This window comes from Eleutherodactylus coqui, chromosome 4, assembly GCF_035609145.1.
Source record: "Eleutherodactylus coqui strain aEleCoq1 chromosome 4, aEleCoq1.hap1, whole genome shotgun sequence".
In the NCBI taxonomy this organism is placed as follows: Eukaryota; Metazoa; Chordata; class Amphibia; order Anura; family Eleutherodactylidae; genus Eleutherodactylus; species Eleutherodactylus coqui.
This window is the reverse complement of record NC_089840.1, coordinates 206,911,246-207,047,018: the sequence shown is the minus strand read 5'-3', so window position 1 is coordinate 207,047,018 and position 135,773 is coordinate 206,911,246. Positions and strand designations below refer to the sequence as shown.

Genomic DNA, 135,773 nt, shown 5'->3' with positions numbered 1-135,773 from the left:
GGCAGAGCTAAGCTCTGCCCGCGTCCCGCCCCTCCCATTGCTGGCTGCCGAAAAGGGGCGCGGGGGGGGGCGGAAGCCGTGAAAACGGCGGCCGATATATGCTTGTCTGAATAAGCCCTAAGTAGCAGGCATGGGAACAAAGCCCTCTCCACACACGGTGGGTGTTGGCTGTATTTGACAGCTGACACCTGACCAGAACAGCTGAAAACAGAGGTAAATCCAATTGTGGCTGTTAACCATTTAAATGCTGCTGTCAATTAGGGAACGAAATGCCTAAAACATACCCTCCCCCATGAAGAAATTGCAAGTTGCCATTCAGGTATCATGGAAGTCTGGGGCCTTCTAAAGGTTCCTAGCACTGTCATAAAAGTTTCCCTAGTTTGCCTACTGCAGTAAACTGTCAAAACACAGTATATTGCAGTAGTATGGGTATTATAGAATAGGAACTAAAAAAATAAGTAAAATAAAGATTTTTTTATTACAAAAAATATAGATTAAAAATGAAAAAAAAATTTCACAATCATCGCATCAAAAAAAAAAATGGTATAGATGTGTTTGAAAATGTTCAATTTATTAAAACATCACATTATTTATCCTGCATGGTGAATGCCATAAAAAAAAGTACGCAATGCAATGATTTTTGATTACCTCGTCTCCAAGAAAAAAATGGAATGAAAAGCGATCAAAATATTGTATGTACTCCAAAATAGTGCAAATAACAACTACAGGTCACCATAGACAGAAAAATAAAAAAGTTATGGAAGTCAAAAGATGCAAATTATTTTTAAAATTATCTAATATATGTATTTTTTTTAATAGTACTACATAAAAAATATATAAACTGGGTATAGCTGTAATTGCACTGATCCACAAAATAAGGACTTATTCACACGAGCGTATATCTGCCACCATTTTCACGGCCGGCCGTTATACACTTCCATCTGAGCTGTCCCTCCTCTTCCTCCCCCTCGCTGGCTCTCTGCCTCTCTCCTCCCCTCCGTCTGTTTACAATGGGGGGGTGGAATGGGGGCGGAGCTAAGTTCATGCCCCTTGTCCGCAGCCAGCAATGGGAAAGGCCGGGGGAAGAGCTTAGCTCTGCCCTCATCCCGGCCCCTCCAATTGCAAACAGCCGAAGGGGAGGAGAGAGGCAGAGAGCCAGCGAGGAGGAGGGAGACAGCTCAGATGGTAATGTATATCGGCCGGCCGTAAAAACGGCAGCAGATTTACGCTCATGTCAATAACCCCTAAAGGTACCGTATTTTTCGCTTTATAAGACGCACTTTTTCGCCTCCAAAGCGGGGGTGGGGGGGAAAGTTCCTGCGTCTTATAAAGCGAATGTGCCGAAAATTCGTTCCGATCGCCATTTTTAGCGCGATTGCGAATTTAACATGCGGACGCGAATTATTTAGCGCGATTGCGCGTTAAATTCGCGATCGCACGAACAAATGTGCGATCAGTTAGAAGATTTCACTCCTGTCAAAAAAAAAAAATATTAGTCACCTCCCCCGGCATTCTGCGGCGCTGCTGCAGGCTGTCGCTCCCTCCTGGTCCCCGCAGAGCATTGCTTTCTGGACGCAGGGCTTGAAATCCCCACCTCCAGAAAGCTAATACTGTGAAGTAACATCATTGAATGGCTGTGATTGGCTAACACACGTGCGCCTTCAGCCAATCACAGCCATTCAATGATGTCATTGAATGGCTGTGATTGGCTGACGGCGTGTGTTAGCCAATCACAGTATTAGCTTTCTGGAGGCGGGTATTTCAAGCCCTGCGTCCAGAAAGCAATGCTCTGTCGGGGACCAGGAGGGAGCGACAGCCTGCAGAAGCTCCGCAGAACGCAGGGGGAGGTGAGTAATTATTTTTTTCCCATATTTTCCCGCTCTAAAACGGGGGTGCGTCTTATAGACCGGTGCATCTTATAAGGCGAAAAATACGGTATGTCATTTTTTCTGGACCATGAAATCTGCAAAAATCACCCCCCCCCCCCCAATAAAAAAGCAAGTTGTGTTTTTTTTCCATTGCATTTTACTTGTAAATTTATAAAAGTTTTCCAAAGCACAATATGATAGGTTAAATGGTAGAAAGGAAAAAAACAACTCGTCGCACAAAAAACAAGCCCTCCTGTAGATATGTCACCATAAAAATAAATTAGCTATGATTTTTTGAAAGTGGGGGTGGGAAAGTGAAAATGAAAGAAACAAAAAGAGCTGCAAACGAAGGGATAAAAATATTTTCTGTATCTGTAATTGTACCAGTTTGTGTGCAATAAGGAAGTTAGGACAAGTCAGATGAATCTTGGGAGTATCAGGGTAAGGCCTCCTGCACACAGGCGGGTCAGACCCCGCATGCGGGGTTACCGCACAGAGTTCGATCAGGTGTCTGGCCGGTGACCCCTGCATACCTGTCTGGCGTCTTCTGTTCAGCACTGCGGATGTGGTGGCCGGCACTCCGTCGTGCATGCGCAGATTCCGCGATACTTCCCCAGTGCTCACTGCGGAAGTGCCGCATTGACTTAAATGAAAACCAGCCATACGTAGCCTACATAAAATCGTAATCGATTTCCGCTCGTGCAGGAGGCCTTATATGACTTACAGTATAGTCTTTAGGGTGCTTTTACATAACAATGAGCATCGCTGGCATTGCTGACTGTGCTGAGTAAATAGAGGCGGTGTGGAGCTGGGGATTTTTCCAGCCTGCCCGTCTCCATTCACAGTAAGCATGAGTGTAAACAAAACAATACGTCAGTTTTCTGCAAATAGAAACTGAACAACGAGCCAGAAGGTAAATGTTTCTTGCACATTGTTCAGTTGGATCATGTAAAAGCACCCTTAGTTACTTAAGTAACAGTAATTCAATGTAAAGAGAAGATATAAAGCTTCTTATGGCCAGACTTCAATACAGTCCAAACACTGATAAAGGGTTTCCTGCTTTTTCTTGCCTACTATACTGTAAATTTAGTTGGTCTGTCGCCTGAATCCCGAAACCCTACAGTTTTTTTGTACTAGAAATGAGACTTATATCTAATTGGTAAGACAAATTAAGTCATCCATTGAATCAACTACAGTGATACCTTGGGTTCAGAGTGCCTCCACTTACAAGTTTTTTGACTTGACAGCAGGCTGTCTCCTGAATTTTTGCTCTGATTTAAGAGCAAAAACTTGGGTTACGAGTAGAGATGAGCGAGCACCAAAATGCTCGGGTGCTCGTTACTTGGGACGAAAATTTCGCGATGCTCGAGGGTTCGTTTCGAATAACGAACCCCATTGAAGTCAATGGGCGACCCGAGCATTTTTGTATTTCGCCGATGCTCGCTAAGGTTTCCATTTGTGAAAATCTGGGCAATTCAAGAAAGTGATGGGAACGACACAGCAACGGATAGGGCAGGCGAGGGGCTACATGTTGGGCTGCATCTCAAGTTCCCAGGTCCCACTATTAAGCCACAATAGCGGCAAGAGTGCCCCCCCCCCCTCCCAACAATTTTTACTTCTGAAAAGCCCTCATTAGCAATGCATACCTTAGCTAAGCACCACACTACCTCCAACAAAGCACAATCACTGCCTGCATGACACTCCGCTGCCACTTCTCCTGGGTTACATGCTGCCCACCCCCCCCACCCCCCACCCCGCACGACCCAGTGTCCACAGCGCACACCAAAGTGTCCCTGCGCAGCCTTCAGCTGCCCTGATGCCATGCCACACTCATGTCTATTTATAAGTGCGTCTGCCATGAGGAGGAACCGCAGGCACACACTGCAGAGGGTTGGCATGGCTAGGCAGCGACCCTCTTTAAAAGGGGCAGGATGATAGCCCACAATGCTGTACAGAAGCAATGAGAAATATAATCCTGTGCCACCGCCATCAGGAGCTGCACACGTGGGCATAGCAATGGGGAACCTATGTGCCACACACTATTCATTCTGTCAAGGTGTCTGCATGCCCCAGTCAGACCGCGGTTTTTTATAAATAGTCACAGGCAGGTACAACTCCGCAATGGGAACTCCGTGTGCACCCACAGCATGGGTGGCTCCCTGGAACCCACCCGCTGTACATAAATGTATCCCATTGCAGTGCCCTGGACAGCAGAGCTAATGTCAGATTAAATGCAGGTGGGCTTCGGCCCACACTGCATGCCCCAACCTGACCGGGGTTTTTAATTCATAGACACAGGCAGGTACAACTCCCTATTGTGAAGTCCCTGTGGACCGACAGCATGGGTGGGTGCCAGGAAGCCACCGGCGGCACATAAATATATCCCATTGCAGTGCCCATCACAGCTGAGGTAATGTCATGTTTAATGCAGGTGGGCTTCGGCCCACACTGCATGCCCCAGTCAGACTGGGGTTCTTTAGAAGTGGACACATGCAGTTACAACTCCGTGTGGACCGACAGCATGGGTGGGTGCCAGGAAGCCACCGGTGGTACATAAATATATCCCATTGCATTGCCCATCACAGCTGAGGTAACGTCATGTTTAATGCAGGTGGGCTTCGGCCCACACTGCATGCCCCAGTCAGACTGGGGTTCTTTAGAAGTGGACACATGCAGTTACAACTCCGTGTGGACCGACAGCATGGGTGGCTACCTGGAACCCACCCGCTGTACATCAATGTATCCCATTGCAGTGCCCTGGACAGCAGAGCTAACGCCAGATTAAATGCAGGTGGGCTTCGGCCCACACTGCATGCCCCAACCTGACCGGGGTTTTTAATTCATAGACACAGGCAGGTACAACCCCCTATTGTGAAGTCCCTGTGGACCGACAGCATGGGTGGGTGCCAGGAAGCCACCGGTGGTACATAAATATATCCCATTGCATTGCCCATCACAGCTGAGGTAACGTCATGTTTAATGCAGGTGGGCTTCGGCCCACACTGCATGTCCCAGTCAGACTGGGGTTCTTTAGAGGTGGACACATGCAGTGACAACTCCGTGTGGACCGACAGCATGGGTGGCTCCCTGGAACCCACCCGCTGTACATAAATGTATCCCATTGCAGTGCCCTGGACAGCAGAGCTAACGTCAGATTAAATGCAGGTGGGCTTCGGCCCACACTGCATGCCCCAACCTGACCGGGGTTTTTAATTCATAGACACAGGCAGGTACAACTCCCTATTGTGAAGTCCCTGTGGACCGACAGCATGGGTGGGTGCCAGGAAGCCACCGGCGGTACATAAATATATCCCATTGCAGTGCCAGTACAGCTGATGTAACGTCAGCTTTAATGCAGGTGGGCAAAAAATTGGATTACACTGTAGGCGAGGGCCCCAAAAAATTGGTGTACCAACAGTACTAATGTACCTCAGAAAAATTGCCCATGCCCAACCAAGAGGGCAGGTGAAACCCATTAATCGCTTTGGTTGCTGTGGCTTAATTGGTAACTAGGCCTGGAGGCCTGGAGGCAGCCCAGTTAAAATAAAAATTGGTTCAGGTGCAAGTTTCAACGCTTTAATGAGCATTGAATAACTCCTCCACAGTGCCACCTATTGAAAGGCAGCATTCCTTCAAGTCAAAGGCCGACTTTTTATACAAGTCTTGTTACAATGACTGGGAATTAAAAGCAAAGCCAGACCCCATGTACATACAGCTGTTTCCGGGTTATTGCCCATCATCAGTGTACAGTAGGAGTCTGGCTTTTGCTAGTGAGAGGCCTGGGACGGGGGTCAGAAACACTCTTTTCTCCTTAGGGAGAGCAACTATATACTATAAACTAAGTGAGGAGACTCAAATGGCCACGCACGCTCCTCTGGGTATTGAGTTATTCCATCTCCCTTATTTGCATATTACCCAGAGGAGCGTGCGTGGCCATTTGAGTCTCCTCACTTAGTTTATAGTATATAGTTGCTCTCCCTAAGGAGAAAAGAGTGTTTCTGACCCCCGTCCCAGGCCTCTCACTAGCAAAAGCCAGACTCCTACTGTACACTGATGATGGGCAATAACCCGGAAACAGCTGTATGTACATGGGGTCTGGCTTTGCTTTTAATTCCCAGTCATTGTAACAAGACTTGTATAAAAAGTCGGCCTTTGACTTGAAGGAATGCTGCCTTTCAATAGGTGGCACTGTGGAGGAGTTATTCCATCTCCCTTATTTGCATATTACCCAGAGGAGCGTGCGTGGCTATTTGAGTCTCCTCACTTAGTTTATAGTATATAGTTGCTCTCCCTAAGGAGAAAAGAGTGTTAATGAGCATTGAAATGTATAAAAATTGTTTACAAAAATTATATGACTGAGCCTTGTGGGCCTAAGAAAAATTGCCCGTTCGGCGTGATTACGTGAGGTTTCAGGAGGAGGAGCAGGAGGAGGAGGATGAATATTATACACAGATTGATGAAGCAAAAAGGTCCCCGTTTTTGATGGTGATAGAGAACGATGCTTCCATCCGCGGGTGCAGCCTACGTATTGCTTAGGTATCGCTGCTGTCCGCTGGTGGAGAAGAGAAGTCTGGGGAAATCCAGGCTTTGTTCATCTTGATGAGTGTAAGCCTGTCGGCACTGTCGGTTGACAGGCGGGTACGCTTATCTGTGATGATTCCCCCAGCCGCACTAAACACCCTCTCTGACAAGACGCTAGCCGGAGGACAAGCAAGCACCTCCAGGGTATACAGCGCGAGTTCAGGCCACGTGTCCAGCTTCGACACCCAGTAGTTGTAGGGGGCAGAGGCGTCACGGAGGACGGTCGTGCGATCGGCTACGTACTCCCTCACGATCCTTTTACAGTGCTCCCGCCGACTCAGCCTTGACTGGGGAGCGGTGACACAGTCTTGCTGGGGAGCCAGAAAGCTGTCAAAGGCCTTAGAGAGTGTTCCCCTGCCTGTGCTGTACATGCTGCCTGATCTCCGCGCCTCCCCTGCTACCTGGCCCTCGGAACTGCGCCTTCTGCCACTAGCGCTGTCGGATGGGAATTTTACCATCAACTTGTCCGCCAGGGTCCTGTGGTATAGCATCACTCTCGAACCCCTTTCCTCTTCGGGTATCAGAGTGGAAAGGTTCTCCTTATACGGGTCGAGCAATGTGTACACCCAGTAATCCGTAGTGGCCAGAATGCGTGTAACGTGAGGGTCACGAGAAAGGCATCCTAACATGAAGTCCACCATGTGTGCCAGGGTACCTGTACGCAACACATGGCTGTCCTCACTAGGAAGATCACTTTCAGGATCCTCCTCCTCCTCCTCAGGCCATACACGCTGAAAGGATGACAGGCAAGCAGCATGGGTACCCTCAGCAGTGGGTCAAGCTGTCTCTTCCCCCTCCTCCTCATCCTCCTCATGCTCCTCCTCCTCCTCCTCAGCGCGCTGAGATATAGACAGGAGGGTGCTCTGACTATCCAGCGACATACTGTCTTCCCCCGGCTCTGTTTCCAAGTGCAAAGCGTCTGCCTTTATGCTTTGCAGGGAACTTCTCAAGAGGCATAGCAGAGGAATGGTGACGCTAATGATTGCAGCATCGCCGCTCACCATCTGGGTAGACTCCTCAAAGTTTCCAAGGACCTGGCAGATGTCTGCCAACCAGGCCCACTCTTCTGTAAAGAATTGAGGAGGCTGACTCCCACTGCGCCGCCCATGTTGGAGTTGGTATTCCACTATAGCTCTACGCTGCTCATAGAGCCTGGCCAACATGTGGAGCGTAGAGTTCCACCGTGTGGGCACGTCGCACAGCAGTCGGTGCACTGGCAGATTAAACCGATGTTGCAGGGTGCGCAGGGTGGCAGCGTCCGTGTGGGACTTGCGGAAATATGCGCAGAGCCGGCGCACCTTTCCGAGCAGGTCTGACAAGCGTGGGTAGCTTTTCAGAAAGCGCTGAACCACCAAATTAAAGACGTGGGCCAGGCATGGCATGTGCGTGAGGCTGCCGAGCTGCAGAGCCGCCACCAGGTTACGGCCGTTGTCACACACGACCATGCCCGGTTGGAGGCTCAGCGGCGCAAGCCAGCGGTCGGTTTGCTCTGTCAGACCCTGCAGCAGTTCGTGGGCCGTGTGCCTGTTCTCTCCTAAGCTGAGTAGTTTCAGCACGGCCTGCTGACGCTTGCCCACCGCTGTGCTGCCACGCCGCGCGACACCGACTGCTGCCGAAGTGCTGCTGCTGACACATCTTGATTGCGAGACAGGGGTTGCGGAGGAGGAGGAGGAGGAGGGTGGTTTAGTGGAGGAAGCATACACCGCCGCAGATACCACCACCGAGCTGGGGCCCGCAATTCTGGGGGTGGGTAGGACGTGAGCGGTCCTAGGCTCTGACTCTGTCCCAGCCTCCACTAAATTCACCCAATGTGCCGTCAGGGAGATATAGTGGCCCTGCCCGCCTGTGCTTGTCCACGTGTCCGTTGTTAAGTGGACCTTGGCAGTAACCGCGTTGGTGAGGGCGCGTACAATGTTGAGGGAGACGTGGTCGTGCAGGGCTGGGATGGCACATCGGGAAAAGTCGCCCGCCATCATACTTTTGAAAGCCTCCGTTTCCACAACCCTATACGGCAGCATCTCCAGGCTGATAAATTTGGCTATGTGCACGTTTAACGCTTGAGCGTGCGGGTGCGTGGCGGCGTACTTGCGCTTGCGCTCAAACACTTGCGCTAGCGATGGCTGGACGGTGCGCTGACAGACATTGGTGGATGGGGCCGAGGACAGCGGAGGTGAGGGTGTGGGTGCAGGCCAGGAGACGGTAGTGCCTGTGTCCTGAGAGAGGGGTTGGATCTCAGTGGCAGGTTGGGGCACAGGGGGAGAGGCAGCGGTGCAAACCGGAGGCGGTGAACGGCCTTCGTCCCACCTTCTGGGGTGCTTGGCCATCATATGCCTGCGCATGCTGGTGGTGGTGAGGCTGGTGGTGGTGGCTCCCCAGCTGATCTTGGCGCGACACAGGTTGCACACCACTGTTCGTCGGTCGTCTGCACTCTCAGTGAAAAACTGCCAGATCTTTGAGCACCTCAGCCTCTGCAGGGTGGCATGGCGTGAGGGGGCGCTTTGGGAAACAGTTGGTGGATTATTCATTCTGGCCCTGCCTCTACCCCTGGCCACCGCACTGCCTCTTCCAACCCGCCCTGCTGCTGCCCTTGCCTCCCCCTCTGAAGACCTGTCCTCAGTAGGCGTAGCAAACCAGGTGGGGTCAGTCACCTCATCGTCCTGCTGCTCTTCCTCCGAACCCTCTGTGCGCTCCTCCCTCAGACTTACTGCCCTTACTACTACCTCACTGATAGACAACTGTGTCTCATCGTCATCGTCCTCCTCACCCACTGAAAGGTCTTGAGACAGTTGCCGGAAGTTCCCAGCCTCATCCCCCGGACCCCGGGAACTTTCAAAAGGTTGGGCATCGGTCACGACAAACTCCTGCAGTGGGAGAGGATTTGGAACCATTGCTGCCCATTCTGGGCAGGAGCCCGAGAACAGTTCCTGGGAGTCTGCCTGCTCCTCAGAATGTGTCATTGTAATGGAGTGAGGAGGCTGGGAGGAAGGAGGAGCAGCAGCCAGAGGATTCAGAGTTGCAGCAGTGGACGGCGCAGAACTCTGGGTGTTCGATAGATTACTGGATGCACTTTCTGCCATCCACGACAGGACCTGGTCACACTGCTCATTTTCTAATAAAGGTCTACCGCGTGGACCCATTAATTGTGAGATGAATGTGGGGACGCCAGAAACGTGCCTCTCTCCTAATCCCGCAGCAGTCGGCTGCGATACACCTGGATCAGGAGCTCGGCCTGTGCCCACACCCTGACTTGGGCCTCCGCGTCCTCGCCCGCGTCCACGTCCACGTCCTCTAGGCCTACCCCTCAGCATGGTGTATTACCAGTAGTGCTGAAACAGAACGCTGTAATTAAATGTGCCGCTTATTGGCCTGTGGTTAGAGGCTGACTTCGCTTACGGAACGCACAGCAGAGCCAGGTATGAATTAGGAGGACTACTACACCCAGCACAGACCCAGAACACTGAGGACAGTCACAGGCAGCCCAAATAGATTTTTTTCCCCAAATGTTTTTGCAAAGGCCCACTGCCTATATTCAATAAATATATCTCTTCTCTCTCTGCGTCACCGCTACTGGCCCTGGAGTATGTCAAATAACTGCAGAGTGTTGCACTGTGGACTGGAATACAGCGCTGATTTAACAGCCAACACAGAGCCAGGAAATAATTTTGCGCAAGCCTGCTGTAACACTTAGCTGGCTGCGTATGAATTAGGAGGACTACTACACCCAGCACAGACCCAGAACACTGAGGACAGTCACAGGCAGCCCAAATAGATTTTTTTCCCCAAATGTTTTTGCAAAGGCCCACTGCCTGTATTCAATAAATATATCTCTTCTCTCTCTGCGTCACCGCTACTGGCCCTGGAGTATGTCAAATAACTGCAGAGTGATGCACTGTGGACTGGAATACAGCGGTGATTTAACAGCCAACACAGAGCCAGGAAATAATTTTGCGCAAGCCTGCTGTAACACTTAGCTGGCTGCGTATGAATTAGGACAACTACCCCCAGCAGAGACCCAGTACACTGAGGACGGTCACAGGCAGCCCAAATAGATTTTTTTCCCCAAATGTTTTTGGAAAGGCCCACTGCCTATATACACTAAATATGTCTTCTGTCCCTGCCTCACCACTACTGGCCCTGGACTATGTAAAATTACTGCAGAGTCAGACAGTATCACTGTGGACAGGAATACAGTGGTGATGTAACAGGCAACACAGAGCCAGGAAAGAATTTTGTGCAAGCCTGCTGTAACACTTAGCTGGCTGCGTATGAATTAGGACAACTACCCCCAGCAGAGACCCAGTACACTGAGGACGGTCACAAGCAGCCCAAATAGATTTTTTTTCCCAAATGTTTTTGGAAAGGCCCACTGCCTATATACACTAAATATGTCTTCTGTCCCTGTCTCACCACTACTGGCCCTGGACTATGTAAAATTACTGCAGAGTCAGACAGTATCACTGTGGACTGGAATACAGCGGTGATGTAACAGGCAACACAGAGCCAGGAAAGAATTTTGCGCAAGCCTGCTGTAACACTTAGCTGGCTGCGTATGAATTAGGACAACTACCCCCAGCAGAGACCCAGTACACTGAGGACGGTCACAGGCAGCCCAAATAAAAAAAATTTCCCAAATGTTTTTGGAAAGGCCCACTGCCTATATACACTAAATATGTCTTCTGTCCCTGCCTCACCACTACTGGCCCTGGACTATGTAAAATTACTGCAGGACGCAATGCTTTGCACGGCCGATATACAAAAAAAAAAAAGTGCAACACTGCAAAAAGCAGCCTCCACACTACTGCACATGGTTAGATGTGGCCCTAAGAAGGACCGTTGGGGTTCTTGAAGCCTACAATAACTCCTAACACTCTCCCTATAGCAGCTCCAGCAAGACAGCACTTTCCCTGATCTCTGTCAGAATGCATCTGTGGCGAGCCGCGGGAGGGGCCGATTTATATACTCGGGTGACACCTGATCTCGCCAGCCACTCACTGCAGGGGGGTGGTATAGGGCTTGAACGTCGCAGGGGGAAGTTGTAATGCCTTCCCTGTCTTTCTATTGGCCAGAAAAGCGCGCTAACGTCTCAGAGATGAAAGTGAAAGTAACTCAAACATCGCGTGGTGCTCGTTTCAAATAACGAGCATCTCGAACACGCTAATACTGGAACGAGCATCAAGCTCGGACGAGTACGTTCGCTCATCTCTAGTTACGAGCCTTGCTCTCAATGGGGCCGCCACTGCTGCCGGTGGCCCCATTAGAAGCAATGGCCTGCCAGCAACCCCTGCAGTGATTTTTGGGGAAGTGCTTTAAATATAAGCCCTTCCCTGAAAATCTTGCTTAGCTGTAGTAAAAAATATATACTCACCTATCCGCCGCTGCCGGGGCTCAGGCGTGTCTAGCCGCCGCTTGTTCTCCCTGCATTTTTAATCCCCGCTTGCTGAAAAGCTTCAGAGCAGTGCAGGGAGAACAAGCGGTGGCTAGACACGCCTGAGCCCCGGCAGATAGGTTAGTGTATATATATATATATATATATATTTTTACTAAAGCTAGGGATGATTTTCAAGGAAGAGTTTATATTTAAATGCGCATCGGAAGGTCTAGAGCACATTTGCATACAGTGATCAGGGGTTAGCACTACAGGTAGCAGCAGAGATAAAGGTTTCTTACCACTACCACTTTTCGCATTGATCTAGTGGTGCAAATAGTCCTAATTTCTACTAACAGACCTCCTTTAATGGGGTGTCATGTTGTGCTCTTGGGACCTCTAGTACTTCCAGGAACATACTGCTGCAGTTGTGGAGGGTTTGGATGGCTGATGGTGGAGAGTTCTGCAGCCAGTTACCATGTGCCAATATACCATGTTTCCCTGAAAGTAAGACCCTGTTAATTTTTTCCCCAAAAGAAGCACAGGGTCTTATTTTCGGGGGATGTCTTATAACAGTGGCAGAGGGCCGCAATTTTACTTTTGCAGGCAGTGTTCCTGCCTCCAACAGGGGCTTTAGCATAAATGCAAAAAAAAACAGACAGTGCTCGAAAATCATGTTCAAATGCATGTCTGTGAGGCTTCTATTGGAATCATTAGGAGCGATATATCACAATTACCGTGGCATTTAAAACACAGCGGTAATCGCAGTAAAAAAGTCTGTTCGCTACTTACCTACAATGGTCTGGGTCCCTCCGGCTGATCTGCAGAGTTACGGCAGCTTGCTTGCTTGCAGTCGCCAACAGAAGATCGCTTTCTGGTAACGGGGTTCTCGAGCACTATGGCTAGGCCAATCACTGCAGTGCTCGATGAACCAATCACAGCCCTTGCTGGGTAGGGCTTATTTTTGGGGAAACACGGTATAAGCACGCCCCTTTTGCTGGAGGATGCTGGTCATTATCTGTTCCTCTGGTGGTTGGAGTCATGAATGCTGTAAAGCTGCTTTGTAGAGATGAGCTGCACACCTGATTCCCCTGTTTGCATGTCTGTGGCCCTGGCTCCCTTCCTCTTCTGTAAGGTGAGGCTCCAGACATCCGATGCTCCTTCTGTCAGATGGGTGATGTCTGGTGCTCTGCCCCTTATGTGTGCGGGTATTTAAACTATGTCTGCTTCTGTGTCTGCATGCATCAGGTTCTGGGTGGGATTCCTCTGTGTCTGTAGTTGTGCAGACCCCTGGTGAGAACAGTGACTTGTTCAGTGTCTGTCTGTTGATGTTCAGACATCTGGTATGAATTATGAATTGTCCAATGTCTATTTGTAGGTGTGCAGATACTTGGTGTGAACAATGTCTTGATCCCCTGTGTCTGTAGGTGAGCAGTCAGCTGTTATGTCTTTATCTGGTGTTCCTGTCTATTCCTATCTAGGTGAAGACCGGTGGTCCATAGGTTCAAGCGTAAGGCTGTCTTTATTGGGACGATCACCCTACTTCTAGGCAGGGTTCCCTTTCTTGGATTTAGTTATCTTGTTAGCATAGGAACTCACACGATAACAAGGACCCTTGGTAGGGGCTAGTGGGCTTAGGTACTTTAGCCAAAATACAAATTAATACCTTATAGTTATTTATATTTCCATCTGTCTTGTTTTTATATGGATGAGTTAACTAAACATCCATAGAACTAATAAAGCTAGGGCTGTGAGTGATTCCATCGTATCGCCCTCAAATGATCAATCCTACCTCACAAAAAAATCTATAACACTCTAATTTGAAGGTATATCTAATTCCTAGAAAGTGTTTCAGCCTGAGTCTTTTCTATGGTATTGAGAATTGATTCAACCATTGAAACCTAGAATTTTCCCACTGATTTACTAAAAATAGTGGTTGTCTCTTTATCATATAAATGCATCAAGTCTGATTTTCGTTATTTATGTTTAGATGTTCGTCTGGGTACCCTATATATGTGAACATACTAAATTCTGATGCATTTGCCTAACTTAAAGGGGTTCTGTCATTAAAAAATTACCCATTCCTCCCTAGGCAGACTGCTTACATCATCTTCTCCTCTGCAATCTTTTTCTGGCTCCTGAAGTCCCCTGGGTCATGTCACCGCCAGCCAGCCGAATCGTCTTCCAGTGATGAAGCGTCCATTCACAGGCATTCCCCTTTCTGCAGGTCAGTGTAGATTACGTCACTAGTGAGATAGCATTCACTGCCTAGCGGGGAATGCCAATTCCTACGTCGGGCTACTGCCAAAACTGCGCGTGTGTGTTGTTTTGCGACAATAGTATATGAACACTCGGGGCGATACAACGTGCATGTGCAGTCTCAGCGATAGCTCAGCATTCCCTGCTAGGCAGTGAATGATATGTCACTAGTGACGTAGCCTACATTGCCCTGCTGGAAGGAGAATGCAGAGAATGGATGCTCCATAACATAAAGAAGAGGATCCGACTGGCTTGCAAGGAAGTGACCCGGGGGATTGCAGGAGTTAGGAGAATATCGTTGAGGAGAAGAAGCTGTTAAAAAGACTGATGGGGAGGAATAGGCAAGTATTGATTTTCTTCTAATGACAGAACCCCTTTAACATAGATCTTTTTTTTAAATTGTGGAACTCAGTTATTATGACTAAAGGAATTATACTGTGGAAAACAATTATGATTCCGAATGATCACTAGAATGGGGGGCTGTCGTACCTTCTCATCACATGACTGTTACGAGGGAGTTTGAATGGATCGAATGTCAAACCTCCTCCATTCAATGTCTATGGTGCTGACAGAAACATGGAGTGCTGTGGTCTGACTGTAGTCACAGTTCTACTACTGTATATAAAAATGTGATGTCTTCTCCTCCCACATCGAGTTCCTCAGCTAAATATATGTCCAGTAAAATATGAAAGGAGCTTTAGGAGAAATCCGCAATCCCCTTCTGCCAACAGCCAGGAAGTTACACTAGAAAACCTAAAAACCGAACGTATCCCTATATACTCAATGGTGTTCATTCGATGCCATGGGGTCCATTGGGTTCGTCATATGACAGTTGCATACAACCAGTGGCTTTCATTTTCCTGTTCCCATAACAGAAAACGGAACCCATAGTGCTAGTGTGATTTGCTGTTACCATACATTCCACAATCTGGAAGGTTTGCTTTTTTATGGATTATTTAGAACTGTTTCTGCAAACACAAAAAAATTCATATCAAGCTATACTTCAAAATACATTTAGCACATGCATCGCCCTTCCATGTGGCAGACTATAAAATCTCCACCTGCTTCTATCTATTTTTATGTGTTAGTTATGGTATGTCCAATGGGCTGTAGAATTCAAGAATGTAGGGTTGTGTGAGCCCGGCCTAAAGGATTACAGAACAGGAGAGGGCTGCACAATATTCAAAGAAAGTTTGAGTAAAAATGTATATATGGGATAGGATGATTACATATTTTGTAAAGAGATTATAAAAAAAATTGTTTGGTCCTGAAGGCCCAAAATAAGGGGTTAAAAAAATCACCTTCTCAGGTGTCTGTGTTCCAACTTAGATTTCCATTGAATACCCATAAGATGAAACCTCTGGGTTTTCTATCTAAGGCTTCGTTCACGCAGGCGCTGTTTTCGCACATTATAGGCACGTGAAAAAATCGTGACTATTAGAACCAACGCTTTTCTACAGCAGCGTTCACATGAAGGAATTTAAATACGCAAAATCCTTGCGCCAATCAAAGATAGGACATGCGACTGCAAAGCTCGCATCTAAGGTCCTTGGTGTGAGAAAAGGTAGGACTTGACCTATCTTTGGTGTGTGCTTTACATAGACTTCTATGGGAGCTGGAAAACATGCACCACGAACCTCTGATCATGTGAACGGGCTAATTAAAATAACTGGAATTCACCCGTTTCTGCAATCTTTTGGTGCAGTATAGCCACGATTTTTTAACGCGCCTATAATGCACTAAAGCCACGCTCGTCTAAACGAGGCCTAAGTTGCAGTTAATCCCTACATTTTGATACGTGTCGAGGAGCACAGATGTCTGTTGCCCTATCTGATGCTGCCGTAGTTCAGTAACCATATCTGACCATGCATCATTAAGAGACGAATCAGGATTGTGGGCATTGGGGTAATGTCTTCATAGGTTTCTCCTTCATTTTTTTCATAGCTCAAAGACTCTAAAGATGTTTTCTCGACTGACCCCCTGAAATGATATGGATAGATATGACTTCAAAACTAGATATTTCAGGAAGAATTCACATGAAGCATGAAAGCTGTCATTTTTGTTTTTAGGAAAATTGTTGCCAAAATTTCCACCATGTAATCCGATGTAGAAAAGTGCATCATACATGGAGTCATTTGTAGTGCTGTGTACTTTATACCGCATGTCATTTGTAGTGCTGTGTACTTTATACCGCATGTCATTTGTAGTGCTGTGTACGTTATACTGTATGTGTTGTGGATTGTGGATGCAGAATTTCTTCATAGATTTCAATGCTATTTTTATGCACATGGTGAGCTTTACAATATATAGCATCATCCTTAGGCTGCCTTCACACTTGGAAGAAAATCGCGCCTTCTTTGAGCGATGCGAGAGTGAGTGAAAATGCAGAATTATAAATAAAAATTGCAGCATGTCCTATCTTTCTGCGTTTTGCAATTTTTTCTAATGTCCCATGTTTCCCTTTGGAGCCTTCAATTTATCGCAACACATGAACTACGATTTTCTTGCGATACGTTTTTAATATTAGGAAGTCCTATTGTCTTTCTTGCAAGAAAATCGCAAGAGGCAACAATGCTCTGGCAAGAAAAAGCATCGCTGACGCTCAGGCATCTCATGGCAAAATTGTGATTGCCAGTGTGAAGGAGCCCTTAGGATCTATATGTGTGAGATTTTAGCCCATATCCTGCATGGCATAAACCGTAATAAAAAAAACCCTAGAAAATTTTTATTTTGCCTCCTCAAAAAATGCAATAAAGGTGATAAGAAAGGGGAAAGATGAACTAGTTCAAGAAAAATTAAGACCCGGGGTTAAAGATCTTTTCCTCCACCTACTCAGGTGCTTAGCGCTTATTCTCGCCCAATGGCGCCACACATATACACTCCACAAATTACCCCAAATTGTCACAATTAACACACAAAGTTTGCGTACTTCGGAGTGGCTACATACAGTGTCTTATGGTATCCTTTGTTATCATATGTTATTCTGCAGTCTCCCTTTACAGTATATCAGAACTGAATACGTCTTGGTGCCCTTCCTACACCGATCTCGTATATATACACCTGTAGAGGGGAAGAATGTTGTTATGAGCTGTTTATGCCTATTTATATATGTAATATGTATACATCATACATTGGTTAGATTATTCCATTTGGCTTCAATAAAACATGAACCAAGTATTCCCACAGAATCAATCAATAGCAAACAGACATAAACAGCGCATAACAATGTTCTACCCCTCTACAGGTGTGTATATACGGGATCGATGTAGGAAGGACATCAAGAAGTATTCAGTTCTGATATACTGTAAAGGAAGATACTTAATACTGTCAGAGCTGATATTGGCATGGATATCACACAGCTGAAAGAAGCCGTGCAAAACCGAAAAACATTGAGAAATATCAACTTCAGGGTCGCTGAGGGTCGTGAATGACTAAAAGGCTAACAACAACAACATATATGTAATCTGGTAGTGCCATCTACTGGCCATTATTTAGAAATGCAGGCTTTACAGTGGCTTTGATTAATAATTTTCCCATTGGCTCTGGGTGTCAGAAGAAAGTGGGACCCTCACAGGCAAGGAACCAGAGAACTCCAAGGTAAGAATACAATGGTTTCTTTTATTCAATTGATTAAAAGCATAAGCAGGGTAACGCGTTTCACCGCCAAACTGGCGGCTCCCTCAGACTATTTAAGTATTACAGAGCCCCTGCTCTTATGCACAGCAGATGAGCAGTGTTGGGGGACGGTCAGAAAACATACTATCTCGCCAAAATTACATTTTTTATTGTGCAAATATCTGTCTATTTTGAATAGAATATAACCATTTTCCATTCTTCCCTATTTTCCGGTAAATTGTTGGTATTTGCAATCTTTTCTTCATACTGATTTCTATGTGGCTGCATTTTCAAATTCTGTCAGCAGATGTCGCTCTTTTACAGGATTTTCTCATATAGACACTTTATTACAAGTGTGATGGTTGCGGGGATTTTTTTTCAATTAGCCCTGGTGTTACTATTTATTAGTTATCAGTCATCTGCAATTTAATAGCTTCTAATATAATTTACTACATACAGGTTTTCTTTAACCCCTTAAGGACCAAGCACAGTAATTTTACGTTGCTTGGTCCTGGGCTCTAATTGCGGCTGATAGTAAAAATACGGTGCAACATTAAAGCTCCTGCAATGTAGCAGGAGCAACGCAGGTTCTGAGATGCTAGTGACAGCTGATTGCCTCATTGTGATTTGCTGCGTCATCTATTTACCTCAGTAATAGATTTTCTGTTATATTTGGTGGTTTATAGAAAACCCCTATGAGGATTTTATCGTTGTTTTTCCCTCCATGTATTTCCACCCATAGAGACTACACATGTTCATCTCCCTCCCATATATCTTCCCATAATGTGAGCTTTAAACAGGATTTTACATAAAGACAAACCCCTCCCCCTTTCCAGCTATTGTGATCCCTTCTGAACAGGCTGTAACCCTGTAAATTCACTACAGTAACAGCTTTCATCCAACCAGGTCTCCGTTACTCCCGCTATGTTGTAGTTTTCCTCCGACATTATTACTTCTAGTTCGTTAGCCTTATTGGTCAGACTTCTAGCATAAGTCATCATACAGTTTAGAGGGTTTTAGTTATTTTTTATTTTAAATGTATCCCTATTAATTATTCTGCTAGTTCTAATTATACTAACTCCTCCCACCGTTCCACCCCCATTCCCATTACTTAGTCCCAAGTCACTGTCTACGCTATCTTCTAGAATGGAGTGAAAGTTTCTTCAGTCTTCTTCAGCCTTGCCCTGAAGGATCATTTGCCAGGGAAGGTCTGTTTATCAGCGGGAAGGAAATCAGCCAATGCAATAGTGAGTCTAAAATTGTCCCTATTGAGTCGGAGGTCAAGTGTCTACAGGAAAGCCTGCATTGTTCCCCCATTCCTCCACAATTAACCTCCTAAGTCTAGCTGCCAGATAACTTAGCCTGGCTACCTCGTTTCGGTTTCCCATCGAGAATTCGTGTTTGTATATAGTTGGTTGTGTTGGACTATGAGCTGTTTTCCAGGCTACAAGTAAACTGTGTGCCTTCGGTTTCACTAAAGGGCTTGGGACTGTTTATTTCGCCGTCACATTATATTCAAAGGCACTGGCGTCACATTAGACAATACCTGAACTAACCATTGTTATGGCTAAGGAGGACCCTATTGCAATCCACCAGCTGCACGAGCCGCTACCCCTAGGCAGAGTAGCAACCACCGTGACAATGGCAGAATTGGCGCAACCACGCAGGCTACGCTCCTGCCAACTTTTGCTCGCTGCACCTACACGAACACTGGAGCCACTTTTTTACTTCCATAATCTTCTGCTGCCTTCTGATGTGACCCGTGGTAAAGGTCGTATTTCAGAAAATGACTGAACATTAATTATGGTGAAAATTTGCAACTCTGCCCAGGAGAAGCTTGATTGGACGTCGAGTCTCAACTATTCATCAAAATGGAAAGCACGCCCATCCAACATAATGATTTAGTGGGGCTGGCTGTCATTTTGCAACCGGAAAGCGTTGACAAGCTAGACAGGGTTGTCAAATATCACTTGCCCTTACCTCCAGTACTGTCAATGATAATCTCTCAAAATGTGCTCTTTTATCACCCAGTTTCGATATTTTGCAATAACTTGTCTAGGTCTCTGGGTATTAGCATCTGAAGGCCAGGGAGACCTATTCTGTGGGCTCGTTCTATACTTGATTTTTCAAGTGGTGTAGTAGACATAATAATTAATTATGATAAAATGTCTATCGATTTATATAACCCAAATGTATTTTGCTGTTGCAATGACTCTAAGCTCTGAGGAGTTTAAAGGACACACACACAATCTAATCATAGTATTTGCTCTAAGTACATAGAATTACACAAGAAGCCTCTAAGAGTTAAAGGGCCATAGTGTCGTGTATATCCTGTGTTTAATACTGAGTGTTTACCTAGCCCCCTTCCACTCCTCAAACACAAGCTAGGTAAACAATGATTCATCACTACAGGGAGATGACTTCAGCTAGGACAAAAGTCCACATTATACTGGACTTGAGAGAAGGTGGGCAAGGAGGCTGGGAATTCTATATGATCCAGCGAATGAGAATCTTATATGTTACTGATGTAATCTGTTGCACGCCCATTGAAGGGCGGTTGTCATGTGTTATAATAAAAAGCCTGAGCCTCTACACATTGTAGAGACTCTCCCGGTTTTAGACCAGCATTTGTGTCTGATTCTGGTCGATGTGTGCACACGATACTCAATTCGGAAAGCGACAAAATACCCCAAAGCCTGCTGGAGAAATCATAATCCAGATCAGTGGCACCTCAGAAGATAGGGTTTTATGAATCTCCTCTATTAATACAAAAAGACGTTCCTCTCCCACATTGCTCTCCAGAATTCCCACGAAGTGTAGATTATTCCTACAGTCGTGGTTTTCAAGGTCCTCCAGTTTGTCTCTAAGGGCTTGTTCATTCTCCTGATATTTGGCCGCTGTCTGCTTCAGATTAGAGACCAAGATTTTATATGACCTCAACTTGTTCTCTATGTTGGTTATTTTCTGGACATTAGTAGTAATGAGTCATAAGGCAGAGTTAATGGAGGTGTGCAGAAACTCCAGTCTTTTGTCAAGCATGGGCATCAGGAGTCATGACACATCATGGGCTACTGAAGTGGGCCACCTCCAATCATGTTGTGGGGGTGGGATTTATGAATTGGCCAATCAATGCCACGGCTCAGCCAATTCATAAATCTCGCCTCCACAACATGATTGGCTCTTCAAACTCTGCTCAGCCAATCAATGGAGAGCTGTATGAACCAATCACAGCCCTCGCATTGGTTCATTGCGCGCTGCATTGATTGGCTGAGTAACGCTGGATGAACCAATCAGAGCCATCGCTTCCTGGAGGTGAGATTTCCGAATCCTGCAACCAGGAAGCGATCTTCTACGGGCAAACAAGGACTGCAAGAGCCTGGTGGAGCACCAGAAAGCAGTTGGAGGACCCAGACCGTGCCTGCTAGGTAAGTATTCCCCTTTTTCTTCAGGGAATTCAGCTAGGGCTTATTTTAGGCGGAGGGCTTAACCTTTTCGCCATAACATCGGGCAAGGTTATTGCACGATTTTACCGCTGGTTGCAGCAAAGCAATGCACGATTTTGCAAGAGAAAAGTGCATCACTGACACTACAAAATTGCGTATACAAAGCTGCGATATTGCTGCGATTTTTTATCGCCGATATCACTGTCACCTGTGTGAAAGAGGTCTCAGTGTGCTCAGTTCACAGTCGCAGAGGGTCGCAGCCCAGATTGGTGCAGGTATGAATAACAGTATGTGTTAAAGTCTCAGAGGCTGCAGTAGAATATATATGCAGTCCCTAACAGAGTCCCGCTGCACTAGCTGAAAGGCCCAAGATGGCGGGTCTGAACCCACGATCTCTATGTAGCTCGTTAAAGGAGGTCAGTTCTGACTGAAGCATTTAAATGCCCCAATCAATATTCGGGGATCCGAAAACGCAGGGTGCCATGCATTTGCCATGGCAGTCGGGCCTTCTGAAAGGGCCCCAGGGCTATCATGGCAGATTGCCTATCAAGCCATGCCTGTTGGGTGGCTTGGTAGATCGCAGTATAAAATAATGCTGTGGCATTACATTATACTGCAGGAGCGATCAATCCATCACTATTTGTCTTCTGGAGGGTTGATTGGAATGGTTTTCAGACACTTTGTTACTTTTGCACAGTCCCTGATGTATCAGTACAGTGGAAAAGCCCCAAGAAGTAACCCCAATTTGGAAACTATATCTCACAAAACATACATCTTGAGCAGTGTTTCCCAACTCCAGTCCTCAAGGAACCCCAACAAGTCATGTTTTCAGGATATCCTATAGTAGAACAACCTATGGCAATGTCTGAGGCGCTGACATATGTCTGAGTCCCTTTAACATAAAAGCCAACAGAGTATTTTTTGTCTTCTTGTTTATGTCTCACCCTAAGGCCTTATTCGCATGACCGTATATATGCGCCTATTTAGCTGTATCCAAAAATCAGCCCAAAATCGCGACCATCTGCAGCATTGGATTCCAATGTATTCCTTCAGATGAACTGTTTTTAGCCCGGTAAAAAAATCACTCCAGCAAAAATAGAACATCTTTTTTTCAATTTTCAGTCACCGATTTTATACGCTGCGTCCAAAGATATATCTTGCCCCATCTTTGGCAGAGATACACTGGAGGCTCCCATAGACTCCTATGGGAGCTGAAAAAAAGGGAGGGGAGGAAGTTCCCTGCATCCAACGCTAAAAAAAGAAGACAGCTGGCTTTATTTAAGCATTAGCAGTCATTTGGAGGATTTCTGCCGATTGATGGATTTCCGCGCTGCAGGGTATTTTTTGCCAAAACGCAGCAGCCGCTCATGTGAATGGCAGAAAATACACGGCTAAAGATCGGGACTTGATCGCAGCTATTCTTCAGTCATGCGATTGTTTCAGTGTGTACAGCTGGACCTATAAATGCATACGGTCATGTGAAAGAGGCCTAACTTTGTAAAAGACACATTTAAAGCAATTGTATTCTGATGAAAAGTCCTAGCACTCCCTCTAGTGGCCACATATATACTTGCAAGGACTTGCAGTTGCTCTGAGAGACACAAACAAACAATGTGACTAGGTACGAAGCAATAAGAAAAATGCTGGGAACTAAAAAGAAGCTTAAGAAAAAAACTGATAAAAAGTCCACTTGTACTGAAACAACTGAGGCACCAAAGCCTGTGACTCACTTTACACAACTTCCCCCACCGGTTCCAGGGGAAAAGGTAGGAATAATGTCTGTGTAAACTGTTCAAAGTTTAAGGAGAGTCCGACAGTTTTTGTAAAAAAAATAAAATAAATAAATGTTCTAAAAAACAGTATTTACGTTCAATCCTCAATCCAGCATTCCCCGCCGGTCTGGGTTTAAAGACTGCCAGCGATGACATGCTACATTGACATGGGACTGCTGCGGGCAATCAGTGCGTTAGCAGTCAGGCCGGATTCACATGGACGTATTTGTGCACAAAAAGGATCCGTGCCTGATATGCAGAGAATACAACCCATTGGCATATTTGGCGTGTGCAATTAAGTTGTGCAAAAAAATATGCAGTATGCTCTTTTTTTCTGAGCATTTTGAACTCCTGAAACTATTGGCCATTTCAACGGCGGAGGGCATCGGTGCGAGTGTTTTGCTTGTGAAATCGCCCAAGATGTGCATGCAATAAGAACAGTAAAATACGAAGATGCGCACAAAAATCACAGCAACCATTCCGCAAAAATGCGATGCAGAAACACGCCGCAAAAATATGTGTTAATATGCTGACGCCCTTGTGAATCCGGCCTCACAAGCCATTTACTTGCCATCACCTTTCAGATAATGGGAGCCATGATGCCAGGATAATGGCACATGACTGCTGCAGTGGTTAAGTGGCAGCCATTTGTAAAGTAGGATGACGGACTGCGGGAGCTGCGGCGCTGGATCGCTGGAAGAACAAAAAGTGACAAGTGCTGCTTTTATGGTTTGAACACATTTGCACCTGTTTTTTTTAGACTCTATCCAACAGAGCCGTCTGGTGCTTCACACAGGTGGAAAAATTAGAGGAGAATTTTGCAGAATTTGCCTTCTTGTGGAATATTCAGCACCAAAATCCCTACTGCAAGCATGCAAATTTAGAAATGGAACTACAATGGCAGAATTCTGCCAGCAATTCCGCATTGAAATACAATTTAGCTGTGCAGAATCCCAGGACGGCATATTCCGCCATGTTGTTGTGAAATAATTCCACCCATGTGAAAGCACCATTAGGCTAGTTTCACACGGCCGATCGTGATTTTGCCGCAAGAACATCACGGCAAAATCTCATCTCTGTACCTGTGATTTTTGGGCGCTAGCAATGCTTTTTTTTAGAAAAATCTCACATCACATTGCTGCCGACCACAATAGAATTGCGCAATGTTTTATCACAAAAGTCAATAGGACTTTCTAATGCTAAAGTTGCATCGCATGTTGCGTTGCGATGCAATAAGAAGATTCCATAGGGAAACACGGGAGATTAAAAAAAAATCACACATCATAGAAAGATAGAGCAAGCTGCTATTTTTATGTTCTCTCATCATTAGAGATGAGCGAGCGTACTCGGTTCGGGTGTTTTTGCACTCGAGCACCGCTTTTTCTGAGTAACTGACTACTCGGACGAAAAGATTCGGGGGGCGGTGTGGTCGAGCGGGGGGTAGCAGTGGGGAACAGGGGGAGCTCTCCCCCCCACTCCCCTCTGCTACCCCCCGCTCACCCCCGGTGCCCCCGAATCTTTTCGTCCGAGTAGTCAGTTACTCAGAAAAAGCAGTGCTCGAGTGCAAAAACACCCGAAAAGAGTACGTTCGCTCATCTCTACTCATCATCGCATGAGTGAAAACCTTGCAGATGGGCAGGAAACTATTGTAAATCATTGGTTTCATAATCTGCTTATTTACTGACTTTCCTTTCGCATCAGATGAAAATCGTGCGTTTTTTCTCGCCATGTGAAACCACCCTTACAGCTCTGTGATACATTCTGCCATTTCAGGTCTTGTCTCAGGAGAACCCAGTGTCCGGCCCAGCATGTCATGTACATACATATCACATGTTACTAAGGAGGTAAAGACAGAAAATGGCACATATTTGGTGCCTCGTTATGCTGCAGCAGGTATAGATTCCATTTTCTGACTTGAATGCAGATGAAACTCATGCACTTCATGCAATTAGTTCCAGATGTGTTCTTTTTCCAGTGTAATTACGCAGCGTTTCATGCATCTCCTTGCGTATTGCGCGCACATTTGTGCATCCACCCTCTGACTTCTATGGGGACCTTCGCTGCGCAAAAACGCAGAAAAATAAAGCATGTTCTATTTTTTTTTGCACTGCCAAAATGCACATGCAAAATACAGAACTCTGAACGAACCCATTGAAATCAATAGGTTCTATTCTGTGTATTCTGCGTGCAAATACATCTGTATGAAGCGGCCTTAATTTTTTTGATTACTGATTAATTTTTGCAAATTAGGTAGACTGTAAATACATTGTTAAGTATACAGACTGCATATAAGTATTCATAGTATATCACTGGTGACTTTTATTTTCTGCATTTTATAGCTATTAGCAGCTCTTCAAGAGTGGAAGAAGGGAAGCCAACAATCCGATCTATCGAATCATGCAGGTGAAAGCAGGTTACTAGAAAGGAGCAGAAAAGACTTAAAACTTGTCTTCAAATGTGTTGATTCGGACAATAAAGGGTGAGTTTAATGCTTTACAGTGAATGAGAACGACTGAACGATTTGGTCAGCAAACAGTTTATCTGGCTGTATAAACAGACTGTCTGACTCTCCCTGCAATAATAAGTAGTGATACCCAAGGAGATCCAATAAGAGATATTCAGGGCTCAGTCACACGGGCGTTTTTCCACACGCGGAAAAACGCCTGTGGCGAAAATTATAGGGCACCGCTTCGCAGAATGCATGTAGCTGTGGTTTTCTGTATACGTGAAACCCTTGGATGTAACAGCATCCAGGGGTTTCACCTTGCGCTCAATGGGGCCGGCGGCAGCAGCGCTGACCCAATTGAGAACATATAGTGAAGATCACGATCCTCTGCCACAGCTGTCACAGCTGTGGCAGAGGAAAGTGATGTTCTCCCATTGAACTCAATGGAGCCAGCAATATAGCCGGCTCTATCGAAAGCAATGGGCTGCTGGCAGGCGCTGTAGTGATTTTTGGGGAAGAGCTTCAAATATAAGCCCTTCCCTGAAAATCAATCCAAAAATGTGTAAAAATTAAAAAAAATAATTTATACTTGCCCCTCTGCAGCTGCCAGGGCTCAGTCGCGTCCAGCCAGCTTTTCTCCTGCACTGCTCTGAATAGTATTCAGCAGGGGGGGATTTAAAATGAATGGGCTGCCTCTGATTGTCTGAGCACTTTGACCAATCAGAGGCAGCTCTCAGCTATTGAATGACAGCTGAGAGCTGCCTCTGATTGGTCCCTATGCTCAGCCAATCAGAGGCAGCACTTACCCATTCATAAATTAATTTCTAATTTTTCTATTCAAGGCTTCCTACTTCCTTTCAGTGATTTGCCCTCTGTTCTTTGGACTTTATTAGTATGGGAACTGAGATTTAGGGTGTTGGCCCTAAGATGAGAAGCCAATAGTTTTCCAGATTTGTTATTTTGTGAGTAGGATTAGGCTTTGATTCTTTTGAGGTTTCTCTCATAATTCTGAAGCAGTATGATCATCTGCCCGAGCAGCAAGGTTCCATTGGTCAGGAGTTTGAGCCACTCAGCTGCAGTTACCAGCTGCCTCCCAAAACCACTCAGAGCAGGGCAAGAGGTGAAGTAAACACAAATTTGATGAAAAAGCTCTTAGCCAAGCAGGAGTCAAAAGGGCAGCTCAGTGCTTATGATTAAAACCCCATGCATTTTGTATGGTGCTTCCATATTTTTGTCCATCCCATGTAATTCTCCTGCTTGTTCTGCTGTTTGTGTTCATTTATTTTGTGTTTCAAAGATTTGAATTTTATCGAATATCTCTTCTAAAAATCTATTTCTTCCTTTTTTACATAATGTCTTAGTCTTATAGATGAGACCCTTATATATGCTTTGTGTGCGTTCCATAGATTTTCTTAAGGGGCTGTATCAACATTGAAATATTCACTTAGTTCTCTTTCAAGAACATCCTTGTGTCCTGGTTGAGATAGCAAGAAGTTGTTACTTCGCCACATGTATGTTGGTGTTTGATTATATTGTTCCTCAATAGTTAGGCTGCCTGCAGACGGGTGGATTTCCCGCGGAATTTCCGCCCTTGGAAGCTGCCAAAGGATTGCGTTAGCAAATGCAATCCTAGGCAGATGGCCTCGGTTTGTCCATGCTCTATTTCTGCCGTCACTGCCCGGCCGCCGGCTCCAGTCTGCGCATGCACCGGCTGCCCGGCAAGCCGGCACATCAAACAGCCGGAGCCGCGGACGCGGGTGAGTACGTGCCGCTCTCTGCAGGAGCTCGGGTCCGGTCGCACGGCGAGAATCCTCGCAGCCGGGTCCGACCCGCCCGCCTGCAGGCGGCCTTAAAGATATCGCTGCATGATTGGACTAAGAAATTGTCTCAATTGTTGATTTCTGAGCGAGCAGTAACAACTTTCTATTAAATATAAACATGTCAACTGGTGAGTAATTGTTGTGAACATGTGAATAAAACAAATAATCAGAGCTATGCATAGCTCGCCAAACATCAAAGAGTTCTTCTTTTTACCACAAAAAAAGTTTTAAAAAGCAAAAAAAACATTTTTCTGCACTTGTAAGGGTTGCATTTTCCTTGGAATGGAAAAAGTTAAATGGCAGAAGTAAAAAATCCAATAGAATTCTATGAAGTATTATGAACTTTGTAGAATCCTTCAACATTAGCAAAAAATTTAACAAAACTGCCATCGTGAATCCACCATATATCACCCGGGGATTGGATATGTCTACACAGTTTAGAGGTTGTGTCTATACTAATTGAAGAAATTGTGGAACATTTTGTGAGTAAAATGTTTTGTTTGGCCCATAAATGGAGAGTAGTGTGCAGGTTGTGTTATCTATATAACAGACTAGTATAACATATCTTCCTTGTGTGCCTATTTCCTCTTTAATAAGCTGAAATGCTACCAAACCTTTTAAATCCAATCAACACTCCTCTAGACTTGGAATTGTAATGGGTTGGATATTTTATGCGAAAGGCGTTTTTTGAAACTTTGTCTCCTGTGCCCAAACGTATCTGGAGATAATGACTTTACATTTTCCCACATATATGCCCATCATAGGGGACTATTCAGCCCTTTAACATTTAACAATACAATCTTAATTACCATAAGTAACAATAGATAAAAAAGGCATAGTTAGATAGCGATTCATAGCGAGTCAAAGTTGTGGAGAGTTGGTTGCGTGAGGGTGTCCGTCATGCCCTAGATGGACCAATAGGTGTACCTGGTATATAACAAGAAGAGGAAAAAGTAGTGACTAAACATATGCAGAATTAACATCAAGCAGTCTCACACTGTGCCATGAGGGAAGAAAGAAACATAATAGCTCTTCCAAAGCTGCAAAGTTTGTTTGGGGATACAAGTTCTCAGTTGTTTCTTGGTTTACTTATCCATAACAACAAACCAACACGGCATATGAAACAGTTAATGATGTGATAGCTTGTGAGATGTCACGGAGCGCCAATCTCCCCACAGTTGTTGGGTAGTTTCATTAGGGTCTTTGGTGGATAAGGAAATGTTTAAGTTCCATTGTCTTAGAAGGCTTAATTCCATCTTCCAAGGATTTGACAACAAAGTTGGCGTTGTCTTTAGTGTTCAGAATACTACAGGAAATCTCCATTTGTATGGGATTTTGTGATCCCTGAGTGTCGTTATAACAGGGAGTAATTGTCGCCCTTGAGGCAGGGTTGCTGCAGACAAGTCTGTGTACAAAGACAAAGATTGGTATGCTGCAGGTAAAGGATTTGTTTTCCTAGCAGCCTCCAGTAGTTTCTATAGAAGAAATGGACACGGGCCAAAACATCTCTCAGTATATGTTCTGCCACATGTTTCGGCGAAGGAAGTCTGTGTGCCTTGTCAATGATAAAGTCCTGTACTGGACACTCTGGTAGCAATGCATTCATAAGGCTCTGTAGATATTGCATCAGTTCAGAGGCAGACACATTTTCTGGAATCCCTCGAAATTTCACATTGTTGTGGCATGACCTGTCTTGCCACAACAACTTAGTCAGCTCTAAGTTGATCTAGCTTAGACTCCAAGTTGTAGTGTGCATCAATGAGGGAGTTATGTGATGCTGCAAAGTCTGCCATCTTTTTCTCCATATGATTTATTTTGTGTTCTGCCTCAGTGATAGCGGAGTTGATGGGTTTGGTTGGGAAAGGAGCAGATTAATAGGCTTGCCGCTTCCCCCTCTGCGGCATCCTGGAGGTCTAAGCAACAGGTGAGGCCAGTATAACTGTTTGTTCTGCCACTATAATGTCACTTTTGGGCCCTGGTGGTTCAGCAGCTCTGCTCTTGGCAGCCATTTAGTCCATTAGCCAAGCCTATGTGCAGAAATCTGTATAGGAACTATAGCTTACTACTAGGACTTCACATTTTGAAGTGTCAAAGGAACACTGTGCAAAATTGAAACACTGTTATGCGTAGTGCAGAGCCTCAGGGGTGGTGCATGGCACAGGGATTCAAAGAAAACCAAAAATAAGTATTGCTCTCTCAAGTTTGGGAACTTCTATTTTCCATAGCTGGCGTTCTTTTTTCAGGAATAATTACATTTAAATATTAAAACTTGACATAATAATAGTTTTTGATATTCAAAGTATTGAAATTTAGAAATTTAGACCCAATATTAAGGGGATTGGCAGGACACACCGCAGAACATATGTCCTCTTCCTAAAAAATAAAAATAAATATACAGTATATATATATATATATATATATATATATATATACATATATCAGAGAGAATATATGTACAAGACTAATGGTCAGATACCAGCTCTTCACAGAGAAATGTGATTACTGTGCAGTTACCTGATTAAGGAGACTGTAGTTGTTCACTTTCCATTGTCTTCTCTATCCTGGCCTGGATCACCATGAAGACTTCTTTTAGTCACTGCTTTTCTCTGCAGACAAATTTCCCATCCATCTCTTACCCGCATTACCTTTCTCAGTGCCATACACAGTAATAGCACTCCCTTTTGTACCCTACAATAAAATATAGCCCCTACATATCAATAAAACCCTCACTGTAACCACCACAAAGTAGTAATGTTGGTTTTGTGCCCCACGCAATGATGCTTTTCTTTGCGCCCCACATAGTAATATACCCCTTCTATGCCCCTACAAGGCGATTGTTCCTCTCTGCGTGTCCCTACACAGTAAAAACTCCCCCTCACAAAATAAGAATGCTCATTTTGTGTCCCACAGTAATAGTGTCCTTCACAAAATAGCTGCCCCCGTTGTGCCCTCACACATTGATAATACTCTTTGTGCCTCCCAAAAATAATAACACTCATTTTGTGCCTCCAAAAAGAATTAATACCCTCTCCGTGTCCCAAGTATTAATCCCTCTTTGTGCCCCAAAAGTAATAATACTTCCTTTACCCCCACACAGTAACAATTTTCCCTTCGTGTCCCAATCCTCCCATCCCCCACATGATAGTAGTGCCTACAAAAATAGCAATAAAATATAACTTTTATTGAATCACTAAAAAACACCCCATCACTATGTTTTACAGTGATTTAATAAAAGTTATATATTATTATGGACACAATCTATTGGTTGCCTAGGGAAACTAATTTTTGTGTGGCTACTGGCTAGTCATTACTGAACCTGCTGTGTTTCATCTGGCCATACTTTTATTTTAAAGGGGGTGTCCAATTTGATTTTTTTCCCGAAAAAAATATGGACCACCTCTCCTGGCTTCCTGCATCTGTTCAGCCGCTACTCGGACCTCCGTGCCTGGTGTTTGTTTACAGGGTGCAGTCAACCTGTGTACGGGACATCACAGGTTGCTGCAGCCAATTACGATAATCAATAATCAATCATTGAGCTCTGCCATCAACTGCAGCAGCCTGTGACATCCCTTAAATAGGCCGCTGCAGCCTGTGAGCATGATGTCCTTAGAGAAGACCTAGAGCGATGGCGCTGGACACAGCAGGGAGCCAGGAGAGGTGAGTATATGTCTGTTAAGTTGCTGTACTGGAAATGTGTTTTTTGAAAAAAAAATTTGGACAACCCCTATAATGTCAAAAAGAGGAAAACCTAATACTCACCTATCACTGCTGTGAGTGGCTTATATGCTGTGCAGTGGACTCGCATCGGCAGACCAATGATGTCACTATATGGCCCCGGTTGGGACAGTCTGTACAACTGGATGCACATCTGTACTCACTCTTGATGAATAGTGACTAAACATTTAGGTTGATGTTTGAACAGCGTTTTATAGCATGCATATAGAAATAACCTTAAGGTTCTATTTTTTTAGATTTCTTAGTGAAAATGAAGTGCAGAGTGCTCTCAGACTACTTGGATTCGTATTCAACAGCGAAGGGAAAGAATACATAAAAAAGCTGCTTGATTCTAATAAAGGGTAAGTCTACTTCATAAGGACATCATTCATTAATAATTTTGTTTGTCTTAATGACAGCGTTCTTGAACCTGTAACATTATGAATGTAAATGCACTAATCATTATATAGGGTGCAATAGAGATTAATTGAGAAGAATTTAGCAGTTACTGCTAACCTGAGAGATTCCTTCAGTCGTCTGGATAGAGGGGGATACCCTATGAAAAAGTTACCTCCTAAAGATTTGCTCTACACATATTAACATAATGTCTCAGACTGCTTTGATGCAACCATAATATAGTTGCATTTTAACGTCCATGCTATGTTTGCAAGACCTCAACAACCCTGTTGTTCTATTGAGCTGAAGTTAGATCATTATAGACCCTGCAGTGATCTAAGTGGAGAACAGCAGTGAACTAACACACTGCAGAATGGCAGCATGACGGCCATGTGAAAGCAAGTCTACCATGTAAATCTGTAACACACCTTAGTATAGGATATGAACAGGTGTTGACCAGATGGGACAACCCCTGTAAGGGCTTTAGTAAAAAAATCAGCACTACTTTCAGGGCTCAAGTAACACTGTAAGTACCAGAATCTAGTCTCCGGTTAAACATTTACAATGTCTAAGCATAGTAGAGGTTTCACACAACCCGGCCAAACTGTTCTACAGTATCTTGGACACATGCTGATAGCAAAGATGGTATTAGTGATACCACTGCTGCACTGAAAATTGAGCTTCACCCTCCAGCAATCAGAGAAGGATGCTAGGAGATAAGAGATTATGAGTAGGATGGTTGAGAAATGTAAGTGAAGGGGTGTAGGAAGGACATTGTTTAGTGCTATGTCAATATAATCATTCTGTTAGTCCAACCCAGTGTTTCCTAACTCCAATCTTCAAAGCACCCTATCAGGTCATGTTTTCAGGATATCCTATAGTGAGAACAACTGTGGCAATGTCTGAGGTGCTCACAATAATTACATTACCTATGCAATACTGAGAAAATCCTGAAAACATGACCTGTTGGGGTGCCTTGTGGATTGTAGTTGGGAGACACTGGTCTAACCAAACAAATCCCTATTTAAGAGAAGACTTATTGTATAACAAATTCCTTCAAATGGCACAAAGTTTTTTTTAAACTTTCTCACATTCGTGACACTTCCACATACACTCTGCAATCACAAAGCCAGTAAGTGTGCTGACCACAGTTTCCTTCCTATTCTTGCAAATGGGCATGGACATATTTATATTTACGCAACAAGATATTGCACAAATTGCAATTTGATTTCTCCTTAGAAAAAAAAAACCTGAAGTAATTAACTACAAAAACAATGAACTGTATGTAAACTATGTGCAAACACTATGTGAAAAAGAACACATCTTCATGTGGCTTATAGTCACCTCTCCCAGTGCCCACCGAGTCCTCCGCCGTCGCACCAGCTCTCCCCTCTGATGTCATGCTTGCAGGCTTCCCCAGCCTGTTTATGGGATATCAGTTGTTACAGCCAATAATGGAGCTTAGTGATTGAGCACAGAGCTCTGTTATTGGCTGCAGTGCGTGTGATGCTGTAAACAAATAGCGGGAGCAAGATCAGCTGCGGCATGGGACACAGCAGGATTGGTCAGAAGTACAGTATACTGCTTTTCAGTTTGGAGAATGGTACAGCATATTCTCTCTGCAGTCCTGTAGTTTCAACCCACTTACTGTCATTAAAATACTATTCAACACACAATTTACCTACTCATGTAGATACAGTCTTCCCTACACCGTGGGTCTTTTCAACCCTAGGGTAAATGGTGCTGCTGGCACACTACAAGATGATGACATTGTGCAGGATGTATCTGAAACCTTATTGAAAAGGCCTCATCTAGCCTATCTGCCATTCTGGGGGTATCTAAGGCAATACCTGCGAGCAACTGTGGCCGTTGCTGTCACTTAGGAGGGTATCCCTATGACAGACAATCTTTGCAGCAGGTAATTTGGTGGGACATCTGAAGGCACATGTTACTAAAAAATTTGGCGTACAGAAAAGCAATTAGAAAAAAATCGCTCTTAAATTTATATGCCATATTATTTTTCAGTTTCAACAGATTTTATTAAAGTACAAAATCTGATACATATGTCATTCATTCATTCAATTTTGCCCATGCAGGGGCAGGATGATGAGTGAAAGTAATAACAACAATCTATTTTCTAACATTTTGAACATTTCTGCCAAATATTTTCTCAAATCTAACAGAATTTTGTATTATTATGAAATAATCCTGAATGTAAATAAAATTCTAAAAACTAAATAAATCAAAACAGGTCTTCGTATTTTTCAGTAGTTCTATAATCACGGTAGGTACAAACTTAAGATAAGCTTTTTTTTAACTGGTCAACAGGATAATTCTAGGTCGAAAGCAGGTTGTGTCTAAGGCCTGGGATATCAATTAGCTCGAGCCCCACAGATCCCCGTATTTCATTAGGGTGTCTGATTGCATCGCGTGTAGCCTCTTGTACAAGGCGATTTGTGAGATCCGGTTCTGTACCTCTCTAAATGACAGGGTCGGTTGTTTCCATCTAGCTGCCTTTATGGATCCTGGTCGCCATACATATATGTTGGATCAGCTTATGAGCTTGGTGCTTAACTCTGGGAGGGCGATCTCCTAGTAAGAACAACGTTGGAGAATTTGGGAATGGGCCTATAAATAACCTATGTACTAATCCATGAACCTGGGACCAGAGTCTGGCTACCAGCGGAGATGTCCACCATGTATGCACTTGGGATCCCATCTCTGAACATCCTCTGAAGCATAAGGGTGAAACTGAGGGGGAAAATTTATTTATCCTAACTGGTACTAAATGGGTTCGATGCAGTCTTGATAGATGTCTCCATTAAGGTCACCTGGTAAATGCCTTTAGTAATAGTTGCGCAGTAGTGGTACCATGTTTCTTCTGACATATTAATTTGTAAATCTGTTTCCCATGTTCGCGTAAAAGGAAGCTTGCTTTCTATATTAGGATTATTCAGTCAATTATAGAGCAAGGACAGAGTTCCCTTTCTCAGGGGGTCGTTTTTGCAGTCTTTCAAGCATTGTCATCTTGGGAATTACCCTTGGCAAGTTCAGTGAATGCAGAAAATGAAAAACCTGATTGACTCGATAAATTTCTGCTTCAGGCCTTAGTCACACGGGCATCCGCAAATGGCGTGACCGGGGCCGAAAAATCGCCCGAAAAATCTGCTCCTAGCCGCGTTTCAATAGAAACGGGCCGGAGCTGTCCAGCGCATTGAATTCAATGGAGCCGGCAATACAGCCGGCTCCATTGAAAGCAATGGGCTGCGGGCGATCTCACGATGAATTTTCGGGAAGGGCTTAAATATATAAGCCCTTCCCAGCAATTCATCCAGAAATGTGTAAAAACAAAAAAAATATATATACTCACCTGGTCCCGGCAGACGGAGTTCAGCGCAGCCGGCCGGCAGTTCTCCTGAACTGCTCTGAGTAGTATTCCGCATCTGGGGATTTAAAATCCCCGCCTGCTGAATGAGCTGCCTCTGATTGGTCACAGCCTCACCAATCAGAGGCAGCTCTCACTCACACCCATTCATGAATTCATGAATGGGTGAGTGAGTGCTGCCTCTGATTGGCTCAGCGCAGGGACCAATCAGAGGCAGCACTCACTCACCCATTCATGAATATATGAATGGGTGTGAGTGAGAGCTGCCACTGATTGGTTAGGCTGTGACCAATCAGAGGCAGCTCATTCAGCAGGCGGGGATTTTAAATCCCCGGCTGCTGAATACTACTCAGAGCAGTTCAGGAGAACTTCCGGCCGCGGCTGAACTCCGTCTGCCGGGACCAGGTGAGTATATATATTTTTTTTGTTTTTACACATTTCTGGATGAATTTCCGGCAAGGGCTTATATTTTTAAGCCCTTCCCGAAAATTCATTGTGTGATCGCCGGCAGCCCATTGCTTTCAATGGAGCCGGCTGTATTGCTGGCTCCATTGAATTCAATGGGCAAACATCATTCTTCTCTGCCACAGCTATAATTTATCGGACGAGCGCATAAAAAGCGCTCATGTGTCCGATACCATTGCAAAGCAATGGTTTTATAAAATCGCCGGACGCATGCGCAAATTGCGCAAAAAACCGCCCATCTGACTGAGCCCTCAGGGGGATTAAATTTAGCTTGAAATTGGGCCAATGTTAATAGATGGGATCCCATTACAAAATGGTAGAGATCTGTCAGTTCATTAATCTTCCGCCATTGGAAATGGACCAAGTCTAGGCTCGGTGGAAATCTCAGATTTGGGATAATAGGAAGCATCCTAGAGGGTCTTATAGATAGCTCATATTTAAACTGAGCATTTCTCCATATTCTGAAAGAGTAATAAGTGAGCGGACTAATGGCATATAGATTTGGACTCATGGGGCTATCTGACCATATCAGGTTAGGAAAAGTATAAGGGGTTATTCTAGATGTCTCTATATCAACCCATAATGGAGCCTTCGTGCCCCCCATTGTCGTTATCCATTGGGCCGTTTGTGCCTCCACATAGTCTTTCCATAAATTAGGAACGGAAAGACCTCCCCTGCTTTTATGATAATGCATTAGGGTATTCTTAATTCTAAGGTGCTTCAAAGGCCAAATAAATTGAAAAATACGTCGCTGTACATTTGCCAGAACTGGGCGAGGGATCGAGATATACAGTGTCCTGAACAGATATAATATATGGGGTAGTAAATTCATCTTAACCATGTGAATCCTCCCCACCCATGACAATAAAGGGTCATCCCATTTAGTCAATTCTGATTATAATTTTTGTATCAAAGGGGGATAATTCCGTTTATATAAAGTAGCTAATGAGGTAGTTAAGTTGATTCCCAGGTAAGGGATATATTGGGGTTGATGTTGGAAGCCAAAATTTAAATCAATTAGTTTTGTCAGGGAGGGCGGCGGGTTCAAGTAAGCAATATCGCATTGATCAGGATTTATTTTAAGGCCCATAAGTAGCGCCCATATATCCAGTAGTCCCATCAGGTTGGGTAAAGAAATTAACGGCTGGCTTAATGTAAGCAGCAGATCATCAGTGAATAGATTCAGTTTGCATTCCACTCCCCCCACTGTAACTTCTTTTATATTGGGATTTTGCGGGATAGCTATTGCGAGGGGTGCAATCGCTAACATGAATAGCGCTGGTGAGAGGGGACAGCCTTGTCGAGTACCTCTCCTAATTGAGATGGGAGTTTCTTTGCTTGAAGGCTACTTTAGTAGAGTGGAGGGAGTGGAATAAAGAGCCCCAATAGTGTGTATGACAGCACCCGACGGCCAAAAGTCTATGTGACAGCACCCAACGGCCAAAAGTCTATGTGACAGCACCCGACAGCAACAGGTCTATGTGACAGCACCCGATGGCAACAAGTCTATGTGTCAGCACCCGATGGCCAAAAGTCTATATGACAGCACCCGATGGCCAAAAGTCTATATGACAGCACCCGATGGCCAAAAGTCTGTATGACAGCACCCGATGGCCAAAAGTCTATGTGACAGCACCCAACGGCCAAAAGTCTATGTGACAGCACCCAACAGCAACAGGTCTATGTGACAGCACCCGACGGCAACAAGTCTATGTGACAGCACCCGACGGCAACAAGTCTATGTGACAGCACCCGACGGCAACAAGTCTATGTGTCAGCACCCGACGGCAACAAGTCTATGTGTCAGCACCCGATGGCCAAAAGTCTATATGACAGCACCCGATGGCCAAAAGTCTATATGACAGCACCCGATGGCCAAAAGTCTATGTGACAGCACTCGACGGCAAAAAGTCTATGCGACAGCAACCCCACTGCAAAAAGTCTATGTGAAGGCAACCCAAGCGACAAGTCTATGTGATAGAACTCCCCCTCCCCACCAGACCAGTGACATGCCGGCACCCACAACCCCCCCCCCCCCCCCCCCCGGGTGCAAGTGACATGCCGGCACCCGCATCCCCCTCCGACCAGTAACAGCCCAGAACCCTCCCCCCCAACCAGTGGCAGCCCGCCACCCGCACACCCCAACCCAAGACTGGTAACAGCACGGCACTCCCACACTCCCCCAGACCAGTAACACAGTGACATTCTGAACCCCTTCCCCACCCCCCCACTGAGACTGGTGACAGCGCGGCATTCCCCTCCTCCGAGAGACCAGTAACACAGTGACTGCCCGGCACCCACACCCCTACCCCACTTCCCAGACCAGTGACATGCCGGCATCCGCACCCAGGACACTCCCCTGCCCAGACCAGTGACATGCAGGCACCTGCACCCTCCCCCACGACCAGTGACAGCCCAGCACCCACACCCTCCAACCCAGCCCCCCGAGACTGCTGATAGCGCGGCACTCCCGCCCTCCCCCAGACCAGTAACACAGTGACAGCCTGGTAACCGCACTCCCCCCCAAGACTGGTGACAGCGCAGCCCTCCCCAGACCAGTAACACAGTAACAGCCCGGACCCCCGCCCCCCACCGCCGAGACTGGTGACAGCGCGGCACTCCCCCCCAGACCAGTGACACAGTGACATGCCAGCACCTCCACACCCTCGCCTGCCTTCCCAAGCCCAGTGACATACCAAGAAGCTGAGGACAGTCCACCGGTGGAAGCTACTTCTCTTCTTCTGCAGGAGCCAGGTGAAGCCGTTGCCATGGAGTGAGAAGATTGCGCATGCGCCTGTACCGGGCGCGTTCACGAGGACCCGACCAGCCAGCAAGAACTACAGTGCCTGCACGACTATTGGATGAAGAGACACCGCTGGAATAGTCGTAGCCAAGGACAACGGACAGGTAAATATAGGGGGGGTCACCTGATCAGGTAAGTATATATCTTCTGTATGGCATATTTACAAAGCACATATTATATTACAAAGTAATAGGGGTAGGTGACACAGGAATCGGTACGAATTGGACACCAGTCTTATGAAAAAAAATTTTTTTTTATTATAACAAATAAAGTTTACTAGTATACTAAATAAAAGTATACTAATCCACATATATGTTTTAAAAAGCCCCTTCAGACTTATGAAAAATCTTTTATTACCCCTCAGTAATTTACTTGAACTAAACCCAGTCATCAGGGGCTGATGATAACGCTCACGGCCACTCAAACAACTAAGTTATTAATAACTCAATCAAATAATAAATCAAACCACCCAGCCCAGATGGTGGACAGGCAGTATAATCCTTTCTATGCATCTAGTCCACCATCAGGGCTGGGTGGTATAATTTATTATTTTATCATTTTGCTTGTCACCATCTGAACTTTGTACCCCTAGCTGTTTCTGCCAGTTTACCATCTGAACGGAGTGGTACAGCTAGGTTATCTATTTGCTATTTATCTAAATCTGGTATAAGGTATATGCTGGCTTACTACATATTGCGTTGAGAAACGCGTTGAGTAGATCATTATTGAGTAGAACTATTGAAGCTCAATTAGGCTCCCTGTCCATGGCCGTTGCGGAATATCACCAGCGATATTCCGCCATAGAGGGCCGCTGTCAGTTCTCTGTGGTGAGCCTATCTGACAGATAGGTTCACCGCCGAAAAACGGTATGATTCTCCGCTCATGGATGCCGCGGCTGTGCTTTCCATAGCAACGCTACGGAAAGCGTTCACTGCGTTACCCGCGGCCGGATTATCACCGCGGGTAACGCAATGAACAATCGCCCGTGAACAGGCTGCCTTAATAGAACAATAACTAGTAGTGTGATTTGAGCTTTATTTAGCACAAGGAAGAACCATTTAATTTTTATTTATGATTCAAAAATATTTTATTGCTATTACAAACACCATAGAACAATCATTCATTGTCGTGTACACTTTTTGCAAGAATGATACATTACAGATCATCATGAAGTAAAGTGCAGCCTAATAGCCTAAGAGTCCTCGTTCAAACTAATCTATATAATTGATAAACAAGCTGGCATTTTGGTTTTAAGCCTTGCCTTTCTCCTTGGAGACAAGGACCAAATAAGTAAGAAAGCCTACCAAGGAGGTAGGGAATAGCTGACAGGAAAGAAAGAAATGTAAGAGTCGAAATAGAAAAAGTGAACAAGATGAAAAAGTTATTTAGAAAGAGGATAGTTATATCCTAGGGATAAAAGGGTGGGAAGGAAGGGGGGGGGGGGGGCATTCAGTGTGAACCCGTCACCTAACAACGAACTTAGATGTTTCTTAAATGATGGTTTGAAACCAATACCGCCAACTATGATGTTGTAACCCCTCTTTGGAGCTAGGACTCCGCCCTTGGAGTAGCGCGAAACTGGATTAAGATTGCCCATAAACTATAGTGCTTAGCGAATCACCCGCACACAACCCTTCCATATATTTAAGATCATCCAAAGTCTCCAAACACATCAACCTCGTGGGAGGAGTAGTGGATCTCCAACATCTGGGGATAACTTTTCTCATTGCCATGAGAAAGACATTTAAGAGTGATTTCTTGGTCCTAGTAATTGGGCCCGTTACCACCGACTTTATTTTTATTTAACTGAGCTGTTTGTTTGGCTGTGAGATTTATCAATAGAGCTGACTCTATATTAATGTAAGGTATTATATTCCAATGGATATCTTCAAGCTTATGCAAGCATAATCTGGTGGTATTAGGCCAGTTTCACATCTGCGTCAGAACCTCCAGCCGGAGGTTACAATGCAGATCCAGCTGAAAACACCGGAAAAAAAGCGCTGCATGCAGCATTTTTTCTTCCATCTAAAAACTGGGCAGGGGGGGCGTGGCTAAGCCTACAGAGCGGGAAGTCGCATGGAGACTGTGCTCCGGAGCCAAGAGTAGATTTTGAGTACTTTGCAGGCTTTTGAGCAAGTATCCGTGCCAGAAAACTATCAGGATAAGCTTCCCAGCGGACGAGGATCATTCTGAGAGGTTTCCCCACAAAATCGGTGAGGCGGGAGGATCGGGATACAGAGACCCCACGGAGCCGCGGTCTGGTCCTGGAGTGAGGAGGGGGAGCGGCAAGTGCAGAGGAGCGCATTACCGCTGTTACTCTGGTGTTAACTGCCACCGGGGACCTGCTGGGAACGGCACCTGTGGAGAAGAACGGAGGAGAGCTCCGCACACAGTGACAGCTCACAGGGTGCTTCCCTTCACTGCCCCGCGCTCGGAAGCAGCGGTAACCGGCTCGGAGAAGAGCATCAGCGTTCATCCTAACAGTGAGTAAGGGGGACCCCTGGAAAACCCTTTACCCAGCGGGGAGCCCTTCCCGAGCCACAAGTACCACAAGTACCACTATTTCCAATCTGTTCCCCTGCATCACTCTATTATAACCAGGCTTCCCGCCCGAATCTCCCGCCATCTCTCTCCCCCCCCCCTTCTCTCCCCCTACTAAGTCTGCAGCCGTGAAGGGGAGTTGAAGTAATAGCTGCAAGAAGCAGCCTCCAGACAAAGCTGAAACTGTCACATTCACAGTATACCAAAGGCTACAAAAGGGTGCTACCCTAATTTTTCTGGAGCTGGTTACCCAGCTCCACAATAACTACAATTTTTTCTGCTCTTCACTGAGGAATACAGATGTGGTTTTGCCTCCATTTTACCTCCTAAATAATTTTTACCGCCACGCAGCAGCATAACGGAAGCACAGATAGCCTACAGGCTTACAGTACAGTAAAACACCTTGCAGAGCTTTGCTCTAATTTTTTCCAGAACTGTCCTATGCAGGTCTATCTATAATACAATATTTTTGGACTCTTGTTACAAGTCTGTCGCAATTATAAATTTGTATTCACCCTTGTTCTGAATGCTGAGTGAGATGGAGTGCTGAATGCAGGGCTCCGTCTGAGTGGCACCTTCGGGACCTGACCTACAGCTTCTTCTTATCCAGATATGGGGAAGATCGGCAGAGATAAAGGGGGAGACATTCAGAGTACCCCTAGACCACATAAAAATCAGGCAGATATGCAAAGATATCTCAAAGACCGTAGCACCCGCTCTCCACGAGCCCCCTCTAAGACGGCGCAGGCACAGGAGAGTATTTCATACAACAGTAGAGAGGGAGAGGACGGGGCATCCACGGACGGAGAAGAAGGAGAAAACGTGTCCAGAGGATTTATGAGAGAGCTGTTCTCTCAAGCTTTGCAACCTTTAAAAACGGATTTGGGAGAAATTAAAGAAGACCTCCGACTCATGGGGCGCAGGGTGGAAGAATTGGAGGCGACGACCACCTCCTTAACAACTCATTCGCTTGAGATGGAGAAAACGCTGAGAGAGCACCATGACCAGATCAACAAAGCCCTGTTACAACAAGAAGACATCGAAAACAGAAACAGGCGCAATAACATTCGCATTAAAGGGCTCCCAGAGTCCTGGGCGCCGGACTGTTTAATGAAAATAGCCAAAGAACTTTTCAGCCTACTACTGGGTGAGGAAAGAGCTTCCGGCATCGCAATTGAGCGCATTCACCGAGCGCTCAGACCCCCTCCCCCTCCCTCGGAACCTCCTAGGGATGTTGTCTGTAAACTGCTCTCATTCCCAGACGCAGCAGCAATTTTAAAGGCAGCAAGACAACACAAAGACCTTGGCTATGCGGATACCCCGCTTCAATTTTATCAAGATCTGGCCCCTTCCACCCTGCTCAAAAGGCGACTGATGCGCCCCCTACTGGAGGTCCTCAAAGAAAAAGGAATAAGATACGCGTGGCTGTTCCCCTTCGGGCTGGGAATAACCCACGCGGGTCAAAAAATTAATATCCGTTCCCCTGGTGATCTCCAACAGTGCTGGCAGATACTGGACATTCCACCTATGGATATCCCGAGTTGGTTGCCGATACCCGACCTCCCTAGATTCTCCAGCCTACCCGCTACAGAAGGCTGGACTCCAGTTTGCAGCAACAAATCACCCAAAGGGAAAAAAAAGAAGTCCAGAGAAGAAGTGGACATGATGGACACTTGAATCAACTAGAGGTCTGCTAAAACTTTACTCTCTCCGTGAGGATGAGGGTTACCAACCACCCATGATCATTCTTACTCCCGATTCTTCTTCATTGATAGTTGCACCAGTTGAAGATTTGATATTGTAGATATGTATGCGGCGGTGGGGCCCGACCCCTCTGGTCTGTGTAATCTGACCGGGCTGCAGAGGAGGCGGTGACTCGCTCAACCTTTCCCCGAGAGTCTGGGGGGGGGTCTCCTCTTTAGCCCCTACGGTTACCTACAAGACCGTCAAGGTTTCCAGCTAGTTAAAACTTTTATATTATAGATAGATAGCATTTACTTCAAAGCTGTGTTCGCATTTCTGTTTGATTCCCGCTCATCTCTCGCTGGTATTTAAACCAGCCCCTGTCTGATTCCCCATCAATAGCCAGGGTCCGCGACCGTGCCTTTCGGACCAGGCCGTGGTTCTCTCTCCTAAGTACTCAGGTGTTGCTGTTGAGTTACCTGTTTGCAGCTCATACACCTAGCAACGAGAGCCTTATAAATCTTATAAAACTTACTTTTAATTTCATATATTGTATTATTTACCTGTCTGTCTGTGTAATAACCGTTTATTTTAAGTGTCTCAGTTCCTAGTGTATACTTACCTCTATATTTGCCTTCGTTCCCACCCCCATCACCTCACCTTCCCGCATCCTATACCCTAGGTTGGTAGGAGGACCTCAGCACAAGACCGGGAACTCTACTAAGTAACCTTTTATTCGAATCTCTTCCCTATAAGCAGTGCGACATGGATGACTTGAGAATAACTTCCTTCAATGTTCGGGGTCTCAACACGCCAGAAAAACGTCACCGAGTGGCTCTACTTCTTAAAAGATACGCCACGAAGATCCTTCTCCTCCAGGAAACCCACTACAAGGGGGATAGGTGCTTCGCGTTGCCAGGTAAGCAATTTACCCAGTGTTTTCACAACACTTACACTACCTCTGCCTCCAGGGGGGTCTCAATACTCTTTCACAAAACCCTCAGTTTCACCTGCAACTCGCAGTATACTGACGGTGAGGGTAGGGTCATGTTCTTGAAGGGGACCATTAACAACAAAAAAATTACAATTGCAAATCTGTATGCTCCCAACACTGATCAGGCTTCCTGGTTAATATCTCAGTTAGAAGTGCTCAAACACTTTGCAGAGGGCCAGATCATATTGGGAGGAGACATCAACGCCACCATTAATCCCATTCTTGACTCCTCCACCGGGCGATCCCAGGTACCCAGACTGAGATTGAGGAAACTTAATAAATGCCTACAGGATATGGGCCTAGTGGATGCCTGGAGACTTCTGTATCCAACAACGAAGGATTATTCCTTCTTTTCCCAGGTACACTTATCCTATCAGAGGCTTGATTACCTGTTTATTTCATCCGAATTTCTCACGGATTTGGTGGGGGCCGAGGTGGGTTCGGTTACAGTCTCCGACCACGCACCTGTACATGTAACACTCCGCTCTATACGTCAAGGCCCCAAGGAATGGAGATGGAGGCTCAATGCTACACTATTGGACTCAAAAGAAGAGACCATAAAACTAACTAACCAAGTGGAAGAGTATTTCCAACTTAACGCGGGAGGAGAGGTAGTATTACCCATAGTGTGGGAGGCCCATAAGGCTTATGTGAGAGGCTTGCTGATCGCTTTGGGCTCCAGAACAAAAAAAATAAAACAAAAAGAAATAGATGATAAACTGGCGCAAATAGCCAAGATAGAGCAGCTAGCAAAGCTCTCGCAAACTAACTCCCTCATAGGTAAACTGTCAGAGCTAAGGAAGGACCTACGATTATGTCTCGATTCCAAATTCAATAAAAAACACCTTTACAGGAAGCATGTAGTATACGCACAAGGTAATAAAGGTAGTAAATATACATCTTCCTTAATTAAGAAAGCTAGGGCCAAAAGCACAATCCATGCCATCAAAACTGAGACCAATACAATGGTAACCTCAACTGAAGATATCGCCAGACAATTCCAACTCTTTTACACGGATCTGTACAATATACAGAGACAATCCCCAGAGGGGCCGACATCTAAAATTAAGGAGCAGATTGATTCCTTCTTAAGCAGTCTTACCTTACCGAAATTAAAAAAGGACGAAGCAAGAGAGTTACTAGAACCTGTGACGCAGTCGGAGATAAAAGATCTAATTGCTTCCTGCCCACCCAATAAGAGCCCAGGACCTGACGGTTTAACCTTGACATATTATAAGACCTTTGAGTCTGCCTTGACCCCCAGAATGACGGATCTGTTCAATGCACTTCTTTCAGGGTCCAAACTACCCAAACAGGCACAGGAGGCGCATATAGCATTAATTCCCAAGGAAAATAAGGATCCTGCGCTCTGTGGGAGTTACAGGCCCATTTCTCTTATTAATCAGGACGTCAAACTGTGGGCAAAGCTACTGGCCAAAAGGTTAGAGAGATTTATACCAGCTTTGATCAGTGGAGAACAGGCGGGATTTGTGGGGGGGAGAGAGGGTAGAGACAACTGCCACAGGCTCCTCTATGCAGCACGATTTGCAAGGACCCAAAACGTCCCGCTAGCCTTCGTCGGAACCGATGCCGAGAAGGCATTTGATAGGGTCAGCTGGAACTACATGAAAAGCACCCTTCTTAATTATAACATCCCAGAGGAGTTTGTGTCCGCCATTTTCTCGCTGTATGAATCCCCCCACGCTAGACTTCGGGTTAACGAAGTACTATCACTCCCGTTTGACATTAAAAACGGCACTCGTCAAGGCTGCCCTCTCTCTCCCTCACTCTTCATATTGACGCTTGAGCCCCTCCTAGCACAAATCAGACAAGACCCCGACATTAGGGGCCTAAATGTAGGAGAGGACACTTTGTCCACCGCGGCTTTTGCGGATGACATAGTCTTCCTCATAACCAATCCCGAAAAAGGCTTTGCCAGGTTAGTTGAGACACTAAATGCATTTGGAGCAATTTCAAACTTTAAAATAAATTATAATAAATCCACCGTTCTCAACATCTCTATTCCCGTCTCTTGTTGCGAAAAACTTAGAGCAACGTCTCCTTTTGCGTGGTCGGAGACTTACCTGGACTACCTTGGTATAAAAATTCCAAAGAAAACCAAAGACATTTACAATGTAAACTTCGCTCCGCTGCTGGACCAGGTGAAGAAGCTTTTAACCGAATACGACTTACCAATTATGTCCTGGTTCGGTAGGAGGAACATCTTGAAATCCTATGTCCTACCAAAAATTTTGTACAAAATTAGGATGCTTCCCATACACCTCCCGAGTAGCTTTTTTAAGTCTTTACGCTCAACTTTCGCGACATATGTGTGGCGGCATAAAAGACCAAGGCTGGCATACAGCCTAATGATTAAAGGGGTTGTCCCGCGCCGAAACGGGTTTTTTTTTTTTTCAACCCCCCCCCCCGTTCGGCGCGAGACAACCCCGATGCAGGGAGGTAAAGAAAGCTCACCGGAGCGCTTACCTTAATCCCCGCGCTCCGGTGACTTCTCTACTCACCGCTGAAGATGGCCTCTTCCTCCGTGGACCGCAGCTCTTCTGTGCGGTCCACTGCCGATTCCAGCCTCCTGATTGGCTGGAATCGGCACGTGACGGGGCGGAGCTACACGGAGCTACACGGAGCCCCATAGAAGACTGCAGAAGACCCGGACTGCGCAAGCGCGGCTAATTTGGCCATCGGAGGCCAAAAATTAGTCGGCTCCATGGAGACGAGGACGCTAGCAACGGAGCAGGTAAGTATAAAACTTTTTATAACTTCTGTATGGCTCATAATTAATGCACAATGTACATTACAAAGTGCATTATTATGGCCATACAGAAGTGTATAGACCCACTTGCTGCCTCGGGACATCTCCTTTAAGAGGAAATCGGAGGGTGGTATCGGACTTCCTAACATACTCGATTATTATAAGGCTTCGCAGTTGAGTCATTGGCTGGACTTGGTCCTTCCGACCAAAAATAATTTGCTTCCCAAGCTAGCTTTGGCTCGGAATAGTGTGGTGCAACTGGAGGATCTATGGTATCCGAGTAGAAATAACTATAGACAAAGGGACTTCTGTCCCCTCTTGAGAGGTCCATGCGAGGTATGGGACACGATGAGAAAGGAATTAGCCCCAGACCCATCTCCAATTTTCCCGTTAAGCACTATCCATAAAATATTAGAATTGCCATCTGACTCATGCAACGATACGATCTGGGTAAAATTCCGGGAACATAAAATTGGTGATCTACAAGAGCTATCTCACATTTCCCCCTCAGAGATTACACAAAGACTGATACCAAGCTGGTCCCCCTCCTTCCTCACGCTCGCTTCAGTAACCAAGACAATAGGAGACTTTCTCAAGAGCCATGGCACAGCCAGACCCTTAACCCCCTTCGAATGTACACTTAAACATATCGCGCCAAGGAATAGGAAAATCTCCCTGGTAAGGAAGCACTTTATCACTCCCCACAACCCGACAAAACCCACATTCATCTCCTCATGGGAAAAGGAACTGAACCTAACTCTCTCCCCTAGTGAAATTAAAGCGATTCTGAACACCTCACTCGGCCTATCCCCTTGTATTCTTGCTCAAGAATCTCATTATAAACTCCTGGTCAGGTGGTACAGGACACCGCAATGGCTCTCAGCATACAAATTATCACCTCAGGATTGTTGCTGGAGGTGTAGGGGGGAGGTGGGATCGTACCTCCACATCTGGTGGATGTGCGAAAAATTGAGACCCTTCTGGATGGGAGTGGGGAAGGTTCTGGAAAAGATAAAACCAGGATTTTTGCTCACGCCAGACATGGTGTTCCTCTGGAGGCCATCCCCATTATTCCACCCGAAAAGGGATAAGTTGATTGCTCTCCTGATAGATGCTGCAAAGGCCCTGATTCCTCTCTACTGGCAACGCGAGGCACCCCCCTCTCTGATGCAATGGAGAGACAAAGTAGATATGATCTACAATCTGGAAGAACTCTCAAGTTGGCACAACAACTCATACGATAAATTCATTAAAACCTGGTTTTCCTGGCGTGACCTGAGACTTCTCGACATCTTCTCTATCTAGCTTGACTACATGTCTTCTAGACACTGCACACCCTCCAAACACCCAACCTCCCTCCTTGATACCTCCCTCCCAGTCCCCTCCTCCTGTTCCCCCATGTCTTTGTCCTGTCCCGTTATGTCTGTTACAAGGCTTACTTTGGTGAGATACTCGCATATTGTCCTTGTCTGGTGTGTTCAATCGTAACTGTAGCCTAACGATCACCCTGGTATATGTCAAGATGCATCACAGACTTCTGATTTGTTTTATATCTTCTTATTCGAAATCTGTGTATTACGATATGTGATTAGCCTTATGTTATCTGATGTTGTCATATTTGAAAACTGAAAATTCAATAAAAACAGATTTAATAAAAAAAATAAAAACTGGGCAGAAAATGGGTGGATCCCATTGTAGTCAGGGGGGTCGATCAGGTGCTGTTTGGTTTTGTCCAAAAACAGAACTGTTCGGCCACAGGGATTCCCTTTTCCTGCTGGCAGTTTCAAAGATTTTTCATAAGACTGGAGGGACCGTTTTTTGAAAACTTATATTAGGACTAGTATACTATCTTACTGTTTATATGCAGCAACTTTCTCCTTGATGATAGGAAGTGGCAATGATTTCAGGTTCAGCGGTTTTTCTGACCTCACCCACCTGCTTTACCTGATCACCCGTTTATCTAGGAGTTTGTTTCTGTATTTTTTTTGTTCTGGATGGGGTTCAGTAAGTTGCATAAACGCTGTGGGTAGTTTATTACTGAGAATTCTTATAGATGTGTGTGTACATTAGGGTGGTTTCTAGAGATGAGCGAACGTGTTCTTAACGAACACTTACGCACCCGGACACCGGCTTTTCCGAGGACTTCCGTGTTCGCGCGTAAGTATTCGGGGGGCGCCGGGGGGCGGGGAGAGGCGCGGCGGCGCGGGCGGCAGCAGCGGGGAACAGGGGGGAGCCCTCTCTCTCTCCCTCTCCCCCCCACTCCCCGCCGCAACCCCCCGCGCTGCCACGGCGACCCCCGAACTTTTTTCGCCCGAACACGGAATTCCTCGCGAAGTTCGGTGTCCGGGCGAAAAGGGGCGGAGCCGAACACGTTCGCTCATCTCTAGTGGTTTCACATCTGCGTTCAGGGTTCTGCTTTCCTGCTCTGTTCAAGGAGCAGGAAAGGGGAATCTCCATGGCCGAACATCTCTGTCTCAGGCTGGAACTGAACAACACCGAATAGACCCCATTGACTATAATGGCGTACATTTGGTTCCCAGTGAAGATCAGAAGGGGTTCAAAATCAATAAAGTGAAGTAAAAATATAAATATATAAAGTGTAATGGATAAATATTATAAATATATATAACAAATAGTGTATGTGTTTAATTTAGTCTTGGCATATAACAGCATTGCCATCACCATCATTATCTGTTTGCACTGTCCTGGAAAATAGTCAATTTTCAGATTGTACAGTGGTGTATGAGAGTTAAAACGTTTTTTGCTATAAGTGGCATTGTTGGGTTTACAGGGCATTAAGGGGATTTAAGTTACCTGTTTTATACTAATTGTAATGATGTAACGCCCTGACGGAGAGACCAGTAGCTACTTGTAATGTATAGACTTTGAGCATGCCAAATAATTCTGTTTCAAATTGTTAAAGTAATCACGTACTTTAGGTGATACTCAAGGGTTATCGTAGTCTTATCAATCAGGTATACCTAATTATTATATAGACGATGCATCGGAGGAGAATACACATGCAAAACACTAAAGTGAAGTTTCCAAGCTCTTCTGTTTTATTGTTGCAATGCAAGGGGTTATATAGTGTGAAAACACCCACAAAATCAACAATTCAAAGTCTACAGCATGTGTGACACTTCTCTCTTAGTAAAAAATTACAAAGGTTAACTGTACAAAACTTTATGTTCAGTGTTTGGGACCCTGTTAATAAAATTTAATGACAATGGGTCTTAAACTGACAGATTTCTTGCGAAGCACACGGCACATATATTTTACACATGATACTACTGCACAAATTTGAATTCCATGCTTTCACAATGTTATTCAATACTTTCACAAAACCCATCTATTAAACAATTTCTTCACTAAGCAGCGCTGCTGAATAAGAGCCTTAATTTTCTCAGTCCATGAAAAACATTATACATGCACTCCTCTGTAGTCTCCAAACCTTCCAATAACTGTCTCCGGATGCACGGGGTGGATTAAAGAGGTTATTGGTATTAGAAAAACTTGGTTGCTTTCTAAGACCTCATGTCCACGGGCAAAAGAAGAATTAAAATCCGCAGCGGATTTTAACTCTTCTTCTGCCCGCGGATCCACACCCCATAGGGATGCATTGACCACCCGCGGGTAGATAAATACCCGCGGATGGTCAATAAAAGTGATTTAAAAAAAAATGGAGCATGAAAAAATCTGGACCATGCTCCATTTTCGTGCGGGTCTCCCACGGGGACGGCTCCCGCAGGCTTCTATTGAAGCCTATAGAAGCCGTCCGGATCCGCGGGAGACAAAAATCGGAATTTACTCACCCGCTCTGGATCTTCCCTTCGCCGCGGCTCCATCTTCTCTCCGTCGCGGCCGGATCTTTTTTCTTCGGGCCGGCGCATGCGCGCGGCACACAACCGACGTGCCCTGCGCATCCGCTGGGGCCGAAGAAAGAAGATCCGGCCGTGACGGAGAGAAGATGAAGCCGCGGTGAAGGGAAGATCCGGAGTGGGCGAGAGGTATGTTAAATCTTATTTTTATGCCTCATGTCCGCGGGGCAGGAGGGACCCGCTACGGATTCTCCATGGAGAATCCGGAGCGGGCCTGATTTTCCCCGTGGACATGAGGCCTAAGTCTCCCCTGTCTACGGGTTCTGTGTATATAGGCTAGGATAAAAGGTAAAATTCCTGAGCTACTTGAAGTGCATGTAGTTTTAAAGTAATCCCAGCTTAGAGATAAAGAATAGCAGTAATGACATAGGCAAAGCAACCTGATGACATCACCACTTTCATTCTCCCCTCCGGGTGGCACAGAATGCTGCATTGAAAACTCTGTAAAACTCTGTACACAGCATTTTACCACTTTTTTAATGGCGGTTTTAATGCACCCCATTAATTTCAATGAATAATACAGTGAGTTAAAAAGCACTGAAATGCCGAAAAATAGAATATACAGCGTTCAATTTAGTGCATGTTAGAAACCCTAAACCGCTTGTTTGAGAAGCACCCTTGATATGAATAGAGGTTTGGTGCAGCATTTTTAGTGGGCGTAGCAAACGCGCACTAAACACTGTAAATAAATGACTGTGTGAGAGTGGCCTTAACGTTCAATGCATTTCGGAGGTCATGAATTGTCTCCTTTACCAAGCACATATCACGCTAAAGTATGGGGCATAATACAGGGGTGTAGCTTTATAAAGGAACAAGAAGGGGGAGGCGTTCCGGAAAAAAATGTCTTGTGATCCCATCCTGGGTGACTGGAGGAAAATGGCCACCACCAGTGATCATGCTGAAGCGGGCCAGAAGAACGTGGCTGGAAGGGGATGGTAGCTGCTTGCTGGGCATATCACAGCGGGCCGGAAGCGAGTGAAATCCAACTATAATATACACTTGCTTCAGCTCACGCGAGCGTATGCAAATGTCATGTTGTTTATCCGGCAACTGATGGACCATGCAAAGGAGATACAATATATTCTAGACATACGAAATGATAGAGAATAAAAACAAGAGGAATTGAAACTTTGTATAAACTCTTGTTTTTATTCTTGTTTTCGTTCAAACATAAGTATTGTAAATCTATTCAGAACGCAGAGAACATATTTAGAAGTCATATAAAATAATGTCATAAAGGAAGAACAAGAAATTTTTTTTTATTTTGTCTGTAAATAGACAAAGTGATAACAAAAGGCTGAGAGATCAATCAAGTTTTAGAGAAACCACGTTGGGTATGAAAAATAACAGTCCTTTTCGCTAGGTTCTGCACCTGTGGCAGTATTTGCTTTTATGCGCTCCACCCAGCAACTTTATCTGTTACTTTACTATACCCAACGTGGTTCCTCTAAAATACGATTGATCCCTCACCGTTTATTATCACTTTTTCTGTTTACTAACAACATTATTTTATTGTCCTTCCTTTATGACCCTATCTTATATGCCTTCTAAATATGTTCTTTAAGTTTTAAATGGATTTACTACGCTTTTTTTGTATAAACTCTTGCTTTTAATCCAGTTTTCATTCAAAGTTTAAATTCCTCCAGTTTTTATTATGTATCATTTCATATATCTAGAATATGTTGTATCTTTCTCTCAGAATTCATCATATGCTGGATAAATGACGCAACATTTGTATGCTCCCACATGGGTTGACGTGCACAACGGGGAAGTGAGTGAATATTATAGTCGCATTCTCGTGATTTCACTCGCTTTCGTCCTGCCGTGATATACCCAGCAAGTGGCAACCATTCCCTTCCAGTCCACCGCTACATGACTCCTGACGACAGTCATGTTCTTCCAGCCCACTGAGGCATAATCACTGGTGAAAGCCATGTTCCTCATCACGAGACAGAGGTCATTTTCTTCCGGGCTTGTGATATGGCCCTTAGTTTGTGGTCATTGTCTGCCAGAAAGAGCACGCCAATCAGCGTGTGCTGCCATGTCTACACCCCCATTCTTTATAAAGCTCTGTATTGTGTCCTATATGACGAGTGCAGTGTCCTCTCCATTGTTCACTAGGCACATCTTCATCCATTTGGTATTGTAGCTGTCTTGAATGCAACTGAGGTGCAGTGAGCACCAGGAAGTATAATGGTCCTTTCTGCCACTTTATTGGCAAGGGTTCTGAAAGTCCAAAGAATAGACATCTACATATAATAGTCCCGAAAAACCTATTTTAAGTCATGATTTCCTTAAGCAGACATGAAATAGAGAAAAAACGGATCACAATAGACAATGAATATATAAGACAGAATTGGCGTTTATTGCACTTGCCTTACGTAGTTTTATAACTTTGATTGTCGTATTTGTGTTTTATAGTATTTTTGTGTTTGGTTGATTGGTAGAAGGCGAGCACAAAAGCTGCACTATGAAGCACCACAACCCTTATATGAATAGTCAGTAGTTATTTGCTAGGAAAATATATTCACAGCAGCGAAGCCAGACAAGACAAACTAGAAAAGGGAAATGATTCTATCAATGACCATTGTTCTCAAGTAGAATTACGCAAGAGTTACACTTATATAAGTCCTCATAGTGTTTGCTGTTGTGGCATTACATACAGCAAGTATGTGCAAGTCTTCTTATCATCGCTGTAGGGTGAATGCAGAATGATTCTCTCCACACTGCTGGGTGGCTCTTGCTTATAAAGGTTGACTCCAAATTGTTCTTATGTTATACAGACGGTCAGTCCAGTGGGCTCTGGTTCTGGTGGGATAACAGGACCAGCCACAAAAGGTCTAGTAGTAAACCCCATCTGAAGCAGACAGTGAAGCAGATTACTTGCTGCTATTTGACACTTTTTTTGATTATTCCACAAGTAACATTGCAATATTATTGAGTGATGGCTACAATGATAACAGAGTAAGTTTACTCGCTTTGGCACATTATTCGAGCGAGTAGTGCCTTAGCTGAGTATCTCCCCGCTCGTCTCTAAAGATTCGGGGGCCGGCGGGGGTGACAGGTGAGTTGCGACGGTGAGAGATGGAAAGAGAGACCTCCCCTCCGTTCCTCCCCGCTCTCCCCCGCCGGCCCCCGAATCTTTAGAGACGAGCGGGGAGATACTCGGCTAAGGCACTACTCTCTGGAGTAATGTGCCTTAGCGAGTATACTCACTCATGTCTATTACTAAACACAAATCTACTTTTTCCATGTTTGTAGATGGTGAGCCCGCTGTCTGATATAACATGGTCATGTGTTTTTAAGCGGTTGTCCAGGGTTAGAAAAATAGGACTGCTTTCTTCTTAGCACAATCTTTGTGGGTTGTGTCTAGTATTCAGCTCCCATGCACTTCAATGGAATAGATTTGCAATACCACAGACAACCCTATGAAGATGATTTCAATGGGTTTATTCATACATGCAAAAAAAAAAAAAAAACAGCAGCATGCTCTATTTTCATGAGCATTTGTGCACCCAAAGACCCGATAGAAGTCAATAGGGATGTGCAAATATATGCAAAATATGCTGGGAAATGCGTGATACATTGCGTAATTGCCCAGGAAAGAAAAACCATCTGGAATTCATTAGACTAGTTAATAGAGATGAGCGAACGTACTCGTTTAGGGCGATTTCACAATCGAGCAGCGCTTTTTTCGAGTAACTGACTACTCGGGCGAAAAGATTCGTGGGGCGCCGGGGTTGAGCGCGGGGTTGCAGAGGGGAGTGGGGGGGGGGGGGAGAGAACTCCCCCTGTTACTCACTGCTACCCCCCGCTCCACCACGCCGCCCCCCGGCGCCCCCCGAATCTTTTCGCCCGAGTAGTCAGTTACTCGGAAAAAGCGCTGCTCGATTGTGAAATCGCCCTAAACGAGTACGTTTGCTCATCTCTACTAGTTAACCATTTCAATCAGTGCGTCTTTGTTTGTCACATGCAAATGAATGTGCCTTACGGGCTCAAAAAGTACAGTAAAATATGCTGATTTGCGTGCAAAAAAGTATTGTTGAGTCTACAAATACACAGGGCTCAGGCATGCAAATATACATACGGTCCTGTAAAGGGGGCCTAAGGCTCAATTCACAAGGGTAATTTTCACGCGTGAGTTCAATCCAATATCGATATGGATGATATTCACATGTAAAAATAATGCACTGATTTCAATGTGCTTATTGACTTGAGCAATTCTTCTCTCTCAGCGATGCTGTGAGATAGAAAAATCGTTGCATGTCATATTTTTGGGCAATTCCTCGCAAGGAATCGCCTGTTATTTCCTATGGATCTTTTAATAAACACATTGCACCCACATGTACTGCAATTTACATGTGAGTGTGATGCAATTTTTATCACTAAAGCTATGGGAAGCATTTACTATTTTTGAAAATCGCAAGTACATAAATACGATGCATTTTTTAAGTAAACACACATTGTGCTCGAATCCAGAATTGTACGTTTATGAGGGCAATATTGGAGAGATTCTTGGGCCGATATCACACTAACCTGTGTGAATCCAGCCTTATACTTTCTTCCTTTTCCCACTGTTCTCCACTGCATCCCATAAACGGACTAGTCCGCTTAGGCTTCTACATGCAGCAAACGGCTGGTTTGAGGGCACGCAGCAGAGGAATGGGAGACCATGTAAGTATACAAATTGCACATTTGAACTTAGTGGGTGAAATTTTTTATCGGGGAACTTGCAAGAAGTGTTGGGCTTATTTTCAAGTAACATGATTGCTGCTATGAAAGGCGTTACTCAACAAATTTGTGTAATCCCAGCCTGATTATTTGTATGCTGCTAAATGACAGTTTTGTATCTGGTCTTACTTCTTCCCAATCTCATAAACTTTAGGAATCTCAACTTCAAGGCATTCCAGCAACTTATTACAGGCTGGCACAGCGTAACACGAGATTTCTACTCAGAACTTAAAAAAGGATTTTCAATTATTGACTTCGGTAAGAAAATAGAACATATTTGAAATATTTATGTACCAACAAGTTTACATCATTTGGAAGAATATGATGCTTTATTGTTGACATGGTGCCCAACCAATAGTGTGCATGTAGTCTGGGAGAAGGAGCAGCAGTTTAAGGAGGGATTGTGCCAAATTTTAGTCCCTGGATAAATTAATATTCTAAAGCCAAGCAGAGGTATGAAGTAGAGGTTGCACCCATACCTTGGGGGAAGTAGAGGATAATAATAATCTTTAATTATATAGTGCGAACATATTCCGCAGCACTTACAATACAGGGGAAATAAAACAAGACCACAGTTACATGAAGTAATCAATTGACGGAAACAGTGAGTGTCCTGCTCCAACGAGCTTACATACTACAGATAATGGGGTGATACAGAATGTAAAGGGCTGGAAATGTACACGGTATGGCGAGGTGAAGAGTTAGGGATGCTTTACACACAGACAATGGTCAGGCCGTATAGCGGCGGAATCAGGATAACTGCAGGTGCCGGTTGATTGTGGCTAGATGGAGCTGCAGTCGGTAGGACAGGGAGCATATTATCAGGCGGAGTACAGAGGGATTTGACTTTATGGGATATGGTATGCCTCCCTGAAGAGGTACGTTTATAGAGCATGCCTGAAGTTTAGTGTGTGTAAGTGATTGCCCGGATATTTTTTGGTAGTGCGTTCCAGAGGACTGGTGCTGCTCTGGAGAAGTCTTGGAGGCGCGAATGAGATGTTCGAATTAAAGGGGCACTCAGTCTGATTTCATTAGCAGAGCGGAGGGAGCGGCCTGGGTGGTGAATTGAGATGAGGGAAGCAATGTAGGGCAGCATGGTGCTATGGAGAGCTTTGTGGATGAGGGTAGTGAGTTTAAATTGAATTCTGTATTTAATGGGCAGCCAGTGCAGTGACCGGCACAGGGCAGAGGCGTCTGAGTAGCGGCTGGACAGGAAGATGAGCCTGGCTGCTGCATTCAGGATGGATTGGAGAGGTAGAGTCTGGAGCAGGGGAAGGCCTGTGAGCAGTGAGTTGCAATAATCGAGCCGAGAGTGGATGAAGGCAACAGTGAGCATTCTTAGCGTGACCGCTGTGAGAAAAGGGCGTATTCTAGCGATGTTCTTGAGGTGCAGCTGATATGTTCGGTAGAGAGATTGGATGTAGGGGGTGAAGGAGAGATCAAAGTTGAATATGACCCCAAGGCAGCAAGAGTGCTGTCTGGGAGTTATGGTGGTGCCACACACTGAGATAGAGATGTCAGGATGAGGTCAGTTAGTAGAGGGTGTAACAAGAGAAGGTCAGTTTTAGGTAGAGAGAGGACATAGTGTTAGAGACAGCAGACAGACAGTCAGTGGTGTTCTGGAGGAATGTTGCTGTGAGGTCCCGGGAGGAGGTGTATAGCTGGGTTTCATCAGCATAGAGATGGTACTGGATACCAAATCTCCTGATGATCTGTCCAATGGGGGCTGTGTAGATGGAGAAGAGGAGGGAGCCGAGGCCCGAGCTCTGTGGGATCCCAACAGCAATGGGAAGAGGAGGGGAGGTAGAGCCAGCAAAGCAGACACTGAAGGAGCAGTTGGATAGGTAGGAGGAGAACCAAGAGAGGGCAGTTTCCTTTAGTCCAATGGAGTGAAGCATACTGAAGAGAAGATTTTCTCACTTAATTATAGGATAGCACTCAAATATGAGTTTACTAATCGGGCAATTCAGGAGTAAAGCAATCAATGGCATACATACCATGGAGTAAGACCATGTGGCTGCTATGGGGCCCTTTCCCCAACCCTGATTGCTCCCATCCCCATTAGTATTACATCTCCGGAGGAACTGTATTTTTGGCAAGAAAGTTGATAGGTAATTGGGCCAAATAAAAAAACAACAGAGAATGAGAAACTAACTATCAGGCCCTTTTTTTCTTGAGTGGCCTAACCCAGCACCAAAATGAGAAGTGCATTTTGATCTCTGCCAGACGTCCCCTTCTCTTCAATGTACTCTACTAAATGTAGCTGTATGTAATAACAAATAATACCTGGGAAATGGTGGCTATATTGCTAACATTAAATAGTCTGCGGATATTTTGCTTGAAAGGGAACTGGTCATATCTTCATGTCAATGAGGCCAGCTGAATAGTTTTGCAGTTGTACTCCTGTTGACTCTAAGGGCGCCCACCCACTGGCGTTTGCGATTTTCGTGCGTGAAAAACGCAGCGTTTTCGCAGCGTTTTCGCGGCTTTTCCATTAATTTCCATTGACTTTCATGGGTGCATTAGGAGAAAAATAAGGACACATATGCAACTGACAGTTCCTATGTTAAAAAACGCAACGCAAAAAAAAACGCCAGTGGACAGGAGTACATTCAATTCTAATTGCTCTTGAGAAAAAACGCAAAACGCAAAGAAAAAAAAATCGCCAGTGGGTGGGCGCCCTAAGAATGTCTTTCTTTTGTTTTACCCACTCCCTCGACCCATTAAGGGTTTTTTTTAAAATTCAGCTCTCGATTCTGTGAGTATGTCAAGTGGATGGTCCCCACCTCTCACTGTCAAGGAGTGACATCAGACTTGATTGACAGTAAATAGTGAAGACAACCTACTTAAATATATCTAGGAAGAACTCATATGGTGGAATGGCGAGGTGTCACAGAAAGACAAAGTTAGTCTGCCACAGCTACAAAGCCTTCTGGCCAGACCAACTGCCATGAGCACATGAAAGGTCCTCTTTAAGGGTGCTTTCTAGAGATGAGCGAACCTACTCAGCGACGCCCCTTTTTAGCCCGAGCACCGCGATTTTCGAGTACTTCCGTACTCGGGCGAAAAGATTCGGGGGGCGCCGTGGGTGAGTGGGGGGTTGCAGCGGGGAGTGGGGGGGGGGGAGGGAGAGAGAGAGGGCTCCCCCCTGTTCCCCGCTGCTACCCCCCGCTCCGCCACGCCTCCCCCGCCCCCTGGCGCCCCCCGAATCTTTTCACCAGAGTACTGAAGTACTCGAAAATCGCGGTGCTCGATCGAGTAATTACTCGAAACGAGTAGGTTTGCTCATCTCTAGTGCTTTCCCACAGGACAGAATTAGTCTGTAAGGACATTTCTGCGTAATAATGTTATCCCTATGGGGCTTGAATTCCACACCTGTTAAAATCTGCGTGTAATTGAAAACCACAAGATTAATTTCTGCAGTGGAAAAGCTTTGTGCTGTAGAATTAAGGACATCTTGTGGAATTGTTCTTGTGGATTTCTAACATACAGATGTGTATATATATTTTTATATAATGTATCCATTAATACGTGCATACAAATTTGCAATGAGTGGTCCCTAAGATCTTGGCTTTGGGGTTAAGCTGCAGTAGAAAGTAGATTTGAAGGTTTCAAGCTTTCTTCTTTGCTCTTATAAACACTTTTTGAAGATAATCACTTTAACAAATATTTAGCACATCTTATAACTGTATTCATATCTGTTGGCAGATAAAGATGGTAAAATAACAGCTGCAGACTTACGAGAAGCCTCCAAATTAGCTGGAATTCAGTTTTCCAATAAACAGCTGGAAGAGATGCTACAAGTAGCAGACAAGGATGGAGACCAAGCGGTGGATATGATAGAATTTATTGAGATCATGTTAAAAACCAATCTGTTCTAGCTGTATCAACCTGTTAAGTTCAGTGTTGTGAAAGTATTAAGTATTCTTGTTATTCAAGGGTTATTATGCAGCTTAATTTTACAGGTTGTAGAAGTACTGTTCCCAGAAGACCATATTTAGTTATTTTACTAAGAAAAGGCAAGCAACATGCCTCATTATTTATTTATTTGTCAGTGTTGGACTTTACAATGGTTTTCCACTTTTTACAGCAATAGGGTGCATTCACAAGAACGTATATCGGCTTGGTTTTCACGCCGAGCCAATATACGTCCTCCTCATCTGCAGGGGGGGGGGGCTGGAAGAGCCAGGAGCAGGAACTGAGCTCCCACCCCCTCTCTGCCTCCTCTCCGCCTCTCTGCACTATTTGCAATGAGAGGAGGCGGGACAGGGGTGGGGCTACGTTCCGCAAATTAGCCCTGCCCCGTGAAAACCGAGCCGATATACGTTCTTATGAATGCACCCATAAGGTGTAACTTTGGGGGGTTGGTCCACTGTGACTGGCCACTATGCTTTCCTATGTCCTGCTTTGCACTATAAATAAAGCTAACAATGGGCTGAGCTGGCCAGAAAGGGCACAGTGGTGACTTCACACAGTTGATATTTCTTGTTCTTTCTCCGATAATTAATTTGGACACATGAGAGAACTTAGATCCTGGTAGCCTTATTGCAGATTCTAAGTTTAAAGGAGTACTTTAACAGTTCCATACATGTGATATAAGTAGTTCATCTGGTTAGCTTGAAACTAAGACAGGATAAGTTTCCAATTCAAATGTGACATAGTTTATGCCAAGTTCACAATTGTAGAATGTATCAGAAAATATATTATTGCATTAAAAAATACATTTATTGTCTTTATATACAAGAGCGTTTTTTTTCCTTCTTAAAAAACACTTTTTTAAATTGAGAAATATCTATATTAATGTGATTTTTTTTTATACAATAATCATCCTCACTGATAACTGATACAGGGGTCCAGAGTCCCCCATCCTAGCCAACACAACTGTAATGAGGAAGAGTTTGTAGAGAACTGGGACTGAGCATGGGACCTGCTGCTCTATACAAACTCAATGGTTATGCTGATGAGGAGGTATAGAGGACTTAAGGCCATTATACTAGCGATTGGTAGTCTTACTGGAAGAGACACTAATAATCTTACACTAATGCTCTATAGGGTGTCTACACACATTAGATAGCTCTCATCCATGACACCTATCTTTCCGACACCTCTATACACATGCACAATTGGCTCAGCAGTTGAATTGCAATGTCTCACCTTAAATATACAATTCTTTGTTTTTCTTATCAGAGAAGACTGAAATAAATATAAACCCAATTCACTCTGTATAACATTTTAGCATCTTTCGATTCAAGAATATTTTGTAGCTTTTCTAAATGCTAGACATCAGAATATAGTGCTAATATCACCAATAAGTTATATGGTCACATTTACTTGTGTTATAGCATGTCAAGGACCTGCACTATATGGCCATACAGTATATGCTTCTCGTAAGAAATGGAAGTAGATTCATTGGAGTTCATGTCATGTTCTGGTTTTAAAATTGTGAAAAAAGTAAAAAGTATAGTATTATGCACAAGGTGTAAATATAATTGATATATAGTCTCCTTGAGGATACGGTTTGAAGAGGCTTTGTTCTGGCCACTTATGAATGGCTTTTTGAATAAGCAGTGCCGTTGAAATATGAATCAACTTATTAGGAAAGAGATATTGGGTACTACTGTACAGATGTGAATTTCTAGGTATATATTTGTAGAGATTTAGAGAGGGGGCCAGAAGCTCAAGGGGGTGAGCTGCTCTCATGAGCTCCTAGCTGATAAGCCAACCTGTTAGTGGTGCAGACGGGGGGGAAAAAAAAGAGGTGCTCCGAGTGCCGGCAGGAGGTCCCGCTGCCCTGATGAAGTGGGTGGTGACATGGCTAGCACATAACTCTCCAGAACTTTGGACCATTGCAAGGAAGGGGAAAGGCTAATCCCCATGCTAGGACATCTGAATTATTGAGTGGGGACCATGTTGATATTAAAAGGAGAGTGATAAAGCAAGAAGAAAAAGAATATTTAAAATGGCAGAGGCCGCTTAAACAGCCTGCGGCAGCAGTGGACATATTCAATAACAATTAACAATTGCTAAAACCAATAAATATTTATAGGGAAAAAAGCCTACTGTACCTAGAGTACTGGTAGTTAGAGGATATTATGAGATAGGTTAGAAGGCTTAAAGAAGAGTTATGGTTAAGGGACCTTTCACAAGGGAGAGAATATACTGTCCCTAAATTCTTCACCAAAATCTGTACTGCTGACTGTGGATATTGATGTGGAGTTGCGGGTAGGATTCTGCTATTTTCAAATCCCCACCAAAACCCATATGCTAGCGCTATAGATTTTGTGACAGACTATTTCGCAGGAGGCTATATTTGGCAAGCTGTTGTGAAATATTCCATCCTGTGTGAAAGGTCCCGTAGTAAGATTTATTGTTTAAGGACAATAGCTTCAGGCTAATTTCACACTGGTGAGCGCAATATGGGACCGTGAATCACACCCACATATCACGCTCCCCATCATGTGAATTCCCCAAGGCATTTTCATATCAAAACAGCCTCACATCACTTCGGGGAAGAAGGGAATCCTCTGCCCTGGATGTTAGCCGTGCCAGAGGATCGCAGAGTTTCTTCCATTGGTTTCAATGGGAGCCCTTGAATGACATGCACCTAGCATGTGGTGCAATGCTGCCGCCAGTCCCATCGAAAACAATGGGAGCTGCAATGCGAGTGCACACAGAAATATAAAACATGCTGTGATCGCCCTTGTTTATGACCCTATTCATAAGAATGAGTTCAACATGTATGTGAGATTTGTGCATCTTACAATGCACAAATCTCTTGCAATTTTGGCGCTCGTGTGACGGCGCCCTCAGTTACCATTTGCATAGAGTTGGAAAACAAATAGTGAAGTGTAACATCTAAATATCATGCCCTCTAATGGAGCGAAATAGTGGACTTTATTGTAGATTGTAATGCAATGTTTAAGCCCCGAAGCCTCCTGTGGAGTGATGAACTGTAATTAGTATTTCTGTTTAATTTGCTGTACTAAACTGCCTCAATCTCCACCTGTCTCTGCTGCGCCATCATCCACCTGTATCTTACAGAGATGCAGAAAGTGCAAGAAAATGACTAGAGATGAGCGAACGTACTCGTTTCGAGTAATTACTCGATGGAGCACGGCGATTTTCGAGTACTTCCGTACTCGGGTGAAAAGATTCGGGGGGCGCCAGGGGGCAGGGGGAGGCGTGGTGGAGCGGGGGGTAGCAGCGGGGAACAGGGGGGAGCCCTCTCTTTCTTCCCCCCCACTCCCCGCTGCAACCCCCCACTCACCCACGGCGCCCCCCGAATCTTTTCGCCCGAGTACAGAAGTACTCGAAAATCGCGGCACTCGGACGAAAAAGGGGCGTGGCCGAGTGGGTTCGCTCATCTCTAAAAATGACCCATATTTGAAAGACTTGTCTCTCTTTTCAAATAGCAGCCACCCAGCATTCAGCCAATCTCCATCCACTTCGCTAACATAGCGTAGGAACAGGGAATATCTTGTAATTAGAGATGAGCAAATATACTCGCTAAAGGCAATTGCTCGAGCGAGCATTGCCTTTAGCGAGTACCTGCCCGCTCGAGACCAAAGGTTCAGGTGCCGGCGCGGGGGATTGGTGAGTAGCGGCAGTCAGCAGGAGGGAGCGGGGGGGAGAGAGGGAGAGAGAGATCTCCCCTCCGTTCCACCCCGCTCTCCCCCGCAGCTCCCTGCCCGCCGCCGGCACCCGAACCTTTGGTCTCGAGTAGGCAGGTACTCGCTAAAGGCAATGCTCGCTCGAGCAATTGCCTTTAGCGAGTATACTCGCTCATCTCTACTTGTAATATGACGCCTTTAAACTTGAATATTCCAAAGAGAATCTTTATTGAGGTCAACCACCAAATGTCATTCAAAATACATTGCTGAAAAGTTTTTCGGGCTCTCTGACGTCTTTTATGTCCAACACTCACACACTTCCTGAGGAAGAGACTAGAGATCCTTGAAATGCTTTTTAGGAAACCATTTCTTTAGCCACAAAGCAGTAATCTGGGTTTGCAATATTGTTGGAGTAATAGGAGAATCCAGCAATATCATGGCTTCTCTGTGTGTGAGTGATGAACAGAGAGGAAACATTGCTCAAATAATATCACCAATGAAGTCACACCTGCACCTAAATGTGTTCTTTTACAATAGATGGTATGGATTGCTGGCAGATAGATTTTTGCCATCTTTGTCGTTTACTAACCCAACCTTGAGGTTGACTCTTAAATAACAGACACTAATTGCTGGCGGTGCACTGCAGAACAGCTACATCCTGCTGCAAGGTAGGGCAGGAAGTAAAGCCCACTTCCCTGGTGGTCTAGAGTAGTTAATAGTTTCATGCTATTTCCCTGATGGTCTAGGATAGTGGACAAGTTGTTACCTAGTGTCCAGTAGTGTTTTACTTATCTCCTTAGCCTCCTGTGATATCTACTGAGTCGTGCTCCCTTTGGTCGGCTTCACGTATTTGCGTGTGCTAAATTTTAATTTGCAATGCATAGAAAATAGAGTCCATTGATTTAAATAGGTTAATTCTCATTTCCTTTTCTTAGCACACGTGAGAACCTGCTCTATTTTGTGAACATTTGCGCATCAAAGGGCCCCATAGAAGTCTATGGGGTTGTGTAAATGTGCATGCAATACACAAAGGGATGAGCGAAATACAACGCAAAACCAAGGGGAAGAGAACACATCTGGACCTCATCAGCCTAAATGGCTTTGTGAATCACAGTGTATGTGTGTGAGGGCACCTTTGCAAAGAAGTACAGTAAAATGTGCTGATATACGTGTTGAGGCGCACGAAAAAAAATGCATACACCTGTGTGCAGCTGCCCTTACAGGAAGCTGAATGTGAAGTGCCTCTTTACTGTATGGTTATTTCAGGCTATGTATGCTAGCTAAGTCCTAGGAATATAACTCAATGCAGGATATAACATAACATCAATACTTCACTAAATATTGTTAATACTGCTTCTGAAGTTGACCTTTTACACTGAAATACCTTTTATGTAATACAATGCACAGCCCTTTCAGAAACATTGTCACTTTATGACTACAGTATTACATATAGAATTGTCTGTCAAATATAGAATTTAATTTAAACTCACTACCTTCATCCATAAAGCTCTCCATAGCATCGTGCTGCCCTACATTGTCTCCCTCATCTCAATCCACCACCCAGTTTGCACCCTCCGCTCTGCTAAAGAAATCAGATTAAGCACCCCTTTAATTTGAACCTCTCATTACCACCTCCAAGACTTCTCCAAAGTGGCACCAGTCCTCTGGAACGTGCTACCCCAAACTATCTGGGCCAATTGAGGGGAGTGGCCCAACTCCTAGTAACGGTCCGCCGAGGCCCCTATCGGGGCGATCAGGCATGGATACTATGGTAAGAGACGAGCAGTTAGATTGATGTCTGTTTGTCTCTTTATTCTAATCGTGGCACCACCACCAAACAGGATTCTGGAGGGACACATGATCTAGGCCCATCGCTGTGGATCTACATCATTGGGGGCATGCCCTGTCACTCACATGGCTAATTATACCCCTGCATCTGATAGGCTGTCCTTTACTTTGAAGGGTGGGACTAATATCCCTGTGAACTATATAGAACAAGACGGCTCTCAGTGCAGTCATACGGCCACCACTCCACCATCAGGGCTGGAGACCATGCTATTCTCTCTATCTATCTAGCCTAATGGTGTATTGTCCCCTGTCTCTACGTCTGCTCTTACTTTAGGTAGCTTAGTATTTTGGTCATCATAGATGGCCGAGGATCTAGCTAGTACTTTATTGAACAGCCTAGATCTGGTTCATTTGAAGCTACTTGGTTGAGCAGCTCAGATCTGGTTCATTTTAAGCTACATCTACCCGATCTATAGGGTTTTGGAGCTAGCTGTACAATAGTGCAAGGAATATAGGAGCTCTGTTGAATTTTATCGACAGAGCTTTCCCTCATATTAATCCTTAAGGGTCGTATTATCTGGACCCTTCGGCATTTATCCTTGCCGCAGCTATAGGACCATATTTAGATCTATTTTCTAATTTAATCTATGTTTACCAAGCATTTATCCTGATGCTTGACAGTGTATCTTTACTGGTAGTAAACACTGCTACATTCAGACTTCAAATCTCTGTCTGAAATTAGGGGGAGCAACTCGGGCTCCCATTTAGCCATTTCTTATATCTTTGACCACCTGGTTCCTGAAGAGTTGCAGGTCCAACTGAAATGCATTGAACCACACGAATCACATCTGAATTCTTTTTTATATAGTTCAGTAGACCCTCCCTCATTAGGAGGTCTTCCTTACTGAACAGCACTTACACTTGCGAACATCAGGATATGATCTTTATGTTTAGGAAAAATGTATAAATATCCTGTCCAGTTAATCAGTCCATAACACTCTAATTAAGGTGGGCGGACTATGTGGGCCTAATTATACCTACAGTCGACCTGAAGATCATCATCTCCCTATATTTGGGACTGATTTTAGATACTACTGGAGGTTGATGACTCTTTTTCATGGGACTTCTATTCTAAAATATAATAAAATAAAGTTTGAGACTAATTTATATAGTCCCGTATAGAACTCCCCCACTGGATTATTGTGACACGTACGAGTTAGAGATGAGCGAGCGTACTCACTAAGGCAAATTACTCGAGCGAGTATTGCCTTTTGTGAGTACCTGCCCACTTGTCTCAAAAGATTCGGGTGTCGGCGGCGGGGGAGAGCGGGGAGGAACGGGGGGGGGGGGAGATCTCTCTCTCTCCCCCCCTCGCTCCCTCTTGCTCACTCTCACAACTCACCGCTCACCCCCGCCGGCACCCGAATCTTTTGAGATGAGTGGGCAGGTACTCGCAAAAGGCAATACTCGCTCGAGTAATTTGCCTTAGCGAGTACGCTCGCTCATCTCTAGTACGAGTACATCTGTCTTTTTGTCTTTGTCTTTGTTGTTTATTTATGGTTTGTCTAAGGCCCAGTGTTTTTAATATATCTCAATAAAAATTGATTCTAAAGTATTTGAGATCAGGCTGCATAATAGTTTTGATATACAAAATGAGACAGCTCCGTCTGAGCGAAAATGTGTATAGCTGGGTAAAGAACTGGATCAGAGATAGAAAGCAGAGGGTGGTAATAAATTGCTCATACTCTGAAAGGGCCACCATTGCTAGCGGGGTGCCACAGGGCTCAGTATTGGGCCCCAATCTGTTCAATATATTTATCAATGACCTGATAGAGGGGCTGCACAGCGAAATATCAATATTTTCAGATGATACAAAATTATACAAGGTAATTAACCCTTTCCAATCCACTGTCTGACGTCTAAAGACATTCTAACTAAAGGCTGTACGGCTCCAATATCGGAAGACGTCCGGCAGGGTATTCTTACTGTAGATTACTCACTGCTCAGTTGTCAGGGGGCCTCTCTGGCATGTCATGTACTGCAGTACTGGCTTTAGCCAGCAGATGGCGCCATTGTATAATGGCAGAAAGAGCAAGCCCCCTAGGAAATCCTGCCTCCAAAATTGGATTGCAAAGGGTTAATACAACGGAGGAAAATATGCAAATGGACCCGGATAAGCTGAGGCCTTGGGTTGAAAAATGGCAAATGAAGTTCCAGGTTATGCACATTGGCAGAAGAAACGGATGTCACCAATATATATTAAATGGGGTAGTGATAGGGAAAAATTATATGGAAAAAGACCTAGGAGTATTAGTTGATGGTTGACTTAACTGGGCAATCCTCTGGATCAACAAGGGGGGTTGGAAACAGGCTGAACTGGATGGACATTGTCTTCTTTCAGCCTAACATACCATGTTACTATGTTATTATGTTATTTAGAGGCCACTAATTTGTGAACAGAGCCTTGGCTGAATTACTATAATACAGTGGGACAGTTAGTTTTTCCTATTTCTATTTAATGCCCAAAGTAAGGCCACCTGCACACAACAGAACCAGATTCTCAATGCGGAATCTGACCCTGCAGCAGACGGTGTGCACGCGTACCTGTCTCTATTCCTCTTCTTCTGTACCGTGGATGGTCACGGCAAGCCGCTGTTGGACATGCACAGTACAGATTCTTTTTTCAAATATTTATTTTTCCCGTGCCATCGCTAGACGATGACGCGGAATCTGCGACCTGTCCACAATGTTAATTGCAGACGGGCCACAGATCAGACGGCTTGCATTGACTTCAATGGAAGCCGTCCTCACTGAATCCATACAGAAAAGGAGCATGCTGCGATTTTTCCTCCACTCGCAGAAACCGCAATTAGTTTCCCCTTGTGTGCAGGAGGAATTGATCTCCCATAACATGCTATGGACAGTATTGACTGTGGATTCCGCAGCAAAAATCCTTTTGTGTGCAGGTGGCCTAAATCTTAAACTTTTCTGATTGCAACTGTGTGAAGCCAACAAGGCATGCTGGGAGATTTCAGCTCTGAAGCCTATAAAATTTTAGATGCAGCTGTCAGCTACAATACAGGCTGTAACTCAGAGTCTTTCTGCTTTCATCATTTTTCTGTTGTTCACAATATAGCTGTTGCATAAAAAAGAGTGAAAGTAGACAAAAGGTAAGTAAACAAATGACATACTGTGGAAAAAATTCTGTACATCAAAGGATTATACATTATAGGATATTTGTTCAACCCCTAATTATAAATGGCAGATAAAAATACCTATATGAATACGACACTGAAGCAAAGAGGAAGCCAAAAGTTATAACTTCAGGGTAAGGAGTGCACTTAGCTAATAGGAGGGGAGGGCTCAGCAACCACTGGAGTATGTGCCAAGTATAATAGTCTGCCTGTAGATGCAACCTGACAGCTCCTGCTGAGTAGATCGGTATACAGCTATCTCCTTAGTACCATCAAGATGCCTTCCTATACCCTCACGGTGACTACAGGCAGCCAGTGGTTTGCTGGCACAGATGATTATATCTATCTTACACTAATTGGATCAAAAGGCTCCAGTGAAAAGAATTTGTTGGACAAACCTTTCTACAATGATTTTGAGAGGGGGGCGGTAAGTATGACTGAAGTCCTATTACATGGCTAGCTGATGACCCATGTTATAACACACTGTGTACCTGGCATGTGGTTTACAGGGAGACAGCTGCATAGTTTGTGTATGTGAATTGATAATAGGTATTAACTGTTAGTACCCTTACAGTTAAATCTAAACTAATTGACAAATGTTAGTAACGGCAAGTCCATACGATAACTCAATAGAACATAACAAAAAGGAGTGAAAATGTTGTTTACAGCGAATAATAATTGGTAGAATTTAATATAGTTCCAAAATAGTATTGCTCTATATTTTTTAAATAAAGCCACCAATTGTTTGCTTTACAGGACCATTGGGCTGGGTTCACACTGGGCGGATTCCGGACGGAAATCTCGCAGCTTGGCCGCAGCGAAAAAACGTGAGATTTCTACCAGGAATCCGCTGCTTCAAAACCCTTGGCGCTTAACCGCGGGTTTTGAAGCGGCCTGGCCGCTTGCTTCTCAGCTGTGGCCAGGTGCGAGGAGAGCGCGGCCGCAGCGGAAAGGAGGAATTTCCACGCAAATCCGCCCAGTGTGAGCCCAGCCGTACAGTGAAGATGTGGCCATAGCTGATTTTAGTCTTTTGACTAACATAGTAATATAGTGTGAAAGGCTGAAAAAATAACACATTTCTAACTAGTTTAGCCTATAATGCTACAAAGTTCCTCCAGAGGAAGGTAAAAAAAAAATCCCAATAAGTTAGATGCTAATTTTCCTCATTTTAAGGTCTCCTGCACACTTGCGTTTTTCTTATTGCTGTGTTTTTTTCACGCGATTGTCAATGGGACTTCCTAATGTTAAAAACACATCGCAAGTTTGTGCTTTGCAATTTTTGTGCGATGCGTTTTTAACATTAGAAAGTCCCATTGACAATCACATGAAAAAAAGTAGCTAAATTGCGTGAAAAAAACGCGCAAGAAAAACGCAAGTGTGCAGGAGCCCTAAGGGAAAAATATTCCTTTCCGACTCCAATCTGGCAATCGGAATAATCCCTGGATCACTGAGCCTTCTGAAGTAATCAGTGATATAACATATAATGTTGTAACACTCAGGAAAGGCGCCCAGGCCCCTCTTGTACTCTTTTAGTGAGTTCGCCATCACCACATCCTCAGGCAGAGAGTTCCATAGTCTCATTGCTCTTACAGTAAAGAACCTTCTACGTCAATGTAGAAACCTTCTTTCCTCTAGATGTAGAGGGCGCCCCCTTGTTACAGTCCTGGGTAAAAATAGATGATGGGAGAGATCTCATTCTCTGTATTGTCCCCTGATGTATTTATACATAGTTATTAGGTCGCCCCTCAGCCGTCTTTTTTTCTAAACTGAATAATCCCAATTTTTATAACCTCTCTGGGTATTGTAGTCCGTCAATCCCATTTATTACTTTAGTTGCCCACCTTTGTACCTGCTCAAGCTCTGATATGTCCTTCTTGAGTGCCCAAAACTGTACAAAATATTCCATGTGTGATCTGACTCGTCATGTGCCTCAATGTGCGCAATATATTAAAACGCATTAAATAAAACCCATTTATTTCACTGGGTTCATTCACATGAGTGTATTTTGCATAGGTATCTTGTTTTAGAAAAAAATATGCAGCGTGTTCTATTTTCATGCACATTGCACACAAACATAGCACATACCAAACTAATTTAACTCAATTGTCCATTGAAATCGATGGGAGCATGCTTGCATGGCTTTTTTTTGCACGCACAAATGTGCCAGACATGTGCGCAGAAAAAAAATACAGTAAGACATGCACAGGCGTGGAAAAATGCAATGCCAGTGCATAAATACTCAGCACCAATGCACGTGTAAATGTTCAGCTTCATACAAGCGCCTTTGTGCGCTCCTGAGCGCTGTTTCTATGGAACAAATTATAATTTTTTGGACACGTGCATTGGTGTACTGTACTGTTGTCTTTGCCCCGCAGGACATGTTCATTTGTGACTAGCAAACAAATGTACTGATTGAAATGGATTCTTTTTCCAGTGCAATTACGTAGCATTTCACGCATTTTCTTGCATGTTGCGCGTGTCTTTGCACCCCCACCCACTGACTCCTATGGGGACCTCTGGTGTGCATATGTGCAGAAATATAGAACATGTTCTAATTTTTTTTTTTTGTACGCGACCGAACTGCACATGCAGAATACAGAAATGTGAACAACTCCATTGAAATCAATGGGTCCTATTTATTGCAAATTGCGCACACAAATACGCCCGTGTGAAGCCGCGGGGCACCTTAGTCAGTTTAATTACTTTCAATGTTGTGGCAGCTACTGTACGTTACAGAAGCTTGTCACCATTGCCATTTCCATATCATAAATGCCTCCTATTGTGTTGTCTTATCTCCCTACAGCACTTTGCATGTACGTGAATAGTCCCTCTAGTGAAATTGCCTCTAAGCTACTTTTATTTTTCCCGACAATGTTAGTACACATATGACGACACTACTACATGACATTGTCTATACTTGGTTCAGAGAATTCACACTTATATATAGGCAAATTATTCAAATATGCAAATACTGTACTCATGATGAACCATTGTTCCAGACAACTTCATGAGTATTAACAATCCCTCGCTGTTTTATATGGGCTTAAAGGGGTTGTCTGATAATTGTTTTAAATCTATCTTTCTCATGGCCAAACATAGCAAACAATCCTACACTCACCTCTCCTCGCTTTCTGTCTCTCACTAGCCAAGCCAGAAACCTACTGCACATTGATGAGAGGCAAAAGCCCAGAAACAGCTGTCTGTGTATGGTATTCTGGTTTGGCTTACAATTCCCAGTCATTGTTATAAGACTTGTTTAAAAAGTCTAACATTGACTTGCAGGACTGCTGTCTTCCAATACGTGGCGCTACAGAGGTATTGTTCCATCTTCCCACTTGTATATTTCCCAGAAGAGCGTGGATGACCTTCTAAGATTCCTCACTCACCTTCTTGGTGCTCTCCTTAAGGAATGATGATACCCTTCCAAACCCACGTCTCAGGCCTCTTACTAGCCAAGCCAGGATCCTACTGCACACTGATGAGCGGGAAAAAAATAAAACAGCTGTCTGTGTGTAGATTCTGGCTTGGTTTTCAATTCCCAATTATTGTTACAAGGCTTGTCTAAAGAGTCTAACATTGACTTGCAGCAATGCTGCCTTCCAATAGATGGTGCTGCAGAGGTATTGTTCCATCTTTCCATTTGCATATTTCCCAGAGGAGCATGCATGGCCTTTTAAGTCTCCTCACACCTTCTAGGTGCTCTCCTCAAGGAGAAATGATACGCTTCCTGTAACACACCTGTCACATGTTACAGATTTTTTTGTGGTACTATATATACTAATTTGATCAAAAAGTGATGTTTCTGGTCCTTTCCCAGGCATTCCCTGTGGATCCAGAGCAGGACTTAAAATGTGCATTTGAGATACAAAGATTGCTAATTATTATTTGGAATGATGTTGGAGGGCAAGGAGGTGTGGAAAAGTCAATGGCATTAGTGATCAGAAATTAAAAATGTGTGAGGGAAAGTGAACATTTTTCTCCAATGCAGTTACATTTGTGTTTCGGTTGGCAGCCCTGTTATTTTTGCATGCATTGCCAGGCGTGTGTTGTGATTCTTCACTGCCCACGAGCGGAAATCATCTGTGATTTTCCACTCGCAGGGGAAAATTGCAACATGCTGTATTTGGTGTGGGGAATCGCACGGACAGCTTCAATGGAAGCTGTCCGATCCGCGGTGATGTCACTTTTGAAATCATCATGGGTCCGCGCCTATGCGGCGAGACGGCGCATCATTTCCTGCACTGTGCATGCACGCTGGCTCGCAGCCAAGACACTCAGGGTGGTTCCGGACAGGTGAACAATTCCCCTGAATGCACCTGAAATTCATTATGTTAGATAGCCATTTAAATTGGGGCGTGGTAGTGTCCCATGCACAAAAAAGAAACATGCCCTGCAGGCGCAAAAGTTGCAGTAAAATACGCTGATATGCACACAAAAAACCTAATTCATTGTGAAAATACATTGTGTTAAGGCTTGAGCAAAAATGCCTACCCCCACGTGAAGGCGTCCTAACTTAGCTGTCTAGTCTGGAGTAACACATCAGTGCTTAGCTGCTTGCTACACTATCCCTTAGGCCACTCTCACACAAGCGTTCAGTTAAACGCCGCTAGGAACTATGGCATTTTACTGCGATTTCGAGCAGCATTTTTGAACAGGTCACAGCGTTTGACAACACTTTTTAATGCACCTCATCATTGTGATGGGATGCGTTAAAAAATGTGAAAACACTGAAAAATAAAACAACGCTTGAAAATTGCGCTGTTACAAGCACTGAGTTCGAGCACAAGTTTGAGAAGCCCCATTAAAATCAATGGGAGCATTGTACCGTGTTTAGCACGGGGTTAGGGACGCTGCGCTAATAGTGGTAAAAAGGAGTGTGCTTGAGAGCGACCTTAGGGCCCCTTTTACACGGACTGATAAATCGTTCAGATTCCCACACACAGCCGGAATCCGGACAATTATAATTCGAGGTAAATGCATGCGCCAACTGAACGGCGAATGAGAATTTGTTCGCATCTTGTTCGGTTTCTACATGCAGAAAACTGAACAATTGGTCCGTGTAAACAGGCAGCCATTCACTTATTAATAACTGCCTGCTTACTGTGAATGGAGGCGGGCGGGCTGAAAGCACAGGAACTGGGACGACTTGTTGGGCATCTGTACCCAACAAGTACTCCCGTGTAAAAGCACCCTATGTACATAGAGGTAAAGGCACACTTGGCAAACAATTTTTTTTCTCTCTTGTTAAGCGTGACTTGACAGGAAAGTGTGTCCTAAAAAGAACTTGCTATGGGCCCAGCCTCATTGGTTAGGCATATACATATATATATATATATATATATATATATATATATATATATATATCTCAATCACAGATTTTTTTTCTTTTTTAATCTTTTTTGGGGGTATGCATCATTCCCCATACAGGGACCTTCAGCACTCTATGTCCGCCCTTGAATATGATAACTGCAATGTACTGCTATTAGAGATGAGCGAACGTACTCGGATAAGCACTACTCGTCCGAGTAATGTGCTTTATCCGAGTATCTCGCCGCTCGTCCTGAAAGATTTGGGGTGCTCCGCTGCTGACAGGTGAGTCGCAGCGGGGAGCGGGGCAGAGCGGGCGGGAGAGAAGGAGAGATCTCCCCTCCGTTCCTCCCGGCTCTCCCCTGCAGCTCCCCGCTCCGCAGCGCGTCCCGAATCTTTCAGGACGAGCGGGGAGGTACTCGGATAAAGCACATTTCTCGGACGAGTAGTGCTTATCCGAGTACGTTCGCTCATCTCTAACTGCTATGTTGTAAATCGCATTATCACAATGCACCATTATTGGTAATGATTGCCACATCTGTACATCAGATCTGCAATGCAAAGCAGAACAAGGAGTTAGACAGCAGTTAGTCAGCACAGTCTTCCCTAGAAAGAGGAACAACACTTTTGCGCATGAGTGGCCCCTGTAGCAGCTGCCATGGGTGCTACTGTGGTATTTACACCCAGAACAACGACACTATCAATACCCCTTTAACCCAATAAGGACCAAGCGCTGAAAATATACAGCACTTAGTGCTGGGCTTTAATCTTGGAAGATAGTAAAAATACAGCGCAAGATTAAAGCTCTTGGTCCTGCAATCTAGCAGGAGCGGGTCATGTCCTCAGATTTCAGTGACAGCCAAGGACACAGAGGAGAAGTCAAACGAAGTTTTTAACAGCTTCTGCCTTTCTATTTTGCAGGCTACATAGCGCTCAATGAGAAAGCGGAAATACTGCTTCCGCTATTTGACGTGGCAATCACATGATCGCAAAGTGCCCCCTCTAGTATGGCAGAGCTGCCGGGTCTCAGCAAACCCAGATCAGCTCTGTCAGTGACTACTGTCACTACAAGGGGATGTTTTCTCCTATAAGGAGGGCTCCTATGGATGCTGCTCCTATGGACACCCTAGTTACAGTGTAAAAATGACATTGTGAATGTCCCTTAGAGGTCTTATATGAAAAATTCTGTGAAAAGAAGACATAAAAGAAATAGCCCAATATGTCACAGAAAAAAATGCATCAAAAATAATTTTGGTAGCAGAAGAAATAAAAAATAGAACCTTATGGCTGGGTTCACACAGGGTGGATTCTCGACGGAAATTTTGCGGTTTGGCTGCAGCGAAAAACCGCGAGATTTCCACCGGGAGAACCGCTGCTTCAAAACCCACGGTGGTTTTGAAGTGGCCCGGCCACTTGCTCTTCCACTGCGGCCGGCGCTCCCATAGAGGAGAGCGCGGCCGCAGCATAAAGAAAAAAAAATTAACATGTCGCGGTCGGCAAATCCACGCCGCAGCGGCGGCTTCTGCCGGCTTAGCCACAGTGGATTTGCCGTCCCGTGTGGACGAGATTTCTGAGAAATCTTGTCCACATGGCTGGCTAATCCCGGGATTAGCGGCCGCATGCGGATTTGCCGCGGCGAAATTCCGCACGGAATTCCCGCGGCAAATCCGCCCCATGTGAACCCAGCCTAAAACCACCACATGAGTAAAATCTATAAGAAGTATCTAGTCCGGTAGCACCAAAACACCTTGGCCCTTAAGGGGTTAAAGGGAATCTCTCACTATCTTTTTGTACTCGCCTCTGACAGTGTAAGGTAGTGCTTGTCACACTGATTATAGTGATATGTCTGCTGTATGTATCAGTGCAGTAGTTTGGGAGAAACTTGCATTTTATTAGAAGCAGCCAGACACAGAACTAGTTCTGCACATTCATGAGCTGCAGCTAGCTCTGCTCACCCTGCACTCCACCCAGTCATTGACTAGATGGCAGGGTGGGCATTGTTAGCTGCAGGTTATGAATATTCAAGACTACTTTCTGTAGTCCTCTACATATGGTATGTGCTGCTACTGATATAATGTAAGTTTCTCCCAAACTACTTCACAGATCTACAAAGCAGACATATCGCTATAATTGGTGTGACTGTCACTACCTCCTGCTGCCCTCAGAGCGGAATGCAAAATGATGGTCTTCAATTTGTACATCTGCACTTCCAGTACTCAGATCAGGTATTTTGTACAAACTGAAATGGCACGACTCACGGCCCGCAGGTAACGGCACGGGCTCACTGTACACTTCAGTTACTGCTGAGTATGGTGATACTCAAGGACTGGGAAGGTGTCCTGTGATGCAAAGCGGTCCATCAGCTCGTCTTTTTAACATTTACTGAAATTAGAGTAATGGAGATTTTTTTATTGAAAGCAATGAAAAAACTGGAATATTTCATGAAATGTAAATAGCCATTTCATTTCATATTAAAACTAGCAATCTAAGTATGTTCTCTGACAGCCTTGTGTGACTGTCTAGCCTGCTTTCATGTGGTCAGTGATCACAAACTATTTTTGCAGATTGGATATCGCTTGTTGTGCTTAGTCATAGAGCTTTTAGTATCAGAACGTTTTTCATGAGCATGGCCTCATACAGAATGCCGTGTAGTCCGCTTACATGGGCACAGTACCCTACCTTTAAGTAGGGCTGTGCTGCTTCGGCAGATCAGTCCTATTCCCTTGATTGATACTGAGCATATCTTATATCCAGATCACGTGTCAAACTCAAAGTCTGTCAGTCGAATCCGGCCCTCCACTTCATTTTATATAGCCTGCGATGAGGACTGGATGCAGAAGGCCTGACTCTCAACTTTCCCCGGAGAATGCAGCCATCGCTTGGCAGAGTGGGCAATGCCATCACAGGGAACGAGTGCCATCTTGGAGTCTGAGCTCTGGCGCACATCTCACAACCCTCTGTTCAGCAGCTCACAGGTGGTGGCTCAGCTCTGACCCGGGCACCCTAGCCACCCTCCAAGGGAGGAAGCTCGGTGCTAAAAAGGTAAAGAGAAACCCCATCATAGTGCATAGAGCTCCATGGTCATGTTAAGGGCAGTTTCACATGAACATGTTTTTCTCCTCTTATGTGGCCGTGATTATCATAATGAGACAAAACGAAACCATTGATTACAATGGTTTAGTTTTCACTATCGGGATTCTCAGGCATTAAAAATACTGGTGAGAAAATATAGGACTTGCCTTTACCATATGTAGTATTAACTACGAGTTTGGATAAGATCGGGCAGGATCTATCTTCCCGCTATTGCTGGCGAAGGGGAAGAAATTGCCTTCATACAGGTGCAACTATGCACTATAATGTGGAGTGTAGTTGAGCCTCCGACTGTCAGAAACTGATCCAAGGAGTAGTCACACTTTGGGCTCATTTACACGGGTGTATTCAATTACGTGAAATATGCAGTGTTTTCACAGAACAAAAATATGCGCATTCACTGTGTATTCGGACCAAAATAGGATATGCTGCAATTTTTTTTCATGTGCATAAAATATACACGTGAAAAACGCATATCTGAATATCCCAATCAATGATATTAAGCTGTCTGTATCACGCGTTTAAAAAATATACTCGTAATACGGAATGCAAATACACCTGTATAAATGAGCACTTATAAACGGCCCTTTGAAGGCGACCATAATGCTGATGTGGCCTCCGGTCAAAATGAGTTTGATACCCCTGATGTAGAGGACTGCATCTTCAGCAAGTGGGCCTGTTTTAGCTACATCTGATGTGAGAACAGTATATTAAAAGTGTTGTACCAAAATCAACTTTTATCAGCTACTCATATGATAAGTGATGGAAGTTTGATTTATAGAAGTCTCATGGCTGAGACCCCCACCATTCCCAAAAAGAGAGGTCCCATCTCCCTCTTTCCCTACAGTGAGGGGAAAATTGAAAGCATCGATTCATTTTCAATGGGATTGCGGGAGATAGCTGGGCGCTTGCGCTTGACTATTTCTGTCAGCCCTATTGAAATGAATGGAGAGGCACTGCGAATGTGTGACCGCCACTCCATTTAATCTGACGTCACTGTGGGTCATGAGAAGAGCTTACAGGACACCCGTTCTCAGGATCTGTGTGGGTCTCATCAGCGAGACCCTTACCGATCAGACTTTTATCAGCTATCCTATGCATAGATGATAAAAGTCAACTTTGGTACAACCCCTTTAGTGTACCAGAAACCCCTCTTAAGTGAGTTTAGACTCATTCGGCAAACTTGCAATCCTAGCTAGACCATTCACTAACTCCTGATAGATAGATAGATAGATAGATAGATAGATAGATAGATAGATAGATAGATAGATAGATAGATAGATAGATAGATAGATACACTCCATGTCTCTGAAGATGCTTAAAAAATACTTATTTCCGCGACTGAACAGTGGAAACCTTGAAGTTTTCCTATGCTGTACATTTATCTGATCTACTTAACCATTTTGATTGCGCAATCACTGTACAGTACGTTGTGTGCAATGACTATGGTTCCTGACATTTATCTATGATGTCTAACCCGGACTTGTCTATAGCGTAGTACTGTCTAGTAACAGTTCTGTTATAGTATTCTAATTCTGTTCTCTACTATATAATTACAACTCCATACAAAATGCTAAAAAGTATCTAGTCATATATATATATATATATATATATATATATATATTAGAGAAGAAGGGCCAACTTTCATTTCCACATATTTTAATATAATTTCACAATATACGCAACAGTCTTCAACATTTTCCAAGTTAGAATAAGAAAAATGATAGTACGTGACAAGACTATTCTGAGTTGAGGAAGGAAGTTTACAGTATATATGATTATGTGATAAACTGGTATTAACCACAGTTCATGTAATTTCCGTGTTTCATTCTTATCTCAAAAAACTGAGTAGCACATAATAAAAGATTTTTGCAATGCAAAATATCAAGTGATACATCGCACTCATATAACAGAGACCTCTGGCGTATGGTCATCAAGGTTTTGTAGAAGGCTAATTTTCAGGTAAATCAATGCATAGAACTTTAGAATGTTAAAAGAACATTTCAAGAAAAGCATGAACTGTACAAAAACTGGGTTTTTGAAACCAGACAAGAATTAGTTCAATCACTGGATGTTTACAATTCAGATGTCACACGAGTGGTCTAGCTCATCTGTCTACGAGGTGATAGTAGTTGGTCTTGGCACTAGTCTCTCAACTTTAGTGGACCTTTGAGAGCTTCTGGTCTTCACCCTTGCCCTCCTCTTGGATGGGTTGGACTTGACCACCAGGAGCATCCTGGTTATATCTGCAGAGCAATTGCCTATTGACCAGGTAGATGGGAAGAGCACAAACAATGAGAAGCCAATCCTGTGGCAACCTCTTCCACTCATTAATCACCTCACTGTCTAATATCTAATTTGTGTCTCCTCCCTTTCAGTTTCATCCCATTGCTTCTAGTCTTTTCCTTGTGCAAATGAGAATAGAGCTGATCCCTCTGTACTGTGACAGCCCTTCAGATATTTGTAGACAGCTATTAATTCTTCTCTCAGCCTTCTTTTTTGCAAGCTAAACTTCCCCAGATCCTTTAACCATTCCTCATAGGACATGATTTGCAAACCGCTCACCATCTTAGTAACTCTTGGAACTTGCTCCAGTTTGTCTATGTCTTTTTTAAAGTAGGGTGCCCAAAACTGGACACAGTATTCCAAATGAGGTCTGACTAAGGAAGAGTAAAGGGGGATAAATTACCTCACGTGATCTAGACTCTACACTTCTCTTAATACATCCCAGGATTGTGTTTGCCTTTTTGGCTGCTGCATCACATTGTTGACTCATGTTCAGTCTATGATCTATTAGTATACCCAAGTCTTTTTCACATGTGCTGCTGCTTAGCCCAATTCCTCCCATTCTTTATGTGCTTTTTTTATTTTTCTTGCCCAGATGTAGAACTTTGCATTTCTCCTTGTTAAATACCATTCTGTTAGTCACCATCCACTGTTCAAACTTTCCTAGATCTTTTTGAATTCTCTCCCTCTCTTCCCTAGTGTTAGCTATCCCTCCTAGCTTTGTGTCATCGGCAAATTTGATCATTTTCCCATCAATTCCCTCCTCCAGATCATTTTTAAAAATGTTGAACAACCCTGGGCCTAGGACAGAGCCTTGTGGTACCCCACTTGATACCTTGTGGTATACTCACTTGGATATGCAGCCATTTATGACCACTCTTTGAGTACGATCATTCAGCCGATTGTGTATCCACCTAACAGTTGACTTGTCAATCTCATATTTGGTCATTTTTTCAATAAGTATAGTATGAAATACTTAGTCTAATGCTTTACTAAAGTCAAGATATACTATATCCACTGCATTTCTCTGATCAACCCAAATCCAGTCAGTGATTCTGTCATAGAAGGAAATTAGATTTTTCTGGCATGACTTGTTTGTTACAAACCCATGCTGGCTCTGGTTAATTACTCCATTTTTATCTAAGTACTTGCATGCATGCTGTTTAATAATTTGTTTAACGATCTTTCCCAGTATAGAAGTCAGGCTCACAGGCCTGAAGTTTCCTGGATCCACCTTTTTTGAAGATAGGGACAACATTTGCCCTTTTTGAATCTTCTGGGGCTTCTCTTGCTCACCGGGAATTTTTCAAAGATTATGGCAAGTGGTTCAGCAATCACCTCTGCTGCTTACCTTAGTATCCTAGGATGTAATTCATCTGGACCTTGAGGCTTGAATTCATTTAATTGAATTCCCACACCATCTCTCTGCTTATAGATAGCCTGCATTCTTTTATTCCCCCAATGGCTTTTCATTATACATTAATTGCAAAATTGCATAGCTTTTCATTATACATTAATTGAAGTCTAGCTATCATTGTTCTTTAGTCTGATCTTACTGTATATCCGGTGAGGTTAGTCAGGGCACATGTCAATCAATACAGTTGCTAAGACCTAAAGAGTTTCCTCCATGAGCCCTGTTTTAATTAATAGGAGCCATTCAGGCATTGTACAGTCACCTTAGCAATGTATTGCTCCACCTGCGTCCAGTGACCTTCCATGCCACATGCAAGTTTGGGTAGGAGAACAAAATGATAGTGACACTTTAAAGGGATTGTATCATCAGGTTTATGCTGCCCAATCACATGAACCCTGTGGGTGCTTTATTCAGGGGAAGGGAGCTGCATGTCGCGGGTGGGGAAAGGTCGGCCCATGTGATGCCAGCCCGAATGGCATATATTACAACATTCAAGCACTTTTTGAGTTAAGAAGTCAAAAGACTGAGGGTGGTTTTTATAGGGGCAAGGAAATCACACGATTTTCGCCTGATGCGTTAGGCCTCAGTCAGACGGGCGATTGTTCGCGCGATTTGCGGATCGCATGACGGATGCACATCCGCAAATTGCGTGACTGGTGCGCACAAGTCGCCCGCAAATCACCCGAAAATCTGCTCCTAGCCGCGTTTCATTAGAAACGGGCCGGAGCTGTCCAGCGCATTGCATTCAATGGAGACGGCAATACAGCCGTCTCCATTGAAAGCAATGCGCTGCGGGCGAGCCCAGGATGAATTGTCGGTAAGGGCTTAAATATATAAGCCCTTACCTGCAATTCATCCTAAAATGTGTTAAAATTTAAAAAAATTGTATACTCACCTTCTGCCGGCAGCCGGAGCTCCGTGCGGCCGTCCTGCAGTGGGTGTGAAAGGGGTGTGAGTCAGACCTGCCCCCTGATTGGCTCAGCGCTGAGCCAATCAGAGGCATGCCTCACTCACACCCATTCATGAATTCATGAATGGATGTGAGTCAGACCTGCCCCTGATTGGCTCAGCGCTGAGAGGCAGCAGTCACTCACCCATTCATGAATTCATGAATGGGTGTGTGAGTGTTTTTAGCCTCTGATTGGTCAGGGCTGTGACCAATCAGAGGCAGATCATTCAGCAGGCGGGGATTTTAAAGCCCCGCCGGCTGAATAGTGCCAAGAAGCAGTTCAGGAGAACTGACAGCGGCTGCGGCTGGACTGCGGCTACAGCGGAAAGGTGAGTATACAATTTTTTTTTATTTTAACACATTTTAGAATGAATTGCAGGGAAGGGTTTATATATTTAACCCCTTCCCGACAATTCACCCCGCGCACGCCGGCAGCCCATTGCTTTCAATGGAGCGGCTGTATTGCCGCTCCATTGAATTCAATGGGCAAACATCGTTCTTCTCTGTCACAGCTGTTACAGCTGTGGCAGAGAAAAATGATTTGTCTTCTATATGTTCTCAATGGGGTCGGCGCTGCTGCCGCCGGCCCCATTGAGCGCATATAGAGAAGAGAACAGGAATCGCAGATCGCAGATAGGTGCGATCTGCGATTTTTTGTTCTATAATTTATCGGACGAGCGCATAAAAAGCGCTCATGTGTCCGATACCATTGCAAAGCAATGGTTTTATAAAATCGCCGGCCGCATGCGCATGCGCAAATCGCGCGAAAAATCGCCCGTCTGACTAAGGCCTCAGTAAGTAAAAAAGCAGTTTAGGTAACCAATGATTTACAATGGCTTCCTTCCCATCAGTGATGTTTTCACTGATGCCATGTTGAGAGATTAAAAAAAATTGCAGCATAGTCTATCTTTCTGCGATGTGCAATTTTTATTTTTTTTTTAACTCTTCCATGTATCCCTATGGAGCCTGTGTTTTATCGCACCACAATGCAACAAACATGCGTTGTGTTGTAATTATAACTTTAGAAAGTCCTATTGACTTTCTTGTTAACAAAACACACGATTTTAACGCATGCTCCAGCAATGCAATGCAAGATTATTCTCTTTTTTAAAAAAAGGCATCGTTAATGCTCAAAAATCACAGTGAACAAAAACGCGATTTTTGCTGCAATTTTCTCATGGCAAAATCCCAAACACCCATGTGAAACTAGCCTGTTAAACCAGACTGTAATGTAAATCAATCCCCGAGGCTAAAAAAAAGTTAATAAAAGTCAAAAGGGGGAAAGCTAAAACAAAACAACAAAGAAGAAAAGTCATCATTTTTCTTTTTTGATCTTTGAGCTTAATCCGGATGTAGGAGAATGATGTAATAGTAGGAAGATGTGGTCATGTTTCCTTGAAGAAGTTGCATCACCTGTGTTGAAAGTTTTAAGTATACAACATGCAAACTGAAATATATAACTTACTCCCAAAGTAAAGGAGCGGCGAACCCTGCAAAATCAAGTCAAAGAATTTCAGAAGCTTCTTTAACTTATTTTTAAACACAGTCATATTATAACTCGTGTGGCTTACCCTGCCACATAAAGCATTGCTTCTAGGGAGGATATTACCCATATATGGTGCACCATGTCGCGGCACATGGGCAACTCTTTGCACCCTGTACAGCCTCCTGCATGATGCCTTAAGCCGGCTTTACATGGGCATAGGTGCAACTGAGCATGCCTTAGTGCAACCTTTTTGTGCTAAAAGGGCTCCTTCAGACAGGTGTGTTTCCCATGCAATATCTGCGTATGCAAAACACAGAGAATAGAACCCATTGATTTCAATATGCTCGTTTTGCACGCACAGATTTTGTGTGCAAAAAAAATAGTTCCTTCTCCGTGTTCCTACGTTTTGCGCAGTGAAACTGCTATAGAAGCCTACACAAGGCGAAGGGTGTGCCACTGTCCGAAACGCAGGAAAAAAATGCTGGATTTTATTCGGTTTTAAATAGCCAATCAATTTCACAGAAAGAGAGTGTCACGTGTGCGTGTGAACTGACCCTGCGCATGCAAAAATCACAGTAATAAGCGCTGTGGCCAGCGTATTTGCGCTAACGCTTGCCTGAAGCCACCCTGAATGAGGCTTTTTTGCGCTCATATCAGCATATCTTACTGTACTTTTTCTGCCTGCAGGGCATGTTCATTTGTGCGCGGCAAACAAAATGGACCGATTAAAATGGCTAATTAGTGTTCTTCTTCCAGCAGAATTACACAGTGTTTCACACATTTCCTTGTGTATTGACTTCTATGGGGCCGTTTGATGCGCAAATGCGCAGAAAGATAGAGCACGTTCATATTTTTTTGCATGGCCAAAAAAGCGCAGGCAAAATATGCGCATGTGACCAAACCCATTGAAATCAAAGGTTTCTATTCACTGCATATTGTGCGCAAGTATGTCTGTCTGAAGGAGCCCTTAGCGGCTTACAAGCAGATGGCTGTTTTAGGGCTTAAACAGATGAGCGTGATAGGCCGCCTGCACATGGCCGGGTCAGATCCCGCTGCGAGAATTCTCGCAGCAGGACCCGACCCGAGCGCCTGCAGGGACCAGTGCGGCACTCACCTCTCCCGCAGCTCCGGCTCTTTGATGTGCCGGCTGCTGGACAACCGGCACAGAGCGGAGCCGGCGCCCGGTGAGTGACATCTCTGTGCGGGCCTCTGCGAGACCCGCACAGAAATAGAGTATTCCGCGATTTGTTTTCTGCGCATGATTTAGTGCGGACAAATCGTGGTCATCTGCCAAGGATTGCGTTTTCTAATGCAATCCTATGGCAGTTTCCACGGGCGGAATTTCTGCGGGAATTCCCTCTGCAGAATTTCCGCTTGTGTGCAGGGGGCCATACACCACAATCATAACACAGAGAATAGAACCCATTGATTTTAATGGGTTCAGTCTCACTTTTTTTGTGCCTGTGTGATCGCAGGTACAAAAAAATAGGACCTGCCCTATCTTGTGGTGTGTGCTTGGAATAAAAAAAGTGTCACTTAATGTTATCATATGTTTAATAACACATGTATTGTTCATTGGAGCAGTGACGCCTCGCACAGTCCTTATGTTACATTCTGAACTTTCCTAGGTACTGTATGTTATTATATACACTGTAGCTTTTGCAACAAAATAGTCCAGTATTGCAACACTAAGGTTATCCTGCGTCTGAAAAGTACAAATAGTTCAGACATAAAATCGACATGAATCATGATTACCAGGACTGATATAGCAAGCGGCATTTCCACTTCCCATATTACATGCACGAGAGGAGGAGGAGCTAAATACTGGCATGTGGCGCAACCTATATGATTAAGAAAGGAATGAACCTATCTGCTCTTTTATTGAATGTAAACCAGCACAGAAGACACATTTCAGGACATAAGGCCCAATGTCCACGGGCAAATGTGAATTGCGGATAATCCGTAGTTCAAGCCGCCCATAAGGAAACACGGGCGTCCGCAGCTGAATTAAAGCATGCAAATTTGTTTTGCGGACTTTTTAGTGCGGAAAACAAATCTCAGCATGCTCCATTGTGCTGTGGTTCCCTCACTGACGGCTTCCATTGAAGTCAATGGAAGATGTCTGATCCGTGGCTTGTCTGCAATTGAATTGTGGACCGGCCATGGATTCCGTGGGAAAGCAGGAGATTTAAAAAAGGATCTCTACTACGCATGCGTGCCAACCGGTGCTTTCGCACACATCCGCAGTGAAAATCTGTACAAGTAAGCACAGCCTTCGGCTGCGGGCAGGGTCGGATTTCACTGCAGGCTCCCACATGCGGAATCTGACCTGCCCGTGGACATGAGGCCTATACCCCTTATTTAGGGATGCTGGAGGGCAGAGGCATAGGTAGGCTTTCCTTCACCTGGGGCAAAGATCTAGCGTGCCCTCCTCCAAACTTAAAGGGAACATATCATGTCCCCATCGCACAATACACTAAGTTATAGTGCTGTTAGAGGGCGTGACAGGGAACCGGGTGATGTGTTTTATATACTTACCTGCTCCCATGATCCAGCGATGTCCACCTGGTGAAGTATACACACCCTACAAAAATCTGACTCTTTTTTTTTTAAATGTTCCTGGATAATCCCTTTAACCCCTTAGTGACAGTCAAACAGGATTTTACGACAGTCACTAAAGGGCTTTAGGCTAGGCTGTCATAGAAGCATGATGCAGAGATGCAATTACATTTTTTTTTAAAGCAAAGGGCTCAAAAGCCATTAAAAAAATATATAAAGTTGATATCACCAGAATCATATTTACCAAAATAATAATTTTAACATTATTTATAATGCACATTGAGCACTTACAAAAATGACTGAATTACTGTTTTTTATCCATCTGACTCGCAAGAAATGAAAAGCATAAAATGTGTTCAAAAAATTGCATGCACACCAAAATGGCATCGATGGAAAATACTCATCCTGCAAAAAACAAGAACTCACATAGGAAACAGTGTTATGGGTCTTGAAAGGAAGTGATGTAAATGAAAAAATTGTGTTTTTGTGGAAAAGTAGTAGCACATAAAAAACTATGTAAATTTGGTATCACTCTAATCATATTGACCCAAAGAATAAAAGTAACATTTCACTTATAATGTGAAAAAAACAAGAAAGAACAATGGGGAATTTTTGTGTTAACCATACCCGACACTTGTAGCTGCATACACTCGCTCCCGTGCTGTTATACAGGAACAAGTATTGCTGGCTCGCTCACAAAGCGGCCAGCAGGGCATCGGGGCGGCTGGAGGAGATTTCTCTCCTCACTCTCCTCCGCCCCTCTCATTCACTTTAAGCAGCAGCCGTTCAATACTAAATGGCCGCTGCTTACACTGAACGGTCATCGCTCAGGATTTTAAACAGCATAAAGTAAAGAGTACAAGAACAGTCTCGCTCTTTACCTGCTTACTCCTGATGAACTACTGGTTGAAGGATCTCTGGACGTTTGTCATGTGATGGTGATGTCTTCACAGGTCCTTCTCCCATTCTACAAACAGAGCTGCACTGATAATATGGAGATACTGGACGGCTGGTATTATAAGTGCTGTTCCTGGTTTAATATACTATCTGATGCTGCCGCCACCAGGCACAGTTACAGGTGTAGCATCACTTGGTATCTTAAAATGCTGGGCTGGCGCCCCCCACCTCTCTGTCCTGACTGCACTCAGAGTATATGCCTCACCTGCCCCCTCCAGCTAGGGCCCTGAATTGGTTGTGTCCGTTATTGCAGCTCAATTCCATTAAAGTACATGAGGCTGAGTGTAGTGTCTTCCAGCACTGGATAGGAGCCATGGGTATAGTAGCCGTGGAGGTCACTAGGGAGTAGTCAGGATAACCAGGAGCCCTTACCAGGAAGTCTTAGGTCACAGTACAGATGGAGGAAAAAAGAGGATGGAGCCAGTCAGGGAAACACAGAAGCATGTTCAGAAGAGGAGCTGTCAAAGTCCTGAATGGCTTAGAGAGCTGCCAACTGGAGTGCAGGAAGTCCTGGGTTTGAGCCCTGACACTGAGTTACAGTACTGCCCACTTCATGTGATGGGATTGGCACTGTTTTTGACAAAAACAGCCATGCTTTTATAATCCTATAAATCCCCTTTAAGGAAATCAGCACTTGCAGTCCAATTTGTGGGTAGCATTGTATACTAAGCTGAGCAGAATGATAGGAGTCCAATGGGCAGTTCTACTTGGTGACTTACAGCCTTCCCTGTATGAGTGTGTGGACAGCCACAGCTGTCAATCACTAATAGGCCTGTCCACTGGACCTCTAAACGCAGAATAAGCAGGATAAAAAAATCTGTTTTACTGAATCTTTTCCTACAAAACTATATATCAATCTGCTCAGCTCCTCCTGCTCTATAACATGGTGCCTGTTCAACATGACAGGTTCCCCTCAAGCTTTCACAGGATCCTAGGGTGTTAATGGTCCAATGGAGAATTGCTTTACTTTCACACCAAGTAAAGTTGCATTGAATTGTGCTTTTCTGTTTATTTTGTAAACGTTTTAGGAATTCTTTTTTTTACTTTATAATTGCATTTATGTAAAAGAAGAAATGTTTCCATCAAGGTCTGGGGAGGAGGAATGTGTTCTACCCTAAAAAGCAGACGCTGCAGTTGTAAACCACTGTTACATCATATAAATAGAGCCCGAGGGCTTGACTTCCTTTTTAAAGTTCTTCAATTTTGTTTATGTGATTATTTTAGTTTTATAGGGTGGTGAATCAGATAATTGAAGTACTGAGAATATACTAAGGTGCGGTATGTGGAGTTAAGTCTTGAGTAGGTTGCATCCAACGTGGCTGAATCTAACAGTTGGCAGTGAAACATTGAGACCCTTTGTAGATATAAGAAGTGGCAAGAGCCAGCTGTTAAAACGACTGTTTTATATGTATATTGTTGTATATTAAACACTATCATGTTATGATATGTTGGTTTTCCTCTCTAAGGCCCAATTTCAACTTGCACGCACGGATTCCACTGCTGAATCCCGCAGCGGAATACAACTGTGCCCGCGGACATTGGGAGAAAAAATAGTTTTATTACATCTCCAACTCCAGCACGGATCTCCTCTGCGCCAGACGGATCTTCTTTCTTCAGCACGATGGAAACGTCCGGACGTGCCGGACGCATGCACAGTGCTTTTTTTTTTTAATGTCCTGCTTTCCAGCGGATCCATGGCAAAGCCACAATGTGGCTATACCGTGGATATGACGGCTTCCATTGACTTCAATGGAAGCCATCCCACAGGATCCGCAGACCAAAATGGAGCATGGTGTGTACAATCCGCACACCGGGAAAAAATTCACATCTGCATGCTTTAAATTGCCCTGGGGATGCTAATGCATTCCTATGGTCATAGATTTTATTATTAAAATCCGCACGTGGACATTGGGCCTTAGGCCAAATGCACAAGGGTGTATTTGCATTGCGGAATCCGGAGCGGGCGTCCGTCTCTGGATTCCGTCGCAAATACTGCCCATAGACATGCTATTGAAAATTGCTTTTCCCTGTGCACAAGCGGAAATCAATTGCGGTTTTCCACTCGCAGAGGGAAAATCGCAGCATGTTCTATTTCAGCGCGGATTCCACGCAGACGGCGTCTATTAAAGTCAATAGAAGTCGTCCAATCCATGGCTCTTCCGCAATGACATTGCAGAAAGGTTGTGGCTTCCACATCATCGCCTAGCGACGGCACGGCATCATCTGTACTGCGCATGTTCGCCGGCGGGCATTTCTTTCTGTCTCTTCAGGAAGCTTCTGAGTGGTCGTTTCTCACAAATCCCTTGTTGTGCAGTTTATTTTCACTGATGGATTTGACTAATCTGTCAGTCCTCCATTGTGCAGTGCCCTGAAAAAAAAACACAAGCATAGAAACCAAACAGAAAATAGTTGGAAATTTTTTATGAAAACCAATTTAAAAAAAATCTTCCTTTCCAAAGACACCTTGAATAAAGAAAAAAAGGGAGTGCAAAAGTGTACATAGCCTTAGGCTGGGCTCACACGGGGCAGATTTGCTGTGGAATTTTCGCACAGACTTTCTGCACGGAAATTCTGCCTGCAATCTTAAGCCTGAGACTAAGTAGCAAAGTTGATGAGATTTGCAAAAATCTCATCTATACGCTTGGACAGTCCATTGCATCTAAGCCGCACTGAAACTGACATGCCGCGTGGAATTCAAAGCTGCGGCATGTCAATTATATAGCTGTTTCCACTCTATAGGGAGAGATGGCCGCAGTGGAATAAGCAGCTTTCAAAACCACACCAAATGTCTCAGGACTTAAGCTGCGGAAATCTTGTGGAATTTCCATGCGGTCACACTGTGAACATTTCACAAGATTTCCGCCCTGTGTGAACCCAGCCTTAACTTGTCTTCCTTTTACCACCAGTGAGGACTGCCACAGACATAGTGCGATGTGTGGGCCTGGTAAAACACTGCCAAGGTGAGCTCTAAATGCCATGGATGGGTTGCTAGGAGAAAGGGTCACTGAGATGACAAGAGATGTGAGGTGTGGTGCTAGTTAAAAAAATCCCAGTCTACCTGCTGGGTTCCACAATCAAAAAAACAGTCCTTGGGGCCAAGAACTGGTAAAGGACAGTGCAGAACATGTAGTACCATACTGTACTGTCGAGAGATGCTACTAGGCAGCCAATCAGTGCAGGCATCTCGGTAATGCAGGGGTTTTACCAGTGAAATGCTCTATCCTGGTGGCTGCATTTTTCAGCAAAGTTCACACATCGCAGATCTGGTCTGTCTGTGACATTGTATGTTGACATTGTCACTTTGAGGGACCACTGTACCTCCTTCTTTATTGTTTGAGTATTATACCTCTCAGTGATAACTGTCAAGCATGCTCTACCTCTATTGTGCAGATATGGAACAATTACACTTATTGTGTTGCAACACCCCACTTGACTAATGTGAAGAGCTTGGAGGGATAAGTATTGACTTGTCATGGCGGCACTTACCAGACTCTGGTTCCAGAGGGATAACACATAGCCAAGGCCAGAGCAAGATTGCAGGACAGCTGCGACACCCCTAGGATAGGGAATGCCAATAAACAGGATGAGGGAGTAGTAGTTATCACTCGTGATGCCACCTTTCCTACACACCGGTATGTTACACAGCGGAGAAAAAGAACACAGAGACTTGTGTATAGTACCTCGGATCCCCAGGAATGGTTGAGGCCTGGTATAACTTTACTTGAAGAATAAACTTTAACATAGAATGTATTTCAAGGCAATGCAGATACAATTCACTTTAAATGAACACAGGCTAGAGCTCAGAGGTCAGGGAGGATACACAGGATGAACATGGTCCTACAGTCCACGTTATCTGTACGGCACCGCTCCTGGACTGGGAGCACTCCAGAGGAGGACTGGGGTTGGGGTCACTCCACAGACACTCTGGTAGACAATTATTTACAAGAAGATCTAAACAATAACACCCTGCATGGCAGGCAAATGGGTGTAACTCAGTGGTGTACCTCTGTGCGGTGATCCTGAGTTTGGATGGCCGCACAGGAAAAGTCTGTAGTGTGAACTGGTAACTGGTATGGTGAGTTCCTCTATACAGAACTATTGGAGGATGCTCTCTCGCTTAGGGCTTTGGTGACTCACTCCAATCACATCCAGTCTCCACTCGCTATGGGATATCTCTCCTCTTCTTCCATCTTCACATACATGGAACTTGAAGGTGCTTCCATGTGGCTCTGTGTTAGCACTGTGAAGCAGGCAAGATGGAACTCCACTTCTGTCCCGCTCTCAAGCACTCCTATTTATACCTTCACTCATACCACATGACATGACAAACTGATACATCTACATGCAGGCAATGATTTTATTAAAGTTAACCTCTGAAGAGCCGCAGCTGTGTAACACACACACTGAAAATGACAAGACAGACTTTGCACAGTGCATCTACATAAGACAAGCATGTATGACATTGAACTGCTAAAACATGTCACTCACGGAAAACTTCTACCCTCATTCCTACCTCAAAAGAGCTTGGGTAGTGGAGGGTAAGGCATTTTATAGTTTTAATTTTTTTGCCTGTAGGCACCTGGTGGAGGACGTGCCTTGTGTGCTTCAGGTAGAGGAAACCTATCTAGGAATGGCCATGGTAAATATTAATGAGTATACTGCCATCCGTGCTCTAGAAGTGACAGCTCATGCTGCTGCTCTCTTTTGGGGAACCCATGTGCAGGTTCCAAGGAACCCTTGTTGGAAATCACTGGTATATAGTAAGGCAATTTTTAGGAAAACATACCGCATCTGTCCATGGATTGGCTACCGCTCTTTCCCATGCAACTGAATGCAGCTCTAATACTGCAATACCAGGCAAAACCTTTTTTTAGTCCCCGACAACCACTTTAAATATGTGATATATATCTTTTTGAACAGGTTTATCTAATATTAAAATGTAAATTCACCCAAAATCCACTTTTAACATTTCTTTATTTGGTCAAAATATAGCCAAGTGATATCAAAATGTCTTAAAAAGTGGCGGATATGTAGAGATGAATATCTCAAGTTCTTGTTGTTGATTTGGTTTGCAAAAACCTCCATCAAGATAAGATTTAGATCTTGCATGAAGGAAATATCAATTTCATGGGAACTTTTAGAAACAAAATTACTTGGCATGTTTTGAACCATAGATATGTATTTCCTGTGAGTAATATGTAGAGAAAAGATGATTTGTGAACATTTTCAGCTTTGAAATAATTAAATGATCATCATCAATATGTTCACTTATTACAGCACTGTAGCTGGATACACTGTACTGTACTGTACTGTTGACTGTAACTACAAGTGCAGTTCATTTTGTATATTATCCCCTTATTTCCTGTGAACTAGGTAGATATAGTTAAAGGGGTGCTACATAGTTTCCTGAAATGCACCAATTTGCATAGAGTGAACCCGGTCGATTTTTTTTCTTCCTGCTCCTCTTACTGAATTAGCCGGAGGAGTTAGACTTCTCATAGAGGAAGTAGTCTCGTATGTGCAAAAACACATATTCTATAACATAGGCACTTCTGCATATCAGAAAGTGGCCTTACATCTGCACAATGCTATGTCCCAAGAGGTTCACAGAGGGTGCAGGTCAAATATATATTCATAGCAGCATCTGTGCTTTTAGGGTATCTAATTATTACACATAGTGTAATGGTACAATGTAATATATTACAGAGAATAAGTTGTGGTGTGGGCATTGTCAAGATCAGTTAAAGGGGGCTTTTGTAGAGAAAATACTATTGATGACCTATCTTCAGGATAGTTGATCGGCCAGGGTACACCGCTCGGGACCCCAACTGATTAGCTGATTGATTGCCCGCTGTCAGCGCCACAAGTACACGGGGTTGGAGTTGAAGCCACTGCTCTGACCCCTATGTAGTGGCTGGAGCTTGTAACTATAGGCTGGTGTCTCATTGAAAGCAATGGGAGCCGCACCTGCACTTAAAAGCGCCAGCCACTAGCAGCGGTTTCTACTCCAATGTGAGGATAGGTCATCAATGGTATTTGTCCTGGGAAACCCCTTTAAGTTCTCACTTGATACTAAACTCAACATACCTTTTCTTTCGTGAGCCATACTTTTTATGTACAGTTTGAAATATTTTTTTTTGCACCAGAAGATCCTTTAAGTTACTCATATATTCATTTCTCTCATCTTTAGATCGACTCCTATGACATTACGATATCTGAAGATATTGGAGATATCCAGTTAATTAAAATTGAAAAATATAAATACTGGTATAAAGACGACTGGTACTGCCGACACATAACGGTTAAAACTCCCATAGGGGATTATTTGGAGTTCCCTTGCTATAGGTGGATTAACAATGATAAGGAAATAATTCTTCGTGAAGGAACAGGTTAGTTCTGCTATGACTCTACCTGCAATTTTTTCTACTGAAAGATATATGATAAATAGAGATGAGCGAGTATACTCGCTAAAGGCAATTGCTTGAGTGAGCATTGCCTTTAGCGAGTACCTACCCGCTCGAGACCAAAGGTTCGGGTGCCGGCGCGGGGGAGCGGTGAGTAGCGGCTGTCAGCAGGAGGGAGCGGGGGGGGGGGGGGGGGGGAGAGAGGGAGAGAGAGATCTCCCCTCCGTTCTGCTCCCGCTCTCCCCCGCAGCTCCCTGCCCGAACCTTTGGTCTCGAGCGGGCAGGTACTCGCTAAAGGCAATGCTCGCTCGAGCAATTGCCTTTAGCGAGTATACTCGCTCATCTTTAATGATAAGCTAAATAGTATTGGTGTTTCTGAGGGGGTAAACATAATGTATTGACCCTTATGCAAAAGACTGTGTATATATCATTGTGACTGTTGATTTCTTATTTTCATGTATGCCGCATATACTGTATTATGCTGTCATGCGGTGCCCCAACCTGGCTGAATGTAAGTCAATGTCTAAACATTATTCTGCATTAACTGTTGTCACTAGATGTTTCTGTTAGCAGAAACTAGAAGGAAATATAGGAGCAGCTAGCAGGATATTAGTTAGTGCGTGGCTGAAGCCACATGGCATGAACAGGCTCCCTGTGCTGGGCGCAGAAAAGAACTAAAACAGAGGCATGAAGTATTTTCCAAAGAAGGGGAATGATAAATGTGAATCCTCAGAGGAGTCTGTGAAGGATGTAGCATAGAGTCTTGCCAGTGAATAAGTGGTTGCAGCAGGCTCGGACTTGGTCCCTATGAGATACAGTTGAGGAAATGAGAGGTGATGATGCAGGAACAGAACACCTAAGGCCGGCTCTCCACAGGCGATATTTCACTGTGTGGGTAACGCAATGAACGCTTTCCACAGGGTAATTATGAAAAGCGCAGCCCGATGTACACGAATGGAAAATCGCCACGATTTTCCGTTCGCATATAAAAGTCTCGGCATGCCACGATTTACCTATCATAATGATAGGTTCATCATGAAAAAATTGTAGTTAAAATTACGGTGACAACGTCATCTCCCGCGGCGGTATATCGCAACAGACATGGACAACCGGCCTAAGACAACAGTGGGCTGGTATGTGAGTGAATAGTTGCTTGTGTCCTGATGTCACATGTATCACTGGTGTCCTTGCCACACCGCTTATAATAGGGGCAAGTGAGGTCATGGATACAAGTGATTTTGGTGCCAAAGAGGTCATCAGCTCAGGAGGAAGCCAAGGTTGACTGGTTGGTATTAAACTTATACCCTGGGATTTTACAATAGAGACTTCGAAGTATCGTGTGTAGTGTGTAGCAAATGTTTGGGGCAGGGGAGTTTAGTAGAAAAAGGGCTGTTTGAGTAAGGCTGGGAGTAGCAGTGACTTCATCCTGTCTGTGTACAAAAAGTTGTGCTGTGTGTTATGTTGAGCTATTATGGCAGGAGTGAGAACGGTACTGGCTAGTTGCCCAGTGCAGCTAATGAGGGTCTAGCCCGTGTTCAAGCATTTGCATAAGTCAAGCTTCCCCTGTCTTGCCATTCTCTGACGCCTAGGACAGTGACAGGGTGCTGAGCACTCCCTAATTGTAACCTTGTACAGGTTCTAGACCACAAAACACATGCATAGCCATCTGGGCCACAATAGACACCTTTACAAACATTCAGATATATAGTTAAGCATAGACAGTATATTGCTACTTGAGTATATGTACATCCTAAGTGTGCAGGGTTAATATGGCATGGGCTTGGAAACCCAGTCTTTGAAAGCCGACACCAGGCTACAATATCAATGATCAGAGTTCATACCTATAAATATCTCTATACTATCAATTCTGATAGTAGCATTTAAATAGGCCGATCAGTGATCAGAGGTCCCCAAATAGCCTTATCTCTCCCACGATGAGATCGTGAGCTGCTGTCCTGGTGTGTTGTTCTTTTGAAGGCCCCAAGAGCAGCCATGTATTTCTGCCTGTTTAGACTGCTTGCAGCATGTCTTAATTCAATGCCAGCAGAAATACCATCTATTACAATACTTAAGCAATATAATATGTGGAATAAATGATTAAATGATCACAAGTTCAAGCTCCCTATGGGAAGTTAAAAAAAGGAAATTAAGTGAAAAAATATTTCATTGTTAAAAATAAATTATAATAGAAGTCCCCCCCCCCATCCCTTTTCCTGCATTTAAAATGAAAAAGTGAAAAAAACAAAAAAACAGAAACGTATTTGGTATCGTCATGTCCATCATGTCCATAAAAGTCTAGAGTATCAAAGTAACTTATTATTTATCTCACACAGTGAATGTTGTCAGGAAAAAGTTAGCACATCAGAATTGTGTACTTTTGGTCACCCTGTCACCTAGAAAAAAATGTAATAAAAAGAAGTCAAGAAGTTATATATACTCCAAAATGCTAGCGATAGAAACCACAGGACATCCTGCCAAAATTAACACCTCACATAGACATATTAACGGAAAATTTAAAAAGTTATGGTAGTCAGAAGATGATGGCCTTGCGTTTATTGGCGATCAGGGAGAATAATTTAAAGGGATATTTGACAGGGGCATATGAGTTAATCAGCACTATGTTTTGTTTGTGTAAGGTACCCTGCAGGATAATGAACCTACCATAAGGGTCTATTTTATTTATTGAGAGGGGGAGTGAGTTATGTAAATGGATAGAAACTTCCTGGTGTTTTTTTAGAGGCTACGGGGATATCTAGGTGCAGAGGAGGAGGAAAAGTAAGACTCCTGTATAAAGGCCTTGCTTCTTCTGAGTAGGGAGTTATTAAAAGATAATATAATAACCATTATGGAAATAGAATGAGGGCTGAGTAAATCTAGATTCCTTCAGGGGGTAATAGAGGCTGTTGGAGACCCGGGTTATATTCTCACCACATGTGGAAACAAATTTGAACATGCACAAAAGTACAAAAAGTAACAAAAGAACAGTCATAATTAGTGTTGAGCTAACGTACTCTACCGAGCTTGATGCTCGTTCGAGTATTAGCGTACTTGATGGTGCTCATTACTCGAACGAGCATCACGCCGTGTTCGACCCTGCCACAGTTGTTGGCTCCTCCCACTGTGACGTGCCTGTTTTGGCCCCTCCCCGCCACGATGCAACGCACGTCATTGGCAAATTTTTTGTCTGGCAGGCAGGAGGAGAGAGAGACGAACCTAGGGGGGAAAAAAAGCTCGGCACCCGGCGTCCCACATACAAAAATGTTCGAGTCTCCCATTGTAGTCAATGGGGTTCATTACTCGAGTAGAGCTCTCCAATTTTACGAAAAGCTCGACTCGAATAACGCGGACCCGAGCATTTGGGTGCTCGCTCATCACTAGTCATAATGTCAAACAATATTGGATGTGGAGAGCCAAGGTATTGCAAACTTAGCGCGTCCCTAAATATATATGAGGAGCGCATTCAAAGTCTGGAGGGGAGTGGGCATCAAGTTTCTCTGCCCTGTCCTAGTACATTGTAAAGACACGTGATATCGGAAACCCTATGCTCTGGTTTTCTAAATTATTTGGTCAAGGGACCTACTGACCTCTGAATTTAAGGCCTGTGCATTCGCATGGCTAACTCCTGCCAATCCCGCATACTGTGAGACACACAGTGTTCATGTGGGCATCAGCAGCACTCTTTTAATTGGGGTTATTTAGATATGCTCTATCCTTTCCCCCACAGCGCTGCTCCAAGGCCGAGGCTTGCTACAGGTCCCAGCTTTTGGTAGACTCCCTAATTGTCTCAACCCCTGTCCTCATCAAAACATTCACATCTATCACTCTCTGTACCCATGTGACACTTAACACGCACACAGTTGCCTCATGCCCCGATGGAATCATCGGAAAACATACGCAGCTTCCCTGCATTCAGAGTGTTCGCCTAAGAGGTTAAGCAAAGGTCTATATGCTCTGGGGTCCACTAGTGGCAATAGTGTCAAGCGCCCCAAAGAATATATCGTACATCCCAGGCCTAACATATTATGAGTCTTTATTAGAGATGAGCGAGCACCAAAATGCTCGAGTGTTCGTTACTTGAGTCGAACTTTCAGTGATGCTCGAGAGTTCGTTTTGAGTAACGAACCCCATTGAAGTCAATGGGCGACTTGAGCATTTTTGTATATGACTGGTGCTCCGCTAAGGTTTTCATTTGTGAAAATCTTAGCAAATCACCAAAGTCATGTAAAAAACACAGAAATGGATAGGGCAGGCGAGGAGCAACATGCAGGGCTGCATTTCGGGCTCCTACGTCTCACTATTAAACCACAATAGTGGCAAGAGTGAGACTCCCCCCGCACTGTCAGCATAACGATCGTTCTCCTCTGACACAGCTGTAACAGCTGTGGCAGAGCAGAACGATGTTAGCCCATTGAATTCAATGGAGCCGGCAATACAGCCGGCTCAATTGAAAGCAATGGGCTGCCGGCAAGCGCGGGATGAATTTTCGGGAAGGGCTTAAAAATATAAGCCCTTACCTGAAAATCATCCTAAAATGTGTAAAAAGTTAAAAAAATATATACTCACCTTGTCCCGGCAGAACGATGTTAGCCCATTGAATTCAATGGAGCCGGCAATACATGTGTATGTTACTACACATACAATATGTTACTGCACGTACCCGGATAACTATTCTAGCAGCTACAGCATTACCCCTAGTACTTATCAGCATTACAGGCATTCACTCTAATGAACACTGGAAATACCACATTTTCCTATTGATAGCAAATGCTCTGTACATTCTACCTAACTAGACTCTATAAGGGCCCTTTCACACATGCAGAATATTTCTGCAAGATGCACCTAAAAATACAGAAAATTGTGCACCAAGATCTGTATGTGTACATGCGGGGTATGGAGCAGAAATCTGCAGTTGCTGATTTAAGGGGTTATCCACGATTGGAAGCATTGCTCTGACCCCTGTGCAGCAGCGCTCATAATTGCAGTCACAGCTCTCAATGAAATCAGTGAGACCGCAGTCTGCAATTACAAGCGTAGCTCCCAATGATTTCAACGAGAGCTGCGCTTGCAATTGCAAGCGCCGGCCATTACATAAGGGTCGAAGCAGCGGGTTCCACTCCTACCTGGTGTATCCTGGCAGGCGCTGCCTAGATAACCCCTTTAAACTGCGTCTTTGGTGCGTCTTGCAAAAATATTCTGCACGTGTAAAAAGTCCTTTAAATATAACAGTTTTCTTACATTCAGGGCTCAGTCAGACAAGCAGAGATCTGCGCGTTTTCCTGCGTGGAAAAAAAACGCACCGCGTGTGCGCGCAAAGATCCGCATCTACCAAGGATAGAACATATGGGTGGAAATGGACGTGGTCATGCGGTTATTTTTCCGCACGCGGTGCGTTTTCTTATCCGCGTGGAAGAACGTGTGGATCTCCTCTCGTCTGACCGAGCCCTCAAAGGGTTACGTTTTCCTTCACCCTTACAAGCACAGCCATCCAAGTTTTGATTTCATTGGCCTTACAGTTCCAGCAGTAAAAAATGCCTTGCCACCTCTTTCTTTAACCCTCTATTTGCACATGCTGCCATGCTTTTGGGATGGGAGAGTCAGTGCTAAAGTGATCACACTTCTTACATGCTTCCTCATAGTTTTGTAATCCGTGTTAAGAAATCAAACCTCTCTCTTCTTGGAACGGTAGGGCAATTCAGACTTTTTGCTGAAGGCCCATGATTTTATATGCTATGAATATGCCTAACAAGAACATTGTATTTTGTTTTATTTTGTAGCAAAATTGGCTACACAGGATGTAACACAGATTCACAAGCAACACAGAAGAAAAGAGTTGGAAGACAGACAAAAACTGTACAGGTATGCTAAAGCTCCATTGCTCCTGACAACTAATAGTGACTGGTGAGGTGCAAAAGAGCAGATACATTGTATCTAAAGGGCAATGCCCCAGAGAGTGACAGGGGTGTCAAACATTGGCCTGCAGGGAGGAAAACTGATGCTTCCTGGGAAACAGTTTTTTAACTTCCATAGTAATATTGTTAAAACACAATTTAAAAAATGTGAAGATGATACGGAAATGTAGGATTTTTTGGTTTATGTTTTATAATTAGCATTCTCTTAACCCCTTCACAGCTATACTGGTCAGTCATACTGTATAATGTTCTCCATGCTGCTGCTGCTTGTGAGGATATGAGAGATAGAGTAGCAGAATCTCATCTATGTATTCTCTGTATGGGACACATTATGGCAGCTGTTCTCTGCCATTCTGTAGCTGAGCTCAGGGACAGCTGACAATTACAGATACAGTCTGCAGAGGGGAAAACTGCTGAAAAAAGCAAGATACAAGTCATATAATGGCCAGAATTGTGTTATTACACACACAACAGCTTTCTGTATTTTAAAAAGTTACCTAAAATGACAGTTACTCTTTAAAGAAGATATTTCAAAGTCAACTTTTATCACCTGTACACAGGATAGATGATACAATTCTGATCGCTGAGACCCCCACCAATCCTGAGGGGGTCTGGTGTCTCGTTCTCCTCCTCACTGTACACCCCCAGAGGTGGCCACCTATTAGCTTATGTGGTGCAAGGAACTTCTGGGGCTATAACTCAAGATAACAAGAAGCTAATTCAAAGTGACAATCACAATTTCTGTTGTTTGGCCACAGCTCAAGGACAATATTGTGATGCTCAAGGCTGGTAGTTCATTTACATTACTCTTCATCTTCTTTTGAGACCATACATATTCTTGATTATGTGGACTATGATGTTCTAGATGCTGAGAGGTAAACAAAACATTGTATGTAGAAAGTGGATACATTTCTACCCAAGTGGCTATACACAAATGCAATAAGACATATAAATTCACCTTTAAGGACTCTTTCACACTACCATTATTGATTTCCATTCCTCTGTTCCGCTATTGGAGAAAAGAAACGGAGATCTAGCAAAATTTAACTTTTCTGTTTTTTCCCCAACAGTCTGTGTTATTTGATCTATTTTGAAAACTAAAATGAAACGCAACAGAATCAAATTGAAGCAGTACAGTTATTTTTAAACCCATTGAAATCAATGGGGGAAAAATGGGAATGTTTAATCTAAATTTGATTTTTAGTTTCTCTTCTCCAATAACAGACTATGGACTTGTAATGGGAGTTTGTGGTTCTTGGACCCATACACTTGACATCATGGATATAGGTGTAAACTTGGGCCCCAGTACCTGACCAATTGTAATATATTCTTTTGGAATCTGATTCTTGTGGTGCTTTGTTTTGGTGACCTTTTGGGTCCCACCAAGCAGCTAAAACCGTGCTAGGTTTGCAGAAGACATGAAGAGTAATAAGTATGGAGATGATGCAGTAACATGACATCATTGAAGCATCAGTAGTAGAGATGAGCAAACATACTCGTTTCGAGTAATTACTCAATCGAGCACCGCGATTTTCGAGCACTTCCGTACACGGGTGAAAAGATTCAGGGGGCGTCGGGGGGCGGGGGGAGGCATGGCGGAGCGGGAGGTAGCAGCGGGGAACAGGGGGGAGCCCTCGCTCCCTCTCCCCCCCACTCCCCGCTGCAACCCCCCACTCACCCACGGCGCTCCCCGAATCTTTTCGCCCGAGTACGGAAGTACTCGAAAATCGCGGCACTCGGGCAAAAAAGGGGTGTGGCCAAGTATGCTCGCTCATCTCTAATCAGTAGATGTATAGATGTATATTAATGTAGCATTTAGCTTTTGTATTAAGACATGTGAACTTTGCTAATGAACTTTTTAACTTACCACTTGATGAAACAATGTAGCTTACGCTCTAATGTAGACATTGACCTTATGTTCCACAGATGGAAGGAGTGGCACCCAGGCTTCCCATTGAGTATTGATGCTCACTGTCATAGTGACCTGCCCCATGACATACAGTTCGATAGCGAAAAGGGTGTTGACTTTATCTTGAACTACACAAAAGCGTAAGTAGAAAAAAAGCCAACAATATAAACATTTATTTTGCATTAGATGGTGGACACATTACAGTAAGTCATTATTGTATATCACATAGCAGAACTCAAAATGTAAACTCTTAAGCTGTCCTTACGAATCAGATAGCTGTTGGCCAAATGAGTGTTTGGCCAACAGCTATCTGATTCGTAAGGACAGCTTAAGAGTTTACATTTTGAGTTCTGCTATGTGATATACAATAATGACTTAAGAAGTTAAGTAAATGGGCAAAATCGACCATTCCCGGTTCTGTTCCAAAACTACTCTTCTGTTGTTGGACTATTTCATTCATCTACGAGAACAGAAGAGTAGTTTTGGAACAGAACCGGGAATGGTCGATTTTGCCCATTTACTTAACTTCTTAGAGACAGTCCATAACCATTGCAGAAAATCCCAGGATACGAAATGTGGCGTCACGAGTGACAACTGGACTTAAGGTAACCCCCAGTTACTATTAAAAAGGCCTCCCCAGCTAGTCGTGAGGTAATGTTTCTTATCTTCCCTACGTCCGGAGACAGTAGAGCCATGTGACAAGGACTAGCATCTCTCTACCCCGCTGTCTCCTTGGCTGAGGGCCCGCTCCTCGGACATGGCACATGCATCAGCAGCAATACTCCTGAGGCCGTGTAGACTAATCTATGGCAGAACCAGGATCGACAAAGTGGTTGTGGAGCAATTTTAAGTTGTGGGAAACCCCTTTAAATAGCAGAATTGCTAAAGATATTTGCTGAGAGATGTAAAATATTGGTTGAGCACTAGAGATGGCAAAAAAATGTCAAACTGAGCTGTACTCACCAGTCTGATTTCTCCATGTCCTGCATGGCCGCCCCAGTTCCGCCAGTCCAGAAAGTTGTTGCAGTGGTCACGTGCCGTTCACTATCACATGACCACTTAGTCAATGACTGGACTGAGCAGTCATATCGGTATGAACCAGGACAGCAGGGACCAAAGCAGCTGTTCTAGTCCTGAGGGACATACAATGTTGAGTATACAGTAGCCTACTTTGTTTTTTGTGCCATCCTAGCTCTTGGCTAATTTTTTCTGACTCTTGGAAAACCTCCTTAAATCAATTATCATGGCAGACAACCATATGTCAATAACTTATGAGAGAATGGATAGAAGTAATGCGGTTGGTTGGCTGGTTGGTTAAAACTAACCTAACCTCAGAATTCAATGGATGTGAAAACGACAAAATTCTACATCAGTAAGATGCTTATTTTCATATTTTACAGGATGGAAAACCTCTTTGTGAACAGTTTTATGCATATGTTCCAGTCCTCGTGGAGTGATTTTGCTGACTTTGAACGTATTTTTGTCAGGATTAGTAATACAATATCAGGTGAGTTTCAGACCAGTCAAAAGTTTCCAGAACTTTTGTAACTGTGATGTGAATATTACCCTCATGGTTTGTAGCATTGGAAACAGGGACTGCTATGAGTGATGACAATCTCAGTACAGCGGGAAGCAACAGGCTGAAGAGGGCCAAAAGAATCCTTTGACTGAAGCACTCACTCCTTAATTGTTTGTTTCGCAGAATATGTAATGCAGCACTGGCAGGAAGATTTCATGTTTGGATACCAGTTTCTGAATGGCTGCAACCCGGTTTTAATTAAACAATGTAAGAAGTTACCAGAGAATTTCCCAGTAACACATGAAATGGTGGAATGCAGCCTTGAACGGAAGATGACACTTGAGGAAGAAATGGAGGTAAATAAATGGTCACCTTAAAGTGAAACACACAAATTGCCATAAGTAGGAAATAGAGGTATTAGGACAGCTTCACACAGTCGTGTTCACATGCAATACACAGAGAATAGAACCCGTTTATATCAATGGGTTCATACACATTTCTCGTTTTTGCGCGTGCATTTCTCACGCACACAAAAAAACAGAACCTGCTATATTTTTGTGCACATTTGCGCACTAAGAGTCCCCATAGAGGTTTATGGAAAATGCCCAAATGTGTGCACAATGCACGCACAGATGCGCAATCCCATTGAAAGAAGAACACATCTGGAACACATTAGGTTAAATAGGCATGCTCTGCATGTGCAAAACATCCAGTATAATGCACCGATAAATGGTCAAATCAACCTCCCTCATAGCGCAAGTACTTTGCGCTGAAGCATGAGCATTTGTGCATATGCCCATGTGAAGCCGCCCTTAGCATCCTTTAAGATACTATGGCTATTTATTCTCTGTACACAATACTGTGTTTCCCCGAAAATAAGACAGTGTCTTATATTAATTTTTGTTCAAAAAGGTTTGACTTTTTTACATGCATAGCTGCCTGGACACTATTTAAATTGACTTCCTTAATTAACTGTTAGAAGGGCTTAATTTTGGAGTAGGGCTTCTATTTCAAGCATTCTCAAAAAGCCTGAAAAATCATTTTGCATCCTCAAAAATTCTGGAAAATCATGCTATGTCTTATTTTCAGGGTATGTCTTATTTTCAGGGAAACAGGGTAGATCCCTGACATCACAACAAGTGCTGCATGTTTTAGAGTGCCGAGGGGGACGATCTTAATCTGGTCCAGTAAAGAAAAGATTGAGTGTATAGGTTTTTCTTGTATAATTGGTCCCTATGGGTTTGGCATGCTACTGTATAGCATCCATCACAGGAATCTGATTCGGGAAGGGTATCACCTCTCCTTAAGGAGGGCACCTAGGAGGTCAGTGAGGAGGATTATAAAGCCATGCATGCTCCTCTGGCAAATATATGCAAATAAGGAAGATGGAACAATACCTCTGCAGCGCCACCTATTGGATGGCAGCATTCCTTCAAATCAATGCTTGACCCTTTATACAGGCCTGTAGAGCAATGATTGGGAAATGAAAACCAAGCCAGAATCCATACACAGACAGCTGTTTTAGGGTGTTTGCCCCTCATTCGTGTGCAGTAGGATCCTAGCTTGGTAGTGAGAGGCCTGTGACGTGGATTGGGAAGGGTATCATCACTCCTCAAGGAGAGCAGCTGAGCGAAAACTGAACGGACCCCATTATAGACAGACTTCTTCAGCCAGCGGATTCCCCTTCCCTGTTTCCTGAACAGAGCAGGAAAACAGAACCCCTGACCCAGGTGTGAAGTCAGTCTTAATTATGAACATTTCAATTTAAGAGAAAAACATGATGGTTTGAAAATTTGTAAAGCAGTCACTAAATGTTATATGTCTTTGCTTTATATCATTTTTACAGCAAGGTAACATCTTCATTGTTGACTTTCAACTTCTTGATGGCATCTCTGCAAACAAAACGGATCCATGCACCATGCAGTACATCGCCGCACCCCTCTGCTTATTATATAAAAATCTTCAGAACAAAATTCTACCAATTGCTATACAGGTACACGACTATCAATGGGAAGTATACAGGTGAACGCTAATCATTCCTCCTGAGGGCAGCTTCAATAGATGCACATATGCTCGCCTTGGCACAAGGTATGTGCGCAATGAACTAGGTTGATTTGCACATGTGTCTGTGCATAGTGCTGTGAGCCCGGCATTATTCAGGCCGCTACATGTAATACGGAATTTACAAGAAGCCCCGGGAAAGTTTGTTATCCTGCAGTTCCAGGAGCAGCTTGTTGAGCGCCTTCTGTTTGAGACCCCCGCACCTCAGCCAGTGTACGAAGCCTCACAGACCGCCACTTTTTACACCCCATCCCTGCCACAAGTCAAGAAATACCTTCCCCCCCCCCAAAAAAAAATGTTGGGTTTGCAGAAAGCATAGGAGGAGGGGGATACCTGATTTGTTGCCCCATGTGCCCATCCCAATCAGCCTCCGTAATTACACCTATTTACACCTAATATACATCCCGCACAAGTGAGCAATGGGGACTGGAATTTATTCAGTTGTGCCCTGAAAGCCAACGGGTGTTCCCTGCATTACAGGCCGAGCCATGTGTCCTGTAAGCAGATTAGGGCCACAATGGGTATGTTTCTGAACACTGGATAAACAGGGGTATAAATCCTCATGTTCATGTGAACTATAGAAAAAAAATATGTCTTTAAAATGACATATTTCCAAAAACATGAAATTTTACTTTTTCTCCTCTAAATTGCATTAAGGGTGAATACCCACTTGCGTTTTTCTTGCACGTTTTTTTTCACACGATATCGCTGCGCTTTTTCCACGCAATTGTCAATGGGACTTTCTAATGTTAAAAACACATGGCACCAAAATTGCAAAGCGCCAACTTGCGGTGCGTTTTTAACATTAGAAAGTCCCATTGACAATCGCGTGAAAAGAACGCAGCGATATTGCGTGAAAAAAATGTGCAAGAAAAATGCCAGTGTGCAGGAGCCCTAACTCCTGAAAAATAACCTGCGGGGTCAAAATAATCATGACAACCCTCAGTGAATATATTAACCACTTAGTGACCAGCCCACAGTGTTTTTACGTCCTGCCCAAGTGGCCTGAGGACGTAAAAACATGTGTCCTGCAGGTATTAAAGCCATGTGGGCTATGGACGTGACAGCTCCATGCTGTCGGTGCCCGCAGGTAGCCGACAGCATGGAACTGTCATCCTGGGCTGCGGGCAGTCTCCCCCGGCAATGCGATCGGCGCTATCCAACGGTTATCCAATGTGCCCTTAAGTAGATTAGGTCGACAATGGGTATGTTTCTGAACACAGGACAAACGGGGGTATCCATTTTGGGGTGAACGTCTTTATTCCTATGTACACTGTACAAAAAAAACTGTTTTTAAATTGACAAAATTGACAAAAAAAATTAAAATCGTAATTTTTTCCTTCTGCTTTGCTTAGATTCATTCAAATACTGTGGAGTCAAAATATGCAGTACACCTCTAGAGGAATTTGTTAAGGGGTCTAGTTTTCAAAATGGGGTCATATGAGGGGGTTCCTTATCGTTTTGGACGCTCAATGGCTCTATAAGTGGGCAATGGGGCCTAGAATTTATTCAGTTGTACCCTGAAATCCAACGGGTGCTCCTTCCATTATAGGCCTAGCCATGTGTCCTTTAAGTAGATTAGGGTCCCAATGGGTGTGTTTCTGAGCATGGGACAAACAGGGGTATCCATTTTGGGGTGAAAGTCTTCATTTATATGTATGCTGTACAAATAAAAACCTGTTTTTAAATTGATATAATTGCCCAAAAAATGAAAATCGTAACTTTTTCCTACTGCTTTGCTTAGATTTATTTACAAATTGTAGGGTTAAAATACACAGTACACCCGTAGATGAATTTGTTAAGGGGTCTAACTTTCAAAATGCGGTAATTTGTGGGGGTTCTCTATAGTTTTGTCCGCTCAAGAACTCTACAAGTGTGCTATGGGGCATAAAATGACTTCAAGCAAAATCTATGTTCTGAAAGCCACAGACTACTCCTTTCATTTTGGACCCCGTTGTGCATCCAAACATAAGATTAGGGCAACAATGGGTATATTTCTGAAAACAGGACAAACAGGGGTATCCATTTTGGGGTGCAAGTCTTCATTCATGTGTGTGCTGTACAAAAAAAGCTGTTTTAAAAATGACAGAATTGCCAAAAAAATGAAAATCACAATTTTTGTCTTTTGCTTTGCTTGAATTTATTCAAAAACGGTGGGATCAAAATACACAGTACACCCATAGATAAATTTGTTAAGGAGTCTAGTTTTCAAAATGGGGTCATTTGTGGGGGTTTTCTATGGTTTTGGGCGCTCAAGAACTCTACAAGTGTGCTATGGGGTCTTAACCGCCTTCAAGCAAAATTGCTGTTCTGAAAGACACTGACTATTCCTTTGAGCCCCATTGTGCATCCAGACATAAAATTAGGGCCACAATAGGTATATTTCTGAACAAAGGACAAACAGGGGGATCCATTTTGGGGTGTAAATCCTCATTTTCATGTGCACTATAGGAAAAAATATGTCTTCAAAATGACATATTTGCAAAAATATGAAATTTTACTTTTTCTCCTCTAAATTGAATTAATTCCTGAAAAAAACTGTGGGGTCAAAATAGTCATGACCCCCCTCACTGAATACATTAAGGGGTGTAGTTTTTAAAATAGGGTCATTTGTAGAGGTATCTATCATTCTGACACCTATGAGCCTTTGCAATCTTGGCTTGGTGCAGGAAAATAAAGTGTTCATCAAAATGCTGAAAAGTAATGTTAAAGGGGTTGTCCCGCACCGAAACTGTTTTTTTTTTTTTTCAATAGCCCCCCCGTTCGGCGCGAGACAAACCCGATGCATGTGTTGAAAAAAAAAAACGGATAGTACTTACCCGAATCCCCGCGCTCCGGTGACGTCTTACTTACCTTGAGAAGATGGCCGCCGGGATCTTCACCCTCGGTGGACCACAGGTCTTCTGTGCGGTCCATTGCCGATTCCAGCCTCCTGATTGGCTGGAATCGGCACGTGACGGGGCGGAGCTACACGGAGCCCCATTGAGAAGATAAGAAGACCCGGACTGCGCAAGCGCGTCTAATTTGGCCATTAGACGGTGAAAATTAGACGGCAACCATGGAGACGAGGACGCCAGCAACGGAGCAGGTAAGTGAAAAACTTTTTATAACTTCTGTATGGCTCATAATTAATGCACAATGTACATTACAAAGTGCATTAATATGGCCATACAGAAGTGTATACCCCAACTTTGTTTCGCGGGACAACCCCTTTAAATGTGTATGTCTCCTAAATGGGTAAAAAAAACTAAAGTTTTTCAAAGGTACAGTCAGAATAAAGTAAACAGATGGAAATATATTTCTTAGCAAAAGTTTGTATAGTATGTTTGCACATATTTAAGATATTACAATTGAAAACGTGAAAACAACGATAATTTTTTCAAAATTTTCCCAATATTGGCACTTTTAATATATATACACAAATTATATCGGACTATTTTCACCACCTAAATGAAGTACAACATGGGGTGAAAAAAACAATGTCAGAATCACTTGGATATGCAAAACTTTTACGGAGCTATTCTATGTTAAAGTGACACGTGTCAGATTTCCAAAATTTGACCTGGTCATTAAGGTGCAAACAGGCTTGGTCACTAAGGGGTTAAGGGATGTAGTTTTTAAAATTGTCCCAATTTTGGTGCTTTTAATAAATATACACAGATTCTATCTGTCTATTTTCACCACCTAAATGAAGTACAATATGTGGCGAAAAAACAATGTCAGAATCACTTGGATATGCAAAACCTTTACGGAGTTAGGCCGGCTTCACACGAGCGTGACGGGCTCCGCTGCGGAATATTCCGCAGTGAAGCCCGTCACGGCGCCCCCCAGAGACCCCATACTTACCAGCGGAAGATAGCGTGAAGACGCTTCCCCGCCCACCGCCGTCGCGTCATGTGACACGCCCACCGCGTCACATGACGCGGCCGGCCGTGTCACGTGACACGCCGGCCGCGTCATATGACGCGCGGCGGTAGGCGGGGAAGCGTTTTTCACGCTATCTTCTGCTGGTTACAGCGGGAGATAGCGTGAACGGACGGCTTCCATTGACTGCAATGGAAGCCGTCAGCGCGTACACCCGCGGCAAATAGAGCATGCCGCGGGTGAGGACGGGAGATTTCACGGTGCGAAATTCCGCGGTGGAATTACGCATTGTGAGCATTGAGCTATTAGGTTCAATAGAACCTAATAGCAGGGGGCAACGCAGCGGATTTTTGCTGCGAATTTACGCGGCGTAAATCCGTTCGTGGGAAGGAGGCCTTATTCTATGTTAAAGTGACACATGTCAGGTTTCCAAAATTTGTCTTCTTCATTAAGGCGCAAACAGGTTTAGTCACTAAAGGGTTTATGTCCATATCCTGCAATGTTAAAGAAATCTTAAAGGGGTTGTCCCGCGGCAGCAAGTGGGTCTATACACTTCTGTATGGCCATATTAATGCACTTTGTAATGTACATTGTGCATTAATTATGAGCCATACAGAAGTTATAAGAAGTTTTTCACTTACCTGCTCCGTTGCTGGCGTCCTCGTCTCCATGGTTGCCGTCTAATTTTCGCCGTCTAATGGCCAAATTAGACGCGCTTGCGCAGTCCGGGTCTTCTTATCTTCTCAATGGGGCTCCGTGTAGCTCCGCCCCGTCACGTGCCGATTCCAGCCAATCAGGAGGCTGGAATCGGCAATGGACCGCACAGAAGCCCTGCGGTCCACGGAGGGAGAAGATGCCGGCGGCCATCTTCACCGGGTAAGTAAGAAGTCACCGGAGCGCGGGGATTCAGGTAAGCGCTGTCCGGTGATCTTTTTTAACCCCTGCATCGGGGTTGTCTCGCACCGAACGGGGGGGGGGTTTGAAAAAAAAAAAAAACCCGTTTCGGCGCGGGACAACCCCTTTAATTAATCATTCATTAATATGGATTTAACACTTTTTTGCTTTCTACTGTATAGCTGAACCAAATACCAGGGCCAGAAAATCCAATCTTTCTGCCATCTGATGCAAAGCATGACTGGCTGTTAGCTAAGATTTGGGTGCGATCATCTGACTTCCACATCCATCAGACAGTTACCCATCTCCTGAGGACCCATCTTCTCACTGAAGTCTTTGCGATTGCTATGTTCCGTCAGCTACCTGCTGTTCATCCTATTTTTAAGGTAATGCCATTTTTAGCATTTTCACACGGACCATCACTGCATGTCCTACTCAGGTCTGTGTTCATGTGTTGTGCACAAATAGCAGCATGTTCGATTTTTCTGCAAATTCGCAGAAATCTCGCCTATTGTTTCCAATGGGTGAAAGGAAATATATTGCATCATACTCGCATGTACACACAAATGTGACGCCATTCTTATTTTTTCCTATTGAAAATCGCATGTTCAGGGATGCAATTGTGAGAAAATCGCACTCACAATGAACAGTGCAATGTTACAAGCGCAAAGGCAAACTGCAACATGCTCTGTTTTGGTGTGCATTTGCGCATCAAAGACACCATAGAAGTCTATGGGGTTGCACAATTACGTATGTGTCTACACACACATGTGCATGGATTAGTGAAAGTCTATGGGGGGGAGAAATTAGGCTGCACAGCTTTTTGAGGGCTTAAACATATGAGCGTGTTTTTCTCCCCTTGTACGGCTGTGTTTCGTTCTCATTAGCGGCATTCTAGCCGGTTAATAGTATGGCCGAGAAAAGATGGGACTTGCCCTTTGTACAGTATTAACTACGTGCAGGAAAGTTAGGGCATCATCTATCTTCCCGCAGTTTTTTAAACTCCTTCGCTATGGCGTAGAATTTGAAAAGCCTGAAAAGGGAAAAAAAGACGTTCATGCGCAGCTATGCTTCGTACCAGCGAGCGTAGTTGCTCATATGGCCATCTCAAACTGCCCTAAACCATGGCACGGGTGTGTCCCAAGCCAATGTGAGCAGTGCCCGGCAGCGCAAAAACTGCTGTAAAATGTGTGCAGAAAGTCGCTCTATTGCATGTATTTTTGCGCATATGCCCATATGAAGCCACCCTTCTGTATACAAGATATCCTTCATTATGAGACACATCTGTATGAAGTATCTATAGAAAGTGCCGCCTGCCTTCTTCTCTTGCCTGCAATGTCCTGCAGTACGCAGATGGACTACTTGCTGTCATTACTTTCTGTTATCATCCACAATGGTACAAGTGTATAGGTCCATGCCCTAATTTTATACCTTTAGGCCAGCTTCACACGAGCGTCAAAATCACTGCGATGTGATGCTATGTGCGAAACAAATCGCACCATGTTGCGAATTTTACATAGAACATGCTGCGATTTTAAATCTGTTTGTGGAAATCGCAATTACTATCCGCTCATGTGAGCGGACATACAAAAGTTCTATCTCTTCAATAGGTGCGGAATACCGCGTATCGTCTGCACAGGTGATGATCGCATATTCCGCTATTTAAATCTGATTGTATGCGCATTGCGCATGCACTTCCCATAGATTTGTATGGGGCCTTTTAGAGCTGGTTCTATTTCTTTGCACGTGACCTAAATGCACACAACAAATCAATAATGTGAAAGAACCCATTGACATCAGTGGGTTCTATTCTCTGCATATTGTGTAGCTCCAAGATTTTGCCATAATCTGCCATTTTCTGGTGTAAATTACAGTAAATTTGTTGGGCCACATGCACCCATGCCCAATAAAGCTGAGCCTTACCCACTTAAGAAAATAGTGGCGGGGCATAAATGGTCAAAAAGTCTTAGTATTGTCATGTGCGCCATGGGCATAATAAATAGGCCCCACTCGGTCTCATTTATCAAAACTGTCTAAAATAAAACCTGCCTTTTTTGCCCTTAGCAACCAATCACAGCAAAGCTTTCATTTTTCTGGAACAGCTTCAGAAAATATTGGTTATTATTTGCCACAAACAGTTTTGTTTTTAGACAGTTTTGATAAATGTCGCCTATTGCTTTTAGTATGTTTTATGCTTCCTTATTGCCCTGTAGCTAACATCTGGCCGCAGCAAGCTTTGCTGTAAAAAACACGACAAAACCCACCCCAAAAAACACAACTAAAAATGTACTGTTTTTTTGAAGGGGCATACTTTCTTCAACATGCATATCCGTTGATGAAGGTGTGTGGATGGGTCGCAACGTGCCCTTAAAGGGGTTGTCCCGCGCCAAAACGTTTTTTTTTTTTTTTCAACAGCCCCCCCGTTCGGCGCGAGACAACCCCGATGCAGGGGTTAAACAAGAACACCGGACAGCGCTTACCTGAATCCCCGCGCTCCGGTGACTTCTTACTTACCTGCTGAAGATGGCCGCCGAGATCTTCTCCCTCGGTGGACCGCAGGGCTTCTGTGCGGTCCATTGCCGATTCCAGCCTCCTGATTGGCTGGAATCGGCACGTGACGGGGCGGAGCTACACGGAGCCCCATTGAGAAAAGAAGAAGACCGGACTGCGCAAGCGCGTCTAATAGACGCTGAAAATTAGACGGCTCCATGGAAATGAGGACGCTAGCAACGGAACAGGTAAGTGAAAAATTTCTGATAACTTCTGTATGGCTCATAATTAATGCACAATGTACATTACAAAGTGCATTAATATGGCCATACAGAAGTGTATAACTCCACTTTGTTTCGCGGGACAACCCCTTTAACTGATATATCAAGTTACTTGAGGGGCTTCAGAGTGGAATCTGATTGATTGCTATGGACGACTCCTCCAGTTTTATTTGCATTGCATTTAATGTCTCCTGAATACTTTAGTTTGCAGAGTTAGTCAAATGAAAAATCCATTTTATGTTTCAGCTTCTGGTACCGCATGTAAAATTCACCATAGCAATCAACACCAAGGCACGGGAGCAGCTAATATGTGAATGTGGCCTCTTCGATAAGGTTTGGAATCATATGTATCTTATTCACAGCTTTTGTGTCTTGCTAATGGCAAAAAAAGTTACTATTTAGTTCCAAGGTAAATGTTACACTTTCCAATGCCAGGACTAGTACGGTAGATGCACCTTTAGAAGAATATTGATAGTTTTAGTGATACAGAATAATGCAGCACATTACGGACACAAAGTTTACGGACACAATAGTTGGCCATAGACTTGTAATCACTGTCCACCGACAGCTGTCCTCCCGATATTGCTATTAAGCGTACCAATTTGGAGATAAATGGGCATTTCAGTTATATGGTTACAGTGGGATTGGCAGCATATGCAACAACAATAGGATCAGCAGGCTGATTTTACCATACCCATGTTATCCATGATAGATGATTTTGCATGTTGGTCAATGTATAACTAGCTTAAAATGGTCATCCCACCAAAATCATATCTGCAGGATACGTAAAAACTTAATAATTACTGGACATCAATCCACTGGGACCATCAAAAGTCATAGGAACGGCATATCCTGAACGGTGAAGCAATTATGCAAATGTATGATCACTGCTCCATTCACTGTCTACGAAGATAGCTGAATGCTACAATTGGCTATCTCTGTCAGCCACATAGAAGTGGAGTAAAGTTGTGGTCTCATATGCTGCTTCATTTATCTGGCAGACTCAGGGTGTGCCATTCTCATGTTCCTTGAGTCTCCCAGCAATTTGACCCCCAGCATTCATACATTTATTGCCCATCCTGTGAATAAGTCAAAAATAATTTTGATGAGCCAACCATTTTATGTCCCTTGTTGCTTTTTCGGAGGAATAAATGTCCACAACACCACCAAATTTTTACTTAACTAGTCGCTGCAGTTCCATAAATCCATGCGAGTGTCTCCATAGAGATGATTCATACATTGAGGAGGGGGTTTGACCAAATGATCCTGGAGGTCCCTTGCAACTCTACTGTTCTATGATTCCACTATGGCTGCCTTTTCAGTTCCAAAGCAGCAGTTGTCATGAGCAGCCAAGGAACCTGTTCAGGAAACAACTCTGTGCACACAAATAGCTCAATTGATTTTATTCCACTGTAAATTATGTTGTAGGCCAATGCCACCGGAGGAGGAGGACATGTGGAGTTGGTGCTGAGAGCCATGAAGGAGTTTACATATGAGAGCCTTTGCTTACCACAAGCAATCAAGTTGAGGGACATGGATGACACAAAAGGAATTCCCAATTATTTTTACAGAGATGATGGAATGAAGGTCTGGGAGGCAATTCTAACGTAAGAAAATTGAATCTGTCTGATTGTCCATTTGTCTTTCCGTCAGTCTTTTACAGGAGGATTCCCATCTCAGGCCATCATGTGTCACAATATGTTTTTCACAATAAAAGCAGCCAATGATTCTTGGAAATAGTTAATGGTTAATTTTTCTAGAAGCCTTATTTCTTTTAAGGTTTCTCGCGGCCAGGATATTCAGCAGGGTCTTTGCCCTTCTAAAAGTAATGTGTGGTTTAGATAGGATGTTCTTGCTCTAAAACAGGTTCATTACAGAATGCGCCAGAGTTTCTCTAAGGTGGTACGAATGAGAGGATGACAATATTATTTGTGTGGTCGGAGATAAACTAGAATTTCTGTCTTTTCTGCAACCAGACATAGTAGATACCTTTTTATTGTAATGTATTGACTACGTTTTTGCTCTGAGTGTCAAAGCCTTCTATTTTAGTGCAATTTTACCTAAATTGTCCAAAAGGGATGTTAATCTTCTATTTTTTACAGTGCGCGCTCGTGAAGTCCAGATACTCTGTATAGGTTTAAAATATGTTTTAGTTATAAACCTGTCCGTCTCTTGACTTACTATAAGGCCTAGATATTCAATGGATAAAGGAGAAATCTTATCCATTAAGCTTAAATTCCAATCATTGCAGTTCAGGTATGTAGTAAAAGCTTCAAAATCTTCCTCATATCCCTCCCGAATAAACAACGGATTGTATATGTATCACTTGTAAAGAATGATATTGTTAGACCATCTATGATTCAATATAATGTATGTTTTTTTCAAAGTCGCCCAACAACAAATTAGCAAAGCTGGGCCTGAAATGTGCCCCCATGGCTGTACCCTTAACCTGCTTTGAGAATTGAAGGAGAAACAAATTATTCTTAAGAATAAAAAGAATGTTGTCTATTATAAACCTCTTCAGTCTATTGAGTATCAGTGGATCTTCCATGAGTATAGTGAAGATAACATTTACACCTAAGTCATGTGGAATATTGAAATACAGGGACATAACATCCAGAGATGTTCATTTGTATGTTAGTTGCCATGGAATATTAGATAAGATGCTGATGAAAGAAGGGGTATCCTTCAGGAACAAATCTAAGCGTATCATCTATTTTTGTAACAGGATATCTATATGATGAGAGAGGTTACTGGTAATGGAATTTATACCAGATATTATTGGTCTCCCAGTTGGGTTGTAAGGGTTCTTGTGGATTTTGGGAAGATGGTAAAAAATGGGTAAGCAGGGATCTTTAATGGTGAGGATTTTTTTCTCATTTGGTGAGGATGTTGGCCATGCAGTCTTGATATATGAGGTTGATGAATTCCTACTGGGTGGGGAATCAAGAGTGTGGGATATAATAGTCGTTATCGGACAAGATGCACATAGCCTTGCCAATAAAATTTGTTTTGTCTTCTAAGACAATACCACCACCTTTGTCAGCATTCCTTATCACGAGGCATGTTAATCATGAAAATATCACAGACATCTGGTCCCAGCCGACCAAGAAACACCACCACGGAATAGCTACACCTCTCTCTCTTTTTTCCTATATTTACATTATTTACCGATATGGAATTCTAATTACAGAAGAGGGAGTAAAGTTTGATTAAGTCATCTTTACTTGTATCACATCATTTAAGTCTGATAACACCCAAGATTAACTACATTTCCAATGGAATAAAAGGACTCATGCCCGCGAGCTTTGCAGAATTCTGCCGCTGATTTTCGCTGCGGGAGTATCGCCCTAATTGTCTTGCATGTAGGCTTGATGAGGCAAGGACTAGCTGAAATGTGTAGAGAGTGAATACTGTGCAACAGTTCCTACAGAAGTCATCCCTAGGAATTAGTAGTAGGCAAGTGAGGCAAAAGACAGAAAATAACTACAGTGGAGAGAGAAATATATTATTTTCTTTCCTACTATGGAGTGTTTTCCTCTATCAGTGTTTCTCTTCTGTGTTTCTATCCTTAGGCCTACAAAGAATGGCAGCTCAGGAATGTTATCAACACAAAAGGGCCTTTTTATATTTTAATGGTGCAAAGCACATTGTCCTACCAAAAGTATTTGGACATCCCTATCAGTAGAATGGATCTTGTCTTATTAACATGTCATGTGTCCTATACCATGCTACATAAGATGCAGACCTTTGGAGGTGTCAGCCATAGTTTGTGACGGGCATTGCATGCTATGGGATATATGAGTTATGTTGCTGTACACAAGGAGTCCATCACGAAGCGTGTACAAGTAGCATCATCATTGGATAGTTGAGCAATGGAAGAATGTTCTATGGAATAACAAATCGTGCTACTCTATCTTTTGAATCAGATGGTTGTACCTGGGTGTGGATGATGTCTGGGGAATGTCTTCTGTCTACGTGTGTTCTGCCAACAGTTAGAGGGATATTCCGGAGACTGGGCAAAATATAAAAAAATTTCCCTAGCATTTTTACTTATTGCCATTATTCCAAACATCCATCTAAATCATCAAACTGTACCTTTTTTGTCAACCTGCATCACCGCTGCTTCCCAGCCAGCTTCAGATTTCACATTGCTAGTTAATATGGCCACCAGGGAGTGCAAAAACTACATCTCCCACAATGCCCCATTGACAGTTACTGACGAGGGCACATTGACGACTGTACAAACTGTGTTGTTATTGCAGAAATTAAAGGCACTGAGCATATATGACCAGTAAAACAGCAGAGCCTACAGGTTGTAACCATCGGATACCAATGGAGAACTAAGCGGGAGGGACAAACAGCTTTGTAAAGCAAGCTATATAATTATATTGCAAAATTACATGTTATCACCTTATGAAGCATAGAATTTTCACTTTGAATCACCAGAATACCCCTTTAAGTACGACGGAGGTTCTGTTATGGTCTGGGGGTATTTTACATGGCATGGTTTCGGTCTGTTGGTTGGAGTGCTTGCTAAGAACCATGAATATGGAGGTGTACCAGGATATTCTAGACAATAATGTGCTGCCGGCAATGTGGCAATACTCTGGGGATTGACGAATACTTCCAACAAGACAACACGCCGTGTCACTAAATCCAGCGCTGTTTTATGTTGGTTTCTCAGTGACCACAACAGTAATCTATATATATAAAGCTGAAAGCCCTCACTCACTGACTGACTGGCTGACTGGCTGACTGGCTGACTGACTGACTGACTGACTGACTGACTCACTGACTCACTGACTGACTCACTGACTGACTCACTGACTGACTGACTCACTGACTGACTGACTCACTGACTCACTGACTCACTGACTGACTCACTGACTCACTGACTCACTGACTGACTTGCCAAAAGTTCTCCAACTTCCCGATGTCGTAGAAACATGAATTTTAGCACGAGCATAGATTATCTCCAAAATAGGAAAAGTAATTGGGTCCCAACTCGATTATTCAATTCTAGCGCAAAAGAATTGTCGTCGAAATTTTACGTGCGGAATGTAATTTTTTCACTTTCCGGTGTCATAGAAACGGGAAATTTGGCACGAGCATTGATTATGTCATAAATAGGAAAAGCGAATGGGTCCCAACTCGATTATTCACTTCTATGCGCAAAAGAATTAGCGTCCAAATTTTATGTGCGGAATGTAATTTTCTCACTTTCCGGTGTCATAGAAACGGGAAATTTGGCACGAGCATTGATTATGTCATAAATTGGGAAAGCTAATGGGTCCCAACTGCATTATTCAATTCTATGCGCAAAAGAATTAGCGTCCAAATTTTACGTACATAATCTAAATCTCTCACTTCCTGATGTCATTTTATATGAAGGAAACGTCGCATGGTTACCTCCACGTGGTGTTTCCTGGGTAACGCAGAGAACTATGCAAAATGGTGAACATATGTTTTTCCTCAGTATCTCTAAAGTAACCACGACTTCATAAGCTTTTCCGTATGAACACCAGATAAACACCAGTACCAAATTAACTCGGGCGAAGCCGGGTATATCAGCTAGTGAACTATATAGGTGTAACTGGGGAAAAATGTAACTTGATTGCTGTATTTGCTGAATATTTGCTAATGTATATACACTGATTAGTCATCACATTAAAACCACCAAGGACCAAATTGTAAATGCTAGAAGACTTGAGTCACAGCATCTCCATAACAGCAGATGTTAGTACCTAAAACGGGTCCAAGGAAGACTCGCAAAACATTAAGAGGACACAGCTGTCTGAAGAAGGCCTAATAGAAATTCTTTGTGTTTCAGTTGCATCCTGTATATCTCTATCCTCAAGACTCATAGAATGAGACTAGATTAATAGGCTCCTCTGGTTCTAACAATTGCTGGCCTTTCCTTAGCATAGGCCATTAATATCAGCTTGGTGGAAGTAAGACTTTCCTCATCCCTGTCCTTCAGCTGATTCCCTTCCTCTTTATTGATTACCAACAAGTTTAGTACCAGTGGCATTTAATTCAAGAGGGCTGAGCTGTAATGCCAAGCACAGACGCCACTTACAGCATGGCACTGCGTCTGGTGATCAATGAAGGGGACGCAAAGTTCTCTGGAGCCTGATTGATCTGATATTGACAGTGTATTCTAATGATTGTACGAGCAGAGAAACTCTTCTAGACTGTGTTCTAGAAGGGTTGATTGTGGATTATGCTGCTGATTTGACATGAAACCCATGTGGAATCTGCACCAATTCCATGCAAATTACACCTCAAATCCATGGCAAAACCTGAAAGTGTAGCATTCTCTCTAATGAAAATCCATCAGCTAGCAGTACTGTTTAGTAGAGTTCCCATTGCGGATATGTTTGGTCCCGATGGGAACACCCCTTTAACCGAAAATCACTTATACAAGTAGTGGTTGTACAAAAGCAGCAGTGCCATTAATGGGGGAAAGAGTGGACACACCATATCAATCTAGAACAAATAATCACTGTTTGGCTTTGGGTGGTTTCACATCTGCGTCAGAGGTTCCCCTTTACTGTTTTGTCAGAGGGGAATCCCCGTGGCCGAACGGGTCTGTCTTAGGATGGAACCAAACAGCGTGGAATGGACCCAATTGGCGATACTGGGGTTATTTTGCCTTTTGTTCAGCTGCCCGGCTTTTAGCTGGAAGAAAAAGCCCTGCATGCTGCTCTTTTTCTTCCGGTATTTTGTGCCGGACGTGTGACAGAACGTCCGAATGAAACCACTCAGAAAGATATGACTCTGGACATTTGTAAGTAATATGTACAATTTACTGTTTTTGTACAGCTTTGTGGGCGATGTGATGGATATTTATTATGAAAGTGACGAGACGATTTGTCAAGACAGCGAGCTTCAAGCCTTTGTAAAAGATGTATTCGTTTTTGGACTTCGGGACAATGAAGCCTCTGGTAAAATTATTATTATAACTTCTATTACAGCGCTACAGCAATAAAGTTATTGAAATTTATGCAAATCTTTCAGAAAAGTAACAGCAAAACCTATACGTTACGTATCATGTCTAATAATTTACCTGATATATTGTCCATGGCAGATCAGAAACCACTCAAGCAATGTCATGTTACCCAAAAAAACACTCAGAGGGCCATGCCCCACCAAACCAAGACCTGTCCGACTATGCCCTGAAGCCGAAACACGTTGAGACATCAGTAAAGAGTCAGACCTTCTGATCTGAATCTGGTGCTCTGGAAAAAGTTATTTATTTACATTTGCTCAAAAACTTTGCCCATACAAAAAGGTGTTCATTCAACGGGGTTGTAACCCGCATCTGATGATGTGCCTTCTTACTGCTAACAGTACAGGCCCAAAAGGCCAGAAAAAAAATCTCACCCATCTAAACACTGAATTTATGGACCCCAGAAAAGCTTCAATGCAGTCTTTGGACACTTTCTGCCTCAACGTGGTTGCTTTCTCCCAGAAAAAGTTCCACTGTTGTCCATTAATTAGATCTGATATTGCAGCTTAAAGTTATTGCAGAGGGTATTGTGAAGGTGCAATACCATTAATGTTAATGGGTTTGTACACATTTATTGATTTTGCAAGCGCATTTCTCACACGCAAAATAATAAAAATTTGTGCACCAAAGGTCTCCATAGAAGTCTATGGGGGAAGGGGGTGCAAATCCGGGTCCAACACGGATTTGCACCCCCTTCCAAATACTGCGCAATTCAGGCCGTGATTCATGGTACGGAATCGCACTCACCCATGTGAAATTAGCCTTATGCAAGTGACAGGTCCCCTTCAAGGCATCAATAATACTCATTCCCTCCTGACCCCCAATTAACCCCTTCCCACCCTATGACGTAAGGGTACGTCATGGGAGCGAGGTACTTCCGGCAAAATGACGTACCCTTACGTCACAGGGATAGCGAGAGATCATAGCAGATCTCGCGCGGTCCCGCAACGGGAGCCGGCTGTCAGTGATAGCCGGCGTCCCACTGCGACAGCGGGGGGCATCAGAGTTGTAGTGTGTCATTTATGCTGCATGATTAACGCTCTAAAAAAAAAAAAAAAAAATCAATTGCAGAATTGATGCGTTTTCTCTCCCTACAATCATAAAAAAAATAATAAAAGTTTTACAATATAGTCTATATACCCAAAAATGGTCCCAATAAAAACTACGGTTTGCCATGCAAAAAACAAGCCCTTTTACGGACGGAAAAAAAAAGTTATGGCTGTTGAAGAATGGAGATGAAAAAAATACCAAAAATCGTTTGGCCCTCAACGCCAAAATAGGCCATGTTATTAAGGGGTTAAAAAAGGCTGTATATAGCGTATTTAGCTTACAGGAGAATGTTCAGTAAATACATCTGCAGCAGAGGCTGAGAGCTGTCTGGTAGTTTGCTACAATGTATCATTCCGCAGTCCAGGCTGTTCAGCCCACAGAACACTAGCCTAGACTGCATAGAAATGTATCCACTTCTCAGCTGGCTGCTGGTTTCCAGACACAATAAAATGTTTGTACAATTAATTAAAAACCTTCCAATCTATCATGTCTTTAGATGATTAACAGCAAATAACCATTACTGCTTTTTATAGGTTTTCCCAAAACTATCAAGACTAAAAAGGAGTTGGTGGAATATCTCACCCTCGCCATATTCACTGCATCAGCTCAGCATGCTGCTGTCAACTTTGGTCAGGTAAGAAATATAAAGTCAAGACTAGATAATCGAACAAACAAAATTATTTAGGTAAGAACCGTTCATAAAACCTTTAAATGGGCATTCTCACCTTGAGCATTCAGGCCGAATTCACACGGCCAGGTCGGGTTCCACATGCGGGATCCCGCAGTGGAGTCTGCGTACCTTTCATAATCTGTATTGCAGATGTGCCGGCCTGTGCACCGCTGCACATTCGCAGTACAGATGATGCCGCACCGTCGCTAGGCAATGACGTGGATTCCACAACCTTGATGATTGCAGAAGGCCTGCAGATCGGACGGTTTCCATTGACTTCAATCCCCGTTGAAATAGAACTTGCTGCGGTCTTCCCTCCGCGAGCGGAAAGTTAGAACTGATTTCCACTCGTTGACAGGCAAAAGCAACTTTTAATAGCATGTCTATGGCCAGTATTTGCTGTGGAATCCGGAGGTGGACGCCTGCTCCAGATTCCGCAATGCAAATACGCCCGTGTGAATTCGACCTTATGTATATCCACAGGATATGGCTTTTAATGTCTGATAGATATGGGTCTCACTTCTGGGAGCCGCTTGCTGAAGCATCTGCTTGTGAAATTAAGGCGGCCAGGATTACTGAAACAATTTAGGGCGGATTCAGACAAGCGTGAATTTCTCCACTTATACGGCCGTGATTATCAAGGCCGTATAACGGGACAAAACTAAACCACTGATTTCAATGGACTTCAGTGGTTTCATTTTCACCTGCTCTTTTCTCGACCATGAATTGTATGGACGAGAAAAGATAGGTCCTGCTAGTTTTTTTCAAACTCCTGTGCTCTGGCAAAGGGGAAGAAATTCCCCTCGTTCAGATGCAACTGTCGGGAGCGTATTTGCGCCTTCACTCGTCTGAATCCACCCTTAGGCCTTAGTCACACGGGCGTTTTTTGCCGCGATTTGCGGATCGCATGACGGATGCGCATCCGCAAATCGCGTGACCGGGGGCGAAAAAACGACAATTCATCGTGAGATTGCCCGCAGCGCATTGCTTTCAATGGAGCCGGCTGTATTGCCGGCTCCATTAAATTCAATGGGCAAACATCATTCTTCTCTGCCACAGCTGTTGCAGCTGTGGCAGAGGAGAATGATTCGTCTACTATATGTTCTCAATGGGATTGGCGCTGCTGCCGCCGGCCCCATTGAACGCATATAGAGAAGAGAACAGGAATCGCAGATAGGTGCGATCTGCGATTTCTGTTCTATAATTTATCGGACGAGCGCATAAAAAGCGCTCATGTGTCCAATACCATTGCAAAGCAATGGTTTTATAAAATAGCGCGAAAAAAACGCCCGTCTGACTAAGCCCTTATGGTGCGTTTAGACAGAATAATATTTTTCAAAAAATCACTCAAGCGAATGAAAGTGACTGATAATCTTTCAGTTTAAACACAAGCCAACGACTCAATGATAAACGAGAATCGTAGGAATGTGAAATACTGAACGAGAATTGTGCAGCCTAAACAGGCTGCAGCAGCATTAACAAGCTAGTGATGACGTCACCAGCTCTTTTGCTTGGGCAAACGGGAATTGGGCACTTGTCGTTGTGGCTAGCTGTGCTCGTAACTCCTATTCAGCTCCTGGGGATATATTATAATTATCTAAGATGAGAAACACCACTTCAATGTAGGAAAAGTATTAAAGGAAACTTGTCAGCACCATATACTAAGCTATGGTGCTCATAGCGCAGGTCCCAAAGAGTCTGGGAATGTACAGGATGATCAGAATTAAAGTATTTAGAGATGTTTAGGGAGTCATCTACTGGGTGTAATTAAAACAATTTTGGTAATAATACTATCTAGGACATGCGGAAGCACTCCATGTGAAAAAACATAGTTACAAATCTCACCACCACAAACAGGATTTTCAGAACTGTTGATTGGGCCATGTCTAAGGCCTCATGCCCACGGCCGGGTCGGATTCCAACTGCGAAATATTGCAGCGGAATCAGACCTGGCGCCCCCCAGAGACCCTATACTCACCTGTCCGGATTCGCAGCGCGGAAGTATCGCGGGACTGATGGCTTCCATTGACTGCAATGAAAGCCGTCCATGCGATTTTCCACACAAAATAGAACATTCTGTGATTCTCCCCTGTGAGCGGAAAATCGCAGTTGATTTCCGCTTGTGGGCAGGGAAGAATCGTTTAACACAGCATGTCTATGCATAGACATTGCTGCAGAATTTGTGTTGGGCGTCTGACCGCGAATTCCACAGCGATAATCCGGCCTAAGGCCGGCTTCACACTGTCCCCCCTAGAGACCCCAATACTTACCTCCGGATCCGGCGTCCCACGTCCTGCATGACGCTTCGGCGCGGTTGCGCAATAGAGCGCGTGACGCGCTGGCCGCGTCATATGACGCGGCTGGCGGTAGGCGGGGAAGCGGTTTCATGCTATCTTCCGTTGTGCTATAGCGGAAGATAGCGTGACGGGCGGCTTCCATTGACTGCAATGGAAGCCTTCCGCGCGTACACCCGCGACAAATAGAACATGCCGTGGTGAGGTCGGGTGATTTCACGGTACGGAATTCCGCAATGGAATTCTGCTCCCTGAGCATTGAGCTATTAGGTTCAATAGAACCTAATAGCTGCGGGCAATGCAGCGGCGGAAATCCGTCCGTGGGCATTCGGCCTAACTGTCTTGAAACAGCATGTGCGCCACTTCTCCCTTGCAGATTCTCCATACGTTTTTCAACAACAGTTGTAGCAATTTGTTGAAATTTTTTGTTCACACAGATCACTTCCGCATGTCCTGGATAGTATTATTACCAAGTTTGGTTCAGTTACACCCAATATGTGTCTCTCTGGATATCTCTGATAGAGATACTTTAATAATTATGATCACCCTGTACTTTTTATACTCACCTTTATTCCCGTTCCCACGCTGTCACCTGTGGAAGTTGGCGCACAGACTGTGCAGCGGAGTAATCTCTGTGGGCTGTGGTTGCACACTCCCATAGAGAACAATAGAATGGGGCGCGCACAGGCTACAGGGATGAGTCCACTGCACTGTCTGTGCACCAATTTACATGGGTGACAGTGCGAATGGGTATCTAGGTGAATAAAAAAGTAAATCAATGGACTCCTCAGCACCTGCCATAGAGCACCATAACTTAGCCTATGGTGCTCAAAGGTGATGATAAGCTCCCTTTAAAATGATGCATTGGCCTCATGTTACAAATTCTGGAGATGGATAAGCTGGTTGCAAAAGGAGATCAAGTAGCCAGTGGAGTATTTTTACATATTATGTGAATCTGCAAAATCTTGAAAATGACCTTTATTTGCCATTACAGTATTTAAAAAAAATTAACCTGCCAAATGTACATTAGCAGTAAGTAGGGAACAGAAGAAGGGGAATAAGAATATAGGGTCTAACGGCACAGTTCATTTGTAGTCTATAACCACTGGAAATCATATTGTGGGTCTGCACAGGGACTGTCAACACAAAACGATAACATTTTAATAAAAACAATTTGTAAAGTTGCTTTTGTAGATAAATTTATATAATGTCTTATTATACCTAATATATTTGTATATGGTGCCCTGCAGTATGATTGGTGTTCATGGATCCCCAATGCTCCTCCTACCATGCGCTGTCCTCCACCCACAGAGAAAGGAGTAATTACCATACAAGATATCATTGAAAGCTTACCTGACAGAGGTCGCTCATGCTGGCATCTTGGAGCTGTATGGGCTTTGAGTCAGTTTCAAGACAATGAGGTAAGTAACTTAGTAACAACAAGAACACCTATATGCCACTACATACATCTGTATATTTTATTTAAGGGGGTTGTCCTACCAAGAAAGTTGTCCCTTATCTGCAGGAAAAGTGATAAGTAGCTGATTGTGGGGTTCTAATGCTGAGACCCCCACCCATCACGATTCTGAAGGTCCCCACATGAATGGAGCAAAGATTACACATGTGTAGTGCCATTCAATAAATTTCAGTGGTATTGCTGGAGATAGTCAAGTTCAAGTGCACGGCTTTCTCTGTCAGTCCAACTGAAGTGAATGGAGCAGCAGTGTGCATGCTCAACTTGTACTCCATTCATTCAAAGATGTTATCCCTATCTACAGAATAGGGTTACCTAGCTAATTGGTGGGGTCTGACTACTGGGACCCATGTCCCAATGGTCAGATCCCACCAATCTGCTAGTAAACTCCTATTCTGTAGATGGGGGATAACTTCTTTAGGGACGGACAACCCGTTTAACGTTTAAGATGAGCAGATTACAGGCTTGACTGCTGAAAAAAAGCTGCAGGATTTTTTTTAAAGGGATTGCCCAAGATATTCTAAATTTGGCCACAAAGCAAAATAAAGAAAAAAATACTATTCACTTTTTAAATGTTCTGTTGGTGAAGTGATGTTGGTCTGGTCCACGAAGCTCCTGCATCCATCTCATGGCATTCATCGCTCATGCAACCATTGCAGCCAATCACTAGCTTTATCATACACATGCCACCATGCCATCACTGAAGTTGTAGTGCACTTACAAAGTGCGTAGTTTTTTTTCTTTATTTTGTACACTTATCCGCACTGCGCCCAACTTTAGAAAACCTTGGATAACCCCTTTAAGAGTGAAAATCAATTTTTACTGCAAACCTGATACGTAGATATTAGTCATGATACCACATCTTTTATATGAAAGGTCATGCAGTTTGCAGTGCAATAACTGATGACTTCTTACTCTAGCTGCCTAAACTCTATGTGTCTACAGTCTGAGGAATACAAACATAAATGGTGTTTTTGACTTCCATGTTATCCCCATTACAGGTAATAGCAGTCCCCTGTATTTCATCTCATACCATGTTGTGTAATCTAGTTGTTTCTAGGGATGTATCCTGATGAACATTTTGTTGAAAAATCAATGAAACAAGTAATGGCCAAATTCAGGAAGAACCTTGAAGACATCGCCAGTTTCATTCTTGATCGCGACAAGAATAAGAAGCTGCCGTATTATTATTTGTCTCCAGACAGAATCCCCAACAGTGTTGCTGTGTAAGTTTACTCAAGATACCTTTATGGAACAGCAGAGTAAACCATGCTTGTGTAATTAGGGCTTAAGGGGAATCTGTCAGTTCAAACATACTGTCCCAACCGCAGGTATGATGTCATAGAGCAGGAGGAGCCGAGCAGGTTGATCTATAGGTTTATAGGGAAAGATTCAGTATTGGGGGACATACTTTAAAAAGTTGCACCCGGATCGGACAGCACACAGATATCCAGTCCATGAACCATCCGATGCGCAGGAGACCCCACATTGACTTGTACTATTTTCGTCCGATATCGGATAAACATAGGACTTGCTGCAATTTTTTTTATTCTAACTATTTATCCGAGTAAAACAAAAACCCATGTGAATACACCCAGTGAAATGAGTGGGTGATATTTCAGACTGATTTTTCGGACAGAACAAAAGTCTGTGTGCATGTACCACAACTTGTAATTTATTTACTTAAACCTCAGTACAAACTATATGAACAGTCCAAAGGGCGGTCCTATCAGTGATTCACAGTTATTCACAGATAGCTGTCAAGCACTGATAGCTCCGCCCACTGGACTGTTCACCTCAGAATAGGCAGAGATATAAGTGAATAGAAGACAAGTTATACTGAATCTTTCCCCATAAAACTATTTATCAATCTGCTCAGCTCTTTTTGTTCTATAACAACATGCCTGCGGTTTGAACAGCAAGCTTAAACTGACAGATTCCTTTTAAATAGCCGTCTAACCAAGTGCAGAAAGCCTCATTTTATTAGAAGTACTTATATTTCATGGGCTGCATAGTTGAACAAACTGCATTCAATTATATATATATATATATATATATATATATATATATATATATACAGATAACTTACTGACTTATGATAGCTCTGCAGTTCTATGAAATCTACAGGCAACACATAACTAACACATCTTAATATTGTGCACCAAATGAAAAACAGCTCTATCATATTCGCTGCATTTAACTTGGCTTCTTACATTTAAAAAGAACATCAAACAATGTACAATAAACAGCAGTAAATTTTAACTAATTTGTCTGTAGTGCTATAAAATGTTTTTAATGTAACAGGTTATTAGTTATATATAAGGCAAAGGCTTTACAGGTGGCTAACAGAAAGTGTCGCTTCACGGCATCACACAATGTAAATTCTTGTGGAACTGATTTCTCCCTGTGTAGGACACCAACTAGTTGCTGCTTTAGAACATAGAGGCAGAAAAGAAAAATAAAATCCACTATTTTATCTTCTTAATTGTTTTTATTTATGTTGATTTTAACTTGGAATAAAAAATGTAAAGTTAAGTGCGTTGTCGGTCTCCAATTCTTCTAAGGTAGACTTTCCTCTCTCTCACCTTTAACGTTCTTGAAATCAGACTTCTCTTAAAAGGGTTGTACCAAGATTGCAAGACGTTATCCCTCATCCATAAGATAGGGGCTAACTTCCTGACCGGTGAGGGTCTTAATGCTGAGACACCCGCCAATCTGTAGAATGGGACTCCTGTGTCCCATTCTGCCTCTCACTGCAGGGGTGGCATCTCCCCCCATGGTGATGTCAATACAGCCGGCTCCATTGAAAGCAATGGGCTGCCGGCAAGTGCTGCAGTGATTTTCGGGGAAGGGCTTCAAATATTTGCCCTTCCCTGAAAAGCAATCTAAAAATGTGTAAAAAATAAAAAAAAATGTATACTCACCTCTCTGCAGCTGCCGGGGCTCAGCCGCGTCTAGCCGGCCCCATTGAGCGCAAGGTGAAACCCCGGCATGCAACAGCATCCAGGGGTTTCACATACACAGAACACCGGTTTGCTGCAGAATGCAGTTACATGCGTTCTGCGAACCGGTGTCCTATAATTTTCCCTGCGGGCGTCTTTCCTCATGTAAAATTCGCACATAACAGCTGATATTGAAAAGCATTGGTTCTATCTAGTGCGAATTTTTTGACGTGTGGAAAAACGCCCATTACAAACGCCCGTGTAACTGAGCCCTAAGAGGGCAGAAGAGAATTTAAAGTTTCTATTTCCATTTACTATGTTAATGGCAACTTGTTTTGCCTTATCTTCCCTAACTTTGGGCTACTGTACGTATAAACTTATACCAGACTTTGGATTTAATGTTACACATAACATTTAACATACAGATATGTCCATCATTACCTTTGCTCTAACTTGGTAAACAACTGAAAGTTGAGGTGTGTATAAAGATGTTCTGCAGTAGCTGGGACACAGAACTCTTCTTTAAAAACGGCACCTGCTAAAGACGTTCCTTAAAGAGAGAGGGTGCACAATAGGTTAATCAGTCAGCATTACTGGAAGAGGAGATTTCTGGGGCAGACTAGCAGGAATAGATAAGCAGTCTATACAATGACACTATCTGCGGAACTATCTGCTTCAGACATCACAATGTTGGAGATGTCAATGAAAAATTTCCACTGGTGTATAAAATATAAGTTCTTTTACTAGAACTGAAATTTGTATATGCAGTGGTGGATTAAGGGGACCAAAGACTCGGGGCTATTCATACAACGTGGGCCCCCTACCACCACTGCCGCCATGCACACAACACATGTCCCCATTATACTTGTCATATGTGTATACAAAACACCAATTCTGAAGCCAAGTGACAAATCCCAGCAGGGAGGACCAGAGCTGCGGCACTAATGTGAAAACTACAGCCAATCACTGGCCTCGGTGACTGTGATCATGTCTACATGAGTGGTACTGACCGCTGAAGTCAATGATTGCTTCCTGTGATCATGTGAATGATGAACAGCCCATGAACACTGCAGGGGCTTCTCGGACCAGAGCAGCGGCTCTGAACCAGACAGACATTTAAAAGGAAAGGGCAGTTTATCCTTTACTTTATAAAGTTAGGGTGTAAACATACATGGCGGATTCTGGGGCGGATTTGCAGCAGATTTCACCTTTTCAAGTGGGGGCTCCTTCACATGGGCATATTTTTCTTCAGTTTTTTGTGAGCCAAAACAAGAATTGGAACGTACACCTGGCACTACAGAATAAAAGTACTTTACCTGCAAGTTAAGAGCAACTGTTCTAACTACCTGTTCATTTAAAGGGGTTGTCCCGCGGCAGCAAGTGGGTCTATACACTTCTGTATGGCCATATTAATGCACTTTGTAAGGTACATTGTGCATTAATTATGAGCCATACAGAAGTTATCAAAAGTTATTCACTTACCTGTTCCGTTGCTGGCGTCCTCGTCTCCATGGTTGCCGTCTAATTTTCGCCGTCTAATGGCCAAATTAGACGCGCTTGCGCAGTCCGGGTCTGCTGCTTTTCTCAATGGGGCTCCGTGTAGCTCCATGTAGCTCCGCCCCGTCACGTGCCGATTCCAGCCAATCAGGAGGCTGTAATCGGCAATGGACCGCACAGAAGCCCTGCGGTCCACCGAGGGAGAAGATGCCGGCGGCCATCTTCAGTAGGTAAGTAAGAAGTCACCGGAGCGCGGGGATTCAGGTAAGCGCTGTCCGGTGATCTTTTTTAACCCCTGCATCGGGGTTGTCTCGCGCCGAATGGGGGGGGGTTGAAAAAAAAAACAACCCGTTTCGGCACGGGACAACCCCTTTAACAAAGTGTAGTTAGGTTGGACTTCATTTAATAAGAAGAGAGAGGCAGAAAACTATAGAGTTAACCTTGTTTAGGCACCGTAGTAATTCAGTTAAGCTGTGGCAGGCTGCCTGAGTGAGGGAAAAAGGTGGGGTTCCTGTTCATTTTGTATTGTGCACTTAGAAATTGATAACAGTGTTAGAAGATGGATGTGAAGAGCAGTAGGCAGTATGTAGGAAGTATGGAGTGAAACAGTGAAGAGGTCACTTGGAGGGGAGAGAGGAGCTGAGATGGACACAGAGGAAGCTAACAGACATGTAAAGACCCAGCTTCTTCCTTCTCCTCTGTCCTGCTATAATTAGAGACACGTTATGTAAACTTTCAAGAAATCCTGTATGCAGCTGCTCATAAATTACACTGATGCTGAGAAAGACTGTTTGTTTCTCAAAACCTGATTTCTGTCCGTTCAAGCCAGCGCTGCTTTCTACCGGATGACCACTTCAGACAAAAAGTAGAGAATCTTCATAGAAGTTTGTGAGTACTAAAGAAAACTTGAGCACAGTGTTTCAGGAATGGCAAAACTGTTAGTGGGGTTTATAAGGGGTATTTCTTGTCAGTTCTCTCTATATAGCTCTTCTTTAGCCTAGATGCTGGCCCCTCAAAGTTGGCCCTTTAATGGTGCACAAGATTAAAAACAGTATGCTGCACTCATTGCCACCGTGACACAGCTCCTCAGTCACATCCTAGAAACCACTCAGCGACTGCAGGCCTCCTCCCGCTTGTCGCCCGTTGCACAAAGAGAAAGTGTACTGGAAAGATTTGCATTTCTTCCATATTTTGGACACGCTTCTTTGGCTTAAAAATTACTGATGAAAAATACGCCTGTGCAAAGGAGCCCTGAAGGGGTGAAATCTGTTGCAGATCTCTATCAAAATCCAGTCCAAATCTGCTATGTGTGAATGCACCCTAAAGTAAGGTGACCAGATTTTCCCAGGGTCAAAGTGGGACAAAGAGATGTGGCCAGGGGCGGGGCTTATCACAGTGTATGATTTTAGTTCTAAAAAGTACAGGGCCATTTCAAAAAAGACAGGTGCCTCACCTGACCAGCGGTGCTGCATCTGACCAGGCACTGGGAACTGGAAGCCAGGAAGTGCTGACAGCGGGAAGCCTTTGGAGGAGGTGAAGGGGAGCGCTGCATAGTATGAAATCAGTTATGGATACGCTGCTAATTTCCAGTCATAATCCACACCGATAGTACAGGTTCTGACTGTTTTTTGGATTCAAAAAATGTTGCTGTGGACATTCTGCAGCATTTCCACTATGTGTAAACATACCTAAGTCAGCTTGAGGTATGCCAAGTGGCCTCAGTAGAAATAGTGTCCTCCACTGTGGCCCCAATAGTAATAGTAACCCCCACAGTGGCCCCAGTAGTAGTATTAACTTCCACAGTGGCCTCAGTAGTACGCGGCTGAAGAATGGGACTCGATTGGGCAATTCTTCATTCATGCGATTTTAAGACACATATGGGCGAATGTACAAACACATACAGTTGTATGAAAAAAGCATTTGGGTAAGGTAACCAGACATCCCGATTTATTCGGGACAGTCCCGCTCTGGGACCCTGTGTCCTGCTTTCCCCGGGTACCAGAGCGGGACGGCCACTTATCCTGCTTTCGGGACATCTGTCCCACTTTTGTTCCAGACTGTGTGCCTGTTAGCGCAAAGGAGCATTCCAAATATACTCTTGTGTTCACAAATTAAGAAAGGGTTGAGTTATGAGCTGATCTCAAAATTATTGACTGCCACACAGATTTTGTGTAATCATCACAATTTCTGTTTATTTGTAAACAAGGAGAAGTATTTATGCAATTTTTAGACAAAAACATTGAGAAAGAGGCTTAGGAGATGCCTAAGGCCTCGTGTCCACTGGCAAAATTAAATTGCGGATTCCGATGCGGATTTCCGCTGCAGAATCCACATTCGATTTTGCCCATAGGGATCCATTAGCCATCCGCAGACAATTAAATTGTAATTTGCACCCGTGGATGGCATTTTAATGGATTTGCGTTCTCTCCCGCATGTGAGAGAAAACGCAGCATGCTCCATTTTCTGCTGGTCTCCCGCACGGACGGCTCCCGCAGGCTTCCATTGAAGCCTATGGAAGTCGTCCGATCGCGCAGTACACCCGCAGCTGAATTTCTGCTCTCCGGCGCGGGAGCGCGGGAGAGCAGGAGCTCAAAGAAAGAAAAAAAAAAGAGAGAGCGGATGGCGCATGCGCGCAGCACCCTGCCGGTGTGCCGAGCGCATCTGCCGGGCACAGAGAAAGAAGATCCGGCTGCGACGGACAGGAACCTGCAGGAAAGAAAGGTCCCGCTGCGGGATTCTGCATGGAGAATCCGCGCGGGCCCGAATTTCCTAGTGGACATGAGGCCTTACTCATACACAGAGGGTATGTTCAGAAAGTATCCAAGCTTTATTTTTTGTGCGTAAACAAATTAAGCTAGGGTAGCGTGGTTTGGCGCACGTATTTGGACGACTCTAATGGTCATGCTTAGATAGTTTTCCTGCCTGCAGAAGCTATCAGTTACCGGAAGACAGACGATGAGCAGGGAAGTGTAAGTGAGTGCCATGTGATTTTCTTTTTTGACAAAATGACAAATAAACTTGAACAACACTACTGCATTAAAATTTGTGTAAAGCTTGGCGATTCTCAAGTGAAAACGATTTGCAAGATTCAAAAGGCCTTCGGGAATGAAGCAATTGGCACCACACTGATAAAGGAGTAGTACAACCGTTTCAAAGAGGGGCGTACATCAGTGGAGAGTCAGGCTCCCTACTCTACTGACACGGCTCTATGTGACTTCTGGCTTCCACAAGCTGAAAATGACCCTCAAAGGAACTAAATCTCAGTCCAGCGAAGATAAAATGCAGAATGCGGCAGACCAGCTGCATGCTATCATAAAAGAGGTGTTTCAGCACTGCTCCTGACAGTAGCAGAAGCGTTGGGAGAAGTGTTCGGATGTCCGAGGGGATGACTTTGAAGGATATTAGTGTAAGATTGTTGTATCTACATGCAAAGATTTTTTTATGAATAAAGGTTGGATACTTTTTAAACACACCTTGGGGAAAGACAAGGCTGTTATTTAAGTAATTGGGGCTGACAGTTTTATATAGCAGTGACAACTATAATTCAATTTACCATGAACTAATGCAAATGTAAAAGAGCATTACTAAAGTACTGAAAAAAGTTATCATATAAAAGTCATGAAGCCTATTTGGGGTGCCTCTGACCTCAACAATCTATACAGTAAAGTCCTATGTATGTGTTACCTTTAGAGATTAAGCCAAGTACATAACTGGATTTCTGTGTTCCCAGAAGGGGAGTGCCGAAGCCAGAACCTTTTCAAAGAGCGGAGAAATAATAGCAATGTAAATTGCAGCCTGGTACAAAGAGAACAGTTTGGGGCAACATTCTAGTACACTAGTTGATAAACCCTCTGCAGACATTAAAATGTCCATCATAATAAGGTGGGGCCATGACGGAACATGGGATGACTACCACAGACTGTGGGACCTCAGGAGAGGTGGGCACATTGTCTGCAGACTGTCCAGGCAATTAGAAATCCCTTGTAGAACCTCCATAATCTGTTGTTGGTGTCAAGCACCTTTAGGGACACTTGCTCAGTCAATTCATTCACATCCACTAGTAGAGATGTGGACAAAGCAACACTTGGGGTTTCCTTAACCTAAACCTACTGTTACTGTACTTACTGTGATAATAGAAGAAACTAATGGGATATGTCAAAAGTGCCAAGATGAAAATGATGAATTGGTTAAAAATGATGTTGAGAAGGCCGAACTTTTAAATTCCTATTTTGCATTTGTTTTCTCTCAGAAAGTAGATGTAACATTAACTTATCTTCCCTGTGCTATTAGGGAAATAAAAGAATGCAGGTCATTTATAAGCAGAGAGATTGTGAGGGAATACTTAGATAATTTAACTTTATTCAAGTCTCCAGGTCCAGAAAAATTACATCCTAGGATACTGTATGAAGATGTAATTGCTGAACCACTCGCCATAATCTTTGAAAATTCCCTGAGAGCAGGAGAAGCCCCAAAAGATTGGAAAAGGGTAAATGTTGTCCCTATCTTCAAAAAATAGAAGATGGATCCAGGAAACTACAGACCTGTGAGCCTGACTTCTATACTGCGAAAGATCTTTGAACAAATTATTCAACAGCATGAATGCAAGTACTTGGATAAGAATGGCGTAATTAACTAGAGACAGCATGGGTTTGTAACAAATAAGCCGTGACAGACAAATCTAATTTCCTTTTATGACAGAATCATTGAGTGGGACTGGCTGAGTGATCATACTCAAAGAGGGGTTATAAATGGCTGCATATCCAATTGGAAGAATGTCTTAAGAATGTCTCATTTTTATAAATGATCTGGAGGAGGGGATTGAGGAGAAACCGTTCAAATTTGCTGACAACACAAAGCTAAAAGGGATAGCTAATAGAGATGAGCGAGCATACTCGCTAAGGCTATCTACTTGAGCGAGTAGTGCCTTATTCGAGTATCTGCCCGCTCGTCTCTAAAGATTCGGCTGCCGGCGCGGGTGACAGGTGAATGGTATTTAACAAGGAAAAAATGCTACATCTGGGTAAGAAATATGAAAAAAGCACATACAGAATGAGAGGAATTGGACTAAGCAGCACATGTGAAAAAGACTTGCGTATACTAATAGATAATAGACTGAACATGAGTCAATAATGTGATGCAGCAGCAACAAAGGCAAACACAATTCTAGGATGTATTAAGAGAAGCATAGAGTCTAGACCATGTGAGGTAATTATTCCCCTTTACTCTTCCTCAGTCAGACCTCATCTGGAATATTATGTCCCGTTCTGGGCATCCCGATTTAAAAATGACAAACTGGAGCAAGTTCAGTGAATCCTGCATTGAGCAGGAAAGGTTGGAACCGATGACCTGGAGGTGACTTCCAACTTTACCATTTTATTATTCTATGAGTAAGGTGGAGTTAGGTTAGGCAGGAAAAGTGGTCCATAGCTGATTATTGGGTCTTTAGCTGAAGGGGGAGAGTTTACAGAGGTTATAAAAAGTCAAGAAGCAGGAAAAAGGGGCTTATTTTTTTGCCACCAGTGTGAAGACATTCATTCTCCTTCCGCATTTCCTCCTTCTTTGGTATTTATAATTCTTGGGTTACTTTGGTTTTGTTCATGTTCTGCTGGGAGTTTTATCATAACTTTTTTGCAGATATCCCAGCTGGTGGGTTTATCCTTCCCCCTTGAATATGTCCTGAACTACCTAATGGATGTTTAGACTTTCTCAGTTGGATCCCCAGGTCACAGACCAAAGTAGAGAACAGTTGACAATAGCAGCCCAGCAGAAGACATCAGGCGGAGATGAGCTTGTATTTAATGAGACAACCCTGTTACCAGCACATTTAATCTATATAACCTAGGAAGAAAGACGTCTGAGGGGCGACCTAATAACTATGTATAAATATATCAGGGGACAATACAGAGATCTCCCATCATCTATTTATACCCAGGACTGTAACTCTACGTGTAGAGGAAAGAAGGTTTCTGCACCGACATAGAAGGGGGTTCTTTACTGAAAGAGCAGTGAGACTATGAAACTCTCTCCTGAGGGTGTGGTGATGACGAACTCACTAACAGAGTACAAGAGAGGCCTGGACGCCTTTCTTGGGTGTAAAAATATTACATGTTATATCACTGATTACTTCAGAGAGGCTGGTGATCTGGGGATTATTCTGATTGCCAAACTTGGAAGAAATCTCGCACCACAATCCGACGGTGTCCCCCAGAGACTCTATACTCACCTGTCCGGATTCGCTGAAAGTGTCTCACCCATTGAGCCAGTGCGCATGCGCTGAGCTATGACATGGATTCCCGCGATACTTCCACAGTGCTCACTGCGAAAGTATCACGGGATGGACGGCTTCCATTGACTGCAATGGAAGCCGTCGGTGTGACTTTCCGCACCAAATAGAACATGCTGTGATTCTCCCTCATGAGTGGAAATTTGCAGTTGATTTCCGCTCCTGGGCACGGGAGAATCTTTTAACATTGCATGTCTATGGACGGACATTGCTGCAGAATTCACGGCAGGTGTCTGGCCGTGAATTCTGCAGCAAAAATCTGTCCGTGGGCATGGGGCTTAAGATGAGGAAAACTGTCTTCTCCCTTATTTGTTTTTTTATGCTTTTTCCTGATAATTATTGTAGGATATTAGACTGAACCGGGTGCATCATCATATATCTATTTTCAGCCTTACAGATCCTGTTTAGAGATGAACGAGCATACTCGTTAAGGGAAAATACTCGCGAGCGAGTATCGTCCTTTCCGAGTACCTGCCTGCTCGTCAGAAAAGATTTGAGAGTGGGGGAGAGCGGGGGGGCAGCAGGGGGTAGATCTCTTTCTCTCTCTCCCCTCCCCCCCCCCGCTCCCCCCTGTTCACTACCGCAACCCACCGCTCACCCCCGCCGACACCCAAAACTTTTCTGATGAGCAGGCAGGTACTCGAAAAGGACAATACTCGCTCGAGTATTTTCCCTTAACGAGTATGTTCGCTCATCTCTAATCCTGTTACTATTTTACGTTCTCACAAGATGAATTTTACTGAAATCAGCCGAATCACTATGGAGTGTAAATGTGCAAATACCTTATTTATTCTGTAATATATCATAACCTGCGCAAAAATCCCTGGGAGGCCCTGTTGAACAAAAAGATCAAGGATTTATCCCCAAACTCTAGAAAACTGATTTCTTTCATCTTTCTAGCCACAAAACAAACCATAGCCCATTCCTGGCGTAAAGCATCACTAGACTATTCTAAAGTTAATCGCCGCATGAATTGGTACCTGATAAATCAAAGGCTAACTTAGATAACAGAAGATAAAAATGACAAATTCCTTAATATATGGACCCCATGGAGAAATTATGCTCTCCCTACGGGGGGTATGAAGCTACTAACCTAAACATGGTTTCTCGATGTCTTCGCCCCTACGGGCGACGGTCCAGAGAGAGAGAGAACACCCCCCCCCCCTTCCTCCACCATCCCACTCCCCCCCCCCCCCCCGACTATACCTTGGTATACACCCATCTGGAAGATACAAGGTTTGTAATCACCCTGTCACACCAAGACTGGAAATTTTCTCACACTGCTGTACCCTTGTATGTAAGCTTAATTGAAAATTCAATAAAGATTATTGTAAAAAAAAAAAAAGTGCAACTACTTGATAAAGCTGTAAAATGTGAATACTGTAAAACTCCTCACTTCAGGTTTGCCATTAACCTTTGGTGATATTAGTAAATACCCAGCATGCACATTTTTAAGCCACAATGAGATATTTGTTAAGCAAAATGTACTAAGTAAGAAACAAAATCAAAGTCAAGTGGCGAACAAAGAAGAAAGGGGGCTCCACAGCAAAGAGTAAACATGGGACTAGAGATGAGCGAACACCAAAATGCTCGGGTGCTCGTTATTCGGGACGAACTTTTCGCGATGCTCGAGGGTTCGTTTCGAGTAACGAACCCCATTGAAGTCAATGGGCGACCCGAGCATTTTTGTATTTTGCCGATGCTCGCTAAGGTTTTCATGTGTGAAAATCTGGGCAATTCAAGAAAGTGATGGGAACGACACAGCAACGGATAGGGCAGGCGAGGGGCTACATGTTGGGCTGCATCTCAAGTTCCCAGGTCCCACTATTAAGCCACAATAGTGGCAAGAGTGCCCCCCCCCCCTCCCAAAAACTTTTACTTCTGAAAAGCCCTCATTAGCATGGCATACCTTAGCTAAGCACCACACTACCTCCAACAAAGCACAATCACTGCCTGCATGACACTCCACTGACACTTCTCCTGGGTTACATGCTGCCCAACCGCCCCCCTCCCCCCCACAGCGCACACCAAAGTGTCCCTGCGCAGCC

General features: G+C 43.9%; 2 protein-coding genes across 3 annotated transcripts; both read left to right on the top strand.

Annotated features, from left to right (window-relative positions):
- The first annotated feature begins 22,706 nt into the window (after positions 1-22,706).
- LOC136624843 (uncharacterized) lies at positions 22,707-59,237 on the top strand. Of its 2 annotated transcripts, XM_066598777.1 has the most exons (5): positions 22,711-22,897; positions 25,243-25,382; positions 31,141-31,245; positions 54,684-54,787; positions 58,238-59,237. In XM_066598777.1, the coding sequence occupies exons 1-5, from the start codon at positions 22,772-22,774 to the stop codon at positions 58,408-58,410; spliced, it is 648 nt and encodes a 215-aa protein (XP_066454874.1). In that variant the 5' UTR covers positions 22,711-22,771; the 3' UTR covers positions 58,411-59,237. The 2 variants fall into 2 exon arrangements, with proteins under 2 accessions (XP_066454875.1, XP_066454874.1); XM_066598778.1 differs by lacking the exon at positions 31,141-31,245 and having other exon boundaries at positions 22,707-22,897.
- An 8,088-nt stretch (positions 59,238-67,325) lies between these two features.
- Positions 67,326-125,538, top strand: ALOX5 (arachidonate 5-lipoxygenase). Its single transcript, XM_066600615.1, has 14 exons — positions 67,326-67,548; positions 91,360-91,558; positions 97,348-97,429; positions 99,409-99,531; positions 100,792-100,898; positions 101,094-101,266; positions 102,757-102,903; positions 107,912-108,115; positions 110,747-110,833; positions 111,929-112,107; positions 117,329-117,450; positions 119,099-119,199; positions 122,780-122,950; positions 124,054-125,538. Exons 1-14 carry the CDS (start codon positions 67,399-67,401, stop codon positions 124,231-124,233), a joined length of 2,025 nt encoding a protein of 674 aa, XP_066456712.1. The 5' UTR covers positions 67,326-67,398; the 3' UTR covers positions 124,234-125,538.
- The last annotated feature ends 10,235 nt before the right edge of the window (positions 125,539-135,773 follow it).

Coding starts and splice junctions, on each gene's coding strand:
- LOC136624843 (XM_066598777.1), top strand. CDS start 22,772: ATGCTGGGAACTAAAAAGAAGCTTAAGAAAAAAACTGATAAAAAGTCC. Junction 22,898..25,242: donor CACCGGTTCCAGGGGAAAAG/GTAGGAATAATG, acceptor TGCATTTTATAG/CTATTAGCAGCTCTTCAAGA. Junction 31,246..54,683: donor CTGCTTGATTCTAATAAAGG/GTAAGTCTACTT, acceptor CATAAACTTTAG/GAATCTCAACTTCAAGGCAT.
- ALOX5 (XM_066600615.1), top strand. CDS start 67,399: ATGCCTTCCTATACCCTCACGGTGACTACAGGCAGCCAGTGGTTTGCT. Junction 97,430..99,408: donor GACAGACAAAAACTGTACAG/GTATGCTAAAGC, acceptor TATGTTCCACAG/ATGGAAGGAGTGGCACCCAG. Junction 100,899..101,093: donor GATTAGTAATACAATATCAG/GTGAGTTTCAGA, acceptor TTTGTTTCGCAG/AATATGTAATGCAGCACTGG.